At 33.3% G+C, this 116,059-nt stretch overlaps 8 protein-coding genes and 1 long non-coding RNA gene across 15 annotated transcripts; 7 read left to right on the top strand and 2 right to left on the bottom strand.

The window, feature by feature from the left end:
• Positions 1–16,028: 16,028 nt before the first annotated feature.
• On the bottom strand, positions 16,029–23,776 carry LOC128185709 (uncharacterized). 2 transcript variants are annotated; one of them, XM_052855340.1, is made up of 10 exons: positions 23,586–23,776; positions 22,655–22,938; positions 22,443–22,535; positions 19,202–19,536; positions 18,866–19,093; positions 18,655–18,778; positions 18,333–18,529; positions 18,065–18,181; positions 17,635–17,757; positions 16,029–17,481 (listed from the first exon to the last, which is right to left on the bottom strand). In XM_052855340.1, the coding sequence occupies exons 1-10, from the start codon at positions 23,603–23,605 to the stop codon at positions 17,173–17,175; spliced, it is 1,830 nt and encodes a 609-aa protein (XP_052711300.1). In that variant the 5' UTR covers positions 23,606–23,776; the 3' UTR covers positions 16,029–17,172. The 2 variants fall into 2 exon arrangements, with proteins under 2 accessions (XP_052711300.1, XP_052711299.1); XM_052855339.1 differs by having other exon boundaries at positions 22,655–23,776.
• A 5,873-nt stretch (positions 23,777–29,649) lies between these two features.
• Positions 29,650–37,989, top strand: LOC128185953 (nuclear receptor subfamily 2 group E member 1-like). The gene is made up of 7 exons (XM_052855672.1): positions 29,650–29,991; positions 33,198–33,298; positions 34,619–34,754; positions 34,962–35,188; positions 35,327–35,558; positions 35,671–35,820; positions 36,047–37,989. The coding sequence occupies exons 1-7, from the start codon at positions 29,967–29,969 to the stop codon at positions 36,316–36,318; spliced, it is 1,143 nt and encodes a 380-aa protein (XP_052711632.1). The 5' UTR covers positions 29,650–29,966; the 3' UTR covers positions 36,319–37,989.
• Positions 37,990–41,050: 3,061 nt separating this feature from the next.
• On the top strand, positions 41,051–44,028 carry LOC128184828 (uncharacterized). Its single transcript, XM_052854431.1, has 5 exons — positions 41,051–41,815; positions 42,014–42,115; positions 42,208–42,355; positions 42,641–43,119; positions 43,618–44,028. Exons 1-4 carry the CDS (start codon positions 41,078–41,080, stop codon positions 43,096–43,098), a joined length of 1,446 nt encoding a protein of 481 aa, XP_052710391.1. The 5' UTR covers positions 41,051–41,077; the 3' UTR covers positions 43,099–43,119; positions 43,618–44,028.
• Positions 44,029–54,328: 10,300 nt separating this feature from the next.
• LOC128183913 (synaptonemal complex protein 1-like) lies at positions 54,329–68,782 on the bottom strand. 2 transcript variants are annotated; one of them, XM_052853139.1, is made up of 33 exons: positions 68,555–68,782; positions 68,337–68,474; positions 68,149–68,227; positions 65,463–65,596; positions 65,225–65,290; positions 64,416–64,483; positions 64,159–64,232; positions 63,556–63,614; positions 63,301–63,370; positions 63,109–63,182; positions 62,683–62,791; positions 61,981–62,075; positions 61,572–61,756; positions 61,003–61,070; positions 60,839–60,900; positions 60,452–60,568; positions 60,052–60,156; positions 59,779–59,882; positions 59,437–59,554; positions 59,059–59,129; positions 58,878–58,959; positions 58,678–58,803; positions 58,126–58,314; positions 57,726–57,929; positions 57,348–57,425; positions 57,034–57,102; positions 56,817–56,894; positions 56,461–56,532; positions 56,133–56,360; positions 55,755–55,985; positions 55,343–55,540; positions 55,108–55,161; positions 54,329–54,944 (listed from the first exon to the last, which is right to left on the bottom strand). In XM_052853139.1, the coding sequence occupies exons 2-33, from the start codon at positions 68,424–68,426 to the stop codon at positions 54,762–54,764; spliced, it is 3,540 nt and encodes a 1,179-aa protein (XP_052709099.1). In that variant the 5' UTR covers positions 68,427–68,474; positions 68,555–68,782; the 3' UTR covers positions 54,329–54,761. The 2 variants fall into 2 exon arrangements, with proteins under 2 accessions (XP_052709099.1, XP_052709100.1); XM_052853140.1 differs by lacking the exon at positions 68,555–68,782 and having other exon boundaries at positions 56,148–56,360; positions 68,337–68,548.
• On the top strand, positions 64,180–65,618 carry LOC128183914 (uncharacterized). Its single transcript, XR_008243668.1, has 3 exons — positions 64,180–64,241; positions 65,145–65,261; positions 65,486–65,618. It is a non-coding gene; the product is annotated as an uncharacterized LOC128183914 (long non-coding RNA).
• A 73-nt stretch (positions 68,783–68,855) lies between the features above and the next one.
• On the top strand, positions 68,856–85,728 carry LOC128183912 (DENN domain-containing protein 5A-like). Of its 5 annotated transcripts, none has more exons than XM_052853134.1 (24): positions 68,856–69,041; positions 69,324–69,433; positions 69,725–70,256; positions 71,222–71,242; positions 71,909–72,034; positions 72,547–72,731; positions 73,016–73,775; positions 74,189–74,339; positions 74,729–74,816; positions 75,269–75,394; positions 75,687–75,839; positions 76,432–76,531; positions 77,654–77,674; positions 79,049–79,190; positions 79,511–79,639; positions 79,839–79,960; positions 80,171–80,316; positions 80,682–80,800; positions 81,056–81,153; positions 81,279–81,356; positions 81,530–81,615; positions 81,936–82,062; positions 82,538–82,712; positions 83,160–85,728. In XM_052853134.1, the coding sequence occupies exons 1-24, from the start codon at positions 68,948–68,950 to the stop codon at positions 83,341–83,343; spliced, it is 3,873 nt and encodes a 1,290-aa protein (XP_052709094.1). In that variant the 5' UTR covers positions 68,856–68,947; the 3' UTR covers positions 83,344–85,728. The 5 variants fall into 5 exon arrangements, with proteins under 5 accessions (XP_052709094.1, XP_052709093.1, XP_052709096.1 ...); XM_052853133.1 differs by lacking the exon at positions 71,222–71,242 and adding an exon at positions 70,583–70,606; XM_052853136.1 differs by lacking the exon at positions 71,222–71,242.
• A 586-nt stretch (positions 85,729–86,314) lies between these two features.
• Positions 86,315–87,532, top strand: LOC128185067 (NKAP family protein CG6066-like). Its single transcript, XM_052854737.1, has 2 exons — positions 86,315–86,457; positions 86,901–87,532. The coding sequence occupies exon 2, from the start codon at positions 86,921–86,923 to the stop codon at positions 87,464–87,466; it is 546 nt and encodes a 181-aa protein (XP_052710697.1). The 5' UTR covers positions 86,315–86,457; positions 86,901–86,920; the 3' UTR covers positions 87,467–87,532.
• A 4,775-nt stretch (positions 87,533–92,307) lies between these two features.
• Positions 92,308–96,522, top strand: LOC128185261 (3-oxoacyl-[acyl-carrier-protein] reductase FabG-like). The gene is made up of 9 exons (XM_052854903.1): positions 92,308–92,319; positions 92,667–92,885; positions 93,148–93,240; positions 93,387–93,472; positions 93,972–94,065; positions 94,370–94,439; positions 94,803–94,839; positions 95,936–95,999; positions 96,178–96,522. Exons 1-9 carry the CDS (start codon positions 92,308–92,310, stop codon positions 96,334–96,336), a joined length of 834 nt encoding a protein of 277 aa, XP_052710863.1. The 3' UTR covers positions 96,337–96,522.
• A 2,430-nt stretch (positions 96,523–98,952) lies between these two features.
• On the top strand, positions 98,953–111,578 carry LOC128185987 (coadhesin-like). Its single transcript, XM_052855714.1, has 6 exons — positions 98,953–99,413; positions 99,753–99,840; positions 100,210–100,386; positions 108,739–108,909; positions 110,913–111,083; positions 111,321–111,578. Exons 1-6 carry the CDS (start codon positions 99,099–99,101, stop codon positions 111,341–111,343), a joined length of 945 nt encoding a protein of 314 aa, XP_052711674.1. The 5' UTR covers positions 98,953–99,098; the 3' UTR covers positions 111,344–111,578.
• Positions 111,579–116,059: the final 4,481 nt, after the last annotated feature.

The raw sequence follows: 116,059 nt of genomic DNA, 5'->3' as shown, positions 1-116,059 counted from the left end.
ATATATATAAAATATCGTTTATATATAGTCTTTTATTTAATAATTTGTTGAAAACTTACCTATCTTCACAACTTATCACAGCATTACTTATATATAAATCAATTTGTTAAAAAGAACACACATCTTATATATCAATTTACAGGGAGTCATCGAGTAATGTTTACTTTGTTTGACGCTGTATTTTTACATCCTTTAAAATTACATTCTATTCACTTATGTTTGCGTGGCATTGACTGTCCGAATTCCCTCTGCGTTTAAGTAGCTCACATTTTTAAAATCAATATTTGGGTATTGTTCTACAATTGATGTTTTTTGAAAGTAAATATCATGATAATGATTATTACACAACGAAGTAAAACCCTTTCGAAATCTGCAATAAAGCAAGAAGTGTAAAAGGTAAATGCTTGACTTATAAAGGTACGCAGTTCTTAAACTTATCATGCATTTTTATGCACTTTCAGCAGAGCATAGAATCGATATTTTACATTATTTTAGTTTAATGACAGATTTGATTGTTTGCTGATATTGTGTAAACCTTACCATGGATGTGTTTGTTATATTTTACAAAGCTAACCCCAGCAGTTTCATTAATTGCACTGACAATCAAACTACTCATATTTCTCTCTAGTACATGTATGTATTAAAGCAATGTATATTGGTAATCGATGCGATCAAGTACTTTAACGAAAAACGGGAATACTGGTATTGTTAATGTAGGTGCTCTTAAGATAACGTTCTCAGTAAAATTAAAGCAATGCTATAGGATTTCTTGGCTGTCTTTCCAAAATACTTGTATATGATGCTCTATTGCAACTTCATATCACTGAGAGATATCATAGGCAAATTATGTTTGATAGCTATAGGATCTAGTAAAAGCAAGCAAAAGCAATCATGATGATGCTTTGTATTCAAATGAAGATGTTGGAAGGAACTTAATCACTAAGAAACTTCTGCGCTCTCTCTCTCTCTCTCTCTCTCTCTCTCTCTCTCTCTCTCTCTCTCTCTCTCTCTCTCTCTCTCTCTATTTGGAACCTAAAGCACCTGTTGTGCCAAACGTTTGTGGTCAGAAGGGGAGAAAAATGATGGGTGGTTTAATTTTGTGTTAATCCCAGTATCAGAAAACCTCTTGGTCAATGCGACATATAACTGAGCCGCGCACCTATCCAAACACGGCGTAGACCAAATCATTAACTTCTATAATGGTCTGGATTGTGAGATGTCTCCAATACAAAGACTGGTCAGATTATCAGTATTTAAAGTATTTCACTACACCTGCACATTGCTGAAGGCAGTGGTGGTTACAAAATATTAGCATCAACACCATCATCGCCTGTTTTCCTTATTTCTTTGAATGTCAATACTACTACAATGCCGAAAACATCAAAGGGAAAATAAAATGAATGACAATGAAAGGAAAACGCTAGTTTTGTACACACCACTTGAGCTTTATGATAGTTTGAGACTGATTTACTAATAAATGTGCATGTATATTTATCTCCATGTATTTTTACACGTAAAACTAATTCTTTTTACACATGAAACTTATGATTATACTATACTGCCTTCGATTTGTCCTGTAATTGCAGAAAACTGTGCCTCTATTGTAGAAATGAATAACAATCGATTGTAAGGATATAATATTCTAAAGAAAAAATATAATATCCATATACCAATATCAATTAATTGTTTCATTTGAATCTGTTAAAATAGCAATAACAAATGCAAAGTTATTTCGCCAATGACAAACTGCTTTGTCACTATACGCATACACTCCGTAATGCTTCACCTGTCAGTTTAACACTCTTGCTGAAGATGTAGGTGGGTTTTTGATAAACGTCCAAACCAAAGCAGCAGACGTAATTTAACTTGAACGTTAAGAATAACATTTGTGGTCGTCCTATTGAGCGGATAGGGTTTCATTTGGATTGTTAGCTGTTGATGGTAGTTGGTGCGGTAATGAGCCTTGCCCAGGTGTCCTCTTCAATTAAATCCACTGACTTCATTCCTGGACTTTGGGGATGGGAAATCGTATATATCTGATTATATGTCTGGGTCAAGCGGTACACTGGCCAGCTAGTTGAGTTTGAGAACAAAATGGAGATGTTGATCAGTTCAAAAATGATGAAATGACACCCTAGATGTTCTTGTAGTTTTAGGATAGGTGAATTGGCTTTCCAGCTGTGAACTACTGAAATAGTGTTAAGAGACTGAGTTTAGAGTATATGAACCTTTAATACGACAAATAACATGTCTTCAACTTTTGGTTAAAAGCCATAAGAAAGCATCATGTATAATAATTATGTTTAATGCAGCAGTTAGGTTATCATCTTTATATACTAGCATTGTGCTAAAATAAATGTTCTTAAAGTAATTTTTGTTAGTAATATTTGCGTTTTACTGATTTTACCTTTGAGTTAAAGAATATGTCACGTTATATTAGTTTTACATATTTGATTATCAATTTTCAGAGAATAAAACTGAATGCATTACTTGTGAGCGTCTGATTTTTAACAATTCTATAATGATTCGGTAACTGAAGAGAGCTCTTTGAAGTTTGCTCTTAATAAAGTATCAAATAACTTTGAATTAACAATCATATCTGTTAAAAATCTAGCTTAAAGATACGACAAAAAAACTCTTCTGGTCTGAAAAAGGCTCTTGAGGGAGACTTCGTTCCTACCCATACAATAAGTCAATTTACGTTGAGGCCCAGAATTTCATCCGATAGCAGCACCCTGCGACGAAGTATTGTCAGAATAAGAAAATTGATACTGACAATGCAACGTGAAGGGACCAAGTCGAGCAGACCAAATCTTTAGGTTACTAAAGAAATGTACAAATAAATTAAAGGGTTGACTTTCAAAAAGAAAAATTGATTTCAATTTAATTAACAATTAAAACGAAATCGTATTTTGGTACCACAGGGGTCCTTTATAAATGCCAATACATGGCTTTATATTTTTATAATTGACTTTTTGTAAATATGGTTTTAACTCGTACCATGATAATTCTCGGAGTTTATTTTGTAATTCTACCCATGCATGAAATTCGTTATTTTATCCATTTAACGAACATCTAATGTAAGCATGATTTATGTAAATATAATGCAGTCTCTCCTCTCGAAGTTAATTACAGGCTCATCGAACCCACCTGGATCGTGTAGATAGGACAATTATAACTATACAATGTATTCACAGGTCCACAAAATTTAATGAAGATACAAAGTTTGTTATATTATCATGTCCTGTTTATATACCACATGGAGAAGTTATCAGTCTTCAAAAGAACTAGTATCGGGATTCGGAAATACATTATATATTTGACGCTTCAACATTTGATTACTAAAATAAATATTAATTCAATCTTTTTAATATAATCATTGATTTGAGTGAGACACCCGATGGACTGATACATGTACCAAGAAAGTAAATACACCAAATATCAAATTTTGTATGGAATTTGTGTTAAAGTTATCATTTTAGACATAATTTCAAATTGTACAAATTAGTGACGTCACAGTAACAGGACCGCACACAGTATGGCGTCGACTTTCCGTCTCCAGAGTTTTACTTAATTCTCTCTCAGATTGCAGTTAGTGGCTGAATTTTTTATGAACAAACTGTTCGTTTTGAACAAATTATAATTTTTCATTGAATACTATGTCTAGAAACCCGCCGTGATAATGAGAAGCATCTCGGTCTGCATTTGATTGTATCAGCAAAAGCTCTACGTTCCCCGCGAGAGGTTTTACCGGGTAAGTGATGAAGGTCATACACAATTTGCTAGTTTACTTTGGCTAACCCTTAACTTATTTCCAGAAGCAATAGAAGTTTGTACTTTCAAATAATTACAAAAGCGTCAGAAGTGAAGTTTACATACATAAGTATATTTCTAACGTTATCTGAGAGAATCTTCACCCATACGATTGATATGCAATTTTCTCATTATAATAGTTTTGTTGAACTATGATCCAAGATCATAGTATTTAGACTTTTGTTAGAATATTTTACTTTAAAAATCAAAACTTTGTTTACTATTTCCCCTTTGTATGATTGTATATCATTAAGGCATCGTTTTTTTTTTTTGGTAGTATGCCTGCTACAATTCCTGATACTTAAAATAATGTAATAACCCAAAGAGAATACAAACTACTAGTAATTCGTACAGACACAACAGTTGGTTCTCTCAGCATACCATATCATAAACGTTCTCTACCAAAAATGTCGTGTCCCGCTGACGTTCGTATTCATGCCCTGATATTTCTAATGTGATGTTGCATATTTTCATTTGTCCTCTCTGTCGTCCTCAACGGTTGTTCCTTCTATATTGCGTCTAATCTACAAGCCATTTTTGTCTAATTACTCATACATCAAACAATCCAAAGGAATTACTTTACTTCTGCTAGCTGTCAACCGCCTGAATGGAGAGTACATTTGATGTCTCTAATCATTTTGACAGTCCATGTACAGAATATTAAGTCAACGACAGTTAAATGATGCCTCTATCTTGTGAAGACTAACACTGCTGTAAAGAAAACCAGCAATCCTCCCCCTAACGGAATCAATAACACCGACTCCCCAGAACGAACATCAAACTTAACCTCTTCTCTTTCAAGTCGTTGATCTAAGTAGCACAATTTGACAGGACCTCAAAAAAGAAATATGCAGTTTTCTCATTGGTGTTTTAATTCCCTGCGTTTCTTACCTTGTGCAAGAACAAAGAGGCCCCGTGGCGATAACGAAATGAGGGTCTTTACCGATTAACGATTTCACTTTCATAGCAAAGTACCCCCGATTGTTCAAACGTCAGATTGCTGTCACGGTCTATATTAGTGGTCTTTGTTCTCGAATCAAAATGTTTGTGTTTCGTCAATTTGATTGCGTTTGAAAGTCTATGATTCCGTTTCAATGTCTAAGAAAGAGGCTCCTTTGTAAAACTAGATTCCAATTAGAAAGTTAAGAGCAATAGGCGTTGGGCGGAAACCGATTTTTGAGTAAATTATGTTAATTCTTTGGACCACCGACGACATTAGCAAAATTGTAGAATATTTGTCTTTTGTAAGAGTACTTTTAAAGCGACACTACTTTGTAATCCAGTAGTTCAGTTAATAACTTGTAAGATAAATGCTAATTTAACCGTTCCAAAGAGAACATTAATAATAAAACTTGTTATTACAGCACCATTCTCTCAAGCAATGATTCACCAATATGATAGAGGGCATCAAGATAAAAGTTTCAATTGTGTACTGAACCTTGATTGAAATAAAGGAACAAAAAATATATGAAATTTATAAAAGGAAAATTACGATTAATATATGTTTATTTATGTTTCAGATAAATGCGTTATAATAGAAAGATGGGTACAATTAGAAACGTTCAAAGTAACATAATCATATCAATTTATAAAAATGCATTAATATATATGTTGATACAATCATTCAACTGTATATTTTTAAATCTATATCAAATTAAAAATTTCCTTCGATAAAATGTCGAAAAAAAGATAGCCATCCTTTTATATTTATTGCACATGTTGAGAATTTGAATTAATAAATTAAAAAACCTTCAATAAATTGATTTATTTTACCATTACAAAGCTCACCGGTATCTAGAATAAAAAGTCAAAAGTAATCTTGATGAGGTAGAAGAATGTATCTTGTATGAAATTGATAGAAATTAATGAAATGAAAGTATGTCCAGCGTTTTATCTAGCCTATTGTATGCCCATGCTTAGGGAATAGCATCGTTTTAATAACATGTGAAGAAGGTGGGACAATCACACGACAGATATCAAGTGAGAAGTCTTTTCATATGACAGTGGCATTCTTTAGCTTTCCTTTTGCTATTGTAGGCAGGTTAATGAATGGTCAAGATGGATTCGACTAAAATTTAATCTGCTCCAAGACCACATCATTAGCCAGTAACCATTAAAGGTAAACAAACACAGCTTTCCTACTCCAACACCTGTGTATGAGATCGGGAGGACACTAAATCCCCTTAAATGGTTTAAGAGGATATGTTTTTCTATATATCGGTTTGGCTTCTGGAGCAAGGGCGACACTAACAAGGGCTAAACTTATCGGAGATGCGAGGATGCGCTGAAAGACATACCCCGTCAAAAAGATCAAACAATGATTCTATTCTTTAATATGCTGCCATTTTATTCTATGAACAAGGACAATAGCTACATAGATTTTATGTTATTTGAAAGATTTTAAACACATATGAAGTGGTTTAAATAAAGGAATTAAATCTTTGAAGTACCTTTGTCTTGATTGTCGAAATAATTCCTCGACTATTCAGTGATTTTGGACAGAGGTTTTTATGACAGTAAGTCTAGACTTTCTGAGACGAGAATGAGATGAAGATTACCGCTGGAGTGTGTGGTCTGTTTTTTTCTTATAAGATAAGGTCCTATTGTCCAGAATATTGAATCTAGGGAGTTTTAATATATCGCAGGTGCTAATTCTTTTTGGTCAGAATCAGTTATCTTGTTTTTTCAAAAATTGCAGATAATTAATTTAATGATTTTTTTAAACTGATCACAATAGCATGATACTACAAAAATGCAACAATTTAACATTTCTGTAATATTTAATTACAGGTTTGTTCTATATAAATTAATCAGCATATTTTGTTTAAGTATTTTATTTATCGTTTATTAAGATTATTATTTTTATAATTATTTATTATTAATAAAACTGTTTTTGTAAAAATTTTATTAAATAAAAAGACTCTAGGAAAATGTCAAAAGGCAACTGTATTGATAGAATTTTCAATAAAAAATATTTATGATTTTTGATGATAGATGTTTAATACTTTGTTCTGTTTGTAATATATAACTGACAATGGTACGTTTTGTTGCCTCTCAAGTTTCAGCACACTTTTCTAGATATTGCTCATATCTCTGCATGATTTGCTCTGATATGAGCAATACAGCATCATATCTAATTAATGATGTCTTTACTTGTTTTCGACTTATAAATGAATGTCTTAAAATCAAATAAACTTCAGGGTCAATTTTAGTTTTAATTATCAATGAATATTTATAACTCTTTAAATAAGACAAATAATTACATTTTGAGAATTTTTAAAATAAAATACAAGTTTATTGGATGCCTGCCGCGAATATAGCTACGTAATCAAGCATTTTATATCGAAATATTCAAAAGTATTTACAATGCTTTTTAAAATTAAGTCCTTAAAGTAAAAAAATGTCAAAGCAAATCTTATTTGACATTTACTTTTATAAGTTCGTATGTAGTTATATTTTGTCCCAAATTCATATCAGACTTATGTCTTGGTCATAAATGTATAATTTAAACAAACAAGAGAATTCTAGAAGTATAACATCATAGATTTAACAGGATTCTCAAATATTTGCTTTTTTACTTCAATGCCTATGTATAAAAAAATATCGGCGCTGGCTAACAAAATATTTAAAAATGTTTAAAAAGTATTCGATTACCCTCACTTGTTGACTTTGACAAATCTACGTGTTATGGGTGTAAAGTCAGGCAGAAAACAGAGAATAGGCAAATAAGGTGTAGACAAATAGTTCCCTTTCACAGATGTCCTTTTACGGAGAACAGTAAATATCCTTGCGCAAATATATGTCGGAATATGGCGAATTAGTTTCTCAAGCGGTCAAGGCTGTTTATTTGAAAGAGTCTCGTCGCGGTTTTTTGGAAACATAGACTTAAAATCAAGTGTTAATCAGAGTCAATTTCAAATAGGGAAACCGTGAAATCACTTCTTCTGTGTTGGCTTTTGAGAGATTTAATCAAAGACTAGCGCTTGGTAAATATTTAAAAGAGAATTTAAGTTAATATTTGTCAGATTGAAAAGCTGTGAGAGAATATTTACTTTTCATTATTTTCCTCACCCAGTGAAAGTAATTTGAATATTCCCAGTACTTGAAAATCTGAGGGTGAACATTCTGGAGATGCATGCCAAACAGAATGCAAATTTTTTCAGCTGGTGTATATATGATCAAAATATCACCTTATCATCTTTCAGTGTTGGCTTTTGTCAAATTTCAGTTTTATTTTAGTCCCCTGAATGCAAAATCTTATTGACTTCATCTCTCGACAAAAAATGTTCATTTTGATGTGCAAACAAGCACTATACAAATGTGTGCGGTATTCCTACAAACGATCTTTACTAGAGTTATTAACTTATCCGCAATTTTGACAAAAGAGATCTTTTGAAAATTGAAATATCTTTGCTTCTTGTCATTTTGTCACGCACTTGACAGTTTTAGAACAACTGTCAACTTCAGATTGGAAAGATCACTTCAGTCTTCCCAATTACTGTTTCAAGTTAAGTTAAACAAATTTAATCCAAGTTATAACATACGCTCTCATTGCCTATGTGCACGGTCCTTTCAAAAGGCACGATTTCCTCATTTAACGTCACCTGGCATGAGTTGCATATTAATACAATTTATTATGTAACTTTCTTTATTTCTTTTCACTTTCTGATGAATGGAAGCATAGCGATACAAGAAGAATAAGACACATTTCAAAATAATAAATGAAGAAATGTTTACTCTCAATAAGATCATTTTAAATATAACTCGTATCAGGTTTAAATCAAAAAGACTTCAAATAGACAATCCCCGTATCTAGCTGTCCTAAAGTAACACCCATTATCACCATTTGCAACATTTCAAAACAGCGTACTGCAGTAAACACTGTGAATAAAATACTTGGCAACTGTCGTTCCCATGTGAATTTCATTCTGAATACCCCTTTAACTTCCTTCTTTTTTCTTTCTGTCGCTTACTTTATGTACACTTCGAACGCCTAAAAAACACTTCGTTTGAAACTTACGATAGTTCAATTTAATTCAAGGAATATCAGAAAAAACATAAATGTTCGAAGCGAAGTATGATAGGGCTGTATGTCAAGCGAAGTATGATAGGGCTGTATGACAAGCGAAGTATAGTAGGACTGTATGACAAGCGAAGTATGATAGGGCTGTATGACAAGTGAAGTATGGTAGGACTGTATGACAAGCGAAGTATGGTAGGGCTGTATGACAAGCGAAATATGGTAGGACTGTATGACAAGCGAAGTATGGCTGTACGTCAAGCGAAGTATGATAGGGCTGTATGACACGCGAAGTTTGATAGGGCTGAATGACAAGCGAAGTATGATAGGGCTGTATGACAAGCGAAGTATGGTAGGTCTGTATGACAAGCGAAGTATGATAGGGCTGTATGACAAGCGAAATATGGTAGGTCTGTATGACAAGCGAAGTATGATAGGGCTGTATGACAAGCGAAGTATGGTAGGACTGTATGACAAGCGAAGTATGGCTGTATGTCAAGCGAAGTATGGTAGGGCTGTATGACAAGCGAAGTATGGTAGGACTGTATGACAAGCGAAGTATGGTAGGACTGTATGACAAGCGAAGTATGGTAGGACTGTATGACAAGCGTAGTATGGCTGTATGTCAAGCGAAGTATGATAGGGCTGAATGACAAGCGAAGTATGATAGGGCTGTATGACAAGCGAAGTATGGTAGGTCTGTATGACAAGCGAAGTATGGTAGGTCTGTATGACAAGCGAAGTATGATAGGGCTGTATGACAAGCAAGGTATGACGGGGCTTACAACGGTGTGGAGGTCAGCGTCATTTATCGTATCGTATCGAATTGTTTTTTAAACAAAAAAATGAACATTTTAGATTTTAAAATTTAGTTGAATGAAAACGCCTTGGCCGTCAACAAAGTTAGAATGTTAAGTAAAACTCCAAGATGATTGTAATAGACAGAATTTACGCGATGACTGACTGTACTTTTGAATACATACTTAGTTCAATATATTTACTTTTCTAACAGCAATCATAACAAGCTAACTTTAACAGGGCCACACAGGAACAAATAATTTGGCAAGGTGTGTGGCTGCTACTCTCCAGAAATAGGAACACACGGGGGAGAGAACACCCCATCCGACCTTCCCAGCGCTTTTGTCAATGTTGATAAAGAGGCAACTGACAGCTAATATTGACTCATTGGAAAAGTCAGTCTATGTTTTTTTCACCAACGACGGCTAGCTATTACATGGCAGGCCACACGTCTGTGGGAGTCAGTGGGAAGTCACACATAGAAGCCAGCGTTGTTAACATTGTTGGCGGACAAGTAACCAAATTACCTGACGGGGGTAGATCTGGTCAATGGATGATGAGGGCCCTACTTCTGGGGCGGGCTAGGAAAGTTGTTGTACTCTCTAGCATTCCATCTTTTTTTTTTCAGGAATGCACTTGCTAAGTGTGTATTGGGGAAAGCCATCTTGACATGTTTTCATTGAATGTTAACATGGTCTAGGTAAAATTCTGGTTGGTTTCAAAAGATCCAAAAGCGATTTCTTCTCACTGTGGAATGTTAAACCACTGAATGACTATTGACAATAATATATTGGTTGTGTATTGGACGAGGCTTCAGTTATATTTAAGATCATATTTTGCAACAACAAAATAGACATTATACTAAGTATTATAATAACATGTATGTAAAACGTTACATTTATCTTGATGGTTTTTTGTTGGCATGCAGATTACAATAGTTATAATGATAAATTATACACCTAACAAGGCCGAGTCAATTTATATTTTGTGATAAAAAATTCTTGCATGAGATTTATTTCTATATCGGTTTTATTAAGATTATAAGACCATACTTTTCCTAGGGGATTGTCTAAATGTGACAATTTTCTACTATTTGACCTTATGTAAATTGTTTGGAATGCGCCAGATGATCCCTTTTTCCATATACTTTGTTCTTTTGTACTAAGGATTTCTTTTTTCATAAATATCTAAACTTACTTAAAAAGTCACCACATTGTTAATTTCAGCAAAAAAAAAAAAAATATTGATTTAAAAAAACAACAACAAAATACTTAACAAATTTAAGTACATTAATGATTGTATAAAAATACCGTAAAAATCATGTGCAATGTCATGCGCACTCGAATTAAACTCGGCCTCTTTAATGCATATCATATGTTTGTTGTTTGGTGTTGTCTGTCTGTTGTTGTCTATCTGTAACCTTTTGTCTGGTTTTGTCTAGAAGTGTTTTGGGGGGGTTTTTTGTCTAAAGTGGTCGATCTAATGATTCTTTGGTTTTGTATGTCTTGGTGTATTCACTATGTGTCTGATGTTGTCAGATTGGTGTCAACTTGCATATATTATTGATGATATTGTGTTATAGTTGCTGGTCAGATGTTGTCTTCTGGTGTAGTCTGTTTTGTATTTTCTGTCCAGTGGATTGTGTTCACTGTTGTTTGCTTGGCGTGGTCTTTTCGAACAGTAGTAGTACAAAATCCCTAGTGAATTGTTTGTAAACAACGCTTTCCTCGGTGTGGTCAGGCTAAAGGGATTTAAGGCTGAAGATAATAGATCATATTTCTTGAGTCTTCGGACAGATTTAAAATCAGACACCCTATCCGATTAAACGTTATCTGGTCTAAAGTCATTTGGCTTTCTTTTTGCCTGTGGCAATTATTATTATCCGAAAAGGTATTTAGAATATTTAGTCATCTTTCTCACGATTCTGTTTTAGAATTCTTCTAAATCGCTGCTTCAAATTGTTGTGCCAATAATTAAACATTTTTTTAATATTGATAGTATTATAATCCAAAATAAGGTGAAAACTGATAAGCGATTCAATACCACAAAACGACCATGATTCCTTTACGTTCTTCTATTCATTTATACGACAACTGGACAATTTACTTTATTACTCATAACTTATCATCACAAATCTCTATCTTAAAGATAAACACTGAAATTAACCACAAGAATAGAATACTAAAACCTTACAGAGACCATTTAAAACAGCTCCCAAACCGTCTGCTCTAGATTGTATAGAGATATACGATGACACGATAATGATTTGCAAAAATGTTTCAAAATTGAAACATCAGATTGTGACAAATATGCTTAGAATAACACGACACCTCTTCACCGACAGTAAACACAAAGTAGGTGTCACGGAATCAGAGACTCCTTTGCTAATTTACCAGCTGACTTGTTGACAGCGCCCCGACATAATGGTATTGAGGGGAAGGGAAAAAAAGGCCGCTGCTGAAATTAGTTGTGGGTATGTCATGCTCACCTGGTAAAGTCACTTGACACTTGACGTGCCGCTTATGTCAACAGAAAAAAGTCCGCGTCCTCTAGGATGACTTTTGTCGGATGCTCCTTTACAACCTTGTTTACATACACGTCTAGTACATGTAGGTGGATATTTTCACCAGATAATGTTGCGGTAGCATATGTATAACTTAAACAGAACAGTGACAAGATTGAAGGGGGTTGTGTAATTTTTTCTGCAATGATCGCAACCTTCATAGCCCGTACAAACCATAAAAAGGCATCTTTCTCAAAAAATTTCTTGAACATTCATAAGTTTGTGAATTATCTATATTGTCCCTCATGCCTTTTACGGAACAAAGAACCTTTTTTTCATATGTGGGTATTGCTACAATGGTTTTGAAGTGTGACGTCAGTTCGTAAATTCATAAGATATTGCTTTTACCTGGTAAGATCGTTGTTCTAAGGCGGTTGCTGTATGAAATCAATTGAGTTTACTTTCAAATATTATCTGCAATATGACTAAAAATATATATTATAATTTTTAAAAAAAACCGTGCAACACGAGTTTATAATTATAACCGCATTGAAATATCGTTTTGTATTTCTACAGTTACTTCAAATTACATGTTAAAAAAATCAATATGAATAATTTTCACAATGAAGCTCTCGTTTTTAAGCTAATAGAATGTGTATGTGCTTTTGAACCCACTGAGACAGACGAGTGTAAACAATGTATAAATAATAACGTTTATCAAAGTTCGGAAGTTTATTTGATATATCACGATATATACTTGTGTATTTTTTCTACTGACGGACGGATTGGATTTGGTTGTTCTATTTGCCTATATCAGACGACAAAACCGCTTTAAAGGTATCACTAATTGACTTTTCAAACAGCATAGTTGACTTAAATAAATATCTTATGAAATCTAAATGAAATAAACCCACAGAAATATAGACGAAGGTAAAAGTGAAATCATGCCCGCTCAATAACCAAAACACACCCAGACTGGGGGAGCTTAAAACGTTAGTCTGTCAAATCACCCACCCAGACGACCGGTAACAGGGCCAAGAAAAGCGATTTCACATTCCACGTACGTTAAATGTCGTGTTATTGGTCAAATTAGTCAAAAGAACAATGGAGCAAAGTTGAAAATCGGCTTAAAATTTCCAAATGTCGCGTAATCCTCGTAAGTCCACTTGACCAGGTGGCAGCCTTGGAGTTCTCGGGGCCGCTAAGATCAATGATCGCAGCAATAGGATGAACATCTTCTAGAGTGTACCTGTCATAAAGACTTACGCATGGACAATCCTTATTTTGACCCGCGGAATGAGTTAGGAGATGTGTCTTTTACTGTATCTGCTGCTAAACAAAGATTAATTTCCATCCGTTTGTTTTAAAGGTGTTATCTATCTATCTATCTATCTATCTATCTATCTATCTATCTATCTATCTATCTACTGTGGTTTCATCAATATTCGTTGAATACCAATTTTCGTGGATTTCGTTGTTTAGTTGATCCACAAAATTAAATGTTCATTGAAATGCAATTTTTATTAACATTTTGTATTGATAGGGTCATTGGCCACGAATTTACGTATCCTTGAAATTGTGATTTTCACTTTATCCATGAAAATTGATGCCCTTGAATATTAATGAAACTACAGTATCTATCTATCTATCTATCCTTTCATCCAACACCAAGTGCAGGTGCTGCATGTTAAGTATCCATTGATCTTCCATCCATCAACTCAACCTTCCATTACACAACCGCTGGATTTCATGTTTACAGTAGCAATGAAATAGTTTGGCCCATAGAGTATTTTTACGATATACTTCTATAACACCGGTTATATTTTCACCCCTACCAATTTTCACCTCGACAACTCCAAGTATCAGACTTAACAAAAAGATAATAATAATCAGCGAGCGCGTGCAATCCTCTAAAAATAAAAACAAATTTTATTTTTAATCAGTATTGTGTCAGCTGCATTCTTGATAGGATGCCACTTAAACACCAAGAGCCCTCGACAACAAATTAAATAACTATGTTCATAGTCATTACAGGTCAAAGATTTCATTTTTTACAAAACGATATAATGAAAGTGTGCCCAATGCACCCTTAACTTCTCATATAAATCGATGACGTATCTAGATGGAATCTGGTTTATTATTAGACAACAAAGGTTAACTCTATCTCAAAACTTGAAGCATCAAACAAGGATCGCTCGTAAGCTCACTTGAAATTAAAATCTCAAAAATCTTGATGGGTGTACAGCATTGTCAGTTAAATGGTTAGGGAGGTACGCTTGTTTGATAGCGCCATCTTTTGAAAGAAAGGGAGAGAAGTTGTCTAACCCTCCATTCAATAATTTGATTTGTTCCTGTAATCCTTGGTTAATTGTGAGGGTGGTTAATCAATTATCACATTTAGAGATTAGTGGCATATGTCACATCGCTGTTTCCGATGGAAGTGGTTCGGACTCGGGAACATGGTTTATACATGTAGCGTCTATAATGTTAACCATTTGGATTATTAAATTGATTTTTATCAGAGTTTATAATAAAAGGATTTTTTTTTAAATTTGAATAGAGATATGTTTGGATTGTATACAATCATTTGATTACCATTAACATGATCTCTGGCTTCTAATTCATCGAGATTCAGAACAATTTAAAGGAATTGGTCAATTGATTGCCTCTTCGTTTAATTTTTGGGGAGTGAATGGGGTTTTTTTTTTTATCAACTATTCCACGCCATCAACCGTTGCGTAGTGCAGTCATTCAGGTCTGTAATCATTTTATCGAGAATCTTCAAAAAATTAACTCTCTTCAGTAGTTTGACTTCTTTTACTTTCAATAGTAAACCAAGAATAAATGCAATATTATAGTCAATATTAAACGCAGTGGTTATAAATTCTATTGCATATATGATATTCTACCTCATCCACACTTCTTCACTTGGGAAAATGTTCTGCTTGAAAACCCAAGAAACAGTGCAATTTTGAGCAAGGTCATCTTGCGTCAGCAAGAGATTAACACTGACTTTATAACAGGACCAGCGGGATATTTTGGACTTATGCAATCAATGTTACGAAAACGTTTATAAGTCAACAAAGCGCTTCGTCTCTCATTACTTGTAAATTGGATAGAATTAGAACTAGAAAATGTATTAGGTGAATAAGGCCACTTATCAATGTATCTTAACCTAGATGTTTCAAAAGTTACCACAAAAGTTCATTCAATGAGGGTCCCTAGAGTCCGCTCTCGTGCGTCCCTTCAGAGAAATCTGTATTATTTCCCTTGGTCAGTTACATCACATCCTAAAAAGGAAATCGGCAGCGGTGTTCATTATCTCTTGTCACCGGGTCGATTTGACCTCGGGCTTAAAAAGATAAAGTCAAGTCAAGCGGCTTTATTGGGTGATTGGAAAAAAGTCAGGAAACGCGATAATGAGATAAAATGAATACACCAGAACCCCGAACCAAACATTGAGATGACCTACGTATAATTCCTCCAAAAAAAGTCTTAATGCAAAATTAATTAAATACGTAAATCATGGTTTGATTTTAATTCAAAGACGATTGAACACAGATACAAGCCCAGATTTCTCCACACGTTGCAAATGCTTCTATTGTTGCTTAATAAAGATTAAATACACTGTAAAAAATGTGTTTAGAACACAAACACTTTTCTAAACGCTTTGTTGTCACACTTTTTTAAATATGTTTAATTCCTAAACATGTTAAATTTCTAAACATGTACGAAAAAGTGTTTAGAATTTAAACACTTGTGTGTTTAGAAATTAAACACCTCTAAACACATAAACAGAGGTGTTTAGATTCTAAACACAAAGTGTTTAATTACTAAACACTTCATTGGTTTTATTTCACGTGTAGAATAAAAATATACTTTAGTCAATTTAGGAACAGCACATACATTTTTTATTGATCAATGCAATGTACAAGTACATATATATAGTATATTTATATAAAATTATACTCATAATTTTCAGCAATTTAAAGCATGTACTGGGAAATTGAATTCATTATTCCTTATAAAGCCATTGAATGTTGATATATTTACATGTACACAATTTGAGTCAAGCAGGGGACATGTTAAGAATACGTACAACAATAAAAAGTTATTTTATATGAAAAGGGGGGGGGGGGGGGGCTAAAAAAACATGTTTATTCAACTTTACACAGACATTATGGTATTGCAAAATTAAAAATTACTCATTTTAAATGTGCATGTGCAATACCATAAATTTCATGTGTCCAGCTTCACACCAACAGGTATGTGCTCGACTTCACGAAAAGGTATTGAGTGATGTTAATTTAAAACAATGAGTATGTGCAATATCATAAAATTCATGTGTCCAGCTTCACACCATAGATGTGTGCTCGACTTCACGAAAAGATATTGAGTATTCAAATTTTGAAGTATTTTAAAAATTGTAAAATGTATGTGCAAATTGCAATACCATAACATCAAAATCACACTAAGAGACATTTGCTTCACTTCATGAAAATTATTAAATGCTAAAAAATTATAGTATTTTGTACCATAAAATTTATGTGTCTAACTCGGCAAGTCTCAATTCATTATGTCCTTTATATTTCTGCATTTCTTCTAAAATTAAATTGAATAAATCTTCATCAATCAATTAATATTGTTGCACACAGTAAAAAATATTCTTCAACATTTCTTTTGAAAAAAGAGAAAAAGATAAAGAAACAAATGATGTCTCTTACATCAAATCTTTTGTCTATATTTACATATAAAACAAAAACAACAGAACACCAAATTTGGCAAAGTGACAATAAATATCAGGTATGTCTTCTAATATAAAGATATACATGTATTTAATTACTACTTATATCTAAATTCAAAAGAGTTATGAAAATTTAAAGTACAAAACTATTTAAAATCTAATCTTTCTTGAACACACATTTTGAATCTTGAGACAAGAGAATAGGAAAAAAAAATAACTTTAGCCAAATTTTCTAGATTTTGCACGTTTAATTTACCGGTAAGCCTATAAGTAAAAAGAAGTAGATGGTCAAATTCATTTTTTCATATCATCAAATGCCTTGGTGAACTTTAGATAATTTTGGTTTATGGCAAATTTGTTCTTCCTGTCACCAAGGACATACACTTGCAAAAAGCCAAGGAGAAGGTAGTTTTTGGGATATGACAAATCCCAAGCGTAGTAGGCATAGAGAAGGTGTGTGAGGGCATCTCTTAGGTTTGTGTTGACCTCCATCTGTATCCCTCCTGCAATGACATAGGCATTGCATATGCCCCGGTCCCCTTGTACAAATACAAGTCTCGGTGGATCACCATCTTTGTTTGGTAAACTCTTCATTTCTGAAGGCTGAAACATGTACAGACAATAAATTATATAATGGATTATAAATGTATTAATATGGTAGCAATACTAATGGTTCATGTATATTAATGTAGGGTAATTCATTTAGTTAGTTTATTCCTTTTAATTAAAAAAAACCCAAACAAATCAAAAGATCACCTTAATGGTCATCATAACAGGATTTTTCCCCGACTTTACTTTATGGTGAAAAGCAATTTTTTTTTCAAGCTGCATCAAGAGTCTATACTCTTCAGCAGTGCCGGGGACACTGACATCATCCTCCTGAAATGAATGCAAAGAATTAAACATTTTTGATTGATTGACCTACTAATTAATGATTATTGAACTACAAAACAATCAATATACAAATTGTACACTTTACAAATCAAATTTATTCAAATGATTGCAGATACCAAATTTACATAAACATACCTCTTGTTGGTGTTCAGAGCAAAGAATTAAACATTTTTGATTGATTGACCTACTAATTAATGATTATTGAACTACAAAACAATCAATATACAAATTGTACACTTTACAAATCAAATTTATTCAAATGATTGCAGATACCAAATTTACATAAACATACCTCTTGTTGATGTTCAGAGCCCAATACCACATCCAAGTGAGACATGGTCTCTGTCCAGTTTTCCACAATTTCTTCTTTTTTCAGAGATGGTTGAATCAAGAAAAACTCCTTCTCCACCTGGTTTTTACAATTATATGTTAAATAATAACAATGACATTTTTAAAAAAGTTTATAAATTGAAATGTCTAATTTTTTTTTTGGGGGGGGGGGGGGGGGGAGGGGGGTTAAATCTTCACATAAAAATCATATTCAGTATAATATTAGTTACATATTCTGCCTTTCCAAGAACTGGAAGTTTTCTCAAGAGTTCCTTTAGGTTTCCATCATGCTTTTTGGTGATGAAGAGCCTTCTCTCTTTGAACGATCCTCTTACAGCCTTCATTATCAATGCCCTGTCCATTTCTTTCTTGGGCTTTTCCATTTCTGTCTTAAAGATTTTGCCTGCATCCAATAGACTCATGGGTTCTGTAAAATTTCAAAATATTTTAACTTCTTTAACAAAATTAAAAGCATTATTCAATTAAATAATTAGTTAATATAATATTTCTAGTAAACTGACATCATAAATATGTGTAAGTCATTTCTTATACCTTCTATCAATTTGATTTCAGGCTCAACTCTTCTTTTTTTAACAGTGGTGTTTGTTTTTCCTCGGGCATTCCATTTCCAACGGATGTTTCGGATTTTTTGAGAAAGCTTTTTGTTGAAGTATCCCTGTGTAACAAATTTTATTGTCAAAGTAAAATATTTAAACAAAATGTGCAAATAATTTGATGCATAACATAAATAAATATGAATTACCCATGGATCCCCAAAAGCATTATGTCCAATGCAAGGATAGCGCTGGTACATCATCCTGCCGAAGTCTGCATACATTCCCCTACTTTCAAACTTAGCAGGTCTCGACAAAATAAAATAAGCAGTTTCTTCGACAAACTTGTCCCATTCTTTAAAGATCTCTCCTTTACTTAAAAGTTCCTTGATCAGTGGAGAGTAAGTAGGGATGAAGGAAGATACATCAGTATAATCCTGCAATAAGGTCAACATTAAATACACTTCCATTTCTTTTTAAAACTGAATTATGTTTAATAACTGACATTTTTAACAAATAAACTTATTAAACTAAATAAGTATTACCTGGCCTTGAATATTGGCATCATGTGTTGTTTTTTCTTCATGGGCTTGAGTTTCCACCTCTTCAACTATTATCCCTCTATATTCAGAGCATTGGTTTGTAGTGTTTTGGTCTCGATCCTTTGTGAATTCTTCTACAACAATTCCTCTGTATTCCTTTTTTTTCGACGTAGTGTCTTCCTGAATGTGGTCCCTTGACGCCTCAGTTTCATTGGATTTTTGCTGCTCCTTTTTAATGTGCTGTAAAATCTTCCGCGCAGGACCAACCTTCCCTGGAAGCATCCTAAATATATCCTCTTCCGTTAGGTATAAAAGACTGAAGCCATCTATTTCGTTGTCTGTAAAATCAAATCAAATACATTTATTTAATTCTAACATTGATTTTAGAATGATTTGAAAAGTAAACAGTTTATTAAAAAGTCCAACTTAATGGAAAATGTTGCTTGCATTCATTGATTTAAAATGAAAAATAAATCTGTTATACATGTATTGTAATTAAACTAGCAATCCATTTGCAATGAAAACAAAGTGGTGAAGTACCTGGTATACTATATTAATTGTACATGCCTTGAAATTCAACACCAACAGAAGTCAACATTCCACAGCATAACCATTAAATTCCCATTTACAATGTGGCAGATCTGTGGCCATTTGTACTTCAGTTCCAGTGATATCAAACAAAAGTTGTCCAGTTTTTCCTCACAAATGAATGAATTAAACACTGGATCAAATTCTCGAATAAACAATTGGCAGCATTCAAAGTACTTAATATTATTGCAAATGTAGATGTTTTTTATGACACACATCATTGGCCCTTCTTCCTCAGAGTAACTTTGTACAAGCACGCTACCATTTTCATAACAGACTCCCTTAATGGTAACATTTGGTGTCTTTAGAACAGTTGCAGGAATCAGATCCTCTTGATTCTGCATTTGCATTTTCTCCCCAACAACAAGCGGAAGATTATGGAAAGCAACTTCACAACCAGAAGAAACTTCATCCCCTGCATAGAGATAAACATGTGATTTTTCACCAGCATAACCACACTGTCTCAAACACATCCATCTTTGGTGATGCAAAGCAATTGAAAGGGGTAGAGATTTAAAATTCCTCCACTTTTTGTTCTTGAAAAAACTATGTTTTGCCTCAAGTCTTGTACACATATGACTTCTTCCTGGTCCGAAATTCAGTATCTGTTTAGGTATGTGAATAAGATAGTGCAGTTTTGGAAATGGGGGAATTTCTGGGTGTAATTTCTGAAAGTTGTAGTTGAAGCTATAAATCAATTGTTCTAATGTTTCTACTGTATCAAAAGATGCAAAAGGTGACATGACAAGAAGCGTTATCTTCAAAAGACGAATGTAATTGTCCCACATTTTGTCTTCACTATCTATGACATCTCCTATCATAAATGGCAAAAGAACAAAAAAGTTCCTTGTTTCTATTGCACTCATGGGAAAATTATTTGACCTGTCCAACGCTTTTTTCTCCAATAATTGTGGTTTATCTGAACACTCTGCTTTTGAGTAGGGAAAAGTCTTAATTAGATTGTTAAGAAACTGCAAGGTAAAATAGCCCTTCTTCTCTATAAAACAATGAAGAATAAGCTGTAGTTCAAGTTTCACAATGCCTTCTAACAAAACATGCATGGGATCATGCAAGATGCATTTAGTCACTTCAAAATCTGGAATGCTTGCTAAGATGCTCCTTTTTGTTACACCATATTCTTTTGACCAATATTTTCGTGTACCTTTACTCACATTATCCAAATGTTCTAATGCATCACAATGATCATTGTATTCAAGGTCATTCCTTAATGTTACTTGGTGTTCAGATAATTGAGTCCCAAGTTCATCACTAGTGATATTGCAAGTTCTACATGGTTTTTTGGCCATGGAAACCCCTTCTTTGAAACCTCCTAAATATTGTGCTGCTGGAGTATCTCCTAACACACAGTACAAAGTTCCATAATAAGTTTTTGTAGAACCATTGATCTCGAACTCTTTTCCCTTGTGAATTGTTTTCATAGATTCAACAAAGTCCTCTAGAAGTTTTGATAAACCATACTTTCTGACATCTGATGAATTTGCAACACCAAGTAGTTGAATTGCTTGTATTTTAAAGCGGAATGCAGGGTTGATATTTAGAAGGATCCAATAAAATATAGATATTTTGTGTTTCTTGCGATGTGATCCAATTGGGTTAACAATTTCAAAATCATCATGGTATAAACAAAATAGCAGAGCATCAGGGTGATCATCAAAGTATTTTTTTTTATGGTATAATCCATCTTTGAAATCCAGTAATGGAAATGTACTTTCTGTCTCAGCAGATAGGTCTTCTTGTACTTCAGGCATTTTTAGTAGTTCATGCAGCTGTCCAAAAAAGGGAATGAAAAATCCATTTTTTTCTTTTTCAACAAAGCGATGCTTATTGCCTACCTTTTTCAACACTTGTTCTGTGCCTAATTTAACTGATACAGGCTTTATATATCCAAGGTGTCTTCGGAAAAATTTTTCACGTAAATGTTCAGTTTCTAGTCCTAGAAACACATCAAGTCTGAACATTTCATCACGATTCACAGTCTGAAAAAAATCCTCCGGAATTTCTGTTGACAAACGTTGTTTAATTACAGAACTTTGATGTTGCAGCATTTCTTTCGTTGAATCCATAATATCGTTAAGTGCCTTTTCAGATAGATTGTGTTCAGCTTTTAATTTTAACAAAAACAATGCTTCAGATTTTTGTGTCTCTCTGCAAGCAGGAACAATATCAATATCAGAGTTATTAGTTGTTGTATCGATATCCTCTTCAATATTATTCAAATTTTCTTCGATTGCATGTTTTCTATAATAATGGCGTCGAAAGCTTGAAAGTTTTGTGAATGAGATCCCACAGCCTGGATTACTGCAGTGAATTATAAAATTTTTCTCAGTTTTATGTTTTCTTAAGAGATGATTTATTAATCCTGCCTTTCCATTACAGAAAAATGGGCACATGCTGCAATTTTGCTGACTCATTATTTCTTGTTAGGTCTGGACACTCATGCACATGCAATGTTCTCCTAAAAATACATTATAAACATCTAAGTTATTTGTGGTACTATAAACACTGAATAATTCATATTATTCTGAAAAAGGAAGTGTAAATGAATGTACTATTTACTAAAACAACTGTGAACATTTTTATAATATTAGTATTATGATATGCAAACTCTATGAGATAAAATATATGTTGCTTTTACCTTTAAAAATCTGGCTTGTTTCTTTGGAAATTCCTTTCCCCAATAACCACTCGAACACATTCTCTATTGTTGATTGTTCATTCAGCATAGTGTCTGCAAATCAACATTTTTTTTCTACAGTTTTTAAGAGAAACATAATATCTAAACTTCTATATAAACATTATTAACACATTAACTTATACATGTTAATCACAGAATGATAAAAAAATTACCAGTTTTTTCTTTTGTCGTTGTGTTTATCACAAACTTAATTGTATCTCTTATGAGGGATGCTGGATCATGCCTTTCGAGACTTCTCAATTCCGGAAATGCCTGAGCCAGATAACTTGCTAGTTCATCTTCTTCTTCCTCTGTAAAATCACTTTCAGAGGGTGCTTCTACAGGTGGAAGAATTAAAATATTTCTTCCTCTTGGTAGCGGATTCTTTATCTGGTGGTTTAGTATAAAATGATCGATATCTAATTTGATGGATTTTGCCTTTTGTACTAGTCTTCCTCTGTAATGAAATAAAGATAATAACATAATCCATGGTAAACTATAGAAATTAGTACTGCAATGGTTCAAAGTTCAAAGCTGAAAGGATATCATAATCTTTTCTAAGAAGTAAAATTGCCTTGCCATTTTGACAACAAAACTGTAACCGGATGTTGTTATATACTGTATTGTGAAAAGACCTAACTCGATCTACATATATGTACATATCGAGCCCGACATAAAACATCGGTAGATTTCATGATAAACATTCGGAAATACCTGGCTTTCCAAAAATATTTTTAAAATAATTTTTATCAAGTTAAAATGAATTGCAAGTGCTTTCAATAAGGAACAGAGGAAATTAGGGAGTATTATTCATTGTTTTGTTACAGTCAAAGTACTGACTAATGTCTATAAAGTATTAATACACGTTAAAAACCCATGCATTTAAAACTGTTGGTCTATTTGCTCCATAAAAAGGAACACAATTCTTTATACAATACAGAAACAATAAAACAGGTATAATCGAGCATTTGGACAGTATAAAAAACCATAGTTCTGAGTTCTCGATTGTCCATAATAACACGCAAGTATGCCTCCAAGTTTTTAACTCACTTAAGTACTCAAATGCATTTTGTGTTACTTTAATATACAAGAAATGATAGTTACCTCTTTGAAACGTCTTCCATTTACATACGGGTCACTCTCTTTGTTCTTCTCACTGGAGAGGCGCGAAAAACGGGCACCCTACTGAGTTGACCGCTTAGGCGTTTATATAGCTAAACATGTTTAGATTTAAGATGTGTATCATAGTATGTGTTTGGCATTTGAACACAATTCTAAACGTGTTTAGGCTTAAACGTGTTTAGAATGTGTTGGAATTCTAAGCACATTTTTTACAGTGTACCAATCAATTTAACAAACTATTATCCTTGACGAAATCATTTTTTATAACATCTGAATTTGATTCAACAGTTTTTAACCGGCTTTAAGGTAGGTCGATGGTTTGTCGGAATTCTCCGCCTAATCCCGCTTACCGAGACTTTCTGCTGTTCTGGTTGCCTTCGGCGAGTATCTGCATTAAGCGAAAAAACAGCTTCTACATATTTGGTCGTATTAGGGGTTAGTGTCTTTGGCAGTTTCCCCTAAGGTCAACTCGAGGTTTCGCTAATTTTCATATACTTTTAAATGACTTATTTACCGGCGGATTAAAGTTTCCAGTCCTTATTCTCTCTCTCTGCTAGACACCTGCACACGACTTAATACACAACCACATGGTAAAATACGCCCTTTAGCTCTAAATTATACTTTACAGTTGTGGAGGTGCAATTTGTATCCCATACATTGGACTCCAACCAACCTCTTTATAAATATATACCACTTTTTCGGATAGTTAGTTTTTTGGTATACTTTTTACAATATTTGCAATTGTATGTGACGAGCTTTTCATCTAACTTCGCGTAAAACACCCAACAAATAAATCGCATAGACAATTTATCTCTTAAATTGGTCAAATTTAGAGCTATCATGTCGCATTAATTTTTTAGAAATCTAAATTTTCAATTTTGCTTATCTAAATTTTGAAATAACTGAGCTCTCTATCTAACTTTATAATATTCAGATCTAAAATGCAAAAAATCTCTAAATCTCTAAATCTCTCTCTCTCTCTCTCTCTCTCTCTCTCTCTCTCTCTCTCTCTCTCATTTTGACTAACTGATTGAAAAGTACAAATGAAAAAAAAAGTGGTGCTAAAAACAGGCAATTCCATTTTTTTCTAATCCTGCTCATAATTCCTCAAATCTTTCAAATCATTCCTAATTGATTATTTTCATTTTTTTTCTATAGCTAATCTAATTGAATACCCAGTCACGTGACCCCGGATACAAAAGGCGTGTTCGGGATGATTTGGTGCAGTGCTCGTTTTCAACGTTTGGGGGAGGCATGGTCCGCAAGGAATGTTTGAAACCCGCAGAAATTGAGCAGATGCATTCTTATACAGACAAAGGAGTTATATACTGAGTAAAATAGAAAAAGCGAATTTGAGTATAGATTGACTTTCTGATCTCAAAGTTTAGTCAATAAGCCATTATTTAAAAAGGTTTACAAATACATAATTTTGTATGGATATTTAGTTTATTTAAACATTATATCTTTAAAGTTTGAACGCACTGACGTTTACTTTTCACTGGAGGGGCAAAGAATTATAATGGCAGGGCTGAATATCAATTGTATGGCAGGAAGCTGGTGTTGTGTCGCTAGAGAAATAATTTGATGCAATAATGTGTTTTTTTCCAATGTCGATCACATGTTCTATAATGGGGAGCAATTTTTTTTCGCGTACTTTATCATTGAAAATTTTTAAATATTTTTTTCAAACTATTTTGAGATTAAAATTTTGAGATTGTTCCAATATCTCTCCAGTGTGATCAATTACAGGATACTTATTGCCTTTTGTGCAAAAAGCCATTTAGTGGAATTTTTCTCGTGTAAAACATTTGACACTGCTATGCACGGCAATTAAAGGCCTCTACTGCATTCTGTGTATTATTGCACAATTAGACTCCGACATTGTCTACTTTTGTTCCACTGAAAAGACACGGACGTTATGTGATTGCAATTATAAAAAAATAAACCTGTTGGGTCGCATTGCAGGAGAGAAAATTAATGCTTTTGATGAGGAAAAGAGTTTTAATTCTTTGTATATAATTATATTTTCAGGTGCATTTATCGTCCGAAATGGTCAACGTCTTACAGATTGATGGAAAGAAAACATTGAATAAATAGAAGTCAAAATTAATCGGCCAAAATACAAACATTAAGAATGTACGCAAAGGTCACAGGTTGAATTCATGACCAGGCGAATTCCTACCCCCCAGATATCTCAAAAGCAAAACACATTACCCTAACTTTATAATGATGTAAGGTACTCTGGTTGTGAGTTCAATTATTTTTTATTTTTTATTTCACTGAGATATTAAGATTTTATTTCCAAAACATTTCCATTTCTTTTATTTGATTTTGAAATGTACATTTTAACATCATAATGATTTCATTAAATATAGAATTTTTGTTACATGTTGTTACTTGATTAAAATGAATAAAAAGTCAGACATTAAGCAAACAGAAAACAAAAAACAACAAAAGACTCAAACCTTCTAATACATAATATATATATATATATATATATATATATATATATATATATATATATATATATATATATATATATATATATATATATATATATTAATTTCTATCGCCTTAATGAATCATTGTATTTCAAAAACAGTCGATGAAATATTTTATTTTTTAGATCAGCAATAACAAAAATGTTAATACTTTATACGCAATTTTAATGAAATGATTTGAAATGCATTTTAGATGAAGTTCATTGAATACATACATTTATTTATATTTAGTGTAAAATTTAATTCTAACATGAGTTCAAATATAATATATTTACTAAGTTATGTTAAATTTCTGCTTCTGAAAATTATGTTTATATGTTGATGTTGTCTGAATTTTAGTCTAGAATTTAGAAAATATCTGCTTTCTAGCCAAAAATCCTTTTGAATAATCATTTTAGACCATATCAGCATTTTAGCTATGTTTCAATTTTGTTCTGTTTTTTTCTCCTATTATTTAGCAAGTGCTTTGAGGTTGAATTTATATTTTGTTTTCTCAAGATGCGGACAGCTTTTTTTCGTATTTTAATCAAAATAATCCTTTTCAAAATCTCCACTAAGTTAAAAAAGAAATAGATTATAAATGAAAGCAACAAAAAGACAGGGTCGAGGGCCATTTTTTTTTCTAAGAGATGTCTGTACTTTAATATTAAGCTAATTTGAATAAATAAACATTTTTTTTAATTGACAAACCAACGACCACACTTTTTATTTTGCAGATTTTTTTAAACGAAAAAAATAAGTGCACAGATAGAATGGAAAGAAAACGAAACCACTTATTTTGTTTCTTGAGGGCAAGCTATTATAATAATTTACTTATTTATTCGCCTTTTGGTTGAAACGATTTATTTTTCATATATTCAAGACTATGGTTTAATGGAATCTAAACTCCTTCAGGACGGATGCGTAAAACCCACAGATTTGGGTGGGAAGGTAGATTTTAAGCCATAAATAAACAGAAGAAAGATTCCTCCCAACAAGTCACCGATTCATTCGAACCGTCAAAAATAAACACCAGCAAAAACAAACCCTGACCGATTGGCCGCAAGCTAGAGTCTTGGCTTTTGGGAAGAGTTGATGCATTTAGTGATAGCAAGTCCGGGCAAACAAGGCTCCATGTCAAACCATTGTCTGACGAAATAAATCGTGTTTTTGAATCTGGGATGAAATTAGGAGATATAATTCTATCTTGTTTATTATATCTTTGACATTTCTGTTGTTGAACAACAAGAGGTAATTAATGTCTCGAATCCTGGGAAATTTTGCCCTTTTTTATCGCGCGGAATGAAGATGTTGACGATACGATGCTATGTTATATTCAAAATAGAATGTTACCTGTCTCGCCAAATCATGTCATCGCAGCATAGATGACCGAGGCAACATGTGAACACCCCCACCCCCGCCAAACCCCCACGGATATATGATTACTTCAGCGTAAATTTATTTCTTTTTTAATTTTACATAAATGAAAATCAGAAAATTAGATGATGTTTAGTAAACTTAATTATATAATTTGTCTCCTTTTCGAAAAATTATGTGCTTTATTTTATATTTAATATTGTTACATGTTCAAGTTCCAGTTCAAGTTCAGTTTTTTTACTCAGACCACATAATAGATGGTACAATGTATATGAGGTTCAAAACACATAATATACAATTTAACAAATAACGTCAGAGGACAACAAAACATGAAAGAGAAAATTTTTAAAAATATGTACAAATTAATACTGGTAAGATTTTCTTATTATTAACAAAATACTTTAAAACCCTCATTTAAATCGCTAAGTGTTCTGACAAGTTAATCCGTATTAACCTACTGTCACTAGCTGACTTGATTTTTTCATAGCTCCCAACTAAAAATTAATTATAGGTTAAATAATCAAAATTTAGATCTGATTTTTTTCAACTTGCCCTTTTTAAGGTGATAAGTAAAAGAATTTTTCAAAGCTTAGCAAAAAGAATTAGTGAATTTTTTAATGATGATAATTCAGAAAATTTTGCAATTTATGATAATCATAAATAAGTATTATATAACGTTGGTATTTGTTTGTTTCATGGTTTTATTTTATATATAATAATTTAATCACAATCTTTTTAGATTGCAAACAAAATCTCTCTCTCTTTCTCTCTCTCTTTCTCTCTCTCTCTCTCTCTCTCTCTCTCTCTCTCTCTCTCTCTCTCTCTCTCTCTCTCTCTCTCTCTCTCTCTCTCTCTCTCTCTCTCTCTCTCTCTCTCTCTCTCTCTCTCTCTCTCTCTCTCTCTCTCTATGAGATATGTACACTTGTACTGCGGTATATCAGAAATTTGAAACAGGAATTTTAAAAGTAACGTCGGGGATTTCTGTAAATACTTGAACAAAACGAAAGATTGTTTAATATATGTAAAGAAATACTTTAAAATGTCTCAAAATCAAATCGGCTGAACCACAGACGTTTATCAAATTAATTCGGGACGTTCAAAAACATTGAGTTAAGCTTTCCACAAAAAAAGAGAGGTCTTCCTATTTACAACCCAACAATGGAAATGGCGACATCTACAAGCTGATAAGAATCGCTTTCTACTGAAAAGACAGATCATCGAATTGTAGCAAATTAAATCTGATAAAAGTCCGCCAAGACTTGTTTCAATTCATAAAACCTACACGTTCGACATGAGATATAAGAGATAACAGGCTCGTTGTCAACAGTATTTCTCTTTTCTTGTCATTCAAATTTGGACTATGCTTATCTGAAGTTGCAATTTTACTCAAGAATATGAACTGGAAGTAGAACATTTGTCAAAAAATATTGTCCTGACGGTCGCGTTTATGAGGTCAAATGTATACTTAGGAATTAATAGGGTGTAATTTGAGTCCTTTAAAGTATTCAATAGTTCAGTTGTTTTGATTATATATTAGCACCGGTAAAACTGGAATAAATTTCTTTGAAATTTTAACATGCTGTTTTTTTTAAAAATGGTTTGGCGATTTTATAATACGTTGTTAAGATTTTGTAATTTGCCACAAAATACGAAAAATGACCTATATATACATGTAACTTATTTTTAAATAATTATACATGTAAGTACATATGTGTGTTTGTAATTAAATCATTTGTCCATATCTGAAAATTCCCCAGGTTTCCCGGTATGTAAACATTTCTCTATTTACTAGATATTTTACTTTATAAAAACTATTCTAATATTTTTTAAATATAAAAACGATATCTTTTTTTTTTACTTTGTCGATGTTTTAAAAAATGTTGCCCGCTATATCGGTCTATTAAACGCGATTTTATAACACCGAAATTTATCATTAGATTAAACGTAGACGTCAAATAATATTGGGGGAGGAGACATATCAAAAAAAGGGGGAACAATGAGAGACAGATCGCAGCAAAATGCCCAGTCTATCAAGGCGAGATTAAAGCAGATCAATTGAAGTCTACCTGGGCGATGTAAAAGGTTAAGTATTGAGTCGACAAAAGGTGGGCAGGTACTAGCATTGTTCCACTGCTAACCAATCACGACGCGCTATTCCGAGTTGGAGGACTTAGCGCGAGTTGTAATATTGTTTAGGGACAATATATGGGGGTGACAGAGGCGATGGAGACCTGAGATCTCGGGGATAACTTTCCAACTTTTTGCCGAGTGAACCTGGAGGCTGTATAAGTGAAAAAGTCCGCCCGGTTCGTCTTTGGGTTTATAAGTTGGTCTGCCTCATGAGGTCGAAAACGTTACGAAGTTGATGTCGTCTGTTGATGTGTATCGGTGTGTCCAAAGTCTAGACAGTATATGGTAGACATTATTTCAATATTTATACAAACTATTTGTTTCTTTTGTGACACTTTTCAAGACTTTTTGACTCTGAAGAGGATAAAGACAGAAAATGAATAAAGTCGCAGGCACTTCAAGTAAGTTTATTTCCATCACACTTATATTTAACATAATTTATTCATTTTTATTAACATAGTAATTATTATACGAGTAACATCATCTTTAAGCAATATTGACTGTAAAGTTGGGAAAAAAATATATTTTATTGAAGTCTAAAATTTTATCATAAATAATTATTTTTCTTCAATTATGTCCATATATTTTTTTGTTGGTTAATATTTAATATACTTTAAATAATTAATCTTTAACTCATCTTATATATATATATATATATATATATATATATATATATATATATATATATATATATATATATATATATATATATATATATATATTTTAAACTCTAAATCATGGATAAAAATAAACTAATAATTAAATAAGGATATATAAAAGAATGCACCTAACAAATGTTTGATGAAGTTGATTAAAAAACAGGAAAGAGAATAAATTAATTCTGTAAAGTAATTTCTATTCTCTTTGATGAAACAAAGTTTACAATTCCTCTTGAAGACATTAGGAAAACAGTAAACTCCTTATCAGGGCTTTATGAGGTTAGCAAGTTATATTTGGATTTCAAAAAGTCATTAGATCCTTATTCTTCAGCGGAAATGCTGGTGTGTTAGATAAACAAATTAATCCAAACTTTAATGAAATCACGCAATATCCAAGCTACTCAGCGCTGACAATTCTGACGACACGTCTGTCCCCCGACAGGAATAACCGCTCGGATTCCTACACAGCTCCAAAGGAACAAAAAACGGTTTTGGCGGCTCGAAAAAAATGCATGTGTTGCATGCAAACAGGGTTTCTACTACAAAGACTGTAGGGTCTTTAATTAATGTTTAAAAGCCACTTAACCCATATAGGTCTACCTATCGGGGGTAACCCCGGAAAGTCAACTCCGACTACAAAAGAAGATGCAGGAAGCCAAAGGGAAATAAGACTGATAAAGAAGCGACAACAAACCTTGTTTTAATTACCTGCCGCGCAGGTGACAATCCGAAGTTGATAGTCAAACCCAAAGTGAGATCATAAAGACGATGGCGAGAGAGAGGAGGTAAAAAGAAAGCCAAATTGCAATCGATTCACCGTTTGAACGTGGCAATCTTACATGATGGGTTAATTTTTTTTACATCGAAAGAAATTTCCGTTTCTGGTCCTCCCTCTGCAGTTTTAATTTCTTTCATACACCAGTATGATGCACAATAATAGATTATTTATCCTGGTTTTTATTTTATCGATGAGCATTCTAATATATTATTCATGAATTTCATTTTGCAATGGAGATTCTTGTAAATTTCGGATATTCCCAACATTTGCTCTAAATGAACTATTAATTCAATATCTCCTCTCATTTGATCAACATTACATTCAGTTCAAATCAAATAATAAGAAAATTTGTATATCAATCACGTTTCAAATTTTTTTTAACAAAAAACCCCCACTTTTTTTCATGATTACTAATAATAAAAATGGCAGTTTTTAATAGGTAGTCATTTAATTCATATATTTTTTTTATCATATATTTATTAATAATTATGAATTTCAGTATAGAGGGAAAAATGTTCTCTTGAGTTCCTAATTTTTTTTTTAGCAAGAATGGGTGTATGGGTGTATTGACTTACACGAACTTGAACCGTCTTGAGAAATCTCATCGTACGAATAGATTAATATTCATTGAATAAAAACTTTTTTTTGTAACTTCAAGTACGATCAAAACTGACTTCTCTATTATCACGAGAGGAGTTGAACTGAGTTTGTCAACAATATCTAGTTATGAGAAGACCTCTAAGAGATAGCAGGAACGGAAAAACGCCATTTATCAGAGTCTTTTTGAAGAAGAAAAAATTGAATTTCGAATTCGTGATAAAGTTAATATGGTTAATCCATATTATGATTCGAATGTAAATAGCAAAAACACCTGAGGGAAGTCTTTATGAGTTAGGATTGTAAGAAAACCAGTCCTAATTTCCAGCGAAGCACCTGTGTCGTTTTATACAGCTTAAATAATACAAAAACATTGGCATACCCGGGAGACAGTCTTACGTGAGAGTCCCGCACCGAATCAGGCATAGCAGCCACGGACTTAAAAGAATATCTCGGCGTTATTGGACAAAAAAGCCACATAAGTCACTCTCTAACCGTCAGCACACACAATATAAAGGATGAATCTTCTGACATGACTTATCTATATAAATACCTGATTGTTCGCCGGCTTTAAGAGTTATATGTGAAGCGAGGTAGTTGAATGCTTGAATTTGAACAAATGTTCATTGTTCAATTGATAAATAACTTATTGGACATATTTAATGTAACATATGTTTTTCAAAATTCCTGTAAATGCTTGGAAACGGCCCGTTCTACTCAGCGTTCTAAAGGAAGTTGAGCGCACGGGGGGCAATCAATTTGTGACAGAAATAAAAATGTCACTTCTAATTACAAATGTTTTCTGTCGAAAAGATTAACTTCCCCCAATGAGCTTAACTTCGGAAATAGTCCGTCTGCTCGTTCCGCACGTGCTTAGGATCTAACGTGGTTGCTGCCCAAGATTCTGATAAAAAAAAGCGGACATATTTCACTCCTTAAAATTTAATTCTTATTTATTCTCATATTGACTTCTTGTCGGGATATCGCAGCAAAAATAACCATTAACTAATTGAAATAGCAGAAATGTGAAGGTTTAAACAAACAACTCGTGAAAAGAATTAAATGAGCGTGATTGAAAATAACAATAAATCAAAACTTATTTTCCTTATAATATTCCAGCAATAATTTAATGGGGGAAATACAGAAAATAATATATTGGATCAAATGACAGTGAAAGTCTGTCTGCACGTTTATTTAAATGTCACAATACCCTGATAAGGGGGATACCGTTATCTGCTCTTACATCATTTGACTTGCACCTGATCTGTGTATAAAAAGTCTGAAATGTTATCAAAGGCAAACTAGTTCTTTGATAAAACAGATAAATAAATTAATCGGAATATTCGTTTTGTGTATTAATCATTCACCTATAAAAAGATGCTCATCAAAATTCAGTTTAACCGATAAGATATATAATTAAAAGTTTAAATATAATTTATTGAGAGTTTTCGATTCATGTAGAATAAAACCATTCAACATTCAACAGTGTGGACATTATATACAAAGAAAGAAATTTAAAACATTTGAAATAAATTGTTATCTTAAAGTAACGTCCATTTGTTTACTTTTTTAGGTCGGATTCTAACAGATATTCCGTGTAAAGTTTGCCAGGACCACTCGTCGGGGAAACACTATGGGATCTATGCATGCGACGGCTGTGCCGGGTTTTTTAAGGTATTCATCCAATATTTTGAAACCAAATTATTTACCGTAAAAACACCCGGTTCATGCATTCTTTTAACAACTGGTCACCCATAACTTGTATCTAGACTTACGTTATACATAAAACAAATTATGTATGATTTTGAATTTCTTGGAAAATTACTTGTCAGATATGTTAGTCGTTTCACTGTGTAAAGCACTTGGTGATGACAGAAACTTAAAACCGACATCACTGATGAGGTTTAGCAATATTTTCTTAATCCGATAAAACTCCATCTAATTGTTCATACATGTATATACTGCATATTCACAAAAAAAAGTAATTTTGATATTTATGTAAAAGTTTCCCGTATCAGCAGGTGTCAAAATAGAGAACAATAATTTTTTTCCTCATTAAGCCACTTTGAATAGGTGTTAAATAAATCAAACACAAAATTTCTGAGTATGGTTTGATGAAATAAAAATCAAGGTTTATTTCTATAAAAAAAAATTCGAGTGCGTAAATCAGGAATACTAAAACACTTCAGGTCTTCATTAAACCCGATGAAAAATGTCTTTCTAAATAGGTAACAACAAGAGAACAAATATGACTTTCGCGAAATACCAAGTCAATATTTGACCACCTTAAATCCTTGGTAAGCGGCATCTACGCGTTTTAAAGGCTTTATCAAGGGCATGTCTCAGGCGATTGACTGTTCCTGGGACAAAATAAAATACATTGTGCTTTAAAGTTCAGAGTGCACTGATACTGTTTAATTCCTACATCCTCATTTTCCCTTAATTCGACAGCAATGCTCCCTAAAAACCCGATTATTAATCAATACATTGGTAACACTCGTGTACAGATATAAGCCCTTTGTTTTGAAGATTGGTTCAGAATTCGGGTTTTATTTACAGATGGATTTTCTCTTTGCGTTTGGACTTCACTTCAAACATAGCTAAAAAATTCTGATCGCGCAGCACAGTCATAGCTGGCCTCAGTCTTTTTTTTTTCTCTCTCTTTCTTTTAAATTGGCTTGCAAGTTGCAAGGTGACATTCTGCAACACCTGTAAACACAGAAGATTACCGAAAACATGTGACAAAAATGGGGGGAACAGAATATAAATTGAACTATTTAGAAGTTCCAATTTGTACAAGTGATTATCATATATGCAAAGAAGGTTCTAAATGCTCATGACAAGTCCGCGTATATTTTTGATTATACATATACAATGCTACAGTAATATTGTACAAGAATTTTGTTCAACAAAATATTCCAGACTTCTAATCCTTCAATGTGTTAAATTTTTAATTGACCATTTTATTCATTTGATTTTTTTTTTCATTTTCAGAGATCCATCAGGAGAAACAGACAGTACATATGTAAGTCCCGCGGTCAGGGGACATGCCCCGTGGACAAGACCCACAGAAACCAGTGCAGGGCGTGCCGCCTCAAGAAATGTCTGGAGGCAGGCATGAATAAAGATGGTGAGCACACTTACTTCAGAGAACCTAATATTCTACATGACTCTTTACTAAATCTACAGTGCTATAGATTCTTAAAAAGTTGAAAAATCATTTTTTAAAGAAATGTTAATACAAATTTTATCAACAATGAGGGAAGTTCATGTTGAATATCGAGATTAAGAAACAATATTGATAAAGATTGAAGAATGGATTGCGTTATCCTTGTAGCCGTTCAACATGAGAGGGGACCCAGGAACTCCACAATACGGAGGCAGGTCGCCATGTATCTAAAGGAAACCAGAGATTACGGAGCCTTCGTCGCCCAGACGCCCTTCCGTCCGCCATATTTACCAAGCTGTTATGGTCTGGATCCAATGGCAAATGGCGTGGATTTAGGAACAGTGACCCCGCCTTCCCCTGTATCTCCAGGAATTCTCTGCCAGCCAACTCCAAAGGTAACATTTAATTGTTTAAAGACTGAAAAATGAATATTAATTTCATGAGTATATATGTTTTTTATGTTATGAAAAATTTCAGTGTTACATCGTCTTATGATTCAATGATTAAAACAATTTAAATCTGATTTTTTACAGTATCCACACGAAATAATGCAGGCGTACTCCAGCAACCCAGAAGCCATGTGCGAGGTTGCGGCTAGACTTTTATTCATGAGTGTCAAATGGGCGAAAAATGTCCCAGCATTCTTGGGACTTCCGTTTCGGGATCAAGTCATGCTTCTTGAGGAGGGTTGGAGGGAGTTATTCGTTCTTGGAGCCGCTCAGTTCCAGATGCCAGTAGAAGCTGGCCCTTTACTTGCCGTAGCAGGTAATTCGACTATCTTATATAAAAATCTGATACTTTCCTATTGCATTATAATTACTTAATTGAATCTTTAGATAAATCAAATCCAATTCTCATTCATTGCTGGGTCTTTTAGGGCTGAACACCGAAGATGCACCCGCTGAAAAAGTCGTCAGCTTTATGACAGAAATCAGAGCTCTTCAAGAAATCATCTCCAAGTTTAAATCTCTGCAGGTTGACCCCACCGAATTTGCTTGCCTTAAAGGCATTGTTCTTTTTAAAACAGGTATGAAATGCAAGTCTAGTCGTTTTACAATATGCTTTTATTAAAGATAAATTGCTTTAACATGTAGGCAAAATCATTTGAAAGGCTCATTCCGTCTAGCGATATCTATACATCTGAAACATGAATCAAACATCTCATTTATTCTTTTCTGTGGCAATAATTTATTAAAGCTAGCTTCATATTGTGGATGTTTATATTTAAATTGTCAATTTCTTTTTCTTTCCAGCCTTTGGCAACTCTCAAAACTCTGATGAGAAATCGTTACAGGATATCCACACAGTAGCTGGACTCCAAGATCAAGCTCAGTTAACCCTAAGCAAATACATTCAAGCCACCTATCCGACCCAACCATTCCGGTTTGGGAAATTGTTATTGTCTATCCCGACACTAAAAACTGTATGTGGAAACACAATTGCAGAGTTGTTCTTCAGAAAGACAATAGGTAATATTCCTATCGAGAGGCTTCTAATTGACATGTTTAAATCGAGTGATTTCTGATATGAGACGAAATGTCATATTTGAAATTATAAGGCAAACAAGTTCGGAAATCAATTCCGGAAGTGGCTGCAGCCATAGACAGGAAGCAAAAAACGGATCTCAAGCCCGATCGGCGTCGCTCGTGTCAACAAGAGGCTCGAATTTCTGAGGAATTGCCTTCAATTCCTCTCAACTGGTCCTCAGTCCATATTATTTTCAATATTTGATTTCTGTGCTGAAATTTAGAAAAATCAAATTGACAATTAGTTTTATTTAATCTGGTGAGTGTAAATCAATATATGGTTTGTCTGGTCCCGGGTATCGCCTTAACTTCCCATTCTCTGTCTCAAAAACTTGTAACACAATTCTGTTGATTAAGTCATCTCCGAACGCGGAACAATGGACAGGGGTCAAACGTATCGTGAAATTCGTGGAGCGGATAACTGTTTCTCAGTGGATTGTTTTTCTCAAGCCAATTCTGTACACTCGTGAAATTGAATCTTTTCCGCAGCAAAATCCCAAACTAAATAGAATAACATTGATGTGCGCTAATGCAATAAAGGCATTCAATGTACACTTTATCGGAATAATAGGACCAATTTCTACCCGAGCAGATAGCAATTAAATTTCAGTTAGCCTTCGGCGGTATTCAATGATATTTCTTCACCGCATTTCACGGTCAATGTATTAATAAAAATACGTTTCTATCGTAACGTTATTTGTGTTTGAAGTTTGATCCATAATGAATTGTGGAATTCGTGTTCACATGTCGGAAAATTCGCATATTTATACAAGTTCAAGTGGCTACTTTTAGAGTACTCGAAGATGTCACTTTTGAAGCAATCATTCCCTTTTTCATTTAATACTTTGTTTTACTGTCACGTGACGTGCTACTATTATTTTGATTGGTGCATCAGTTTATAGGCGCATAGTGTTCGGATTTGTTTCTTGATACTTTTAACAATGTACATATATCATTCATCTCGTTATGACGTAGGTGGGATGTCAATTAGAATTAGACGTTATTACAATTATACTTATGTTACTCTTCATTATCAACAAATCAACATATTTACAATATATTTCATATCTTTTTCATTGTTTACATTATATTATTTCATTTTCCATCAAAAAGCCGCTTAGGCAATAAAAATTTCATGATTTGTATTCTTTTGTTCCCTTAAAAGGGTAATTCTATTTTTTTTTTCATTTTCGTTTTTGTACGAATTTTAACTTTTAGAGAGTTCATTTTCGTTGATCTTACTTGCCAGGAACAAGAATGTTAGTCCACTGTTCTACTGTAGCATTTTGGTGCATAAATTCACTTCGTTATATTTTTTCAGATCATACATTTTACATAATACGCACAAGTCTTGTTTGTTAAGTTTATATATTGTTTTAGATAAACTGTGCTGAATTTTTTTGAACACACTTTTGTCTTCGTCGACTCTCAAGAATCGAAGATAGGGCTATCTGTTTTACTTGGTGCACTCAAAATGAGAAAATTGATCCCAATATTGAAATCCAGAGTTTTAATTGCATGTAATATTTCGTTACTTTCACCGCACGGCGGGTGTGAATTCCTATATTTTTTTCTGATTGTGTCGTTGTGCAATACTGTTGATTGTGAATAATATATGTGCTCAAATGTTAGAAAATGTAATTACAGAATAAAATTATAAGGTGAAAATCTTTGCGAGTTTGTTGTCAAAGGATTATCTCAAAAACATGCCATTGATCTACATAAAGGGTATTAATTATTGACCTCGGCTGCTTAAGTGTGCACATGTGCATGAGGTCTTATCAGTTTAAGTTGATAGTCGTCATGAAAAGAAATAAATCTGACAATTTTAAATGTTATTCATTGGTATAAGCTGGCAGCCCTACACAGACCATTGCAGGGTATTGCTGTTGAGATGAGATGAGAAAAAAAAAGTCGCAAATTATTTTAAATGTTGGCAACTTCAATTTTTTTTAAGTTTTCTGGCACGTAAATTATACGTGAAATATTTTCGTGAGTAATTATATTGACGAATGGAAGTTAGAAACAATACCTGTATTTATATAATTTATAAAAATGACTTGATAATTTAAATAACACATTTTCAAGTTTGAAATAATAAGTTTATCAGTGTAAGATTTCAGAAAGCTGCTAACAATCCAGGTATTTCGCAACACAGCTCTTCCCTTTAAATGCATGTTGAAGAGATATTTTAAAAATTGATTATCATTAGGATGTAAAGTATATCACTGCTTTCTTGCATTTGAGGATGACAATAAACCAACAGCATTTGTTAATGATATGCAAAAGAGAGAAGATAAGAAATACATGTAACTATGTAAATGTCTATATATTCGCATGCATGGGATAGCATTAAAATATACAGATAGAAAGCTAATTAAAGATTGAAAAAAAAATTGTATGAAATATAAAAGTCAAGTGAATAACACCTCAAGTATTTAAGAAGGGTTTAATGCCTTTGATATTCAGTGTACATGCACTTAGGTTTTTAATATCAGGCACGTCGCAAAAATATTTAGTTTACTCTCGTAATAAAATAAATCTGATTGCATGGTTTTCTCAATGTCACTTGATATAGAGTGTAATATTGCCTTGAATAACTTATAATGAAATTCAAGGTTACATGCAAATTCAACCAAAATAAATTTTAATTATAGTATTTTTTGTGTTTGTTCTTTTCAAAGAGGCATAAAAATGTAGTACTTTTATTCGAAAAATCCTAAGATTTATCAGCTTTGTCGAAAAGCATATCGATTTGGCACTTCTGCTTAAAAATGATGTGAAGTCAATATATCCACCAATCGAGTCCCTCAAGAAAGGACTGCATTGGCATAAAACATGTAAAGTCAAGTATGACTTCCATGTATATATGTATTACTATACAAATTTTGGAATTATGTGACAAAGAAAGACCCACTCAGCCAGAATCATTAAAACTACAGTGTATAAGTGAGTAAATGGTCCTTCATTAAACAAAACCATGTTCAAAAATATTATATAATCAGAAATCACAACAGACATTATAAATGCTTAACCCGTGTAAGAAAAAAGTATCCTTAGCATATCACAGACAGAAAGTTTAAAAGCTAACAAATCAAGTTACGTGGTTACGTAACCCCGTTACGCCTCGTTACAATTCCTACGACTGGCTACAGAATTGAGCCTCGATCGGTATACAGCTGTGGTGTCCCAGTCAGGACTTACAGCCCGCCGCAAACACGCCAAAGTACCCCCAAAAAGTCAAATATTTAACTGCATACTAAGCTGTCCAAACAACTCTGTCTGAATTAAGCCATTACACGTAAGTACAGATTATCCTGTTACTGTTCAGGTCAGTCGTTCTGAGCGTGCAGGTGCGCGATTATAACGAAAGTTAATCAGAGCACAGAATTAATCTGTAATACACATAAAATTAAGCATGTTTCTTAATCGTGCTGACATGCTTAAGAGGATCAGCGCATTCATGAGGTCCAACCAGAGGCCTTACGAAGTCTTAAATAAAAGTTAGAACATATTGTTGAACAAAAGGGCAGCACTGTTATCCATTGTCTCGCCGTAGGTCAAAAGACGGTTATATTTTCTTTAATCACCGACAATACCACTTGATCTTTTTTAACCGATATATATTGTGGTGCAATCGGAATAAATTCTCTTTGACATTTTAAGTTCAATTCCTTTCAAAAATAATGACTAATCCCTTTAAAGTATCATTACTCTTTCTGTAAATATAATTTCATAGTAAAAAAAATAATTTTTGTACCAAAGAAATATCAAGTGGTATCACAATGGTGTCAACGATATTTCTGGATCCTGAGAACTGAACCTTATATGCAAAATACTGAAGAACCTTTATCTTAAAATGGAGATTAGATTGGCCTCAAGTAAAATGGGTATTTCAACTGTATGAAATAATTAACAAAGGATGTACAAGAAACATAAATTACAGGTAGCCTGGTTCCCGAGGCCTTCCGATTGTGCAAGCACAGAAGGCCTGGCATGCACCTTGCAATGGCGGCGCCCTGTATACAATCCAAGATGGCGTCCGATATGGTAAGTTTGCATGTGCATAACGTATTCAAACCGATTTGTCATATTTCTAGCTGCGTCATGCCGGTTTTTTTAATCATATAGTTAGAATTTAGTTTGATGAGACCATACATACTATTATTGACCCACGAATCGCCCAATTTTGTTTACAATACGTGTCTCAATTCGTTGACAATTGTAAACAAGAATAGCTTTTGCGATATCGGTCAGACTTTGCTAGCTTCTGTCGCTTCATAATTTTTTTTTTCAACGTTGAGGGTCAGAATTACGTCCGTTAGGCTGGGGGATTCTTGTTTCGTCCAAATATCAATCTTTTAATGCTAAACAAGGGTTCATTTAAAGAGTTATATGTTTTGCCCCCCCCCCCACCCCACCCGCTCGTTTTATATTATTAATTTGTATATCAGTGCAAACCAAAGTACTCTGCTTTGGTGTAAAGGTAACACACCTGATCCAAGCTTTAAAATGGATTATGGAGATCCAGGTTCAATTCCTGGGAGCGTTGTACTTGTCATGTATTGATTTAATGACTTTGCTGGTTTTATCAAAGATGTAATAAATAGAATAAAGACAGATTAATTATCTAAGGTTATTTAACTAACAAGGGGTATAAACTTTATGTATATATATGCTAAAAACACTAGTCAGAAAAATGACCTTGCACAATGATTTTTCCAATTTTTTTAAAAGGTCATTCAGAAGTACAATTTTATGTTTGACCAGAACATCTCAAACCTAAAACCTCTACAACAAAAGTCTTTGGATGGTCTGATGCGGCAAGATGTAGTAGCCATTTTACCAACAGGATATGGAAAAAGCTTGATCTATGAGCTACTACCATTCTGGCATTTCGAAGAGACGGGAAAACCTGCAATTGTTCTTGTTCTAGAACCATTGAATGTAATAATTGAACAGCAAATGCAGAAGTTGAAAGAAGTTTCTTTCTTTATAGGCAACAGTCCACATTCTGAATTTGATAAGGACAAAACCATGTTTCTATTTGCACACCCAGAAGCTGTTATTGGTAAACCAGAAGTCTTCAAATTCTTGCAAAGTCAATCCACTTACATGTATGTAGCAGTTGACGAGGCTCATTGTATTTTGGACTGGGGACATGAGTTTCGACCCATCTTCCGTGACATTAAACAATTACGTGCTGTGAGGCCAGATGCTAGGTTTTTAGCCTTGTCAGCAACTGTGTCAATTAATGGAATAAGTGACATCACAAAATTCCTTGGTATGGAAAACCCGCAAATCATTAAAACATCACCATTAAGAAGCAATATATCTTTGATTGTTCTTCCCAGACCAGGTAGAAAAGTTTCTACACATGCCTCATATGACTATGTATTTGAAAATATATTTGGTGACCTCAAAAAAAGGAAAGAGAATTATCCTGTCACTCTGATATACTGTGTTGGAATCAACTGGGTTGGATATGGATATGAGGTAGAGTATATGTAAACCATATTTAAACCTTCTTACTCACTGATGCTATTTTCTTCACATTATGACTTCTAGAACAGTCCTGTCAAGAAATACCCATTACAATTATAGTTTATTAAATTTAGTATGGAACTATTAATATCACTAGACTGTAATATTTATCATTTTAAATCGAATGCTAATTAAATCAATACTACACAGGTCGCACAACGGATACTCGGTGACGACATGTTTGTAGGCAACAGAGATGTTGAGAATGCCAGAGTAGTGATGTTTCATTCATCAGTTGGCAGATATGACAAGGTGATGTCAAATGCATTAAGCTAGCATCTTCAAATAAAAACTACTGTTTTATGCCAATTGACAATAATAATTAATTTTGATTTACATTGTAGACAAAGGAAATTATATATAAAAATATTTCAAAGCAACCAGATGAATCACCTCTCCGCGTTGTGATTTCTACCATTGCTCTGGGTATGGGGGCAGACCTTAGACATGTTACAACAGTTGTCCATGCAGGACCACCACAAAACATTGAAGGTCATTAAATGTGCCTTAATATTATAACCAGTACTATTGCATTATATAAAAGCTTCTCGGAGGCAGAGTCACAACCACATTATAATTCTTTCAGAAATGCAATTTACTGCATCCATGTATGTTATTAATTCTTAAGATGTAAAAAATTTTAAAAAATATTAAAATGTCTTTTCTTCAAGCAGCATTTTATGTAAAAAAAAAAAAACAACAAAAAAGAACAAAAACCTTTAGTTTAAAATTATAAATAAATTGATAACTTTGTGTTATTCTAATGTATTTTGACAGCATATATTCAGCAAATTGGAAGGGCTGGCAGAAGTGGCATTGAGGCAGAGGGTGTACTTTACTTTAACAATTCTGACGTAGGTAACCCTTCTGTAAAGAAAACTATGAAAGAATACTGCAGAAATTTGACAGAGTGCCGTAGGAAAGTTCTGAACAGATACTTTGGCTGCGAGGATGAAACTGTTTCACACAACTGTTGTGACATTTGCCAGCCAGAATTGCAGCTGGTTTGGAAATTCATTGAAGTTCCAACTAGTATTCAGAAGGCTGCTATTCGGGAAAAATTACTAAACCATTTATCAGAATCAAATTGTGTGATTGATACTCATGTCATAGAGAAAATTGTGAATGAAGCCCATTTGTTTAGACAACCTAATTCTCTTGTATCGGACTTTGGTCTGAATGTGGAGCTTTCGGAACAAATAGCCAACATTTTGGCTTCAAGTCTCTCCATATAGCAATAACTGTTCATGTATGAGGTACATATTTGAATGTAGTATGCTTTGACTAAATTAATTTCCATTGCAGCTGTACTGTTTTTGGTTTATTAGTTAGTTTGGTCACACGTTTTTCTGATATAGTGCATTCACATAAATGATGATTACACAATTGTTAAACTGTTTGTTTCAATTAATGGCAAATATGTTAAGAAACCATATATTTGAGATCACAAATAAATTTTGGTAATTTTCAAAAATTTCACAGGCTGTGCTCTTATGGACTTTAGAATAATGTAAAAAATACATTTTAACAATGATGTAATGAAGTTTTGTAATGATTTTAATGTGATTATTTTAATGAATAGTTCATGCATCTTTCTCTTGTGTAAGTCTTACAAGCCTAGGATGAAAGTCCACTTACCAAGTTTATGTCATTGGCCAATATCATGTAATTGTAAATATTGATGTTCCCTTATCCATGACACCATATTCTGGATGTTCATTTTTTTAAGTGGACTTTGAACTGGGCTCTTGTAGGATGACATCTGGCGACCAGGCACACAAGAAAAAGGCTGCATGGGAAGAAGCGAATGAATGATCAACTGTTCATCCTCTATTGAAGAAGGTATTTTATGTCTGCTTGCTCTGATCAATGTGTCAGAAGTTACATCAAATTGGTTTGTTATGACCTTCATTCCTGACAAAGCTGATGTACGTTTCGCCATTGTTTTTTCAGTTTTGTTTGAATGTACTGCTTTTAAATTGTCTTTTACCAGTCTAACTATGTGCTCCATTTGTAAATCGGCACCAATGCAAGTGTCTTCTTTTCCAGAATTATTCACAAACAGACCGTAGAATGTCTCATGTGCCAATTTCACATCCATAGTAGAGAGTTGTTGACAAAGAAATTTCAAAATTTCCAGAGCATACTTAGACTTCCAATTATGTCCTTTCAGAAGACACATAACATACTTCAAAAGGGGCAGCATTTTGTCTCTGTTTGGTATTTTAACATTTAAAAGGAGACATTCATAAGCAAGGCCTAGTTCTAGTACCTGATGGGAGTATGACTCTACTGCATCAACTTGTGGTTTAGCTACAGGGATCAGTATACGCATAGGGGTACCGTCTGGGCCGATGATATCAATTTCCAGACATGTTTGTATATCAGCAGTACTAGTAGACGTAGAATTCTGAATAACTGCTAAAGAATCCCTTAGAACATATTGTTGTACAAAAGTCCTTAGTACGTTACACAAAATTTGCTGCTTCTCTGCGTCACTTAATTCATTACTGAGCAAATCTTTCAACATGACTGGTTCATCACTGACATCTTTCATGCCAAAGTATTGCATAGCTGCCACAACAACATGTGAAGATATCACAGAACTTCCAAGTTCTTTACATTGGTCATAGTGATTCTTTACATCTTTCCCATTGGCATGAGTTCGGCCTAACTTTATTTTTTCTGCATACAGGGTTCCTGCTTCAGTACTGTTATCGTTGTATAGAGTCTTATAGAACATTGTTAGGAAAGCCATCTGTAAGTGAAAAAATTCAAAAGTAATTGGTGACAAATGAAGAAATCGTTCTCTTTCAGTTGCTGCTTGTTGACGAACTCGTTTGGCACCGGAAAATCGCTCCCTAGTTAATTGGTCCCCACCGATATGAACTTTTACACCATCTAAGTTGAAGTTAGCTTTCCTGTAAATATCCACAATGTGGTCTTCATAGCTGTCCATGATGTCTACAACTTCTGCATAGCTCTGTTCATTCTTGCAGAGAACTGGGAACGTTACCACGGTATTCTTGGAGCTCAAATCACAGTCCTTTGCCCGTAAGTCATTTTTTAGTTCAGCTGTGAAAGGTTTAAACTTTTTCAAAAAAGTCAAATGTCTTGTCAGAATTTGAAACACAATGTAAATGTAATCATTTGTTATAACTTTGAAATCATTGTCACTAGGGAGAAATGATTGGGGTGACAAGTCAAGAAGAGGCATTTGAGGAAAGTTACATGGTAAGTGATCAAAAGAGTTATTTTGAATTATGGCCGCAGAGGCAAACCAGTGCTCCATGTGAGTTGAATTTCCTTTCCTTTGATGACTTGCTGCCACCATGAAATTGACATTGTCTCCGACAATACGGAACCGCTTTCCCTCTGTGACTGCTTGGATGAGTTGTTCGTTGAAATGGCCACCAATCTGTTCCTGCACTTTGTTCAATGTGGCATGGGAAACTGTCACTCCCAATGTCTGCAGTCTGTCATATACCTATTCAAGAAACAGAATTTAAATTATATGCTGTTACATTCATAAATTTTTTTAATCGATCTTTTTCTAATATTTATCAATATTTTTTATCTAAATTATTTTACTAAAATATCTTCACTCTCTTATTGTTATAATTATATATTCTGTCACAATATGATAATATATTACATGTATATTACGACAATAATTGGAAAAACAAGAAAGAAAAAACTTTCATCATTCAGTGGTAGAATAAATGGAATCAAGAAATTTGAGAGCATCTTTTTACAGTAACTCTTCACCTTTCTGGAGTTCTGTTATTTACTCACAATACTTTCCACATTTTACTTTCCACATTTTTACTGTTGAAGAAAAATGCAATCCAAATAACCATATTTTAGCAATTGAAAAAATTAATACAACAAATTGCTTAAAATATGATTTCACGAGTTGCATAATACAAAGCAGGAACGAACTGGAAAAAGGATAAAACCGGAACAATGAAACAGCAAAGGAAAGACTAAAAATGGAAAAAAGAGTCGTTAATATAAAATCCAACAAAAACAACATTCATGCATTCTAGTCATATTCATCAATATGTCTTCAAGGTATAACAAGTGACAGTCAAAAAATCATGTCTCAGTAGCTCAGTGGTTAGAACACTGGGCATGTACGAAAGTGGCTTTTGGTTCGAGTCCTAGTTTAGACTCGACTTTGATAAAACCAGCATAGTCATTAAATCAATGCATGACATTCAAGTACAATGCTCCCAGGAATTGAACCTGGATCTCCATAATCCATTTTAAAGCTTGGATCAGGTTTGTCACATTTACACCAAAGCAGAGTACTTTAGTTTGCATTAATATATAAATATAGACTTATCATCACTATTCAAAAATATATAACTAGGGAGGTTATATATTTTTCTTGTTATGAAATTAAATTAATTAAAATATATTTCTGTAATATAAAAAAGATAATACAACTGGAAAATGTCAACATGTTAACATGTAGTACCTTAAAAAAGGCCCAAACATAAAACAATTTTTAAATTTGTTTCATTTACCTTTTGATGAACATTTTCTTGTGCAATTGCCAAAGCAATCACTCTCTGGACTTGAGAAAGTGTGTGACATCTTCTTTTCATCAAGATTCCATATATTAGACCAATTTCCTTTGCTGCCAACTTATAATGGCATTCATCTTGAAGTTTGTTTTCCCCAGTGGAAATTGTAATAAGAACTTGCAAAAGTCTGGGCTGGTAAATATAAATTTCCTCAATTATATTTTCCCATTCAAAACACTTCAGATGATCGTAGGTAACTTGACCTAAACAACTATTCCTCTTACAAGCTATGTACTTAGCACTTTCTTCTACTTCAAGCATAAAAAGTGCCCAAAGGCTTTCTCTAAGACATTTAATGTTCATTATCTGTTTTGCTATTTCTAACGATGATGATCCTGAGAAGAATTTTTTCATAATGTCAAAAATCAAATTTGTATCTAAACTATCATCTTCCAGATTGAAAAACTGCTCAGGTGTTTGGTTAGAGGTGTTGTTCCTGGCACTTCTGAGATAGTGTGCTGATTTATTATCTCTGGCACTGTATGGAGCTTCCGAGGAGTCGGCGTCAAGCTCCTGTTGACTTGGAAATGACTGCCTGTGATAATTAATACAGTAAAAAGGGTAAATATTTTTTGGTACAGATTTTTCTGAATCAAAGCTAAAATCTTTACAATATTTAACAAAAATATGTTTGAAAAGTGAACCTTGGAAGTGAAGGGATACTAAAATCTGTTTGACAGGATTTATCAATATACTTCATTGACCCTTCATCTGCTGAGGCAGGTGTATCATTTGCTGACTTTTTGAGTCTGGCATAAAAACATCTGCATGATACACCTATAAATGAATAAGGCATATATTGAATAACTTTATAATATTCAAAGTACAGGTAGATGGCAAATGCTAACATTCAACTATTTTTCAACAAACCTGTTCTAGATGTCCCAAAGGCCTCATTCATACTTGAAGCTAAATTACGCCAGTACTCATTTGATATTGGATTTGGTGGTGGGTGTTGTTCCATGAATACTTTCAAGAAACTGATTTCAGAGATTTCCCATTTTGAACCAACTGACTAAAAATATTGAAATAATAAAAGATCGATACTTAAAAACAATCACATCATATGGATGTGTTAAGTCGGTAAGATTTTTTTTTAATTGGAGGAAAGATGCATTAAAGCAACGAATTATAATTCAGACAGTTATAACAAAATTCCACCTTCATCTTGGGTATTAGAGGGTACACAACATCTTTAGATAAATACCTGACACTGAACTTTGGTAGGTTGGACAGGTGTCTGTCCTGAGGGAGTTCCTCTGCATCTCTTAGATGTTGATTTCCGGGGCGTTGCTTGCTTCTTGGCATATGCATGCATTATAAATGATGGACCTCTTTCTTCATGTTGTACTTGTTTAGCATATTCATGTTGAAATGGCTGCATCCAACAAAATAATGAAACTTACAATACACACATTCACATCTTGATATTCTGTACAGAAGCTATCCTTAAATCAAAATCAAATTAACTGTGTATACTTTGTGATTAAGTGGGAGGTGTAATGGGAAATTGACATATCGTTTTGCTGTTTATTACATCCAGAGACACATATAACAGTTAATATATAATTGTTAGTTTGATAAAACCAGCAAAGTCATTAAATCAATACATGACAAGTACAACGCTCCCAGGAATTGAACCTGGATCTCCATAATCCATTTTAAAGCTTGGATCAGGTGTGTTACCTTTACACCAAAGCAGAGTACTTTGGTTTGCACTGATATACAAATTAATAATATAAAACGAGCGGGTGGGGTGGGGGGGGGGGGCAAAACATATAACTCTTTAAATGAACCCTTGTTTAGCATTAAAAGATTGATATTTGGACGAAACAAGAATCCCCCAGCCTAACGGACGTAATTCTGGGCTGCGTTTTACAAAAGAACTTACGACTTACGACCAAATTAATGAATGTTTATTAATCACAAACTAATCAATATTTTATTGAATAGTTGTAAAATATAATTATGAAAATCAAAATAGGTGTAAATAAATGGTTTGATATAAATTTTGTTCATCAAAGACCGTTCCATGAGACTGAAAATATTTACGACTCTGTCGTAAGTTCTTTTGTAAAACGCAGCCCTGACCCTCAACGTTGAAAAAAAAAATTATGAAGCGACAGAAGCTAGCAAAGTCTGACCGATATCGCAAAAGCTATTCTTGTTTACAATTGTCAACGAATTGAGACACGTATTGTAAACAAAATTGGGCGATTCGTGGGTCAATAATAGTATGTATGGTCTCATCAAACTAAATTCTAACTATATGATTAAAAAAACCGGCATGACGCAGCTAGAAATATGACAAATCGGTTTGAATACGTTATGCACATGCAAACTTACCATATCGGACGCCATCTTGGATTGTATACAGGGCGCCGCCATTGCAAGGTGCATGCCAGGCCTTCTGTGCTTGCACAATCGGAAGGCCTCGGGAACCAGGCTAAAATTACAGGTGACTGTTATCAATTTTCACAAGTGACCAAGAAAAGCCTTCAATTGCCTGTCAATTCACTGTCTAACTGTCACCCCCTTCAATTGATCGCCATTTTGAACGAATTCGTAACATCACCCAATCAGAAGTCTTTTCCTCTCCTACCGAAATCACTTAAGCTTTTTAGAAGTCAATTAATCGTGATACTAAATGCCGAAACCTTCACGCTACATCAGACAACCCGTGGACGAATACGGCCACGGGCTATGGCGATACCCGCTTGTTAATGCAGCGTCGGGTACTGAAAAGGCTGTCAACAAATTCACCAGCTCTTCCATATCCCTCTTATAGGGCGATCTGTTTTAAAAGTAATTCAAATGAGGTGACATAATTAACTCCAGGTGGAGTTCGTTTCACTCAGACATTTTGTAAAATTATTTTCCGGGGGTTGAAAATCAAAGAGATACCGGTTTAGTGATAATTGTGTGTGAAAATCGGACGGTAGCGCCAAATTGAGAAACAAAATCTTGTTTTTGGTTTTTTGGTTCTGGTATTTTTGGGGGGGTTGGGGGGGGGGGGGTAAGATATGGACACTCGGAAGTTTTAACAAAATATCTACATTTTAAAATGTTCAGGTTTTAATGGAATTTAGCCAAAGACACCGCTTCCTATCGTTATCAATTTTTAATGCCAATTTTGCAGTATAGACAATATTGTCTTTACAAAATATCACATTATATAAATTGTGCATCTACTCTCGTCCAATAAACTCTAACAATATGGCAGCGTCAATATCACAGTTTTTATTTTATTAGTCCCTAAAAATATACACATCTTTATTACGGTCAAAAGGTATACTTTTATAAAAACCAGTTTCTGTAATAATTATTATGTATTTCAAAAGAAATATATATGGACTAGAATCTGATGACAAGAATAACCAATTTAAAAAAAAATGCGATAACTGATGGGAGCTTTTCTTTTAAATGAAGATGCATATTGTCCATTTAATTCATATCTCTTATAAACTCAGTTGCTCCTAGCCACTCAACCGTATATATGTTGTAAATATGTTGTAGCTAAAATTAAAAAGTATGCATAATCTATGACATCGTCGATGGTGATTTACAATATATAAACTCTCTCTCTCTCTCTCTCTCTCTCTCTCTCTCTCTCTCTCTCTCTCTCTCTCTCTCTCTCTCTCTCTCTCTCTCTCTCTCTTTCGAAGACCGGTATATCCTACAGACAAGAGCTTGAACAAACAAGATCAAATGTCTGCACCTACTGCTAGACGATCCATTACACCTCCAGGGGAACACAATTTCAAAACTTTATATCTTTTGAATAAACACGATTTCTGAAACAGTCAGAAGTAAGGGTTGTTTGAATGAGTATCGGGTGTCGGGGTCCTTTCGATCCCGATAGAAAAAGCCGTCGATTTCTCGGCGTTTGATGAGATGTCATACGTAATTATTACATTTTTACCTCCCGGATATTCTTTACCTTGAAAACTGAAACGAGAAATTCAACACGGGCGGCGAAGTCAACTAGACACCGCACAGAGGAGAACCTCTCCATATGTTCGCTAAACTTTTTAAACGGGGGGAACAATTTTATTTTACCATGCAAAATGAATAATGATGTTATTTAAGGGCTGACTTTAAACCATTTTATATCATTAACGATTTATACAGGGTAATACTTTTCGTAGTTTGTAAATTGCTCAAGATGGTCTTTGGGTTTGTTTTTTTTATTTTTGAAGGAAAAAACGAACAAAAGTTGATAAAGAGGTAAGGGTGATGAATGTGATAAACCAAAAAAGTCTCTTGGAAATGTGTTGAAAATCAGCTTGTGTACCAAATCAGCCTCTTTGAAATTAAAAAAAAAACAGCAGTGTATAAAAATTGAAGGTCTTTAAGAACGAAAAATAACTTACTAAGTCGTTTGTACCGTTTATTGCGAGAAAGAGAGATGTGTATTAAATAGCTGTTTGATGTTCAGTGTGTATATGCAAATTTGTTCTCGCAGGTGTCATCAGATGATGGAATATCTAAGAGAACAGGTACAAAGTGACAAAAAGATCAAATAGCAGTCGTGAATACAATTTCTATTATTTGTTTATCTCCAATTAAAATCACCAAGTTTGGCAACTCTTGTTTGGCTTAATCAATGTCTCTCGCTCTCTCATTGTAAGTCCAACAATGCTAATTAGAATTAACCAAATACTCTCTCGCTTTCAGACAGATTATCAAAAATGGAAGGAAAACGCACATGCGATTACGATTTATTTGTGGTCCCGAATCCAATGCAAATACGTACAATCTGAAGAAGCAATTGATCTAATAGGAAAGTGATTATAACAGAACCGCCGACAAATGATCAAGACTTTATTAGTTTTTATTTTTACAAATAAATCGGTAACAACACAACAAAGGCAAGAGGGAACGGGACGGGTCATTTTAATTGTTTAAATATGATTATCAGGATTTTGCACCTGCCGAATTCCAACTTGAAGCCAACAAATCATTGATTTTTGCCTCAAAATAGAGATGTCAAAATTATAGAGAGTTTTTAAAAATCTTTGTCTTTATTTTACTGCTGGTATAAGAACACATTTCTGCGGGTGTGTATGAAAGGGAGATTTTAATGATGAAGTTTGGGTTAATTTTTATTTATTGATTTTCTATAATTAAAAGAAAACAACATAAAAGAAAAAGAACAGAAACTAAAATGGCGTGCATAAGTAACAATTTCTTTGTTTTAACGTTGTACATTTTATTCACAGAAGATGTTTTCAGCAAATAAAGAAAATTATATGATTTAAAAATAATTATATGCAAAAGAATATAAGCTATATTTAGTCAGCAATTTCTTTTTTACCATAAAATATCTTTTTCGTTTAAAGTTTTGTGGACGTGAATGAATTTTTTTGAAAATATTTGCATTTTAAAACTAATTACCCCATAACGCTAATAAAGAAAAAACGTCAATCGTGCTACACTACTTTTTATTTAGTATTTTCATGATAAAATATCTTATTTTATACACAAAATAATGTATGAAAATAATTTACCAGTACCAATCGGCGTCGGTTTGTCATTGTTTTCCACAAAGAATACATTTTCGACTTCAAAGGCGCAAACTTTTGTGCAAGTTGTTTTTTTCCCTCAAATCCACATCTACTTGTTATATATACTTCGAAAACGTAGAAAAGTTTACCAAGACAGATCCTGACAGTCAGTTTATTATGGGTTTACAATCATAAGACAAGCGAGACAACTTCTCTACTACTCTGTTATTGAAAAAAAATTCGTAAAAACTATTCCACTGTAAATCAGAGGGTAAATTATCAGTTTGTCCATATAGATAGAGGCCATAGCTTCTGGTGGGGTGAAAGCTTCTGACATAGGGCTAAGACACACCCTGGTAAGCTTCGAGAACATTCCTTAGGTTGTACATTTTTTTTAATACCCTATGTCTGTTTTGAAAAGGTAAATTGCTATTCTAAATTAAATGGAAGACATTCTCCCTGGAGAAACAAATATTAGATTGCACGGTACCCATCTCAACGAACGACAATATTTATAAACAATGAGTTTCATTATATATCACAGAACGTAAGGCTTAAGTAGCATTTTTTTTAAATCCAAAAATTAGTTAATAGCATCTTTATGAAATTATTTTTTTTTTGGGGGGGGGGGGGGATATTAATGCAAAAAAAAATTCTATAGCATATCTATAATTTTCTACAAATTTTAAGTATTTTGTATTAGAATTCAAATTCTTGTAGGATTTGAACAACACACCCATAGGATTTTAAAATCTGTTCGGAAATCTAATAGCAGAAAAACTACCTATCCAAATTGATTCTTGTCGGAAATACCATTATCCGATAGAAAATTCATGTAAGATTTTCATAAAATGTACCTTCAGACTTAGTATTCTTCCCCATGGGATATAACTTTATAAGGAATAAGGAATCATTGTTTTAGTATTATGAGGTGATAATTTCGGTCGGGGCGTGATCAAATCCAATAAAGCCCGAAGGGCTTTATGATAGATTTGATCACACCCCGACCGAAATTATCATCTCATAATATTTAAAGAATGATTCCTTATTACTTATATTTATATGATTTTAAGCCATCGTACGATTATATATTTAAATATTAATAAGCAAACCCCACTGGCGCCTCGATTTGGTGTCATTTGTATTATGAGTTATATAGACAGTACAAAATCGATACGTAGTGTTATCACAGGCAAAGACACTGGAAAATGTAAATACATGTATTTAAAGATAAATAACAAGTATTTCACTTGTCAGGTGAGATATACGAAATTCAAAATCAAGTGCCTACCAACTCAAAAGGCAACGGTCCATCACTTAATACATACATGCATGTATTTTTACGGAACTGAATTTTAAGCAGGTGCAAAATGCTACCTTGGCACTGGCATAATTATCCGACAGTGTTAGATACATCTAATTGAAAACAACGATGTTGAAAAGTCATCTGGACACATCAAACCTTAAAAAACTTTCTAGAAAATATTGAACCCATGTATAAAATATACAATGTATTTATTAAAGGTATGATGACACGTGTGTCTATCGAACACGTGTTTTTTTATTTATATTTATACCGGAAACCAAATTTGATTGGTTTCTATAATAAGTATTTCACCTGTTATACAGGTATTTAAATTAGAGAGGCGCGACTTCTCGTGTTAAGTGAATAAAGAATTTAGCGCCATTCGAAGGCTCTCTCTTCGTGCAGTTAGACGTGGCCCCCACCCACCCACCCTACTTGTTTTCGTGTATCATTTTATTGTAATTAACAATTTTTCTCATTATTGTAGAGAACTGAGGAGAACTGAAGATATTTGTCTATAACTTTATTCGAATAAACTGCACTCTTGAGAGCGCTTCTGTACCTACACACTGTGTTTATTTATTTTATAAATTATTTATGTTCGGTTGAGTGTAACGAATTAGAACATAAGTACACTGTATTTGATAGGTGATTGTTTATACCCTATAACTGTTCGTCTAGTGCGCGCTTTTTAAAGCAACAAAATGATCTACATACGCATTTCTCGTGTTCCCTTTTTCCCCTTCAATATTTACATACATGTATATTTATCATAAAATAATGTTACTGTATTTCTGTTCATTAACAATGTTAATTTCCATTTTATACTATGTTCCATATTATAGATGTCAAAATAAGCTGCACTTAAAACTTGATACGCAGTCTTAATTTACTGGTACATGTATTTCAAATTAATTAATCATAGCTGTTCTCTGTCAACTATTAAGCAGATAATTTTCAGAAAGCTTAATAATTAATATCACTGAGCACTACTATGTTTATGTACAAAATTAACACAGAGTGACATACTGTAAGAAAATCAAAGGGAGCCCTTTTATAATAATATTATACGATGATTTATTGAACACATTAACCAACAGTAAAGAAAATTTCTCATGGACAGAGGGCAATATAAAAATAAACATTAAATAGATAAGACATACATGTAGACTTATCACAGGCTTCAATTCAAGGAAGATGGCAATGTTGTACATGTAATTACCTATCTCTTTCAGTAGTTATTTTAGGTTTTTTTCCAAATAAAGTTAACAAATATACATCTGTAAACAGTAAGTATATATGATACCATATCACAGTATTTCTTATCACAATTAGTAGACATCACAGCTTAATCAAAGATATATTTTGAAAGTCAACCAGCAAATAATCTTCGTATGAAATGTACCAGTAATCAACAACTAAATCATTTGTTGGATAACGTACTCTACATTTGGAGGAAAAAACCCAGCAAACTTTAAGTCAATTTTATATGACTAGTCTTCAAAGCCAAAAATTGAATCCATTTCAAACCAGGAGTCTTCAGTTCTCTTAAGTTTGGCCAGCTTTGAATTTTTCTTCTGATTCTTGAGCCTCTCTTTGGGAGAAGTCAGGAAGAACTTCCCTTGAGGTTTAGATGGGGCCTTTCTGATATTCTGAGATTTATCTGATGAAGCAGTCTAAAAGAAAGAAACATTATCCTATACATTCTTTCCAATCCCTTTTTCTAAACTCATAAATAAATAAAAAAATACATAACTTATAATACATGTAGTTACGCACATATTTCAAAGTATAAATGAATGTACAATAATGTAAGATGATATGAATTATTATCTGTACCTTTTCATAGTCATCATCAATCTTTCGAGTTTTGGTTACTTCATTTCTTTTTTTCTGTTTAAATCAAACAAAACATTGTTTAAGTTTTAAGATTTTTTCCCCCAACATTCTCCTCCAGATATGAGTATATCTAAATAATATTGTATGCAATTTATGCAGTGTTATGCTACATGTGTTACAAGTAATTATCATTATGAAAGAGAATACAATAATCAAGCTTTATAATAAAAGTTACTTTATTTGTAGCTGCTGAAGCCCTTGGAACTCGATTCAGGGCCAGTTGTTTGGGATTGTGTGGGTAGTTGTTATCACTATCATCATCACTTTCACTGTCCACAGTCCGGTCAGGAGTTTTTACCCTTGGAGATGGTTTCAACAGTAATGGGGTCATCTTAGGAGTTGTTGATTTAAGTCGACTCTCTATTTCATTAATCTGTTAAAAAATATTTTTTTTAATTGTTGATATAATATATCTTCCATATTAATCACTTTAAGAGGTATATACTTACATGAAAATGTATATACACAAACTGACATAAAATCTTATTTTAAAATATCCTTTTCAACATGACAATTTTACTTGATAATATCCTAGCTGCAGTCTTAATTTCAAACTTAAAATCATATATTAAAAGAAATATTTTTACCTCAACTTCCATCATCTCTGAAGATGAAGAATCAGATCCATTTTCATCATCAGATGCAAACACCACCCTCCTCTTTTTGACAATTGAATTTCCACTCTCTGCTTTCAGAATACTCCTCTGAGGAGTCTTCAGTGCTGCTAACATAGGGGTAGCAGTCTTGTTTGCAGTAGGGCTTGGTCTTTTGATATTTTGTTTTTTCTGACTTGATGGAGTGTACTTTGGAGTAGTGCACTGTTTTTGAGTTTAAAAAAAAATATCTGTTAGTGAATTCTGGAAAACTCTATTTTTATTCAAAGCAAATTACATGTTTCAGCAAACTTTTTTTTTTCCGTAAACATTAAAACTATTTCTATTTCTTGAATATTGGACATATATTACATTGGATTTATTCACTGTAAGGACTTTAGGTGTCATCTTGATATTGCTGACTTTAGTTACAGCTTCATCTTCAGAAGAAACAGTGGAAACATTGGGAGTGGATGGAACATTTTCTTTAATGGACTGATTGCCATTTGACTTTTTCTTAAGCTTCAAAGATGAATTAGGTTCTCTTTTTTCTACTTTCAGGTCATTTATCTTTGTCATCAATTCCTGTATTTCTGATTCCTGCAAAAGATACCAATTCAATTTCAATAATACACAAAAAGCCTTAGGAAAAATTGCCCAAAATACTCGGTAGTTAACAAAAGTACATATCATATTTTACCTTATCATGCAAGTCATTTTCAAATCTCCTCAGTTTTGCCTTGTAGTCTTTGTTCTCTTTTTCTGCATTATTCTGGAAATTTTCGAAAGAGTTAAAAATTTTGCTACACTTAAAATGTACACATAATATATATTCCTGTCACACAAATGAAGGCACATATTGTATCAAATTCAAAAATCAAAAAAAAAATAGTAAAACAACTTTTCTTAAATGTTTGAAATAAAATTAAAAAAATAACACAATAAAACCAAGCTTTTAAGATTGATTGATGGTTGCAGTTGGATAGGAGTAAAACAGCAATCAATTCAGCAATTTTCATTGTACTTGTTGTTCAATGAATTATTTCAAATTCATACCATATCCTCTTCACAAGACTCCATTTTTCTTTTAAACTGGTCGATTTCAGATTGCAATTGTGTCAACTCTGTATCTTTCTGTTTATTGTAAAAACAAAAATGTCGAATTAAAACACACAGTAACTTTAACGTATTATGAAAAAAATAACAAATTACATGTACATGTGTATACACAATTCAGAAACATTTACACATCATGGTTTTAATTGTGATATACCTTATCAATGCTCTCTTCAAATTTCTTCACTCTTATGTGCAAGTCTTCATTTTCTCTTTGTAAAGACTTCTGTTTTTAAAAAATCGCAGGAAAAAAAATGAATGACACTATTCCAGTATATATTTTTTTTTTAAAGTAAGATATAAAAGAATCACTTGAATGAAAGTACATGTACTATTTCACGGAGATCGTCAATTTTTAAAGCTACAATGAACAATGCATAGGTGTTTAAGATTTTCGCTCCCAACAGACTGAGTGTAACTTTTAAATGCACTACTTTCAACCATAAGCTTAAGGTACTTTTTTTTACTCACCACACTTTCATTAGACATGTTCAGATGACTTTGCATTTGCTCCATTTCATTCTGAAGTTCAAGCACAGCTGCATCATTCTGTTATATATATTTAAAAGGGTTATTGCACTGACAAACAAACAAATAGGAAAACAATGCATTGTTAGATTTACTCTGTATACTGTAGAAGCACATATTTTCGTTGTGTCAAAATTTCATTGTTTTTTCGTCATATCGTAATCGCTTTGTATTCACTAATACTTGGGTTAAAATTTCAAAATGGATTTAATTTTGTTGATTTATACTGCCAACAAAAATAATGAAATGAAATCCTCAACGAATATTCTGCTTCTACAGTAGTACATGTTCTGGTCAAACATAAATATAGTGACATTGTACCTCAGACTTTGATAGGTCTTTGTGTTTACTGATTTCTTTCTTTAGATTTTCTATTTCCTTGTCTTTGTCCTCCACAAGCTTTCCATTGGTTTGGTGGAACTTCTCCATGGTTGACATCAGCTCCTGTATCTCGTGTTCACATCTCTTCTCTGTGACCTCCTTCTCCTTCAGCATGTCAGCAAACTGTTTCTTTATGTCCTTGACCTTAAAAAAAATATTTGCAATAAAGAAACATAATATTGTGATTTGAGCAACTTTTTTAGTAAAGTATATAATTAAAAACCAGGCTTCACATCTAGCATCATAACAAAACAAAATAAATGCAACATATTTTATATTCATCCATAAAAACTGAATGTCCGATAGTCACGATACACATATATCACATTGACATATGTACCTCCTTTTTGGCATCTTTGGTGAAGTTTTTCTCTTTCTCCATGCTAACCCTCAATTCCTCACATGCAGCCTGCAGTTCTTGTAATTCTGCATGACATTTGTCCTTCTCGCTTGTCAGTTCCTCAATTTCCTTGTCCCGACTCTCATTTGCTTTTGTTTGAGAAGTTAACTTGGATTTCAAGCTTCTAATCTAATGCAGATAAAGAACAGTTTCTGTCACATTAAAATTGTATTTTTACATATTCATTATGTTCAATACCTGAAGAATATGCAATACTGTAAACCAACATTTATTCGCGGCGACTTTATTTCGTGATTTACTTCCAATAAACTGGTTTGCGACGATTAATGTTCGCGACCAAGTCTTATCTAGACCCATGTTTTGTTATAACAACAATACGATAAAGACTGGTTCGCGGCGAGAAATATTCGCCATGACGAGGCTCTCTCGCGAACCTCGCAAAAAATTTAAAATTTTATAAAAGTTGGTTTACAGTATTCTCCCCAAACAATCATTACATGTATGTATTAATATCATATTTCTGACTATTACCTCTTTTTCTAGTTCCTTTGAATGTTTATTTTTCGCAGAAAGATCATCCTTAAGACTCCTCATTTTCTGTTCTAGCTTTCCCGTTTCCTTTGACATTGTTTCTAATTCTCCATTTAGATTCTTGTCCTGATCAAAACACAATAAAGTCATTACATGAGGGATTAAATACAGAGAGAAAACTCAAGAACTTCTTTTTATACCTGTTCTTCTTTCTCAGATTTTAAAGCTTCATTTTCTTCCAAAGCAATTTCCAGCTCTTTCTGTACATTTTCCAGTTTTTCTCTAAGGGAAAAATTGATGTTAAAGTCCAGTAGCAAACATTTATTAGTTCCACATTTAAAATGATAGATATTTCTTATACTTGAATGGTATTTCACTTACTCATATTGTTTTTCAGCTTCTTTCAACTTTTCTATCTGACTCTGCAAGACTTTCTCTTTTTTTGACAACGACTAGAATGAAATCAAACATATAAACTCAAGAGAATAAAATGCATTTTATTTTGGAGAATATTAAAACAAATATAAAGATTTAGTTGATCTGACATGTGGATAATGAAAAGAATTGATAGTTAATATCATGTTTATCCCTGTTATGTACATTTAAGGATAAATTATTAAATCATGAAATTGTATCTTGTAAAAACCAAACCATTTCTAAAATTAATGAAACATATTAAATCCCTAACAACCCAGAGCTCCTGCATCTACACACACACACACACACATAATTTTGTAAATATGTATGTCATATACATACCTTGACTTCCTTATTCAGTTGATTGATCTCAGCTTTATTGTTATCTATTTCTGAATTAAAGCTCAATATCAGTTCCTCATCTTCTTTGATTTTCAAATGTAGGTTCTCATTCACTTTTCTAAAGTTTTAATCAAAAATTATACCAACAAAATGTAACCATGAAAATAAAGTAAAGTATTAAAGATACTTTCAAAGATGAAATGTTTAATAAACATGCTACTTTAAAGCAATATAAGAACAAAGAACACTGCATTTTAACCAGTTTTAGGCTATTTTAACATTAATATCAATATCTTTTCACCACCCTATTTGAATATATATTTATAAATATATCATAAATACCTTTCATCATCAAGCATCTTCGAAATTTTTGCAAGTTCTTCAGATTGGGCTGAAGATGCATCCATCTTCTCTGCATATAATTTTCTTATATCTTGAAATTTTGCCTTGAATTTTATGTCAAAATCAATTTAATTCGCCATCATTTAATTTTATAGCAAGGATAAATTAAAACTTATTTATCAGTATTGAATTGCAAAAAGATTAGGGTAATTCATTTCTTTCAATTGTGATTAAATATGACATTGTATCAAATTTGTATGTCATAAATCATACTTCTCTTTCAAGGACTTCTTGATTCAGTGCATCTAACTCTTCTTTGATCTTCTTCTTTTCTTCTAATAACAGTTCATAACAGTTGTTAAGACTCTGCAATTCAGTCTACAAACAAATTCAATTATAATGTATATGTTTGTTTAAATCCTTCTCCACAAGAAAAAAAGGTCCCTTGCTAGGTCAAATACATTTCAAAATAATTCTATTACCTGGAAAGTAAAATGTGCAGTGTAATTTAACACCATGCCAAAATGGAACATAGACTATAAAATATATATATATATTAAAACATAAGCCTGTTTTTTTTTTTGTTTTTTTTTTGTTCTATTCAATTTATCTATTTATCAAAATACATGTACAAGATTTCTAAATTTTGAAGTGTTTACAAATTTTAAGATACCTGGTGGTCAAAGTTTTCTCCCTTGTATTTTGCTAGTTCTGAACTTAGTTCTCCTATTTCAGCTGTTAAGGATGCTTTTTCTATTACAAGCATTTCTTTTTCTTGAAGCATGGCAGTCTTGAATTATATAAGAAAATTACTGATGATCAGCCTATACAAGTTTATAATTATAAAGAAGTGAACAACACATTCTATGAGTTTTTGAGTCTGCATATGAAATAATTTAAAATTTACGGTATGTTTCTACAATAAAATTTGGGTTTCTAATTTTTATCTTACATCTTTTAATTGTACTGATAGAGTCTCCTAATTACAGAAACTATAACTGATCAAATTGCAATAATTTTGATTTTATTTCAAACAGAAATTAAACAAAATTATCTTTACCTTTTCTCCAAACATTTCTTGTATTTTGCTTTCAACCTCACTTTTCTCCATTGTTAAAATATCTGAAAATGTGTAAAATCACACATAAGCAATACAGCCATGATAAGGTACAAATAGAATATATCTGATCATACATGCACTGTAGTTTAATACTACACAAGTACCTTTTGCACTCTTTAAATCTTCCACCAAGTGTTCCATTGTCCTCAGGGAAGTCTCTAGTTCCGACACCCTGTAAATACATACATGTAGTTGGTATATATCTCTGTTTCGCAACTTTTATCAGAAGACTTTGAGCAAGTTCGATCACGTACTATGGTTGCTGTACATCAACTTAAATGAGATTATGCAAACTACATGTAACTTTAGTCTGAATAAAATGAAACTATGGCTCAGCCAGCACCGGGACTATGGTCAAGTTAGTTTTAAGATGGCACAGAAAAGCAAATTAACCTCCAAATTTTGCTTTAATTATAAAATCAGCACAAAATCCGCTAAATTTTAGTGTAAACACCTAGGATTTAATGCATTAACATTGTACGTTCCTTTTAATGAACAATAAAACTATGATTAGGAGTATGCGACATATTTCTCAATTTTTTTTTTCCAGGCATCAACCAATACATGCGTTTAAACATGGACATGCGCAACGTAAGTTTTTCTTACTACTTATTACAACTCTACTGAATGGTTGAACTCACCCTTTCTTTAGGAATTTAAAGTATGATGTTACCTTGACCTCTCTTTATCCAATACACAGGTTAAGTTTTCAAGATGACATCTAAGAGTATTTACTTCCTCAGTGTATGTACATTTGTTTGTCTCAAACTTCTCCTTTAATACCAATTGACTGCTCTGGCTTTCTGCTAAAGATTTGCTTGTTTCTGTCAATTTTTCCTCCAATTTTCCATAATCTTCCTATTAAAATTAAAAATAAAAATCACTTCTGATCACCTTAAGCATAAATTTAATATACGTGTCTTTGCCATAAGAATGTTTTACTGTATTGAGTTGTTTATCATAAGTTATCAAATTCTGTCTAATCTGTAAAACTTAAATTTATAAAAAAAAATTCATTTGGTTTTTTCTGATCCACTGCTATAAGTAATTTTTAAAAGAACATGTATAGAAATTGACCAAACCATTATTTTATTCAGTCTTTCTCCAGATTCTGTGATACAGCTCTGTTTTTGTTCCAACTCACAATGCAAACCTCCTATCTCACTTTGCAATCCATCTTTGAAAAATACAAGTACATGTAGTTATATATGAAACCTTGTAATAAATAATATGAAATCTCTAAGCTGTTCTAAAATTTCTAGGTAATGGATCATCGATCTATCATTACTATTAAAAGTGTCAGTTTATAGAATTTATTATGCATGTACCCATCCATTTATGTGCCATATACATCTATGTACATTAACTTTACAAATATGGCATTACAAAGCATTTTTCAGATGTATTTCAGTCAAAGTTCATACCAGTTGGATTTAAACAATACAAATCATTATCAAAAGGGCCACATTTTTATTGATAGAATGAAAGGAACTTTGAAAGTACCTGATCACAGATTAAAACTAGCTGGTACTCTTTGAATGCTGCGTTAGAATGGGGGTGGGGGGGATAATAGATATTTGCATAAACTTTGACTTTTGACTACCATATTTACCAGCTAACATTCCTTAAATAAAATTATGAGCCAGAAAAGGGCAAGGGTAGGGGGGTTGAAAATATGCCCTACAGAAGGATTTAACTAAGGAATTTGCTATCATTCCTTTGATTCGAGTCAAAGATTAATACATGCTCCTTACCCAAGATAGATAGATTTTAACAAATATTACCTATCACAGAGTTCATTTTATGTATTTGATCTTCATTCTTGCAGAGTTCTGCTCTGACATCACGAATCTCTTCATCTTTCTCATCACACTGTTTCATCAACTCATTCAACTGTTAATTAACAATAATAATCTAGTGCAATTCTATAGAAATTAATTAAAACTCTTTACTAGCAATAAAAATATTCCTTGGAGCTGAACACTACTTGTAAAAGGCATTTTCTGTGATATTTTTCTTTCATTGCAGCTATACCTACAACCCCTATATAAGTTAAAAATGCAGACCTCTTAACAGTTTAAAGTATATTCATAGTAGGGGTCTCACGAGTGAGGATATAAAATCTTGCATGGCTGTCTTACTTGGTAGCTACATGTATTTATGTGTAGTGTGAACATCAATGTTAGCTGGAGTATTCAAAACATTCTTACTGTGGTTTTCATTTCTTCTTTCTGATTTTTTAGTTCTACTTGCAATTCTTCTCTTTTATTCAACTCTGCTGTCACTTTAGAATCAATAAAGAAATATTCATACATCATAAAAAGAACAGAAAATGCATGCATATTACTTGTAAAGTAAAGCAGGCTCATAGACTTGTATGTGCAATTTAAAACATTACTCACATTTCTCAGTTAATTCTTCTTTTTCTTTCCTTGATGTAATATCAAGGCCATTAAACCTCTCGGACAATTCCTTAAATCAAATATGATTATACAGAAAAAATATCTTCAAAAAATATCTTAAAATGACATCTGTACCATAAAACTGAGAGATCAATAATCAACACTATAAAAATATAATTATAACCAGATGTGTAATATGTAATCAACTGTATTTGATATTGTATTGTATCAATTAATATTTTGTATTAAATATACCTCAAATTGTTTCACATGTTGCTTCTCAAGGTATTTCAGCTCAGTTCTCTCTGTTTCACCTAAAACAAATGCACCAAATATGTTTAAGACTTACTTCAATTAGATGTGTAAGGCACTAGGTTCATTATCAAATACATCCACATTCAACATTGTATGTTATTATACCTTTAGTTAGTGATTCGAAATCTGACTGGTTTAAATGCAGTTTAAAATCCGTTCTATTACCCTATGCCATAGCAACAGACTTGGCAACTGGTAACACAACGTATTGTTACATGTGCCTAAATTATATGCACATACAGTTATCGTAGAATTCACATCATTCCTATAGAAGTCATTTGAAATAACGCAATTTAATAATCAAAATAAAAGCAGTAAAGTTTTCTTTAGAATTAAGATAATGCTTAGTATAATAAGATAAATAGTGCCTGTTTGGGAGGGTAACAGCTAGATGAAACTGACACCCCTCGAAAATCACTGACAACCTCTAGCTGCTTCGCGTCGATTGACAATGGTTTTCTCATGGGTGTCAATTTCAACTGTTACCCCCCAAAACAGGCACTATCTTTATGATATATAAAGCAAGATGTATGTGTAACTTACACTTTTGTAATCGTTCTTCAGTTACAGCTGAATGGTCTTTAAGGAGGTTACACATTTCTCTCGTTGCATCTATCCTGAAACAGGTAAACTTGTTAAAATACACGTACATGTATATTTTGCATTTAATAATCAAATTAAAAAAAAAAGTAAGAATTTTTTGGATCATGCACACTGTTGGTTTTAGGAATGAAATCTTATGGGGCAGAACTTTTTAAAACGAAAATTTGAAAAAGCATTGTAAACAGCATACAAAGTACCTGTGGAGAATTTCCTCTCTACTGCTAATTTCTTCTTGAAGTCGGAGACTAAGGCTTTCATTTTGAAGCTATACAAGATAAATAGTGAAAATGATCTATTGCTCATCCATTTAACTTTTGATATTAACATACCTGTTAATTATGCTTTCAAAGCTACTACATGTACAGCCCCTGACACATTCTACTTTTCCATGCGTTCACTTGTGCTTTCCGTTCACAAAGTGCTCACCATGGCATGCATTCGCAAAGCGTTTACATTGCGCTCACCGATCGTTCAGCGTTCACTAATAGTTCAGTCTACCTTCATTCATTTTCATTCAGAACTCCAAAGTTAAAAAGGATTGGTCTTTGAGAGTTACAACAAAATGAGGAAAGAATGCATGTGTAAAGGTAGACGGAGACTTACATTTCAAATCAGAGACATCATTTTAATTAGATTTTAATTTGTAGAATTCAATATTTAATCACCACCCAAGTAGGAAAGTAGAACGTTTCAGGGACTGTACCTGAGAGAAGCTCCCATATACCAATTTTAATTAACAAAATGAGAGATTTTGTGTCAAAAACAATTTCTCAATAGAAAAAAATAATTTTACAATTTTTTCATGATTTGCATTTGTTTGGAATAGAATTTTATCTATAGATATGACTGCCATTTTGGAGGGACAGCTTATGCTTTAGTTGGTGCCTTCAGAATTTCATTTTTTTTGTTTTCTTGGTTCAAACCAGGGAGCAAATTAACCGTGTCACGTACATAATAGTCAATAGTATACAAGTAACTGAGTTTATAGAGGCTATCAAAAGTTCACCTGAAGCTCAAGGATTGACTTTCTTAGGTTCTCAATGGTATGTGTAGCTTCTTTGATTTTCTTGTCCTTAAAAATAAAATTTGGTAAATCTTGTTTTAATTTTTTTTAAATGATTTTATTTTTTTAACACATACATGTAAATAGTTCTAAACATAATCGACTAAAGTGCTAAAATGAATTTTTTTGTACTGATCAAACTCAGTTACAATTCACATATAACAATACTAATAAAACATACTTTTTGCTTGATCTCTATTTCAGTTTGGACTTTCCACTTCCTGATGCGATCAGCCTCCTGCTGTAGTTTGACGTGTAGAGAGGAGATTCTCTCATTGCTCTGACCCTGTTCTTGCAGCTGAGACTGTTCATTTTCTGCATAATGGCATGCAAAGATTACACTATGTTTTATAAATTTATGTACTATAAAATTCACTGGACATGCGTATTTCATATAAACCAATATTAAAATCATTATACCGGCTACCATGTAATGGACATAGATAAATTTATTATATCTTAATAATTACCTTTGGTAAATTTTTATCAAACTAGTGCTGTTATTTAATAATAATAAAAAATGTGCAATGATCCATTTATTTATACATATATGTACCCAGTTAGCTGAAGAAAATGCAGAAAATGGGTTTTTGATAGGGCATCGGGATGCAGGTACATTTACATCAATTATAACCAGAACACACCACTGAGTGGTTAGAGTGAGCTATTATGGCCAGTGCATGAAAAAGAATGACTGCATGAAGTTATTAAATATTCTGCATGAAGCTATTAAATATTTGCTGAGAAAAACCTTTTTGAAAGCATCCTAAAACTTCTTTGCTCTCATAGTCCTTTAACTGCAAAAAATTGGATCAAACCAGTACATTTACCTAGCTAGGAATTCAATTACCATTTAATGAAGTTAAGGTACTTTTTTGAGTATTGCACAAGTTTTGGTTAAAACAAAGAGAGCTAATTTGTGCCTCATATCCTTTATATTTTGTTGAGAAATGTGAACAAAACAAATGAAAGTTTATTTATTATGTCTTAATTAACACAATAAGTTTATTGTAAAGGTAGATCAAGCAACCCGAACAGTTTTATTTATATGGCATGCCAAATTCACAAAAATGAGCAACATGCACAGTTTCACATTTGATATACTAAAGATGCGCTCGACTTGTCAATACTGATGTTCACCTAGTGTAGATGACATATACCTTATAATCCAGTGAAATTTGGTGTAACATATAGTTTTAATATGGACTGCTGAGGAGTTCTGATTTTAAGATAATAAATTTTTCTCTTTTTTATACCTTTTGAAAATAATTTTTGTAATCTTGTCAGTTTGTAGGTGCATGTGAACACAGCTAGGATGTGTTTGTTTCATATAGCATTATACATTATATTAATTAAGGAACATACTTACTTAGAGAAATAATGCTTAGCCCCAAAAAAAAATTATTGTCAAGTAAAAATAAATAATCATAAAGTGAATTTACTTTATTACTTTATAACTATAAAGTGTATAATCTAGCTGGCAAAATTACTAGGGAGCTAAGGGCATCCACATGCATTGACAAACAAATGGGTTTAAAATTATCTTTTCATACTTCTTAATTAGTACACTAGTTGTACGTGTATTTTTTTAATTTTAATGACAAAAACATATGTTTTATTGATAAAAAATTTGTTTTTGATCCTGTGAACTTAAATGAGTAAAAAATGATAATGTGTCAATGAAGATATCTTGGAAATTTATGATCCCTTTCATTAATTTCAATTGTACTTCTTTCACAAGTATATGGTTTTTTTATTAAAAATAGGCAAAATTTGCTGCATAAATATCTTGGGACAGACTACTGCAGTATAGCTCATTATTGCAAGTTTGGCGTACCATAAATGACCACATCATAGGACTTAATTAACATATTAATTTTGTATGTATATATTTCATTAAGTAAACCAAAAGACTAATTGACTCAAAATTAACCCTCTCAAAGTAATTACAGTACTGCTATTTTGAAAGACATTAATTCAGATATTGTTTTGACAGGTTAAGATATATATATATGACGGTTTTTATAAAACAATGTCATATCCACTATATAACAATTAGTATGTGACGGTCAAACCGGTTCGAATACCGGCACCAGAAAGCTCAGTTGGTAGAGCACCTGACTAGAAATTCAGGGGGCCTGGGTTCAAATCCTGGTCTTGTCCATCATTATTTCTCTCATCCCGTTACATTTGTTGCTGTGACCAACCCCTGGAACTGACAGGTTGGGAACTCCTGCCAGGGGAAGAGCCTGGGATGATCTTCAAGGGCAAAGATCATTTAAGGGGGGAGGAATGTGACGGTCAGACCGGTCCGAATACCGGCGCCAGATAGCTCAGTTGGTAGACTAAGAGCACCTGATTAGAGATTCAGGGGGCCCGGGGTTCGAATCCCGGTCTGGTCTCCTTCATTATTTCTCTCATCCCGCTACAAGTATGTATATATAGTCCAATCCACACTTTGCAAAAGTTGTTCCCCTTTGAGGGTTAAATTAAAAGTTTAAAAGGGAAAAAACAACTTTTGCATTCTTTATGCAACCAAATAGTTGGGCGTCTTCTGAAGAAATCTCTTGGAAAATTGATTAATTCCTTCGATGTGTGGGTTGCCCCAACTTGGGGCAATCAAAATTCACAGCGGAAACGGATGGCTTATGTCAAATGATGAAGTTACAACCCTCAAAAGTACAAAGGCTACTATGAGAAATATATGGGTTTTTCCCCAAAGATAGCGGCCAAGGGACATAACTTTTGTAAAATGTGGATATAAGTTTACCCAGTGTGTTGCTCTGCAAAACAGCAGCGTAGCAGTTATATCATGCAGTTATCTCATGCATAAGAACATTGTTAGGTATGAATTTTGTTGTACATACCTCTCACTTTATTGATCTGAAATTGTGCTGAATTTTGCTGGAACTTTGGGTGCACTTGTACTTGGGATGCCTGTGAAGTCTATGAAACAAAGGGAGTCTGTTTATGCTAATAATTTCAGGAGTTTAACTGTTAGAAATTAAAATTTAACAAAATTAAAGTTACAAATTGAAAACGCTGAATGTTTTACCTCAAACCGGTTTTTTTCATTCACATTTTGTTCATTGAAGGAAAGGGGTTTAAAAAAAGGTTGCTGTTTTTCTCTCAGTTGTTGCATCATTAGAAATTAAGTTAAAATCTCCTTCTTTTCGACGTTAACACCTTACATCTGAAAGTATACAAAATTCACATTTAAAGCACCGGAGTGTTCTTAAAATCATAATGATTTCATCGTGACCATAACTTTACTTTCCATCGTCTGCTTCAGATTCTTCGGAACACCTCGCAATACAGGATAAGCCAATAATTTTTGCAGATTGTTTAGAGTTTAAAAATTTGACTGAAATGTAACAAGCATCATTTTTCAGATTAAAAATTTGGAGCATTTGTGAATATCCCACAAAATGTTAAGTTTTAATCATAATTAACTTCTTGACAACTTCGATGAAATGCAGAACTCCATAGTATTGGTAACATTTTTAGGCAACCCCGTAGTCAAATAGCGCCATCTGTAAACCGGAAGTGAAAGATAACTTCTTGAAAGTTGAAAATGAAAACAATGACTTTTTGTCATCTTGAACTGTTGTTCTGTGATTATTCTACTTGTACTATAGGTGTGAATAACTAGTCTGTTTCAATATAATGTCATTACAGTCGTCTGCGACGCGGTTTGCAGATTATTTTGTTGTATGTGGACTAGATACGAGCACGGGTCTTGAACCAGATCAGCTGTCGGGTACGTAATCTTCACTGACAGACTTCAGATATTACTACACTTGACGATTTCTTAAAATACGTTTCATTTGCTTGAAGTATACAAATGTAGTCAAGTGTATTTAATGTACTCTTTATTTTAAAATTAATTACGTGTTTAATTTAACACTACTAACGTGTCAATTTTTATGTAATGTGTCAGAAGAATGTTGAGTATATCTGTGTATTCATCATGTTTACATAAGCACTGTACTCTTAATATGAATAATGATGATATTATTAATACTGCTATTTATTTTTCCAGGAGATAATTTACAGTGCCCACCACTTGACCGCCCATTTAAATCAAAAGTACTTCAACATGTTCCTGAAAATGTCCCATCGAACCCTTTTGATAAAACAGCTGTTGGAATGGTAAATGAACCATTATACCAACATATATTAATATTAAAAGTGATGCACTTATCATTCTGTTATAATTTACTTCAACTACCGGGTATTTATTGAAATCTCTCTCATAATACAACAATGGGAAACAACAATGGGAAAAAGAGAAATAAAAGAATAATAATTATTACATTCATTGATAAGCACACATAATTAAAAAAAAAAAATACATTGTATCTGGAGGTCATTGAATGATTGATTCATCTAGATCGGAAGATTGAAAAATATACATACAACAATTGTTTTTTTTATTTTCAGCTGTGCATGCCACAAGGTCTTGGCTTCTGTACACAGAAAGAAACAAAACGACCAAGATTCCATTCCTTTCTGATTACAAAGGAGGATGGATCTCGGGTGTTTGGGTCTGCCTTGACCTTTTATGAAGAGGTCAGGGACACAAAAATATGTGCTGCTATGCAGACTTTACAGCACATGTATCGTGCTCAGCCAGAAGATGAACACGAAGAAGAAAACCAGCCATCTTTACAGCTGCGCCGAAGTCCGAAGGTCACCAAACGATCTAGTCCCAGGCAGAGTGTCAAAGTCTTTGATTCTAAATTTGACACTCTCTATGTAACCAAGTGCTTATGTCTTATCACTCAGTATCCATTTGTTACTGCACAGAAAGAATACCTAAGACAACTGTATGAAGCTGTGGAGAAACCTGTAAAGTCACACTTGCCCTTAGAATGCTATGTTTACAATATACTGTTTGAGGTTCCTCTGCCACAGCCAGGACGAAGCATGAAGTTCTATGGGGTTTCAAGGCCAGTTTTTACACAGAGACCAAGTAAGTTTCAATTAATATATGTGCATGTAAAACAAACTGAACAAATTTCTTGAATCAGTTGACATAAGTATGATAGATCAAAATACTCAAAGAATCAATAACTTTAAAATGATATTTTTTGAATGAAAAGAAATTGATTGAAGGATTTGATTATTGAGGTCCAACTTTTGTTTAATTACTTAAATCAGCAGTAAATGTGATGTGATGGCAAAGACTTAGCTTAGTTGGATTTACATTGATCATTATTTTTTTCTAATGATTGTAATTTTATTCAAGAAAAAAAATTTGATATTGAATTTAACATGTGCAACATGCATATTCTATAGTTTCTATTACAACAATTACCCATGGTATGACTTTTTATAAAGACTCGTATAGCCATGATATAGGCTTATTTTTGGGTAAAGGCTAACATTTTTAACTGATAATAAAAATTAGGAATTGGGATATGATTTGTTGGTTTATAAGTGCATGTGAACTTTATATAAGTAAGATTCAGGATTTATTCCCATCATAAAGTGTAGACTCTAACTAATGTGAATTGTCACAAAATGTTCCCTGATTAAAAAGGTACTACACATTTTGAGTGGATGTATACCTACAGGTGTACAAATATATATTATACTTTCCACACATTTTCAGTGCATGTTTTGCCACCTATTTTTATAAACATATCTTTTAATGACATGCAAGTAATAGAAACATTACAAGAATTTAAACATAGCATTTTCAAATGTCAAACATGTCATATATATTATATACATGTACACACCTCTTTCCTAGCATGACCCAATGTGTTTGTCTACTGTTTACCTAGTATTCAGTGATATAGCAATGTGAAAAAAAATCGTAGAATGTGTGTTATATATTCCCTGCAAATGTCATGCAATAAACTGCACATGTATACATGTATACCTATATGTCTACTAGTACTAACTAAACTGTATTGCTCATTTTCTAACAAGTGGACTGGAGGGAGGTTAAAGGTAAATACTAATGTTGTATATATCTCTGGTGTCAGAATTACCTCCCCAGTTTTGTATATACATGGTATACAGTGTATGTTTTTCTTATGTATAGTGAAATGCATGGAGCAAAGGGATTGGCTGAATGTTCAATTTACAATTCCTGCAAGAAGTGTTTGTAAATGATAACGTGAAACTATTAGCTTTGCATGTACTAGGGTGGAACATAAACAAAGTCTATGCGTATTTAGACAGATCAGAAGTGCTTGGTGCCATTTATTATATACATTGTGTGTATATGTTTCATACATTTTGAAATTTCAATTCTATTTTAAGAGAGATCATTGTATATGTACATGTTATGATGTAAATGTGTATTTAACTACATAAAGTTTTCATGTTCACATTTACAATGTATATATATATTTAAGTTTGCTCTTGATTTTAAAACTTCTATTGATGTATACAATATTGTTAGGCATTATGATTATTCATTTAATCAACTTACAACTTATAAACATTCCTAATTGTCTCTATTGAGCATAATCCAAGAATAATTTATGCATGTAATTTCATAATGACACAAAAATAATCTGATGACTCATTTTAATCTCTTGTATCGTCTAGCCTTATTCACTATACAATATACTTCGTTTGATTATCATTGATGATTGTTTGACTCTGTAGGTGTGAGTGAGCTCCCTTTGTTTGACTTCTCCCTCTGGGATTTGTGCCGCTTCCTGGAGGTCAAGGATCTGATTCTGTTGTTCACCAGTGTTCTCCTGGAACACCAGATTCTCCTGTACTCAAGTGGTAAGTTCGTGTTCAACCAACTGACTAGTATTGGTCAGTTTCACTGCAAAAATAGTAAATGCACTGGTAGTCAGAGCGAATTTATAACTTGACCATCTGTAGCATTTGTTCAACCACTACTGTGGTTTCATTAATATTCAAGGGTATCAATTTTAGTGGATAAAGTGAAAATCACGGTTTCAAGGATACGTAAATTCATGACCAATGACCATATCAATACAAAATTAGAAATTGCACTTCAATGATTTTTAATTTAATTTTTAATTTAGTTTAATTTCATGGATCAGCTTAACAACAAAATCCATGAAAATTGGTATTCAACCAATATTGATGAAATAACAGTGTTTGTTTTCTTTTTTTAAGACGAACATATATTTATGATTTAGTTACATACCAGTATTAATACAATGTACGGTACAAGAATTTTATGTCTATTTTTTTAAATGTCAGTAACCAGTTACTGCATTGCTTATGGATATCTTATATAACTTTATCCCCCTATCTGTATACAGATTACCACAAACTGATGACAGTAGCAGAGTGTATCAATGTGTTAACTTTCCCCTTCACCTGGCAGCATGTATATGTTCCTATACTGCCAGCATCTCTCACTCACTTTTTGGATGCCCCTGTACCTTTCATCATGGGCCTACACCATGGACGAGAAAAACGCTCAGAACTGACTCTTCCAAGTGAGGTAAGATATCAGCTGGCAGCATGCACAGATCTAGATAGAGTGGGGGGAGGGGGTCCAGATCCCCCTTCAAATTCAAATTTCTTTAAATTTACATCATATGATCACCAAAAAAATGTCTCAGACCCTTCCCCCTTGGAAAACTGAAATTACTATCCGAATACTTCAGTATTTGGAAAAAAAGCTGATAACATTAGCAGATGAACATGCATGTTATATTTCTCCTAAATTGGGTTTTAAGCAATATAAATTATACAATAATCTTTCTGGCCAATTTTTTTTCATAGGCCAATATGTGTTTTGTGGACATTGATGACAAAACAGTAGATGTTCCAGAAGATTTACCTCCCTTTCCCCACCATCAGGAACTGAAGGAAGAGCTTGTTCGGGCAATTAACCTGTACAAAGTGTCCCTGGGTAAAGACTCAAGCAAAACGCCCAGTCCCAAAAAGTCTGGGAGCAACAAGGAAGAATCCACCATCAGTCGCAATGAGAGCTGGACCAACATGCCAGAGCGGATGGAAATCCTGAATCAAAGCGAGGCTTTTGCAAAAATATCCGCTATTGCCAAGAAAACTGGTGTGTGGACTTCGATTGAAGAATTCTCTGACAAGTCTGAAAAGGAAAAAGACCTAGAAATCAAAGACTCCTCCTCCATGGGGCAGAGGCAGATTGACCATTTGAAGTTTAACAACATGATCAGAGAGATATTTCTCAACCACTTCCTGCATTTGTTCAGTTCCTATGAGACCTTTGTGATCCAGCCTACACAAGATATGGAGTCATGGCTGACTAACAGAGAAATCATGCAGAACTTTGACAAGGCGGCCTTTCTCAGTGACCAGCCAGAGGGTTATCTCCCTTTCATGTCCTCTTTTACGGAGACTCAGATGTTTGCGACACTGATTGACAACAAGATTCTGTGTCACTTTGACGAGGTGGATCCAAATCTACGAGTTTTCGATTCACGACTAAAGATCCTCAGGGAACGACTTGGAGAATATATCACTCACACCTATAGCCCTTGCACTACAGTAGAAGATACAGGTTTGTAGATAAAACATTCAAAAAGAATTATTGTAGCATATGTGTTCATATACTATGATAATATATGACCCGTCAGGAACTGTCAGGATGCTCAAACTGTTACTTTTTCATATAATATTCCATCTGATTATTTATATGTTAATTTATCAACAACATTGATTTGACACTCTTTTAAAATACGTTAAATATGCACAAGTACACATGAATATGACAGACTCTTCACTTTTATAATTTGTGATGATGCACACAATCATGTTTATCCACAGGAGATGTATTTTGAATGCTTACTACTGGTACTAATTAATAGAGATACATGTAAACACACCTGAATAGGAAGCTAAATATGTATACTGGAGATCACGAGATAGATTTAGAGAGATGACTAGTAGAATGATTTATTCAAATTATTTCAGAAAAAATGCTGGAGAAAAGAGTCGTGTACATAGATCATGTATCCCTCCGCCCGCACACTCTGGAGGACCTAACCAGTCCAGCCACGGTAGAGACTGGCTTCTTCCCACAGATTGAAACTGACGTCTTGAACGTCCAGATCACTCAACAACCGTATGTATTGCTAGTAATGTAGTCATTCTCTCTATATTGTGAATCAGGTTACCGTATATAAATGTTCCAGAATTACATGTGATGCAAACAAATCAAAACTCCCTGCATTAGGATTCATGATGGAAATGTTATTTGAGGTTGAAATTTATATAAGTTCATAAATGACTTTTAAGATCACCACAAAACAGTTTTTAGAATCTGAAAATGTTTACATTTTGCTCTTTGTTCTTAATGTCTCAAACATTACCCTGATGCAATTGTGATTTACATGAAATCAACAGATTTTATAAACATGAGAAAATCAACATTATAGGTATTACAGTATGTATTTATCATAACCAATTTCCCAGTGAAGTTCTGTTACAAAGAACTGATATTTTTGTTTGAAGAAGCAAGAGGGAGAGTGCCATGTGGAGGAGAAAGGACAGGTCCATGCAGCACTCGGAACACATAACACTGACCTCGGAGCAGAGAGAGGTAGTAGTCATTCTGATCTAATTTCTAGAAATACACAATTGTTATTCTCTATCATGTTGCATTAGAGATTGTCTCGAGAGAATTGGCATTGATTTGTTATTAAGTCTTAAAGTTTACAACATTTATGTTAGTTCCTTATTACATGTGTACATGATTACATGTTTGGCTTTCAAACTTTCTATACACTATTATAATAATATGTAATAATCTTTAAAGTAATTTTTGCAATTTTTTTTTTTTAAATTTTGCATTAAGTTATTTTAATTTAAAGAATTGATGTTTAATATTTAACTTCTATATTTATTTTCTTATATCTTAAAAGTTAATTAGAATTGTGATCACCTTCTGTAACATTATTGTGCAATATTTTAAAAAATGAATATGTGTATTGCAGTTTTATGAATATGAATTTTTATCAGTGATAGTCAGTTTTGTACTTATGATCTTTGCAGAAGTACCTTCAAGATGCCCGCCTCAAACATGTAAGACAACCCAAGCTGACCGACATGTCAGCTGCAGGGATGATGCAGACCAACTGGAAGTTTGTGGAGACGCTGCTCCAGGAAATCAAAAACAAGGTAAAATGTCTGTCATAGAAAGGTACAGGTTTCTGGGAGGCAAAAACTGTTAATATGAATCTTATTCTATCATGATACATTTATATGTACTGAACAATTTGTATTTTAAAACTGAAATACACAAACTTGAATTTTGCGGTTCAATATGCTCACTTTCTTGAGATACATTATCAAACAACTTAAAATTATTATAAAATTAAAATTCATGGTCTTAGTTGTTTCATATCGAGTAGCAATGTTGTTTGATGAAAAAAGCTAATTAAATATCTATTATTTTGTGTATTTAATATAGACCAAAAGAATGCTGGTGGAGAAAATGGGACACGAAGCAATAGAACTAGGTCACGGGGACGCGAACATTAACGGCGTGGAGGAGAACACGATGATCGCCAGCCTGTGTGACATGTTGGAGAGGATCTGGTCCCACGGCCTGCAGTCCAAGAAGGTGATCTAAGAGTCCTAGGCAGCAGTCTGTCCTAGCTCTGTAGAATCAAACTTAAAACCATCTAGGCATTGTAGAATATGCACAAAGTAAATACAGAGAATATATACATGTATATGTACATGTACAAACAGTTTTAAGGAATTTAAACTTTTCTTGCCAAATATTTTAGAATACTGTAAACGTATTATATTTAGCGTGTGCGATATTTGGCGGAATATGATTTTTGAACATGTTAGCGTAGATTTGATTAAGCGCATTTCTAAATGTAACTAATTATCTACTTACATATTTTACATTTGGCGATGTACTTGATTTAGCGGACGCCGTTTTCCGCCAAAAACGCTAAATAGAATACAAAGCCAAATGTAATACGTTTACAGTATATGCAAATACAGACCCAAATGTTTTCAAACTTTATGTATGCTGTATCAGTTATTCATTATGTAGAATGCATTGTATTTTGTTTGAGCAGGGCAGAAAATGTAACTCAGTTACACAGCATAAACTGAATACATTGGACTGTAACTTTGTTTATAACGATTCCATGTACATGTATCAGCTGTTACAAATGAAATGATCTGATATTTTGCAGGGAAAGTCTGCCCTCTGGTCACATTTGTTGAGTTATCTTGAGCTACAAGACTGTAACTATGGAAACCAGTGCCTTGACAGCAATAAACTGGCCCCACCAGGTAGGAATTAGTCTCCTAAACACACAAATATACACTCATTATAATAAAAAAATCAAAAATGTTAATGTCATTGACAAATCTCTATACTCTGGTTTCAATTTCTCTTGTTTGAGGGGACTCACTTAAACTTTATTTATTCAAAATTGGAATAATAGTTTTATTTCTGTAGACTAAGTACCATGTTCTTTTATCTGACCCCACTGTCACCAACTTTCCTCAAGTCAGTACTCGGCCTCAAGTCTAAGTTTTGACCTCAAATTCATGCACTGTTTCTTTAAGAATTTGAGTTGAGGACTGAGTTGAGTGATTTAAAAATGTTGGTGGCGGCAGGATTTGAGCTCATAGTTGTTGATTGAATCAGATTGATAAGGAGTTTATAGATCACTGTTTTATGTTTTAGTCCTACACTTACCTATACGTAAGAGAACAAGGGTACAATTCATGTCCATTAGGTCATTGTACAATTGTTTATGCAGCAGTAAGTAATATGAAGGAACTCTGAGATTTTTTGTGTGTTTTTTTTTTTTTTCAAATGTTTTACAGCTGCAGTATTGCCCGATTTTTGGTTTATTTATACCTTTTAAGAAATCGTTTAATGTAATTGTATTCAGAAAGAATTTCAGTGTAATTTTGTTTGTTGCTGCTCCTTTTTTCTCAAAAATATAAGTTTTTAGTTTTTCACATTTAAAAATAGGATTAAATAAGTAGGTTTTAGAGAGAGAGAGAGAGAGAGAGAGAGAGAGAGAGAAATTTGTTTCCTGATAAATAAGAAATAATCACTTTTGCATGCAGCTGCTTTAGACTGTGTTCAATTGGATTTTCACATCTTTTGTCCTACTCTTTCAATGGAATTCATGAATATATGTTGATGGCCCTATCAAATTCAGTTCTATGTTAGTACAGTTTATTAAATAAAACCATATCATGTGGAAAATATTCATCATAGTTTATTTAGCAATGCATAAGGAAATTAATGGTAGACATCTTTTGGCACCACGATAAATTTTCCTCAATGATACAATTAACAAATTACTATATATGTTATTTTCATTGATTTTATATTTTTGTAAGTAAATGATTTTTAATTTTAATTTAAATACTTTTTGTACTTTTACCAAAAAGAGCATTGGAATCATGCATCACGTATGTTTTTTATAATTTCTCTTACAATATCATTTGGCGAGCACTTGTAGATCTGCCTACTTTCTACACACTGGTGTGTTCAGTGGATGTGTTCCCTTCTTCCTCTATGGTTTGGTGTTTTGTGTTCTGTAAATCTGTACCTTTCTTTAGTTTACTTGGGCCTCATACATACACATATAAATGATCAAGAGTACACAGATCACTTTTTGTCAAGGGACTTTCTGTTAACCATTTCATTATCAACAAGATTTTTAGTTTAATATCAGTCAAACTTGACCAAATTCCTTCTTTGTTAGTGTGAATAAGTTAACAAATATAAAGGACCAATGCATCTTACTTGTTATTTATAGGGTAAAATAATAACAATAGGGTTCACTTGGTAAATGCAAAAATATATTGGAGGTATTAAAAAATCACTTGGTAAATGCAAAAATATGTTGGAGGTATTCAAAAAAGCTTTTAAAAAAGTAATACATGTATAACAATAAGATCAATCTCTAGAAAAGTAAGTTTTATTAATAAAAGTTAAGAATGAAGCATGAAGGTTATATGGTCCATATCACACACACTTGTTCTCAATAATTTTGTGCTCATTTTTATGCCAGCTTAGAGAAAGATGGAAATTAAGTGCATTGAAAAATCAAAGATTTGCAGTTAATGGTAATCGGTTACTGTACAACTGTAAATTTGTTACTGTAAATTTGTTACCGTAAATTTGTTACTGTAAATTTGTAACATGTAAAATATTCCCATATGTGGATTGTTTTTACAGATCGTTAGATATGTGAATCTGTGTAATAGAAACAACAGGCATCTGCAATAAGCATCATATCCAGAGTTTATTTCTTCCATCCTGTCATTATTCTCCTCTATTGATATGTTCTCAGTAACGTGTAGTACAGAAGATGTTGGTTTTCACTGCATGCATCTGATGGCATATTCTACTTTTGTATTCATTTGAAAGTTATTTTCTTAATATGTGTATTTTTTAAGATGTTAAATTTTTTTTATGAATTCCAGCAATAATGTGAACATGATTATTGAAATTCATTTACATAAATATAATGATACAGTTTTAAGTAAAATATCTATTTTATAATACACGTACCATTAGAATGTTATAAGTTCCCTTCTTTTGTTTCTAGGCGGGTAAAACTATGCACATAGACATGTTTTATAAATTTTCAAAAGCTTATTAATTATAATACTAAATACCGTAATAGCTAGCACACATGTAATTTAAAATATAGAGTTAGAATTCATATAAAGAAATCTAGAAAACCAATTCAGTTTTACTGGAAATATAACTTAACTTTACTTTTAATCACAAACTATTCACAAACTATTTTATGGACCATCTTTTGCCTTTGACAGATATTTCAGTGATGTCGTTGAGTCCAGAAGGATTACAAGACCACCCCAGTCAAATCAAAACTCATCGCCGTAAAGGAAGCACAGGGAGGATAGAGTTACCCACCCTGACTCCATTGCCCAGCTCGCTGGCCTATGACATGAGGTAATAAGTGACCCATTGAACTTTGGGGGGGGGGGGGGTGTTGCATGTGTCCATGTAGGATTCTTCTTCTCAACTCACAGGTATTAGTTTTATTCAAACTCAAATGACATTGAGGTCAAAATGGGTTTTCTTATGACTTTTGTTTAGACATGTACATGTACATTGTACATGTTTATGACACAGTTTATGTTAAACAATAGTTTTGTGTTCACAATATAAAAAGATAAATGCAGAATACATGCAAGGGGGATATAAAATTTGAAACTGTGTAATTACCAGTAGTATACATGTATTTAATGATTTTTTAATAATTTGTAAAGGAAAGTGCAGCAAATGGTAGATATTAGGACAGACGTGGGACATGCTCGAGCCTGGGTCAGGCTAGCTCTTGAAAAAAAGATGCTGGAATCTCATCTAAAAGAGCTTCTGTCTGATGCAGATTTACTCAGGTAATTGATGAAGATTGTCTATGAATTTCATTCGATTGTAACTTTATCATTACCATTAACTTAAAGATACAGAAGTCTGTAATTGCTATTTAAGCATTTCAAGATCTTTTAAATTGGTTTTTCAAGAAAAAGATTGGGAAAAATGTTTTCCATTAATGTACACATCTTGTTTGTGAATGAAATTTTTCTGATTTGACAGGAACTTGTACAAGAGGTATGCCTTTCTAAGGTGTGAAGATGAGAAAGAGCAGTTTCTATTCCATTTACTCTCACTGAATGCAGTGGATTATTTCTCCTACACCAACTCCTTCCTTAACACAGGTACAAAAAAATCACATGATTTTTCAGTTAAAAAAAATTTTTAAGCAGACTGCACAAAAATGAATCACATCTATGAATAAATTTATACACTTGTATTTGCAATTCTTGTAGTATAGCAAAACTAAATAAATAATAAATGGAAAATTTGAAGGAAAAATGCTGAAATCTGTGATCTATTCCCTATCTGTGATGAGCTTTCTTTGCTTACAGTTGTGCCATACAAAGTGCTGATCTACCCCAGTCCAAAGTTTGGCTGCTCCACCACTAGTGCTAACCCCTGGATCAGCTTCGCTGGCCAGCACGGAGAAACAGGAGTCATAGAAATTCCAAAGGGCTGTCTGGAATTCAACGTAGAGGTTTGTACATCATTGAGTGTAGCTTGATGATTCATAGAAGATTGATGGTTATAGTCTAACCAATATCTGTCAATTTTATTTGACTGAATGCATAGATGATAAAATATTGTTTAATGTTGTATAGCAAGTGTTTTATCATTTGGAAGAATCATACCATACACATAAGGAACTATAATAATTTGATGTGAGGGAGTCAACTTATATTGTTGAAAGAAAGCAAATTACCTGTAACATCTTTAGCAGTACCTGTGTACATTGTAGAAGAAAATTTGCAGAACCAAAAACAAATATTTATACTAACAGTTACAAATTACATTAATATATATAATAGAAGATTTTGAGCTGATTGTTAAATTTTATTACAGCATAAGAATCTAGGGATTTTGACGACACTTCGTATTGGACATGACAACACTGGCCTAACGCCTCGCTGGCTAGTGGAGTATGTTCTAGTCCGCAACGAGTTGACAGGTCACCTGTACAAGTAAGGCTTCAGTGATTTATAAAGTGTATCATACCATTATGATTGCAATCATATGATGCACCCTACTCTATGTATATGTATCTTCCAACCACCAGCTTCATTAGTAGCTCTATGAAGGCAACAGCCAAATAAGATTTCAAGACAGTTTTTCAATGCAGAAATAATAATTAGTACATATACCATTAAAATTTACATGTAAACACCTATACAATTTTCCTGTTGAGTTTAACACAGAACCTGTTGTTGTTATTTCAGGTTTCCTTGTGGAAGATGGCTAGGGAAGATGGTGGATGATGGCAGTACAGAAAGGTTACTGGTGGCCCAGCTTCTTCCACAGCACTCTGATACTTACGGTAGATTTAACTCTGTAACATGTATTTTGATGCAAGTTTTAAAAAAGAAAAACAATCGTTTCATTTCATGACCCTATAATTTTTTTCAATTAAAACTGAAAAATGTTTTGTTATGATGGTTTCAGATTTAGATTTAGCAGTTGCTTCTTCACCTCCGAACAAAGCGCTGTCTCCAAATTCACCCAAGAAGTCCCCAGATTCAGGTACAATGTCACATATACATGTATGGTAATGCTTCATTTGTAGAATTTATCAATTTTTAGGATCTTTTCTTGTCCATAATTTGATAGAACATTATTCTGAATGATAATGTATACCAGCTTTAGCTGTATAAATTAGATGCATATAGTCACAAATTTCTTTTTTATTTTTGAAGGATCCCTAAGCATTCCAGAAATTCAGGAGAGACTTGGACATGCCATAAATAACCTAGTCAAGCATTTTTACAAACCAGAAAAAGAGGTTAGGTGGCAGACTGTGCTATGAAATGTATTTGAACATTCAGAAATATCTGGATATATTGGGGAAAAAAACAAGAGAAAAAAACATTAAAAAGTGCTGTTTGACATATCAAAATTTTGTTCATTGAGAGAAATGCATTTTCAAGGGCATCAACTCTTACAAGATTCAGGTCCACTTACTTCATGGAAACATTTTCTTTTTGACAATTATTTAGTTAGATCTTTATTACAAAATTCCAAAAGAGATAAAGAAGCTTTGAATGTGCATTTGTAAAAGGAAAGTAAAACACTTTGATTAATTTTGTCTTCCTTGGTTTTCAGAGAGGGAACTTGACGTACCTGTTGTGTGGCGAGCAGGGCTTGGTCCACTGTCTGGAGCTGGTGTTCCAGTACGGCTTCCGCTCCTCCAGACTGTTCCGAAACAAGTTCTTCATCTGGGATTACCTTGGTTTGTATTGACTTTTAGAAGAATACCAACTAATATAAGCATGTTGTGCAAATTACATATTGAGAGTTTTAAAAGTAATATTTTTCAAATGTTGCTTTTTAAAAAAAAAAAAAAAGAAATACAATGTAAATATGAATTTGATTAGACTTTCAAATTGTTTTCAATTAGCTAGATTTTTTAGAATCTAGAAACTTATCCAAAACACTTTCATTTAATCTTGTGTTTATTTTCAATGTAAATGCAATGCCTTGAAAAGGTTATATTGTTACATATTTTTGAGGATATTTTTACTGGTACCTATTTTCAGAAACTTTAACATTCTTCATATTATTTTATAAAGGTTAAGGTAGTTTCTTTTTTCAAGAAAAATTGATTTAAAATTTCTTTGCTTTGTTGTACTTGATGTAATATTTGTAGAAAAGGTAAAATTCAACAAAACAGTCAACTAACAATGTATTTGCTGTATTATGTACAGAGAAGGTGAAGCAGTACTTTGAGGGGGTACTGACGGGTGAGGTGAGACAGGCCCTGAGTGAGGGGGCCCGGGCCGGCTACTGGATCTACTGTAACTTCCTGTCCAAGATTAACAGTGCCACTGAGTCTGTGGGCAAGGACGGCAAGTTCCAGATCTTTGTCTGCGTCGGTATCAGGTCAGGGCTTACATCAGTACATTCATAGCTTTCTATTTATCAATAAACACATATACTGTAAGTAAATTCCTAATTAACCCAAGGAATTAATATTCGCGTAAAACTGTCAGAAGCACAGTTCACATATTTTATTTAAAATCTCACTTTTATTTTTCGGACAGATGTAAATGAAATGAAACTATGACCAAAATTTGGCATTTGCGATTTTACATACTTGTGATTTGATGCTAAACAGTTGAATAATGGAATTAAGTACTCTTGTAAAATAAGGAATCAACTATTTATAAATAAAGTACTCTTAAAGCAAGCATGTACATCTGGTATATATTCATAGCATTCTGGAATATTGTGGTTCATTCAGTCCATCAAAAACAGTACTAAGTACAAAAAAGCACTTGATTACATATATATTCTTGGTTTTAATGAGGAATCTCATTTTGTTTACAGGGATCATATACTGCAGAAGTTACTTCCCCTTATCGCCAGCAGTCCAGTGACAGACCAGATGTACGAGGAGAATTCCTTCCTGAGGAACTACAGTCACATCAACTACCTAGTCCACATACTCAGCACTCTGGAGGAGTTCCAGATCACGCTCGAGTCCTCACTGCTCCGAGGTCTGGAGATCTGAGGGGTTCTGTAGACCCAACCATATTTAAGTAATGGTAGATTGGAACACAGTTCTTAACACTTTGTTCTCATATTGGGTATGGGTATTATTAAATCTTCCAATTTTTTCTTCTAATTTGAGATTCAATTTTTAACTCAAAATCAGAAATATGTATATGTAATATTGAGGAAGTATAAATTTGTAGTTAAAAGTGTATTTAGAAACAATGTAAACTGTCGATGAAATTATACGTGTACAAGTCTTCGTTGAACCCACCAATTTGTTTTACTGTGTAATTTTTGCGATTTGCTTAACTGTTATATATAACATTTTGTTGCAATTCTTCTTTTTTTTTTTGATGATTATATTTACCTTTAGCAATTGAATCCATAATTACTTTCTCAACTTCTCGTATACATGTATATGTACAATTTAATTGTTGATATTTTACCTTATTTTACGTTTAGTTTTTGAATTATTCAAGATACTATACATGCAAGGTTTTTGCAGCTCAATTCCTTACCAACATGACAGTCATGTAGAGTACTGTTCTATGTATATGCTGTACTTTATGTTTGTCTCTGTAGGTATAAGCATTTTACATTTATTTTCCTGCCAGTATGTCCGCATATTACAAACATCTCTAATGATGTCTCAAACCTGTTATAATGTATATACCTTGGGGAATTTTTTTTCTCCAGTGCAAAATGTTAACTGTTAATGATGTAAATGCTAACATTGTATCTAGTCCTACTTTCAATGAACCTTGATACATGTATGTGACTTCAGAGAGAGAGAGAGAGAGAGACTATTGAATTCCACCAATATTATTTTGAATTTTAAAAATATAATAGTACATGTATTTGATGTCAGACAGCAATACTGTGCAATACTTTGTGATGACTGTGTGTTTAGTGATGTTGATATTAACAAACGTTTGATAAGATAAAGGGTTTAAAAATGATGCATTACTAATACATTTACTGAATGCTTTGTACAAGTTGATACCGTTACACCTTGTTTTATTAATTCTTCTTTTCTGGTTTTTTTGTTTTTTTTTAATTGTGCAAATTCTAAACCAGGTAAAAAAAATCCCAAAGCAAGGATGATTTTTCATGAGATTTCAATTATCCTAATATGAGTAATGGAAATATTTACATGTAAGGTTGCAATTCGATAGATATTTATTGATAATTGTGATTTTTTATGATATTATTCAAATCGAAAAAATGTTTTCAACTTTCATATTTGCGAATGATATGAATTGTGTAATTGAGTTGGCAAAATACTTGCAAGGCGGTGTGGATCTCAGAGGTTGTGTGCCCACTGCTACGTACAGTATTTGATTATTGGACTAGGTGTGTGATAGTTAAAGTTTTACACACATCATCTTGATTATGTTGTGCCAACTTTGTATTAATCTTGAAAATACAAATGTAGATTTAGTAAAAGTTTAAGTTTATTTTTTTTTTTAGCATAACATGTATTATGCAATTATTAATATATTTCAGAATACCTTAGATACTTAATTGGTGTGCCAATTCTTATTATTTATTTTATTTCTTACTGTAACCGTAATATGAATGTGAAATATTATTCATACAAGATGAAGGATTTTTTTTACTGCCATATATACAAACAATTTCATGGTTGTATGAAACAATTGTCAAAGTGTTTCGAAAATAAACCAATTTTTTATTTTTTTTAGAATGTAGAACTCGAGAATTTATGTCAAAAGACTTGTATTTATTCTCATAAGTGAATCTTAGAAAGTCAAACCTTCTTCTTTCAGTTCAAGGCATTCATATACTGTAATCAAATTATCTATCAAAAAGACAAACCTACCAGACATTTTAATCAATGAAATGATTAATTAATATGATACTCACTATTTTAGGTAAAAAAATTCATACTTTCAAAGCTTTATTAACTTCAAGCTCCCAATCAAGGAAAGGACAGAATATTATCTTTTGGTATACAGTTTGTTTTAATTTTAAAAAATCATAACCATAAAATTAATGTACATTGTATGTTAATCCGTATGTAGATGATCAACTCTCTGTAGAATGGAGAGTATAATATGTTGTGTACGATTACTGTCCATTATAATGCATCCAGTACCTGATCTCTGCCGGCCAAACTTTTGATTTATCCAAACAGACAAAATCCCCCTCCCCCCTTTTATCTTTCAACGTTTTGTACCCCGGGCAGACAGAGATACAGATAAATGTATGAAATGATTTAAAAGATTTTTTTAGAATGTTGATGTAGTACTTGTTATCCCTTTTCACGGACACTTTGCGAATCCCTTTTGAAATGTTTTCTTTTTTTCATTTGTTTTAAGGATTATATGTTAAATTGTTAGTCATTCTTTCTGAATCATGTTTGAAATAAATATTGAAAATATACGTTGTTCAATGTTATGTGATCGATGAGCAGCTAAAGGCAACTGCAAGAAGTATTATCTTTTAAGTTTAATTATTTCAGATTTTTATCAGAATGGGGATGTTTTTATGATCGTCTTTGGTTTTATCCTAGTACATGTATAGTTATTAAAATACCAATAAGTATACATGTGGTGATAGTATATCTAGTAAGCATCAAACTTACATTGGTTCAATGTCTTATGCGTGGACCGGATAAACAAATTCCTATGGTATAATGACTTAATCTAATTTCACATGTGCTTCATGCGTATACATACATGAATGGGGAGATTAATAAGAGTTTTAAAAAGATTAATGCAACAGTTGAAATGAAGAATCTTAACATTAAATCTCACCTCAGTTTAAAAGAAGAAAACGCACATTCAAACGCCCGATACTTCTGCCCCGCTCCTTACAAATTCGGGTTATGTAAAGGGGGCGGATCAGAATTAAATCGTCGACAGTCGGGGAAGATACAGTGAGAGCTCGTGCATTAAACTACATAGAAAAATACATGCACGCGCCATTCAATCAATGGACTTTTAATTTATGTTTAATCCCTAATAAGTACATGTAGTCGATCCCGTGAACTTTTAATCATAAACAGTTGAGCAGCAGCTTAGTTTAATTTTCCCTTTCTATATGTCGTTCAACATTTACAAGGCTCCAAAGAATAACTGTAATACAACACATCCAAGACAGGTGCTGTGTAAGTAGATTTTCTCTCTATGATAATTATAAAACATTCAATTTTCACTGAAATCATTCGTTTTTTAGGGATGGGGTTGGTTAATTAAAAGAAAGCCGGAGCAAAGGAGATCATGAACATTGCAATGTCTAGCATTTTGGTACGAAAAAGAAGAGTATTTGAATTCTTTGGGGCTATTATAGAGGGTCAATGTGTTTAGACGGGCCTGTTTTCAGCTAACAGCGGTAGATGAGAAGAACATTTCAACCAAATTTAACTCCTTTTCTGATGGTTTTTCTGTTTTATATACATGTATTTCACATGAATTGAAAAAAAAAATATTCATTATTTGTATCGGGATAGTATTGCTTAATTTGCTTAATCACCATGCATTCTTTTGAAAAGAAACTCTCACTAAAATTCAATGACCTATACTTTTAGAGTTGCATTCTAACATTTTGTAGGATAAAAACGCATCACCACAATGGGTTGTTCTATCAGTACGGAAAAAAGTCCGAAAGCGAGAAGAAAATCGAGAAGTCCCCGCGAACACCCGGATAGCTGTGTCAATCCGGAAATCAGAATCACCCGGTCCGACTCCACTTCCTCCTCCTCCTCCTCTTCTTCTTCTTCATCTTCTTCTGATTCCAGCAAATCTAGGGGAATTACAAAGGACAAGCGAAACAAGAAACATCGCAAAAAGTCCAAAAAGGACAGAAAGAAAAGCAAAGATAACTCGGGCGAATGTGAGAAGCAGAACCAAAACGACCCCCCTGTCTGTGAAAATGACCCGGATGATAAACCAACAGTTTGTGTTATGAGACCGGAAGTCAGACTACCTGAACTTGAGTTAAAGGAAGAAAAGCACGAGGTCGTTGCCTGTGATCTTCAACCAGAACCGGAAACAAACAACACGGAGGAGCCGACACCGTGCAAAGAGGAGGATACACAGCCCGGATCAGAGAGGAGCGGAGACGGAAATGACACCAAACCGGAATCAGATACTGAAGCCAAACCGGAATTAGATTGAGATCGATGATTTTATTGGAAAAGATGTGGGTTTTTTGATGATGCAAAATAAATATGGTGTAATTAACTGTGAAATAAATTGAATATAATTCACATTTATGAATGCACTTTGTCGTCGTACCCTACTTAAGCAGGCTTAAGCAGGCTGATGGTTATTCATGTTTGATGAAACGATGATTATATTTTAATTAGATAGAGCCATTTTATAAAAAAAAAAACACAAACAAAAAACCCTGCATTTCGCAATGTTACTACGTTCATATCCCGCATGAATAACTAGTATATTATGTGTTTTTGTGTGTGTGTGTGTGTGTGTGTGTGTGTGTGTGTGTGTGTGTGTGTGTGTGTGTATATATATAGAGAGAGAGAGAGAGAGAGAGAGAGAGAGAGAGAGAGAGAGAGAGAGAGAGAGAGAGAGAGAGAGAGAGAGAGAGAGAGAGAGAGAGAGAGAGCATGCAGACTGGAAATTAATGCAGACACTTTTGGACAAATCAGAAACATTGAAAATTCGAGTAAGCATGCGATCTTCTATGTGCTGTCGATCTACTGATGAAGCAGTTCGGTGGCACAGTGTGTAAATCATCATTACTTGAATTTGGAAATCTAATATTTTAGCTTCTATCTTGAGAATGATGCAGCAATATTCAGTCTATGTCCATGCAGATCAATTACGAAACGTACGTAAACTTATAACTTATTTCAGTTTACTCTAGATCTATTTAAAACAGAGAGAGAAAGAGAGAGAGAGAGAGAGAGAGAGAGAGAGAGAGAGAGAGAGAGAGAGAGAGAATGCATGAGCGGATGCATACTTTTTATCCAGAGGTAGTCCGAGGAATATTTGCCGGAGTTTGCCGAGGATGGGGGGGGGGGGCATAATAATCCCCCCCCCTAGAAAAATCAAATATCTTATTTGTGGCCGAAGCTACTTAATACTAACAAACACATGTACATGTACCACATAAATATGTATGACCGACACCATTACAGAAATGTAAAATCCTGTTCCACCAGATATACTATGAAATTTGAGTACTTCTTTTCAAACATAGAAAATAAAATATATACTATAGTATCAAGTTTACAAAACCTAAATCGGCTTTCATGCAACAGGAGCTAAAATTATTTAATTTTATAACGTATAATCTCTCTTCGTTTGACCACAATTAAATGTTTCTTGGCTTTAAGATGACCCTGTTCGAGATCTTGGGAAAAAATATTTGGCAGCCAACAGTTCAATTCCATGCACGTAGCATCAGGGGGGGGGGGGGGGGCTGCCCCCCTCTTTTTGCGCAGCAAAGAATGTTCTTAAATTAACATACAAAAAATTGAATTAACATGGAGTTCCCCCCCCCCTTTTTTTCTCTGACCATGTAAGAATTGAATTGAAAATAAGGAAATAAACAGTGAAATTGAAGTGAAAAGTAGAAAAGTATACCTTCCTCATCCCCCCCCCCCCCCCCCCCACGGATTAGGATTTTCAGGATTTTGGAAAGTAACCTATGCCCCCCCCCCCCCCCTTTTTTTTTTTGCTTGTCAAGATTTTTTGGACGAGTCTACCCCCCTCCCCCCCACTTTCAAAAACGATGCTACGTGCCTGAATTTAATGATAATTAGCCATTATTGTGAGTAATTCTGGGAGGTGGGCAGCAGTTCACTATTTAATCATGACTTGAAAAGCAATTCTTCAAGGTTTAACTTTTTCCGGAAATATGAATTATACAGTTTTGATTTTTATATTAATGAAGCGAAAAGCACAACCGGTATTATTTTGAGGACTAATATGGCATCAATCGCCAGATTAGATGGAAAAGTTGCACTAATTACAGGCAAGTGTAAATAAACACTGAGTTTGGTCGTTTTGTAAAACTCATTCAATCATTTTCTTTGCGTGGATTATGAACACAACATTTGTCAAATATTCAATTGTACTAGTTATAGTCTGTCCCAAGTTATTGCTTCCATCGCTTTTTGATGATTTTTAATAAAATAACACATACCTGTGAAAGAAATACAGTTGAAATTGTTAAAAGGGAATGTTGCCAAGATATTTTTATTGAACAATTATCCCTTTCCTCTCAGAAAAATTCACAGGAACGAAAACAGATTCCTTACGGAGATTTATAATGGGGAATGTTTACATCTTTTCTCCATTCGGAATACACTCGGAATACATCGCGCAATTTTTTAACGTTATCATCCGGGCTTATAAATGGCTGTTGCAATGCAAAATCTCCGTAGACTTTCAATTTCGGGATGTGTATTGAAACCTGAAGCGGTAGAGGGGGCGTTTCAAAACAGATAATCTGGACATTTTTTATATTAGTGGATGAACGTTGTTTGAGCACAAAGGTATTTACTATTATTGAAATATCAAGCAAAAAGTGGTGGAAGCAAAAACTCGGGACAGAGTATAGTACTAGGCTTAGGTTAAGGTTAGGGTAACCATAATTGTAACCAATGTAACCAATTTATAAAAAAGACCCCCTGTAAATCATGAAAATGACTGTCACCGGTGTTACCCTATGTCACCAAGAGAATATAGCTGTAACCATTGTAACCATTGTAACCAAATAAAATAAGACCCTCTGCTGAACAGAAAAAGGCTTGCCACCTCTGTTACCTTTGTCACAAATAGAATATAGCTGTAACCATTGTAACCAAATAAAATAAGACCCCCTGCTAAACAGAAAAAGGCTCGTCACCTCTGTTACCTTTTGTCACCAATAGAGTATAGTTGTAACCATTGTTACTGGATGAAATTAAACCATCCAGCGGAAAGAAAATAAACAATTTTGTCATAGGTTATGTTACTTTTGTCACCAGAAATCAGTGCCTTGTTACTGGTTACAAATGAAATGGGGTAAAAGTCAGAACTAATTTCTGGCCATATTTAAATTTTGGGCATGCTAAGAAACAGAACACAAACAGGATGTTTTGGGTTCTAAATAATGATTTAACGTAACAGGTGCATAAGGCATTATTTAGAACCCAAAACATCCTGTTTGTGCTCTGTTTTTTAGCATGCCCAAAATTTGCCGAGTTTTGACGATTTACTGTACCAGTTATTGGCTTTGAGATAATAACAAAGTAATATCCTTGTACATGTTGATTTGATACTCTGCAAAATAAAAACTAAAGGTCACAGGGGTTATGATACAAAAAAAAACGAAAGTCATAGAATTATTCGTTTGTTATCATACGGTAATGCACAAAACCGTAGACTATTCAATGCATGATATTGTGCAATCAGGCATTCTATTGCACTATAAATTTCTCAGAATTTAGTGAATTCCTTTTGTTTCTACATGTTAAATGTAGTGATATTATATGTCAAATCAAAGAAGGGGTTATATTCTATTTTTAACTTATTACATTACCTTTCCTACTGCTGGAAGTGCAAAGATGTAAATCAGCAGTATTAAACAATGATCATTTAAGCTCGTGTTTAAAACATATTCAAGAAAGTTTTCAAGCAAACTTAATTTTCTTTATTTAAAACAGAGGACTGAATTAAAAAATCTTGGATAGTCACGTGCTATAAATCCGAACTATCAGTTTAGCTGATAAGGCGAGAGAAATTTAATTTTTAGTTTTACGGATTTTGTTGTAAAAAATTTGGGTCGGAGGAGGGAAAATAAAAAAAAAAAAAAAAAAAGTGGGCAAACTTTTATTAATCAAAATTACATATTATTTGCTTGAACTTATAATATTAAGTTTAATTTGTCCACTATCCACTGTGTACTTTGTGTTTGTTTCAAGATCATTGGTATTAACCTTAAAACTTGTTCAGGATAACATTTTCTTTGCTTTTCATAAAAACTTTTAAGCCAAACCATGCATGGCTGACCTCCATCTTAAATACTCCATGTTATAGAGACGCTTACACTTGATTTTAAAAGCTCCCTTTGTCAAACGTTTTGCAGATTTCAAATCAAATAAAGTAATTTTAAAACCAAGATCGGTCAAACTTGAAAATTCCGGAAAAATTTCCGAAGATACGAATTTTTTTTCATTATTTTTTTTTTTACAAAATCGGAAAAATTGGGTCGGCGGATCCGTAAAACTAAAAATTTAATTTCTCTCGCCTAACTGGTCTTAGCCGAAAACTGGTAAAATACCAGTACAGCTGGTGTATGTATAGTATATGTGGTCAGAGACATAAATAACATTATTTCATTTATGTTTCTGATGCGGTGTACTATACATGGTACATGTATTACAATACTGGTAAATACAAATTGTGTTACATTTGCATTTTGTTAGTGAGGGTGGGGCAATTTAGGGGAACTTATTTTCAAAATATTGGTCTGTTATCCATTGGGACATCTTGCACTGTGGCATTTTCACCTTTAAGACAAAATCAAAGTATGCACATTCTTATTTTTCACACTGCAGATGATCATTGAAGGAGATGATCACCGAGCACATGTTTCACATTGAAATAAAATGATTTCAGAAAGCCCTTGTTCTTTTCAGGGACTTATATGTCCCTGCTCTTTTGCTTTTATAAGAGCAATGATACGAAAATGTAAAATTGCAATGGGGAGGGTGGGAAGATGTGAAAGCAAAGCAGCAAAAGTGCCATTATCGATGGCAGAAGTGCAAAGTTGCTAAATTAAAATAGTAATACATGTATAATTAATATTAGTATTACTCCTTCACCTTGGCCACATTGCACCTTTACATTTTCACACTTTTTTGTTGCACCATTTCTCATTTCTTCTTCGCCATCACATATCTGCACTTTCCCTTGTGCATTTTTGTATCTTCCTGAAAGTGTAAGGTGTGATTGCCCTATCAGAACAACATACTTACCAACCTTGGGTATAGAGTTACATAAAAATGGTAATAAAGGTACAGGTCATCTTTCAAAAAAGAAACATTGACTATGAGTACTCATGAAATTAAATCATATGTTTATAATTACTCATGCATGTAAATTATGATGTAAAAATTTAGAAATCTTAATGTTATGAAAAATGTTCAGAAGTTGAAGTGATGTGTTTTGTGATGTGACCGTTAGGAGGGGGAAGCCATTAGCACATTTACTCACTATCAAATTTACGAGATTCAAAGTAGCAAAGAGTATAGAATGCCATCTTGAACGATGATTTTTCAAGTTTATAGGGTATAGTTTTTTTTCTCTATGTTCTCATTACTCAGTTATTCTCACATACATGTATACACGTTAACTATGGGAGCTTCTTTTCACGGGCCTGTTTGGCCCGTGTGAGGGCTTTGTCCTCTATAACAGGAGACTAAACCACAAGATAAACTTATTTTCAGGTGCAAGCTCTGGTATTGGAGCAGGAACTGCCATATTGTTTTGTAAGCTGGGTGCAGAAGTTGCTATTACAGGTAGAAACGTTGAAAATTTGTCTAAAACAGCTGATGAATGCGAGAAAAGTAATGGAAAAAAGGTAATTATAACAGGGCAAAAAATTGTGAACATTTGTGGATATTCATGAGTAAAAACTCTGAAATAGTTTATCGATATGTTGGCTGCCAGTAAGCAAAAAGCAGATATGATGTTAGAATTTTAAACGTCAAAAACATTTTTGTTTCATATTTTCCAGTCAACAAATTAGTAATAGAAGTACATGTAAGGCTATTAACTCTATGATGGCTATTCTCTTGGAATACTGACACAGCAACACTAATAAGGTATTGTTGGTTTTGTAGCCATTTAAATTGGCTGGAGATTTGACCACTGAAGATTTTGTGAAGCAGCTTGTAGATGATACTGTGAAGCATTATGGGAAATTGGATATACTAGTAAGTATTTGAAAACTCAGTAGCCATTATGTAAGTGTCCAAAGCATTTAAATGAGATACATATCTATTAAAGCAGTATGTTTTTTTCTTTCCTGATATATACATGTATAACAGAAAAATGTCTTTTATAATGATTATGAAAATAGGTCAATGATGCAGGAATTGTAAAAGTAGGCAGCATAGAGACCACATCCCTGGAACAGTATGATGAAGTCATGAATATCAACGTGAGGTAATCACTTACCAAATATTTCATACTTATGAACACAATACTTTTCTCACATTCTACGAAGAATGATTCCCTCTTTTTCTTACGGAAAAAAGTCCGATGATGGAATCATTTTCATGTTATTTATGAAAAGGATAGATAAAAATAGGTTTGGTTAGGACCTCAAGAGATTTTGGCAGTGAAGTGTAATTATGAGCGCTATTCATTTTCTGACAATCAGGAAATTACTGACTCTACTGGTACTATGGATACTGCATTACATCAAAATATACTACTCTATATTTAATAACTCATCTACATTGTAATAAATAATTTATTGATATCTAGTGAATGAAAGTGATGAACCATGTAAAAATATATAATATATAATGGTTCTAGGGTTTATAAGCTTTCTTTTCTTTTTTTTCAAATCTTGGTTACCAGTATATCGTTTTGTTTGGTAATTTCTTAAACAAAGCAATGCACGCGCAATTACAGAATAATTAATTTTTGAAATTTTTAGGTCCATCTACCATTTGACCATGCTGGCAGTTCCTCACCTGGTCAAAACCAAGGGAAGCATAGTGAATGTGTCCAGTGTCAACGGAGTCAGATCTGTGAGTCCATTGCCGTGATAGCACACTAGTTACACACTAGTATATATGTCTGGTAAACAGTAAATTGAGTTTACAGAACATCTGTGCCATGACAAGGATTATTTTTCATTTGTTGTAAATGAATGGAGATTATTATTCTGATTTGTAATGTACTTATATATGGTATCTTATTATTGATTTAATGATATGGTGATGTCACTAGAGTATTGGTAAAAAATTAACGTGAAATAATTTTAAGGTTGCAATAAGTCATTTTTTGCATAATTATAGTGTCTTGAGAACATATATAGATTTTAAATTTTAGTTTGGAGGGGTCCTGGCTTATTGCATGTCCAAGAGTGCCATCGACCAGTTCACACGATGTACAGCCATAGGTATCATAATACATGCAGAGTTTACTTAACGTTGTTATATCTTTATATTTGATTTTATGTTAGAAGGTATAAGTTTGACTGATATCTAATAAATCATAATTATGTAGTTTATAAAGATTGCTTTCCGAGTCTGTAATTTAAGTATAATTAACAGATTGACACTTATTTCTTTAAAAAAATAATTGATCAAACTTTCATTTTACAAATGTGTGATGCCCTTTGAGAATTAAAATTTTGTTAGATTTCTTCTTATAATTTATTCTTGACCATTTGAACTTTATTTGATAAGAACTTTTATTTGAAAAAAAAAACAACTTTTATTTGATAAATCTTTTATTTGATAAAACTTTTCTTGATTTGAAGAGTTGGCTCCAAAGCAAGTCAGAGTTAACAGTGTTAAGTGAGTATACAGTTTCAACTAATTTTAGTTACTGTTACATATATGCTTGCAATTACTACATGTAATAATACAGGTAACAATGTAGATTAGAATTAGTTATTTCTATTTTTGTTTAATGTATTGTCAGAAATTGGAATATATGAGAGTTTATCAATATTTATAAAGAGTTTCAAATTTAAATATTTCATGATAGAGTGGTACAAGAAATTTTTCTTAGGTGAGCAATGTGACCCATGGGCCTCTTTTTGCATTACGAAGATGTGCATATTATTATTAAAGGAAGTGAACATGAAATAATTAATTGTTGCTTAATAAATTTTAAAAGCCTTTTGAAACTTAAAAATGAGGTCTGTTACCTTTTTGTTTATTTCATCAATTTAACACTCTCAGTGAAAGGTTTATGGAGGTAATCCATTTTTCCCCAGCATGCATCTGTTCTCTGACGTAAATAAGCCACATTGCTGCTGGTGACTGGGTCAATGTTGGAAGTAGGCCAGTGTGTATATTCAATGTATAACAACTACATATTGTACCTAATGAACGAATGGTCCGTTATTCTTAATCATATCATTTTGAAGGTGTTATTAAATAAAAATACTCCACCAAAGGAATTTTCAAAATTTTGATTATGGTCTCATCTAATTACACCTTGAAGTTTGCATTGAAGTCCATGGGCAACATATGTTTTGTTAAGACATTGTAAAAAGTAACTCAAAATTTGTAAAACTCTTTTGGTTAAAACGTGCGTAAACTTTCTCTTTATTAAAATATGAAATAAAATGAATCATTTACCACAGATATTTTGACGAAATTAAAGTTTTCTTTTTCATCAAGGGGAGATAACTCTTAAGAAAATTTAAAGATGCAAAATGACTAACTCCTTATATGTTGTCTGTCATGTGAATTTGGTTCAATTCCTCTCATAGTTATCTAGCAATACATATTAAACTAATGTAAAATGATTCAAAATTGTTCAATATCCCTTCATTATACATTGAATACCTTAATACCAATATATTTCCATTCCTTCACTTTATATGGGAATTTTAGCATTTTGAACTTAGACCCGATAATATTATGTTTTAACACATTGTAGCCCTGGCGTGATTATCACAGAGATCCACAAAAGAGGAGGGATGGATGAGGAGGCTTACCAGAAGGCAAGAACACAAAACGATTATTAGAATTCATTAATTTAAATTCTACTTTTTGAAAGAAATTGTTAAATTTCATGGCTTAACATTCGAATGCTCATTATGTTTTGATGAAATGAAGAAGGTTGAAGAGGAAACCAAGTGATACATTTAAATTACATTTAAAAAACTCCTCATCTTTCAGTTTCTTGAGAGATCCAAAACAACGCATGCGTTAGGCCGGCCGGGGCAGGTGGAGGAGGTCGCTAACACTATCGCCTTCCTGGCGTCCGACAGCGCCTCCTTCATCACAGGAGCCCAGATCCCCGTGGACGGGGGCCGGCACGCGATGTGTCCGCGATGAGGAATCCATTCAGCTGATTCAGTGATTAATGGAGCTAAGACTAGACTGTTTTATTTGATGATTGTGATGCTGTTTAAATCCATTCCAAGTACATATATTGCATTGGTCTATGTGTGTGCATTGGTATTTCGTCATTGTATTGCGTTCGTGAGCAAGAGAGATCTACAAATAAAAATTGGAAATATTAAAAAATGCTTTGTTTTGTTTGAAAATCACCTGAAACTAAATTTTTTAACAATGTATGATGCAATTTAGTACATGTACTTTTAAGTACGTTGCTGTCAAATATACCTCTTTATTACTGATGAAAGTCAAACTCAATCCCTAAATATAAATTCAAGATAATATTGATAAGAGCGATATTCTTGGTGTAGACCTCATATACAAAAACTTGATTAAGATCACCCACACTCAGGTCAGGTCGTCAAAGGCATCAAATCAAATTGGAGGTCAAAATAGTCTAGACTTGTATCTCATAAATTAAATGTGAATAGAATTTAACTGACTTTGGACCGGACGTGATTGAAAAGAACGACAGGACATAAGCTACAGATATGTAGCTTTACGTGAAAATTTGATTTGGCAGACCGTAGAGCTACAATTACTCACACACAGAACTTCATTATTTCAACTTTGTTTCATCTGAATCTATTGATATTAATCGACTTTGATGAAAATCAATATAAACATTTTTAAAAATATATGGTGAAATTAATAGCAGAGGGATATTACACCTTAAGAGTTATGGAATTATTGTCTTGATTATCAAACGTATTCCATTGAAATACTAAGTAACAAAAATCCTCAGACATTATAATACACGCCTCGGAAAGTAAAGTATGTATTTAATGTAAATTCACTTGATGATCTAGAGTCGCCATATGCATGTTACATGTAAACAAATCTCACTACTTTACTGGGATGCTGAGGGTGTTTATAAAATCAAGTTAAGTGACGACATGCATATTTAGTAAATTAATTTAGGAGGTTTTTTTTTTTTTTTTTTTTTTTTTGTTATCGAACATTTAATTGTACTATTGTGGGCAAATAATAAAAAAACCTATTTTTTGTGTGTCCAAAATATAAGAAATGAAAATTTAGCAATACGGACTGTCGACTCGAAATTTTCCCGTAGAGCTCACAGATCTGTAGCTAAAATTACAACATATTAGTTTAGTGAATAGTTTGATGATTCTTGCGATTTTACTGGCGTGCCAGTATTATATAAATAGTGCCTGTTTGGGAGGGAAACAGTTGAAATTGACACCTCGAGAAAACCATTGTCAACCGACGCGAAGCGGAGGTTGACAATGGTTTTCGAGGGGTGTCAGTTTCAACTGTTATCCTCCCAAACAGGCACTATTTATTTTGTTATACTGAATGTCTTAATTTTTAAGAAAATTTTACTGCTTTTATATAGGAATAACGTGAATTCTACAGCGAACCGTACGCGCATAATTTTCGCGCATGTAACATTTTTAATGTTACCCGTTGCTAAGTGCGTTGCTAACGTTGAGGGTAATAGAAAATATTATTAACTGCTTCTTAACCAATCAGATTTCAGTATTTAACATGAAAGTATAACAATGTATCTTAACAAGATATGTACATGTATCAAGAATGGAAAATCAGTGTAATACTTCAAGTTAGTAATTACATTTTCCCTGTGTTGCTTTAAAAAACAGGATCACATGAATGATTTAAGTGATAAACACTTGTACATGACAAATTATATGAATTGATTATTAAAATTCAAAGAAAAAGTGTATTTGATTTTGATGTGAACAAGACAAATATTTGCACGTTTATTACTTTATCAAACGCGTACAATAAATTAGTACTCCGAATGAACCTTAGAAGCACAGGGGCCAAGCCCGTTTAAACGTAACCATAAATTTATTTATAGTTACATTGAAATTAATGTTGAAACGGGCTTGGCCCCTGTGATGCAAATCACCGATTTAAAGTTTACTTTTCCTAGTTTTTATGATGATGTAATAAGTGGATAATGACACTCACAGAATACTGTTTTCATTGATTTGTGGCCGTTAAGGTTTCATCTTACATGAGAATTTTTTTTTACGTTTATAAATCAAACAGCACAGGGGGAGAAAAAAAAATGGTGAGTTGAATTGAGAGAGAGAGAGAGAGAGAGAGAGAGAGAGAGAGAGAGAGAGAGAGAGAGAGAGAGAGAGAGAGAGAGAGAGAGAGAGAGAGAGAGAGAGAGAGAGAGTCTAATACACGTAAATCAATGAAATTCAATAAAAAGACCAATTCTTTAAAATCAATATGGAAGTGCTTATTCAAATTATTAAAAATTTAAAAGTTATTAAAAAAAATAGTGACATTAACTGACATTAATCGTATTAGTCTGACAGTCTGCTCTAGTATTTCATTTTGAAACGATATAGTTATTTTATTCCTGCAAACTTCAATATGAGCCAGCTCCCCTTGAAATAACCAAATAACCCTGCCCTTTTCTCGTGTATCGGTAGTACTTTTTCAGATTATGAAATGTTTTCGAGATACTTGATCAGACATAATTAAAACTTGGTTATTGTGTCTATCGATTATGAATGCATTATTTGAAACTTCGAGTACAGAGCCTGCCAATCCAGCCATAGGGAAGGATTTATCTTTAATGTCACAACTTTGATGCGTAAACAATCCCACTGTATAGGTTGCATCCGTTCACCCGGTACATCAGAACTACAGGTATATATCTGGATTTGTCCCCTGGCTCAACTACTCAAACTTTAAAGATGATGTATCAACAGTTATTCAAAACTATGCCTGCTCTGTTTTTGTTCTGTTATGTCGTGAAGACAGCTTTCATTTGTCCGAAATCAGATTGGAATAATTATATGTCGGGGAAAAAACTCCAAGAGTTTCCAATCAAAATATTTGATACCATGGGTTTGAATTCCTGTTACAAGGAATGCAAGGCACACGGAAAATGTCTTTCCATCAATTTTAACCGGAAATTATTTGTCTGTGAGTTACTCAGCGAGAAAAAAAGTGAGAGCAAACCCCTGACAGACGACCAGGATTCTGTTTATTTGGAGATAACAGATATTGTAAGATCTCTTCTCTTTATTCTGAAAATTGTTTTCTGAAAACTTTGGTGTTTTTTTAATTCTTTATATTTTTTGTAATGAATTTGCTTATCTGCAAATTCTACGTTTACAGTTTGCTTTCATTGTTACCTTTAATTTGCAAAAAATATTAGGTGATTTTTTGAGCATGCATGTTCAATATGAAATATATGAATTGAACTCTGTAAATCGACAAAATTACATTTTTTTTAAAAAATTGAATGTACAGGTAAAAACAAAATATTGAAATATAAACATGTTTGTTACAAAATTATAATTTTCATATGTTGAAAAAAAATCCAAAAAAGTAATTTTTTCTAGATTGAGAAGGCGTGTGATGGAGGGCCGTGTAATAACTATTCTACATGTATCCGGACATCGTTAAACAACAGCCTATGCATTGCCACAGGTGGGCAAAACCTCCAATAGTTTCGTGTTTAAATAGAGGGAAAAAAATCTCATAAAAGATTTATTTTTTCAATCATCCTGAATATGATTTTACTGTAATGGACGCCTAACTTTTTTTACATTTTTGAAGAAAAAATAAGATAGTAGAAAAAAGAGAACTTTTTTTTTGGTGGAAATTTTAATCAAATTAAGCATTTATTTTTGAAAACTTTATTCATTAACTTAAATGTCAATGCGATCACGTCTTTAAAAAATTAAGAACGAAATAAAAACTAACTTTCCTATTTAGAAAGTTCTTTGGAGACAAGAAATTTTTGATAGTCTAAGAATAATATTACAAATATTACATGTACTGTAAATATACATGTAGATTGTTCTGAGGTCTACCCAGACTTAGAAGACGGCGCCATCGCTGACCGTACCTTTACTCCTATATCGGCTACTTATGGTTGCAATGTCGGCTTCACTGGAGTTGGGTCCGTAAACACGGTTACCTGTATCCCCGGTGGGAAATGGTCATCTTTATCTTACAGGTGTGAACCACCAGGTAAGGGAGATATCAGATTTTCATCAGATATGATTTATTACTATTAAATAGAACGGAATTCATTTAATTAAGGTGGTATGAGACACTTCAATGGGGAATCGAGTTTTACTTAGAAATATATATATATAAAGAAAATGTTTAAAATCTTCTTCTAAAAGAATATTAGGAAAAAAATACTCAAATTTGTGTAGAAGCATCCTCGAGTAGTGTAAATTCAGGTATATTCAAATCATGGTTTCCCGGGGTAGTGTGGGGACACAGATAGAAACCGAAATCTTCTCGAAAACTTTTTGGCAAGAAATGGTCAAATTTGTGTAGAAACATCCTCCGAAAGTGTAGATTCAAGTTTGTTCATATTATGGTACCCGGGGGTAGGGTGGATCACAAAAATGGGAGGGGGTTAAATTTTAAATAAGAATATTAAGAAATAATCTATACATATTTTTTTCTCAAAAACCATAAGATCAGAAAAGCTCAAATTGAGTGGAATCATCCTCACCGAGTGTACTAGATTCAAGTTTGTTCAAATCATCATGATCCCGGGGTATGGTGGAGCCACAATGGGGTGGGGTGGGATTTTAAATAAGAATAGGGAAAATTATAACGCAACAAAAGGGGTTTGGTAATATGTGGATAAAAATCGGCAGATTTTCAATTTTTTTGTTGTAAATACATTGTATTTAATTGTCAAGATATTTTGAATTTGACACTGTTGTTGTCACAGAAATGACTGTTGTTACTCGGGTGAGTGATGCGGCCCCTGGACTTCTTGCTTTTTGTTGTCATTATTTTTAATATTTAAGTGACAATTCTACGAAGAAAATGGAACGAAGCCTTTTCGCTCAAAAGGTTATTTTAACGCGTTATTTCGCTTTCCATATAAAAGATAAGCCCCGATGTCAAGTCGCTTATAATTGTAAAAGCACTTTAACACTTGTTAAAAAGAACAAAAGTTAGCTTTTAACATTATTTCTGTAAATCAGAAATAAACTGAATTTCAAAATTGTTCAATCTTTCGGAAGTTTGAAAGTGTAATCGATGCAATATATAAAAATTTAAAAGAATCAATCTGAGCTATGAGCAAACGGGAGACAAAAGCAAGCGGTTTTATTTTAATTTGATTGAACATATTTTATTATGCAAAAATACATTTACATAAATGGATTTGGCATCAGCAGGAAATGCCTCTGTAAGCCTTCTCCTCCATATTATAAGGTGCAAGGTGATACATATAAAGTGCAATATATAAATGACAAATTAAATAATACTCTTATTTATAGAATAGTATGATGAAGCATAGAAATATGTGCATAAAAATATATATTCAGATGGGCCCCCAAAAAAAGGGGGGGGGGTGGCAAAAAACGGTTTGTGAAAACTAAGTAGTACAATTACAGCATAAGTAAACTACTTTTATGAACATGTTTTAAATATATATAGCTATAGGATAATATTAACTAAATCTTTTAGATTTTACAATGTAGTTATGAACTAATTTAAAGTGCAGTATTTTCATATGTCATCATCTCTAAATAACAACAAATCTAAAGTTACTGATTTTTGCAAGCCTAACATTGATAGTTGATAAAATAGACTGTTTTATTTTGTTTATATACATGTACAAATTTCGTTCGGTACTTTTGTAAATTCCAACACAAATCATATTTATTTGCTCGAACCTTGGTATCTTTTTAAAGATGCAAATTATGTCAGATAAACAGTATATTGTTCAAAGATGATTTGTTTAACATTCTTTTAGATCTATAATTATTTCTGAGATCAAAGATGTGCAGCGGACATTATTCTCCAATAAACCCCGAACTTCATCAGTCATCAGTAAATAATCAGATCAGAAATACCTTTGCCTCGCACAGACCATTCAAGTATTACATAAAAATGTAAAGATGTTGAAAAAATGTCAATTCCATGTCTTAGTCATCTTCCAAAGTCAAGGGTTTCTGATCCACATCGCTTCTTGTCTGCACATCAGTCTGATCGGTAGCTGTGATAATGTATAACTTTGTGATTACACGGAACAGCAGTCTAAATGACATACTTCGTCCCTCTTTAGGAGAAAAGATCAGTGGAAAATCTGAGCTGTTAGAAGAATAAAGTTCTTGTTATCGTAAATGTTGCAGAATAACATCATTGGTCTCAAAATATTGTTTGAAATACTTGTAATATATAAAAGTCTCGGTTAATGCCTCGGCTTTTATGATTCGATTTGAACATATTTTATTGTGTAAGTAACACAAAAGGATCGGAAACAAGTTCTTGCAACTTACAAGTTCCTCTCCTAATGATAATACATACAATATATACAATTGTCATAGTACATATAATATTACATGTTACTTATAGTTATTGACTTTATAATAATTAAATTCATAGACATACATTTACAAAGTAATTGCAAATATATAGTAGATAACGTTAATGTACAGTATAGAAAGCAAAAGCAAAAAGGAATTTAATTATTAAATCTTCCAGACTCATTAATAAACTTTTGAACTGCTGAAAAAATAAAGCAGTTTGTATTGTAAGACAAATTGTCACTACCCCAAAGAAGCAAATGTGAGTTAATTAAAATTGTTTCATCAAGCCTATTAAAAAGTAATTCAAAAAGATTGTTTCTTGCATTTACATAATTCTTGCATACAAAGAAAAAGTGATAAACATCCTCCTTTTGACCACAAATACAATTGGGTGATTCAATAATGTTTCTTCTATACAGATCATAATTCAAAATACAGTTGTGTCTCAACTTGGTATGTAAAATATTAATAGTGCGTTTACCAAATGAAAAATATTTTGGAGGTTGAGGAATACTTTCAGTAATGTTTTTCTTGAATATGTTGAGAGACGTTGCTTCCCTAACTTCTAATTTGAGAGAATTCCATTTCCGAATGGTGTCAGGTACAAAAGATTTTTTGTAAAGTTCTAATCTGCTGATTGGAACACTATAATTTTCGCTATTTCTTGTGTGATATATTGAGACATTTTTTGTTACGGGAGGAATAATATTGCTCAAGTACTCAGGTACTTGATTTGTATGAATTTTAAACATGGTTATTAATTTAGCCTTATTTCGTCGACTGACCAGAGATTCCCAGCCAGTTTCTGTGTAGAGAGAATCTGTAGATGCTAAAATGGGTAAACCAGTAACAATCCTTGCAGCACTTAATTGAACTTTTTCTAATCTCTCCATGTCAAACATATTGCAACCGTCCCATACTACAGAAGCATATTCAAGAACTGGTCTAATAAACGTGATATACATTTTTGATAAATTAATTCTACCTAGAGTAAACTTAAGTTTTTTCAAAAGTCCTAATTTTTTGTATGCACTGTTTACTATATTATTAATATATTGAGACCAACTTAAATCATTAGAAAAAAGTAAACCAAGATGTCTGTGGGTTGAAACATAGTCCAGTTGACACCCTTGAAAAAATAACTTAGGAAATTCTTCTACATGTTTCTTAGTGAAAAAAACAGCTTTTGTTTTAGACGGATTAAATTTCAATAACCACTTGTCAGACCAATCGCTGAGAATTTTCAGATCATGGTTCAATACAATTTCAATGTTTTTAGTATATAAATCACAATGCTGTAATGAATTATCATCAGCATAAAGTCTACAAAATGATAACATATTCGTTGCTACATCATTAATGTAAATAAGAAATAAAAGTGGTCCTAATACTGACCCTTGTGGAACACCAGCATTGATACATAACGTTGATGATAACTTGTTTTTGTACATTACCCTTTGTGTTCTATCACTTAAGTAACTTTTAAACCATTGTAAAAGATGCCCACTTATACCATAAGTTTGAAGTTTAAAAATTAGGGCTTCGTGCCACACCCTGTCAAAAGCTTTAGACAAATCACAAAAAATCATACAACACATTTTCCCATCTTCTATACTTTTGACAATGCTATGATATGTTTCTAATAGTTGGAATACCGTGGAATGGCCAGGCAAAAAACCTGCCTGGTATTTATAGAATAAATTATTTTCGTGAAAGAAATTATAAACGTGCTTAAAAACTATCCTTTCCATAATTTTGCTGACACAGCTTAGCAGGGATACCGGTCTGTAGTTACTTGCAACAGATGGATCATCTTTCTTAAAGAGCGGTAGAACATGAGCTATTTTCCAATAATTTGGAAATGAATTTTCAACAAGTGATTTGTTAAAAAGCATACATAAAGGTTTTGAAATGGAAAATTTTGTATATTTCAACATTCTATGACTAATATTATCAGGGCCAATAGCCTTATTAACGGGCAAGATTGATATAATGTCAAAAACTTCTTGAACCTCTATGTGAATATCTGAAAAAAATTTATTACACATATAGTATAAATTTGGTAATGAACGATTCGCAGATTCAATATTTGAAATTGATGAAAAATATTTGTTCAAAGCTTCTGTTTTTTCAATATCTGAAAAGGCTAATGTAGGTTGTCCATTTTCAAAGAATTGCAATGGGGGTATTTCAGTTGTTGCTTTAACTTTGAATAAATCTTTCATCAACTTCCAATATATTTTACCATTCCTACTACTATCATGTAATGCAGATTCAATATTATCATAATAATTAGTTATAGCGTGTTTTTTCATATTATTTACTTTATTACGAACGTGTCGGAATTTTGTCCAGTCGGCATTATTATTGGTTCTTAAAGCTTTGTTTCGTAAGCGGTCCCTAATTCTCATAGTTTTACGAAGCATCGAGTCGTACCACGGTTTATCGCGGGGGCGTATGGTTATAGTTTTTTCGGGTACACATTCACGAACATATGCCATAAATGTTGAAGTAAACTGTGCAACTGCCGCATCAATATTTGGAGCGCTGTTAATTGTAATATCCCAATCGCAGTTGGAAATTAGAGAGTTTAATTTTTCAAAATCTGCATCTTTATATACCCAAATATTACGCTCGTATGCACGATTAAGTTCAATGTCGATGGAGAAGGAAATATAAATAGCCTTGTGGTCGCTAACGGACGAGTCTATGTTAAGTACGCCGGACTCGTGTACCTTTACAGCCGGTGTTGACAAAACTAGGTCAATGAGTGTGCTCGAAGTGTTTGTGACACGAGTGGGTTCATTGATATTGTTAACAAAGTTTCCGTTGGACATAATATCGTGAATTACATGAGTTTGTGGAATACTTAACAAATCAACATTTAGATCGCCTATTATAATGATATTGTCTGTGATTTCCCCGACCTTTTCAATGCTCCAAGAAAGACTGGTCCAAAAATTTCCGTCGGAATTTGGGGGTCGATACACGCAACATAGAAAATAACTACAGGTATGGCTTTCAATTTCTATCCATATGCTTTCATTACATGTTGTTTCGAATTCAGGACGCCTTATTGTTCGTAATAAATCTGATAAATATATCATTATCCCTCCCCCAAAACAATTTCTGTCCTTGCGATAGATAGTGTTAAATCCATCTAACATTAAGCTTTCGTTAGTAACATTACGATCTAGATGTGTTTCGGTAAAACAAAGTATATCAAAATCATGCACTATTGTATTAAGATTCGCGACTTTGTTTCTAATACTGCGAATGTTCAAATGTAAAATGTCAAGGACATTGGTCATAATAGGTCCCGGGTTGACTTCAATATCACCGCAGAGAAGTAAAAGAAACATGAAAAATTGTAGATAGAAATTATAAACGACAATGTGACGGCTTAAGTGTTTCATAGCTAATGCAAAAAGACCAATACTTGGAAACATAAAGATCTTGGAAAAAAATGAGAAACCAAAAAAATTGACCAGAACACTTCTGCATACACATCTGCATGAAAAATAGAAGTTACCGATTGCAGCACGGTATTGTTCTAATGAATTACCCATTGTCAATGATTAACTTTTTGATAACAATAGGGGGGAAATGATGGCTGCAATCTGTATAATGTGTCGTATATGGGTAATGAATAAGACCAAAAACCGGAAGATACACCACTAGTAGTAAACTTACAGCTGAATGAAGGTATTCAAATGAAAATGACGATACCTCAATATGACAATTGACAAAATATTGTTCAACAAAAGAGATAAACAAAACGTAGGGGTGAAAGTAATAGCATAAAAAATGTATGTGCACAATGACAAAACAAAAGGTAAATAACAATATACAAAGGTAGTTAAATAACGCATAAACGTATTGCGTTAGAATGTAGTAAATATGAAAGAAAATGAAAAAAATATGAGTTATATAAAACAGGTGGTGTAATGAAAAATCAATAACACCGAAAATAAATGTACAAAAGACTGGATTGATTGATTGCTCCTCAGAAAGGAGAAAACAAAAAGTGTACTGGACGGTTCCTACTGACCAGTACAATGCTAAATATAGCATGACTATGAGAATAAAGTAATGCAACATAGTGTAAACAAGAATATATACACTTAGTTCACAGTTCCGCAATTAGTGAAGTGAGTTATCGATCGTAGAATCACACAGATAAGTGTAGAAGACACAAATTTGTTAAGTTCACATATCTGAGACACATTTAGTTTATTTAGGATTTAACGCAGTCATTCGATCGGTCATCTTGTGTAGGAAAACTCTTCACCACGTCAGAATACGAGCTACGGCGCGTTTGATTGGTAGATTCGGTAGCTTCCTCAATGTCAGATTCACAGTACGCGTCCTGCATTGTTGCTGCACGAGAGACAAGAGTGTCCAAGTCTTCCTGTGTCCTGATCAAAACCCGTTTATCGTCATTACGTTTAACGAAAATCTTCCCGTCGATAGTCCAGCATCCCTTGGCACTTCCGGTGCGAACAGCCTGCCTGGCGCTGGCGTAGATGGTAGATCGCTTCTTCGTAAGGGCTTCATTGATGAAGATTCTGTAACTATTATTGGAGTTTGTGTTGAACCCTTTAAGGTTGGTTTTGTTAGCATAAACCACGGCTTTGTCTCGATATCTAACAAAACGAACGATGATGTCGCGTGGTTTTTCCTTGTTCGGAGGACCGAGTCTGTGGGAAGTGCTTATTGCGTATTTGTCCAGTTTTCTGGCATCAGGTGGCAGGACGAATGAGTTAATTGTGTTAATCACAAGGTCGTCTGTATTTTCGTTTACATTTTCCGGTATACCGGAAAATTTGAGACATGTCTTTCTCGAGTACTGTTCGAGCTCATCGATACGATTCTCGAGATTGACAGTTTTAAACTTGAGTTCTTGAACTTCAGTAGAAAGTTCATCAAGGATACAGTTTTTGATTGCTGGTTTGTCGAGGATAATGCTGGTGGCTTGTTTAAGAAGCTCCTTATTGTTTGACAAATTATCAAGTATGTTACTTAGATCTTGGAGTTCTTGGGAAATTTCAGAGTCAGAATTTGGTCTGTACCTTTTAAGTGATTTTGGTTTGTCAGATGAGTTGGATATGGGTGTGGAATGAATACTGGCTTGAGGCTGTTTACTTGATCTGTATGATCTGTTGCCCCTGTTACCGTTGAACGATTTACCTCTTCCACTCATTGTTAATTTAATATAAATCACTCTTCACACGGACACATAAAGACACTTAAAGGTATAAGCACATAAAGCACATAAAGTTTTGCACAAGCATGTGGGTGAATACGAGTAAACGAATGACTGTCCTTACTCCTTAGTCCATAACCCGTGAGCTGAACTCACTGGTCGCAAAAAGGCTTTCTTACTGCATGTTGTTTGTAAATTGACATTGACATTTTCAATGCACAAAATGCATAAATATCAGTAACGTGTTGTGTTTGTTACCTTTTTAAATGAAATCCTGGTGTGATCCATTCCTTTTATCAAATAAATCTACATAAAATGCGGAGCGACCAAAATATCGACTACTCCATGTTGGTCACGTGCTATACCTATATGATTCAAAACATATCTCTCGACTTCGGGGGTTATTCTGCAACATTCACGAAAACTCGTACTTTACTTCTAAAATATTTGACAAATTATTTGATACTGCCAACGGAAAAACAATCGAATTTACCAGTCAACTTAAAGAAAATAAATCTCAACATTTTGAAACTAACCAGATTATAGAGAGGAAAGGGCACTCAAAATCTTCATCATGCGTTACAGGGTCCAATCAATTAATTGATAAGCGTGATTTATATCAAAATCATTAATAATTTTGAAATATAATATCTCATCTCATATGACAATTGATTAACGCCGGATAAAAATTCATCAATCCATTTTGATTACTCATTTTTGTACTTGTTATTAATCATCATTAATTTAATACATGTCAATGTTCTAAATAAGTCTATCAGTCATAGATACCCAGTAGTTGAATACACAATTATAATTTATTTTTTATTTCAGTGCATGGGGGCTGGGGCAGTTGGGGAAGCTGGGGATACTGTCCAGTAACTTGCGGGGGCGGCACGAGGTACCGATATCGCTCTTGTAACAACCCCACGCCTATGTATGGAGGAAACAGCTGCTACGGAAGTTCCTCAGACTCAGTATACTGTAATACGAACGGCTGCCCGGGTAAGGTTCTATCCGTTATTTTTAAAGAAGCTGAGAAAACCCATTGAGTTGTGGTACATATAAGTGGACAGTCATGATCTGTTGACAAACAGCATGTACAAATACACCATGGAGTCAATCAAGGTTCTGAATGATGGGAGCTAGGTACAATGTATCTGACATCAGTCCGTGGAGTTACTGTTCCTATAACGAGTTTTGTTCGATCATAAAATGGTTCAATTGTAATATATATTACGCAATGTTACATAAGAATGTAAACCATTTGAACTGTACACTATACATGCACGTTGCATCGTAGGGGGTGGAGATGGGTTTTTGTCGCACCAAACATTTTTTCTTGAATTGATATATAAAAAAAGGTAATTATCAATGTGGAGCCCCCCCCCCCCCCCTCCCCGGATAAGGATTTTCATTATTTTGGGAAGTTGCTTTTTTTGGCTTGTAGAGAATTTTTGGATGGGTCTGCTCCTCCAGCTTCAAAAACAATGTTAGGTGTCTGTACTGCCTTGTAGTACATTGTATGTTTGATAAGCAGCTTTATTGGCATACAGATTGATTCACATGTATAACATGATTCTGTTTCGTTAGTGACCATTTGAATACGTTCAGATTTCATAAGAATCCTCAGTAGGTGTAAATATTTACATTTTATAGCAACTCATGGCAATGGTTTTCGCGGCGTGGTAATACATGTGACAAATGACCTACGCTGTTGATCATTTACAGTCGGGGCGTGATCAAATTTAATAAAGGCATTGAGATTTATAACATATTTGATTACGCCCCGACCGTAATTGATCTCTCATAAAAGTCAAAGAATGTTTCTTTTGTACTTAAATTTACATTATATTCAATTATTGTATGTACAATAAAAGGTTTTAACATATTTACTTACCTCGTTTTCAACATACAAAAGGCCGCCTGTGTCGCAACAGCGTACGTCATTTGACACATGTATTACCACGCGACGCAATGCATGGCCACAAAATGCACTTAACCACGCCGATTTCATGCTACATAACTTTGCTAACGAAGAAATTTCAAAAATATAAACGAAATTTGAATTGTTATTGTATCAAAGACAAATACACTGTAAAAACTACCGAGTATTCTCAGGAAATCTTAGGTGTAGAAATGTAGCTGCACGAGACCAAGGTCAGCCAACCAAATTTCCCGTGGAGCTATAGTTCTACAGCTACATGTAATTAAGGTCAGGCGACACGTTCTTCAATTTTATATAACTTTTTCCAGGAACTTGTTATTGATTCGCCACTATTTTGACAAGCATTCTTGCAAAAAAAAAATTAAGGTATCTTACCAGGCATTTGTGCAAGATACTAGACATGCAATTTCCTATATACTCTTTGTGAAAATACACTTGAATTGCTGATTTTAAATATTTGTACATCATTTCAAAAATGATAATGAATGATATTAATTTTATTTGTTATATTATCAGGCTCCGTCATCACCAACTTTCCTCAAGTCAATACTCAGCCTCAAATCTGAGGTTTGACCTCAAGTTTATGCATTTTTCTTTAAAGGATTTGAGTTGAGTTGGTGACGGTGGAGCCAGGCTGTTGAAAATTTGAAAATAATTATCATTTTTCGAGGAACGTGTCGTCTGACCTTAAATCTGAACCGCGTCTACAAACATGTAGCCATTAAAAAGTCAGATGATGTAAAACTTGTTTTGTTTGCTGTTGCAAGTTTCTTTTAATAGTTTGGTAATCCTAAGAAAAGGATATCTTGTCAACTTTCCTCTTGACGTTCAACGTAGAAAACGACGTCTTTTTTAAAAAAAAATAAGCTTATTCATAAGCGTAAATTGTTTTAATACCCCAAGTGATGAAATTTTGGTCTTCTTTGAAGAAGATTTTATCAAAATTTTATGCAGATAATTTTTTTCCAAGTACAGTATGCAACAATATTACATGGATTTTTTAATATCAAACTTTGTAAACACTAAGTAAACTTAACTTCAGTTTTCTTTTTGCTCTCAGTAAACGGTGGATGGGGGTATTGGAGTGGCTGGTCCTCGTGTACTAAAACCTGTGACACGGGTTCAAAGTCCCGGAGCAGGAGTTGTAACAATCCCTACCCAGCGTATGGGGGTGCAGGGTGCAGCGGAGCACCGTCACAATCCTCAGACTGCAACACCGACGGCTGTCCGGGTAAAGTCTTAGTGTGGAATTTCTTTGATAGGTTAATGTGGTATTGTCACGAAATGAGAGAGAGAGAGAGAGAGAGAGAGAGAGAGAGAGAGAGAGAGAGAGAGAGAGAGAGAGAGAGAGAGAGACAGACAGACAGACAGACAGACAGAGACAGAGAGAGGGAGAGACAGACAGACAGACAGACGGAGACAGACAGAGATTAAGCTTTATATTTTCATTATAAATAATCTATTTTAGGGTGGTTATTTGGTCGGCGATAGAAGTAAATACATCATGGTCTCTACAGGAGAGACTGGAATATGTTGGTTATAACATCAGGGTATAATATTCATTTTTACCAATGAGAAATCAAGGAAACACTCAGACTCTTCGAACGTATGATAATCAATTAAACGGAGACTATCAACCTATTTGAACTCTAACGGAAACTGGCACGTGTAGCATTGTTACTTACATAAAGTGTTGTAATGAACGTGTAAATAAAATTAAATTGAAACAAATACGTTTTTGTTTGTTTAATGTGTTTGCAAGAATTTTAAGTTAAAAGTCAAAGCGCAATGCATTGCTTTGAAGGTTCTTGATTGTGTATCCGAATACCGAATGCATTTAATGTTAAAGAATGTGAAAATATCGACTGTCTACTCATAGTATCATAGTCTGACAATGAAACAGCTTTTGCATTGCGTTTGCAAAATCTGCACCAACGAAGTACATGTAGCTTGCATCAAGTTGGTTAGACCTATTTGCTATCATATAATTTTCGTTTTGTTTAACATGAAAGAGAAATAGATATTCGGTTGTCAAAAGGTATGACAAATCTAATTAACTGTGTGTAGCGGATATGTAATAATGACAAGGGGAGGGATGTGACGATCAGCTGGCTCAAATACCGCACCAGATATCTCAGTGGGTAGAGCGCATGGGGGTCCGGGTTCAAATCCCGGTCCGGTCCGTCATTATATCTCCCATTCCATTACAAGTGAACAGCTCTTTAGATAAAGAATGTGTGATTTTAATAATGACTTTTCTTTCGATGATGGAGGGTACCACAAGTTGATCAATACATAACAATGTACTGATAGTTAAAAGTTTTATTTGATTTTTCTACGCCCTTATTTATACAGTTGGCTTATTTTCTGTATAATAAACATAAACACATGGTCTCCATCTTTTTTAAACTAAGACTACATGTACTTGTATAAGGTCACCAAATTTCACCCCTCCCCCGATATTTTGATTTATCATGCATATCGCGCGCAAACAACGTGTACTTGCAATGCTGTTCGTGTGAGAAAAAAAAATATGGAATTTCCATAGAAAAACATTATCTTACTAAGAATAGAATAAGTTACAACATAAGATTGTTATTTTCTCAGATACTTGATAGATATTAAGACATTGTACATGAAAATAGAAGAACGTTAAAAAACAATAAACATATAGAAATCAAATATCATACTAAAATTGTAAATAAAAATGTTTATGAATTTTTTGAGTGATATCATTATTTCTGTAGTTGTTCAAAGGTGCTCAATTTTTAAAAATGTAGAACTGAATGTATTATTTTGAAACACTAGATAGTGATTGATTTAAATGAAATTAAGTCTAGTTTAGCTTCAATTTGAGCAATCTATCGTCGTAATTATGAATGATTAAATGCACAGATAACTATCTATGGTAAATATGTTTGATCCACCTATGCAACAGTATATTAAGCATTTTTTTAAAAATTTGATCTTAGCTTAATTAATTAAGCTTGTATTTTATTCCATTACTCATCTAGGACAAACCTGTAATAATTTTGTTAAATGCATGGATACCATCAATTAAATTCATTTTATTTCATTTCATTTACAAAGTTTAAAGGTAAGTCAAATTTTTCTGACGAAAAAAATATGTTGTGGCTGAGGATCGGAAAATCTTAAGGAAATGTAGTTTATTTGATTAACGTTATGACTAAGGCTCAAAATTCTGTGGCATGGGTTACCTATTGTGTTCCGATGGGGCCACTTCGACCTTCGTACTTTCGCCTTTAGGTCGAAGATGCGAGAGTGCGAAGTTGCGAATGCGAAAGTGCGATAGTGCGAGGGCGCAGGAGCGAAAGTGCGAAGATGCGATGGCGAAGCGCGAAGATGCGATGGTGCGAAGGCGAAGGAGCGATGCTACTATCGCCCCTTCGCCTTCGCACTCTCGCCTTCGCAGCTTCGCACTTTCGCCTTCGCCTTTTTTGATAGCATTCGGAAAGTCTCGGTCGATTACATAGAATTTGATGCAGGCACCGTACTCGCCAAGGTTTTCCGATTAATCCATGATATTATTGGTACGCATGCGCTAGGCCATTGTACTCTATGAATGTTTATAAATATTTTAATGTGTATATATATGTGACATATATGTTTACCAGTGCTGGCTATGCCTCATCATTATATACTCCACATAAAATGTAATGTCCGCCATAATATATACATATGCACTTCCAGACTCCTGTCACTTACCAGCTGTCTGTTTACCGTAGATCAAACACAGTAACATTCTAATTTCATTACGCGACACTCCTTACTCATGTATGGATCTAGAGGGGGAGAGTGGGTCCGTTCCTCCGGAAAATTCAATATTAATAACTTCACACATGCAGTAAATGGGGAGAAAGGGTCCGGCTCCAATACCCCCGGAAAGAAGATGGGTGGATAAGGAGTGTAAAATGCCCATACGCGGTCGGACAGGCTACTTAAAAATTAAAGTATCAACAAATCTGATGGTTTTTTTTTAAATCATTTAAAACAATATATTTTTATCGAATCATCGATTTGTAACCTGTAGGTATGTTCAATACTTGGAATATGTTGACTCAAACAGGCGTATACGTATCAAAACCTGCAAATATTGTCATTTTTTAGAACTTCAAGGCATTTTCTTTTATAGAGTGGGTCTGTGCTCCATATTTTTCTCATAGTCTAATTAATGTCTAATGGAAAACAAACCGATTTCAATCAACAAAAACGTGGAGAGATGACCCACTATACATTAAAAATATCATTTTGTATCCCAACAACTGAACGTATTGAAAAAATAATACGTTCGGTAATTCGTGACCTTAGTCACACATAATATTTAAAAAGCCGCCTTTGTTGTGTCTGAAATGGCTCAGTGGTTAGAGTACCTGGCATAAGCTAACCGTATATATCTAGGGTTTTTATGTTACGGGTTCGATACCACCAAAATTTCCGACAACATTTTTTTTTCTTATTTTTTATTATTAAAAACTGACTATAGTTAGAAATTGTGCTTTTTGCAAAGTTGTATTATAATATATTTGAATAGATTTAATTGGGGAAAAATAAATTTAAAATTGTATTTCACTACTAAACCGTATGGGCATTTGCGCAATCCTATTCCCCCATCTTCTTTAATTTTATTAATTATATACAATAAAATCTCTAAAATATGTCTCGGACCCCCCCCCCCCCCCCGGAAAAAGTTATGGATCTGCGCAGGCAGTTGAAAATAAATTCTAAAAAGTTCATCGTCTGCCTCAGATGTCCTTTTATACAGCTAAAATTGTCTTTAAACGATAGAAAGCTCCACAATTGCGAAGGTGCGATAGTAGTATCGCATCTTCGCCTTCGCGTGCACCTTCGCACTTTCGCCTTCGCAACTTCGCGCTTCGCCGTCGCATCTTCGCACTTTCGCTCCTTCGCCGTCGCACCTTCGCACTTTCGCCTTCGCAACTTCGCACTCTCGCACCTCGACCTAAAGGCGAAAGTGCGAAGGTCGAAGTGGCCCCATCGGAACACCATAGTTACCAGCAGAGTTCCCGAAACATGAGCAACCACGAATATTTTTTACATGGGTATTTTGAAAGGCTAACTTTATGTATTGTACATACCATCGGTCTTTTCGTCAAAATCAACTTCATTCAATATATAAATTATAACTTACAGATTATCAATTCCATATACCTTGTCTGTCACGATGCAACCCAATATCCTCCACAGACAATAAGTAATACATGTAACATGACTCTCGTTCTGCTGTTAAATTGTAAATTGTGAATTTACTGGGCGGTTGATACAAAATTTACAATTTGACAACATCTCTTAAATATTGTTATGTATATATACACCCTGCCAGTAAGTTCAAATTTTATTATTTTCCACAACGATACTTGATATATTATGGCGGAACATTACTTATATTGATATTATTTTCATAAATATACGACTGTGGACGGCCAGAATCACGTACGGCCAATTGTGACTGAGACTTAACGATCTCCGATCCTCAGCTATGTTCAATAACTCCAAATTATCTGAAATTTATATATTCGTACCATAAATTTGCTTTTTATATAAAAAAAATTAATTCGTTTCGAATTGTTGATATTACGTGATGCCATTCAACGAAGCGCTTATCTTAGTGGTTCAACAGAGTCCTCTACCCAGAGGCAAAGGGGTTCAAGCCACCGATGCAACGGTACAACCTTTTTTACTAACTTGTATACATTTATTTATTCCATCATTGTCTGTAGCAAAATTGCCATAACTTCGTAAAATGCATGGATACCATTAAAAATATACTTTAAGGCCGATGATCGGAGAACTTCAATATAGAACTACTACGGTGAAAGGGGGGAGCAATCCGTATTTAATGAAATCAATTCAATTTTTGGTCAGCTTTAGGAAAAATGTTCCTATCACATTGATCACGTGACAGTAGTTTGGTGAATCCATTGAAATCTGCATGAAGTTTACGAAAGAATTTTTAACATACGATTATAATTTTTTTTTAATGAAAATACGACTGTAGTCGACCAGAATCACGTACGACCAATTGTAATTGATACTTAACGATCCTCAGCAATGTTCGGTAACTCTAAATATTTGGAATTTATTTATTCAACTATCCCGCCTTACCTCCCTTTGCCCATGTTTGACAAACAAACATGTCATCTCGCAGCATCTATACTATCTATATTA

The sequence above is a fragment of the Crassostrea angulata genome, chromosome 5 (genome assembly GCF_025612915.1).
Source record: "Crassostrea angulata isolate pt1a10 chromosome 5, ASM2561291v2, whole genome shotgun sequence".
Classification (NCBI taxonomy): Eukaryota; Metazoa; Mollusca; class Bivalvia; order Ostreida; family Ostreidae; genus Magallana; species Magallana angulata.
The sequence above is the reverse complement of the archived record's forward strand: the minus strand, read 5'-3'. Positions and strand labels throughout refer to the sequence as shown.

What these genes read in the sequence shown, in the direction of transcription:
- LOC128185709 (XM_052855339.1), bottom strand. Translation starts at nt 22,964, where the DNA reads ATGTTATTATCTTTATTTCATTACAGAGGAAGACTAGTACAAAAGGCA. An exon ending in ATGCCAATATTCAAGGCCAG is followed by an intron (nt 19,094 to 19,201) that starts GTAATACTTATT and finishes ACCTTATTGCAG; the next exon opens with GATTATACTGATGTATCTTC. An exon ending in CTGTTATGATGACCATTAAG is followed by an intron (nt 17,482 to 17,634) that starts GTGATCTTTTGA and finishes TACATGTTTCAG; the next exon opens with CCTTCAGAAATGAAGAGTTT.
- LOC128185953 (XM_052855672.1), top strand. Translation starts at nt 29,967, where the DNA reads ATGAATAAAGTCGCAGGCACTTCAA. An exon ending in TAAAGTCGCAGGCACTTCAA is followed by an intron (nt 29,992 to 33,197) that starts GTAAGTTTATTT and finishes TTACTTTTTTAG; the next exon opens with GTCGGATTCTAACAGATATT. An exon ending in TCTGCCAGCCAACTCCAAAG is followed by an intron (nt 35,189 to 35,326) that starts GTAACATTTAAT and finishes GATTTTTTACAG; the next exon opens with TATCCACACGAAATAATGCA.
- LOC128184828 (XM_052854431.1), top strand. Translation starts at nt 41,078, where the DNA reads ATGTTTGACCAGAACATCTCAAACCTAAAACCTCTACAACAAAAGTCT. An exon ending in GGGTTGGATATGGATATGAG is followed by an intron (nt 41,816 to 42,013) that starts GTAGAGTATATG and finishes AATACTACACAG; the next exon opens with GTCGCACAACGGATACTCGG. An exon ending in ACCACCACAAAACATTGAAG is followed by an intron (nt 42,356 to 42,640) that starts GTCATTAAATGT and finishes GTATTTTGACAG; the next exon opens with CATATATTCAGCAAATTGGA.
- LOC128183913 (XM_052853139.1), bottom strand. Translation starts at nt 68,426, where the DNA reads ATGATGCAACAACTGAGAGAAAAACAGCAACCTTTTTTTAAACCCCTT. An exon ending in AGTCAATCCTTGAGCTTCAG is followed by an intron (nt 64,484 to 65,224) that starts GTGAACTTTTGA and finishes TATCTTGTATAG; the next exon opens with CTTCAAAATGAAAGCCTTAG. An exon ending in AACTGAATAAGGAAGTCAAG is followed by an intron (nt 59,130 to 59,436) that starts GTATGTATATGA and finishes ATTTCATTCTAG; the next exon opens with TCGTTGTCAAAAAAAGAGAA.
- LOC128183912 (XM_052853133.1), top strand. Translation starts at nt 68,948, where the DNA reads ATGTCATTACAGTCGTCTGCGACGCGGTTTGCAGATTATTTTGTTGTA. An exon ending in TCCAGGAAATCAAAAACAAG is followed by an intron (nt 75,395 to 75,686) that starts GTAAAATGTCTG and finishes TATTTAATATAG; the next exon opens with ACCAAAAGAATGCTGGTGGA. An exon ending in TTTGTCTGCGTCGGTATCAG is followed by an intron (nt 82,713 to 83,159) that starts GTCAGGGCTTAC and finishes TTTTGTTTACAG; the next exon opens with GGATCATATACTGCAGAAGT.
- LOC128185067 (XM_052854737.1), top strand. Translation starts at nt 86,921, where the DNA reads ATGGGTTGTTCTATCAGTACGGAAAAAAGTCCGAAAGCGAGAAGAAAA.
- LOC128185261 (XM_052854903.1), top strand. An exon ending in GTGTCAACGGAGTCAGATCT is followed by an intron (nt 94,066 to 94,369) that starts GTGAGTCCATTG and finishes TTTAAATTTTAG; the next exon opens with TTTGGAGGGGTCCTGGCTTA. An exon ending in CACACGATGTACAGCCATAG is followed by an intron (nt 94,440 to 94,802) that starts GTATCATAATAC and finishes CTTGATTTGAAG; the next exon opens with AGTTGGCTCCAAAGCAAGTC.
- LOC128185987 (XM_052855714.1), top strand. Translation starts at nt 99,099, where the DNA reads ATGATGTATCAACAGTTATTCAAAACTATGCCTGCTCTGTTTTTGTTC. An exon ending in ATTTGGAGATAACAGATATT is followed by an intron (nt 99,414 to 99,752) that starts GTAAGATCTCTT and finishes AATTTTTTCTAG; the next exon opens with ATTGAGAAGGCGTGTGATGG. An exon ending in CAACACCGACGGCTGTCCGG is followed by an intron (nt 111,084 to 111,320) that starts GTAAAGTCTTAG and finishes AATCTATTTTAG; the next exon opens with GGTGGTTATTTGGTCGGCGA.